Here is a 121,896-nt window from a genome sequence, read left to right as displayed (position 1 = left end):
ATGTTCAGATTCATAGGGCAGTACTGAGATGAGACACAAAAACCTGCTCGGACTTTTATCTAAGACTTCTATTTTGCTGCCATGAGTTCTAGACCATGACTATAGCGAGGAGAGATGGAATAAAGGGAAAACACTGGCCTACACATAGGCTGTTCTTGTATTTCACCTGGAAATGTAGGCCAATTACATTAAAAAAAACTAAGCAGAAATCCCAAGTAGTAACATTTTATCACATTTAATTACCACATACTATATGTGAAGAAAATTCTATGATTCTATCAAAAAAGTCACCACATACGGATGGTAAATGAAACACATTGCTGATTCATATATGGGAGAGGAAATTAAGTTCGTTCACACCATTGCCACTCTGTATAAAGCAATTAGAGAATAAGCAACTCCGTATTCTAGAAAACTAACTTTTTTTAATTGGAGGTGTTACTTATTAAAGCACTTCTGCCATGCACGTTTCAGTTGAAGTAGTATCTCTCAAAAGTACAAAAATTGAAAACAATAAGAAAACGCAATGCATTTGTGAATGTAGGAGTCCAATTAATACAGAAATTCATGGTGTTGCTATGAAAGACAGTAAATATACAGTTATTGCCAGAATCTGTACGTTAAGGTTCTCTTGCCTATTTGTCCTTTCCAATATACTCCAAGGGCTTTATGATGCACCCTCACTAGTGACAGTAAAGCATTAATTAGTGAAACTATGCAACCTTAGTCACAAAAGCTACAAAATATTGCATTAGAATACAATTGAAAAGTGACTTTTGACACAACCTTTGTTAGACATTTTTCTTAAAAATGGAAAAGCATCATTTATGTTGCAATACTTAGCTAGTCTTGTCTTTTCTTTATGAGCACACTATCCAAATAAGGGAACAAATATTGTTGCATCACAACATGAAGATCAGATTTAGAAGTTAACACTATTCTTAATCGGCCTCCCAGCCCATGGTTTTACTTGTGCGATTTTTCAGATCACCTTTACATATAATCAGTATGCTCACTTATGTTTAGGGCGCTGGGTTTTCTATGGTAACTGCTCCCTGCAGAAAGCACGAGACTACCTGGTGGGGGTTACAGCTAGCTTTGTTAAGACGGGAGCGTCAGCTTGATGATACTTTCTTTTGTTACCTAAGAAGGGCAGAAAAGCAGCGTAACACCCAGCCTCCGAGCTGGCTGAGTCCTTTGGAGGAAGAGGGCTGTAGTCCCACGTGTACTCAGACACATACATCAGTCTACCTGGAAGAAACATTCCTGTAAAGTATCATTTCCACCAGTATAGGGGTTTTTTTTTAAATTTCAAAATGGAAGCAAAACCAAGGGAAAAAACTACTTGATAAGTGTAAAAATAAATGTGCGGCTTCATACAATATTGAGGAAACTCTACTTAATGTAGGAAAGCTCTTCAAGTAGAACTATACTAATTTAGAGAAATTTGAGCATAGCATGCTGAATTTCTACATTTGCAAGCAAAGGAACACCAACTACCTATCTCATATCCGGCAGGTGTGTAAAGTTAGCACCAGAGGACATTCAGCCTATAATTACTGGCTCAAGATCCTGGCACAGGAAGGCATTTCATCTGATCCAGATGTTTATTTTTCCTCAAAATGTATTTGTGAACATTGCTTTTAGTTGTTTCACAAACTGCTTAATAAGACAACAGCCACGAATCAGTGCTATTTCATGTTGCGCACTATCCTCCGGCAATGGTTTGTTTTCATTTCCCCCAGCGCTTGTTCCAGTTGCTGAATGAGGTGGAGGAGGGTAGAAGGGTCGGTTTGCAACACCTGGGCAGTTTGATCTTCGTTCTGATTAAGATGTAGCTTTATAGTCACAGCAGGCTTAATCTGTTGTCTCAAACTTCTGCTTGCAAGCTGCACGAGGGAGTTCAGATGAAACGGGAATAGGGAAACAAACAAACAAACGATGGTTATCAACTTTCGTATTGACAATTCACAGCAGGTTCACGGGACCTGCTTGGAGGACTGTTTAAAAATCCTTTTCATCCACATTAAAGATAGACACAATCTATTATTTAGTTTTATCATTAGGCAATACTAATCCACTTTCACAGTATTTCTGAAAATGAGGTGATGATTCAGACCGAATGTATTTAGTATATGCTAACATTTTTAAAAAGCCAATGGAGCTATGAATTCAACTTTCATAAAGCAACAAATACTTTGCATCATTACATGTCGTGTTCATCTCATAACTAGCTATCTTTGGTGCAATAACACGATTATGTCAGCTTTAAATACATGAAAAACTGCTGCCTCAATTACTTTGAAATAATATAAATTGTTTATGTTAAAAAAACCGTAAAGTAGAATACAGAAAACATAATAGAAGTTACCTGCACATCCAGTCTCCATTCAAGACTGTGATAGCTGGGAAGCTTTGGTGCCAGCTCACTAAGAATGCTTCGGATCTCTTTCCTGTTATCAAGGTACAGCTGGAGCAGTAATTTGTTCAGTTCATCTGAGAAGCCCAGAACGTGAATGGAATCTTGGAAGTCTATCTCAGAAATCTAGAAATAACAATTTAGGCCTTAATACGGAACTATGTAATAATCACTACTTGTTGAGAAACAAATAAAACTGTAAGTAAACATTACATATGGTATGGTGCAGTTATTTTCTGCAGGAATGTGTGAGAACAATTCTACAGCTAGGACAAAAGAAATCACCCAGGTTTTAAGTGATTTACACATGTTGAGGTATTACTGGTGATTTGCATGAGCTTCAGGGACAGGTTTAGATCAGTTTTGTTAAAAAATAAAAACATTCAACATCCTCACATTTAAGCTTTCATATCAGAGAACAAAACGCAACACAAAAAAGCATGTCACGAGGAAGTACGTATTTCAATCATCAATTTACCAATAGTATGTTAACATAATATTGATACTCCAACTGTAAACACTCTGAAATGACCTGAACGTCTGCACGTGTAAGCGAGCACCAGGTACAACTTTGAGGCTGACGTTACAGTAACTCAGAGCAGCCCCAAGAAGCCGATTCCCACCAGCCAGTGCCTTTGTGCTGAACTGGAGAAGCGTGGTTCATCATTGCAGAAGCAGTTATTTATTCAACAGAAAACGTCACACCGTTACAATGCATTCATACCGTAAACACGTCCTGTGATCAACGATATTCTACCATAATACGCTGTGATTTATCTGTCAGTCAAGTCTCCTTACTTCAAGGGAAGATTCTGCAGTATTTCAGTCCCTTCCCCACCTGCTCTTCAGAACACCACCTGCCTGAGTTTAATGTGGAATTACTTGTCTCTGTATCCCTTCTCCACGTCTTCATTGTTCAAATATTCTACTACATCAATAGTAAAAAGTCTTTCCAATGGAAACAGTAATTATCCAACTATTATTCTTTTAATATCTGCTTACACCCACCCAAACTTCTGATGTCAGGAGCTGAAAAAGCTCTCAAACCTACCATATCAGACCAAGGTAAGGATTACTTAGCAGGGGGTCAGTACAGCACACATCCTGTACTGGAGCTGAACAACCACAACAAAATCTTCGCTCAAGTTTTGTTGTTTAGACAGAGCTTAATCCTGAAGTATGCTTCTCTATACGGACTGAATTGCTGCCTGTTCTTGCTACATGCTATTAAAATGTTGTCAAGTTTTAGCTTCAGACACTGAATACAAATTGCAGTCATCCACGCAGATGCAGTGTTTCAGTAAGAGAACAGCATAAGAGACACCTTTTTTTTTAAATTAAAAGAATACACGTCATCAGAATTTTCAGCTAGGTTTTCCCCATTCACCAGTATTTTCAGAGCCGCCAAGTGTTTAGAAGACATCTCTTGAGTGCATCCCTGAATTCATCACACAAAGGTAGCCTTACCATAAGCTTGGAGCTTTCAGTGAGAAGATACGTCAGTCCTTCTACCCCATGCTGAATGGTGTCAACGCTGACGTTAAGTTTTCCTTTAAAGAAAGCACAAAGTACCTTTTACTTCCTTATTAAGCCGCCACAGCAACAATACACAAAACTGCGAATTTATGCAAAAATTGTACGTTGTTGCAAGTTGTTAACTTGCAAAATATGCACAGAAAAGAAAAAAAAGTGGAGGGTCGCGCACCCTTCAAATAGCAACGTAAGGGGATCAAACAGCACGTGAGCTCCCCCGCCCAAAACAAACCAAACCAAAAACCCAAGAAAAACTCAAACCAATTTCTTATGGCATGATACAGAGAAAACTGCACGCTCGCGTACTAGAACTGAGTCGTGAATACACCGGCACAGAAACGAGCGACCTGCAGATTTTGCCTCGGGCAAGAAGGGCCCTGCAGTCACCCCCGTAAGCACAGAGCGCGACCCGCCCCTCGCGGGGGGCACAGCAGGGCCCGGCCGCGAACACCGCGCTCTCCCGCGCTGCCCTCGACTCCCCCGACAGCTGCGGGGCACCTCAGCTCCCTCGGCAGCCCCGCACCGCTGACGCCGGGCACCGGGGGCCCTTTGCGGGGCCGCCGCAGGAGCCCCCGCGGCGGAGTCGCTACGGCCGCCGCCCCCCCCGCCCCGCCGCAGGCCCGGCCCGCGGCCCGCCGCCACCGCGGGAGCCCCCCCCCCGCGCCCCCGGCTCTTACTGGCGGCCGCCTCGCAGGCCCGCGGCGCCGCGCCCCGCCGCAGCAGCTCCACCGCCAGGCGCCCCAGCTCGCCGACGGCTGAAACGAGAGGAGGCGACCCCACTGCAGGACCCGGGCGGCCGCGCCCGCCCAGCCCACCCCGCCGCGGCCGCCCCCCCCCCGCCGCCGCCGCCGCCGCCGCCGCCGCCCCCCCCTCCACCGCAGGCCCCAGGCGAGGCCCGGCGGGCGGCGCGCCCCAGCCAGCTCCGTGGCGGCCGGCGGCCGGCGCAGGGAGGGGTGCGCTGCCGGACCTGCGCCGCCCACCCGCGGCAGGCAGCCCAGGTGCGCCTTCTGCTCCTCCGACAGCACCAGCAGCATCGCCCCCCGCCGCGCCGCCGCCGCCGCCCGGGAAGGGGCGGGGCTGGGCGCCCGGGAGGCGCCTGCGCGGGGCCGCCGGGGCCGAGCGGGAGGGAGGAGCGGCGCCGGGGGAGCCGTTCCCGTCCGCGTCCCCCGCCGGCTGGGAGGCGGCGCGCGGCGGCCTGGGCAGGGAAGGGGCTCCGCAGGAGCCGTGATGAAGTGTGTCCGGCCTCGGCCTGCGCTGAGGCGGCAGCCCCGGCAGTCAGCAGAACGAACAAACCCCGGTTCTACGGGAAACCCGCACGGAACTAGTCTGGGAAACGGCGGCGGGGGGTTCCGCGTAAACACTGCCAGCTGCGTACCACAGAACCGGCCGGCGGCGAGAATACGCGCCCGCCCCCCCAACTGTCTGTTACCGCAATGGAATCATTCTTTGTCCTACACCTGTGCTGAAATTACGTAATGGATCATAACTTCATCTGCCCTTTGCTTCGCAATAATTCTCTCACCCTACCTTAAATATGCAATGCAAAGCCATTTTGCACGTATAGCCCACGTTAACACCGAGATGTTACGGAGGGGTGCCGTGCTGTATTGCCCAAATTGAAAGGAAAAAGATGACGCTCTGGTGCTGCGGCCACGTCCTGCGGGTGGCACACAACTGCACCTGTGTGCTGGAATTACGTAGAGGTGGCATTGCTATTCCCATGTGCCTACAATGACTTTCCAAAAATGTGTATTCCTACCATGCTAAATAAAGCCAAAGGAAAAAAAAGATAACAAGGTTCTAAATTACTAAAATGATGCATAACTTCTTCTCATAAATCTTTTTTCTCTTTTAGGAGATAGTTCATTTTGTTAAACAAAGGCTGGTCAACTTTTGAAGGGTTTGTTTTGGAACAGAACAGTGTTTGGAAAGTGTGAGTGGAGATGAATTTTACTGCATTGTGTTACCAGACTGAAGTACTGGCTTTTCCTCGGATAACACTGTGCTTTTCCACGAGACAGGCAGTCAAGAACTCTTTCTAGCTATCCCACACATCTAGGTTGAAATGTTATGCCTGCCAACAGATACGTTCCAGTATAATTATATTTTAATTTTATAAATTTATAAATTACCGTAGTTACATCTACAGGAACTTTTTGCAATTTTACGGCTGGGAAACAGGCATAGTACACGTTCCTGCAAGGCCAGTGGGGTGGGGGTTCTTACTCTCCAGGAAGGTAGCATTAATACCATGAGTTTCTTGTGAGAGGCTATCAAGCTAAAATAATCTAGTCTGGGTAAGTTTGTCCATTATTTCCATTCCCCCTCCATCCCATCCTGTTTTAAACATTCACCCACCCTGTTAAGTGCTCTGGTTAATGACGGTCAATAGATCTCAGGACCAACACCTTCTACTATGAAAGACGTGAAAATTATTACGGATTCATTCCTAACCTTTTCCTTACTTAGTTCCAGCGCTTTCCAGAAGGAAGTCCAACATTACCTGTGCAGATATCAGAGACTCCGAGGTATTAAATGTAATACTTCAGCACTTGTTCTTTGGAGATTTTAGAGGATAGCGTCACAGTACTTCTTAAAATCATAAAGGAGAAAGCAGAGGTAACGGTTGTGAATCAGCATGAAGAGAATGTAATTTGTTGGCCATCCTCACAAATTAAAACAACTTTTGGTGGTATACTAGGATTGCAGATTTTTGTTTCTAGTTTTTGGATTTCAAGCATGACCTTCCAGCAGATGTTCACACCCAAAGTAGCAAAGCTCCCAATCAACTCATCCAAATAATTTTATTTGCCAAGTCCTTCTACGTACCTGACCTGTGCATTCCACACATAGTCCTGCCATATTTTTTTCCAAGCTACGAAGTAGATTTTTGTATTCTCTACTTGGTACATCTGCCTGAACTTGGGAAAGTATTACTTATAGAATCATAGAATGGTTTGGGTTGGAAGGGACCTTAAAGATCCCTAGTTCCACCCCCCTGCCATGGGCAGGGACACCTTCCACCAGACCAGGTTGCTCAAAGCCCCATCCAGCCCGGCCTTGAACACTGCCAGGGAGGGGGCATCCACAACTTCTCTGGGCAACCTGTTCCAGTGCCTCACCACCCTCACAGTAAAGAACTTCTTCCTAATATCCAATCTAAATCTAACGTCTACTCCACTCAGGACAGACTATTCACTGGTACTGCTAAACAATAATTAAAGAGTCTTTACTTTGGATTAAACCAGTTTCTGGTTGGTATAACCAGAAGCTGAATCAAACTCAAAAAAGCCAGTTCAGAAACTAACGGCCCTTCTCAGTTGCCGATTCCTCACCCAAATCTTCCAGATTTCGGTCATTCATCTGAATTCCTTCTTTGCCAGTCCTTTGCCAGTTTTAACCCCTGCTCAGGACCTCTGTCTGCTCAGCTGATGATTTGATTTACCTTAGCAATTTTCAGTGTCCTGCCTGTAGTTCCTCTCTTATCCAGCATCAGCCCCTAAAAAATTATACTCTGCCTTCGTAACACTTTTCATCTGAGGAGCACAAAAGAACTTAAAATATTGTAATTCTGAAGTAAGAAATAATATGATCCCCGGTTACAGATGGGAATACCAAAGCAAGGAGAAACTTATGTATACCGCAGAATAAATTAACCACTGTGATACTCCCTGCTACTATAGTTACACCATTTCTAGGACTTGAACTAGAAAGTTTAAGAGTGCAGACAGACCTGGGTGCCTTAGTTAAGGTTACGTATAATGAGCACAGCAGTACTCTCACTGCATTGGAAATTCTGATTTCAAGATATCCTTTCCTATTTTCCAAACTGCATGTAATCCCTGCCATAGAATATATTACAATTTGCAAAAGAGAAACTGATTGTGTAATATAACTCCCTTCCTAGTAAGAATAAAATGTATTTTCAGCACTTTTGTTAACATGGTCTGTTTTGCTTGTGATTACTATTCCTTGCAGTTATTGAGGCATCATTTTTTACTCTGCATTTAGTTTGTGATTTCTGGTCTGAAGGATACTTTATGCTGACAGATCATCTTTGAATTACAGTAAGATTCACGGATTTTTGTATTTTGAAAGAGAACCAGGGAATTGTGTTTTGAAAGCATGTAATAAATCACACCTTTTCCTGCTGTCTCCAGTTCAGTGGCAAGTAAATGTTCTAGAAGAAGATACTCCCTTTAAAGCTACCATAAATAAAATGGAGGTTCACAGAAAATTCTTCCTAGGAATTCTGCTCAGAAAGGTTTCAACCTCGGCTCTCATTTTGCAGCCACGATCAAATGCAAACAACTTTGGAAGACTGGAGCTAGTACTTGAAAGTGAGTGGGATCTCTAATTAGTTGACAAACTATCAAAAGTTTTTACAAAGACCCGTTCTTTCATGGGAATAGGATAAAGATTACGTCCATTAGGATCTCCATTATATTTGTTTACCAAGATATGTAAGGAATCTCTCTACAAATATAAAATTTTGGTGGATCAATATTAAGTTTTTTGCAGGAAACTGCCATCTTCTCCCAGTCATATTTAAGATCAAGTGACTCCAAGAAAATAGATTAATTCTGTCTGCTCTTCTCTTGGCCAACAGTTTGGCTTTGCTGTTTAGGATAATACATCCTTCAGCCCTAGAAATTCCTAACACATATATGTACACTGGTAGAATTACAGGTAAGCACTGTCTCCTATCAGCAGGCTAATTGACCAATTAGCCTCACAAGAGTTAATGCATTAGCTAAATGGAATTTTGAGAAAGATACAAGTTTTACTTGTGTACGTTTCTAAAGAACATATACATCATATAATGAAAAACTTTGGTGGATTTTTTCCTCCAGCAAATAGTACAGAAGTGAATCCTAAATAGGACAGCTTATCTTATATTTTTAATCTTTTTCATACAAAGTTATCTCCATTACGTTTGGATAATTTCTTTAAGCCAGAAATCAGAAAACCTTTGGTTTACCTTGAAGAAACGTGTGCGTATATGCATGTGCATATTTTAAGAACACAGTACAGTAACAGACTGTGAAATCATAAACTAAAGGTGACTAGAAAATAAGTTTATAAGTGAGAAAAAGGAATACAAATCTTATGTTTGAAAAGCAAGTACAAAAATGATGGGAGAAGGTAGAAGAGAAATAAGACAGAGGAGATAACATGCATGAAAAAAGGAGGGAAAAAAACCCCTGAATATCTATACGTACAATAAGTGAACTACTCGAGGAATCTTGATAATTGGCTCAGAATGGCAGCCTGTTTCCTTTGTGCTGTAAGAGCATCAGTAAGATAGTGCAGAGAAATACACAGTATACATGGCAAGGAAAAAGAATTAAGCAAAGTCAAAGACCGGAAACATAAATATAAAAATATTTATAAAAAAAATATTCAGGTAATATGAAGATACTACCTACCTAACTGGAATGTGCAAATTTCTAGAAGGATTTGCTCAAAAGTAGGCACATACAATCCAGCTGCAAAACTGTCTTGTTCTCCATTGCCACAAAACTGGTGGGATCCATCTTTGTGAAGCCCTTTCCTCAGCAGTCATCCAGTCCACTCAGGAATCCTATGGTATGCCAGGCAGAAGAGAGACAGACATACTGTGTGAGCACGTAAACACCCTGCGTTAGATATGACCATTTAAAAATAGCCCAAACATGAGTTCAGAAAATTGACGAAGTTGTGGAATACTTTAACATTCCAGGAAAGCAAAAAGGTATATGCAAAGGCTCTCTCCACTAATTTGTGTAAAAGATGTTAGCTGGCCTCGAAATAATAACAGATATAGCTGTTAGAGATCCATACCTTCCAGCAATGCTGCCCATAACCTCACAATGATACTGGGGAAAAAATCCAGATGGTATCTCCCATTATTGACCTGAACTTTTCCGTTCATCCTCTCCTGATAGGGAAGATCGGTGTCATAAGCCAGAAACCATCATATGTGCTTTTAAAATCCCAGGTTTTCATGAGTTCCCTTCCTTTTTCCTCAGTCACTAGATCTCCCAATACATTGGTACTGCTGTCACAGAAAATTAGAGCCACACAGATCCAAACGGTTGACAGAGGCTGCCAAACCAATATGTAAGGTAAGAATTACAGCAATGAGCAATTCATAAATTCATTAAGTACTCCTGCATTTCATATTTTGTAGGAAAACAACCCTTTAAAAATCAGAGTGGTTTTTACATTCTTGCTTCCCAGTGAAACAAAATTGAGCTGCAAAATGCCTGTTCACTTGCTATTTACTCCCCACTGCACCAGCTTTGAAACTTAGCAGCCAGTTTGGCAAAGGCAAAACGTTTCAAATACAATTAAGTTCCTTTACCTGTTGTGAATGTGGTCAAACGATAAAAATTCATGCTGTTTCCGAGCGGCTGGTCAGGCGGTCATAATTCTAGTCTACATATCCTTTCTATGTGGATAGAACATCCCATGTCTTGCCCAGAGAAAATGTTATTGTAAGCATGACGGAAAGGAGTAATTAAAGGAAGACACAAATCTGTATAGAAGTGCATTTTAGAGGAAGGCTGCATGATTTTTTCCATATTATTTTGTTAAAGCAAAGCATACCACACATTGAAGGAAAAGGACCTTCACTCACTATTCTCTTAAGTACGAGATAGTCAACCCCTGAAGAATACAAAAGTGGTAACTGGCATAATATAGCAAGTACGTTAATTATCATAGAATCACAGAATCATTTAGGTTGGAAAAGACCTTTAAGATCATCGAGTCCAAACGTAAACCTCACACTGCCAAGTCCACCGCTACACCATGTCCCTAAGAGCCACATCTCCACGTCTGTTAAATCCCTCCGGGGGACGGTGACTCAACCCCTTCCCTGGGCAGCCTGTTCAGTGCTTGACAACCCTTTCGGGGAAGGAATTTTCCCTAATATCCAATCTAAACCTCCCCGGCACAACTTGAGGCCATTTCCTCTTGTCCTATCACTTGTTACCTGGAAAAAGAGACGGCACCCACCTCGCTACCTTCCCCCCCCCCCCCCCCCCCCCCCCCCCCCCCCCCCCTTCTGTTCGCTCTTTGTGCTTAGCTTACACTTCTCAAGTGTGTTTTTCTGGTTGGTTTTGTTTTTTTTAAACAGAGTTGGGCTAAAGTTAGCGGAGGGGGGAAAAAAAACCCTAAACCCTTGTGTCCCGTCCCCCCCCCCCCCCCCGCTAGAATTCCACGTCCTGCTTTGAAGCCCGCCCGCCTTCTGCGCGGTGCTCGGCCGCCCTCCCGCACCGGCTCCCGGCGCCGCCACCCGGGGCCGCGGCGCGGGCGGCAGCCGGCTGCCCGACCCGCCGCAGCAGCGGGCGGACACGGAGGCCACGCCTCGCGCTTCCACAGGAGCCGGCGGGCTCCGGGCTGAGGTAACGGCAGGGCGGGGGCGGCCCGGCGCCAGCGAAACGCCCGCAGCGGGACACGCCGACGCTCGCCTCTCTTGCCCGCTTCCCCCGCGTACCTCCGCGGCACTGCCCTGCCCTGCCGCCCCTCGCCCTCGCTGTGAGTTCGGAGGCGACGGCAAACCTCGGCCAAGCCACGCTTCGGCCGCACTCGAGGCGCTGAGGAGAGCCGTGACAGCGGACACGGCCGCGCCTCCCGCCCACCCCCGGGAACCCGCCGGCTGCCGGCGGCGCGGCAGAGAGGGCGGGGCGGCAGAGGGGGCGGGGCCTCCCCTCACCCCGCGGGCGGGGCCGATTGCGGAGCTTGGCGCCGCCACTCGCCTGATAACCCCGCCCCGCGTCACGCGCCGGCGGCTGAGTGGCAGCCCGGGCGAGCAATGGCCCGCTCCGGGCCGACGCCTCTTGTTGTGCGGCGGCGGTGGTGGCGGGGCGGGACTTCCGCCGCAGCCGCCGAGCGGACGGAGGGCGCCATGGAGTCGGCCTAGGCGCGGCCCTCGGCTCCCCGCGCCGGGCCCGCAGGTGAGGGCCGCCGGGGCGGGGGACGCGGTCGCCGGGTCCCCTGGGGCCTCTTCCCTGCTGCCGGGCGCCCTGGCTTCGCGGCGGTTAAGGAATTGCTGGGCCCGTCGCTCGTTGCGCAGCGCTTATTTGCCTCCACCCTTCGAGCGGCGAGGCGGGGCCCGCCCGTCCGTGCGGCTCAGGCCGGAGCCGCGGCCGGCCCCGCCGCGGTGTGCCTGGCTGCCAGCGGCCGATGGCCCTGGCGCTTGCCTTTCCCGCAGGCCGTCACTGCAGTCTGCGCGGAGATCCGCCTCGGCGGGAGGAGGGAGGGAAGGCAGGGGAGGAAGGACGCTGAAGCGCTCTCCGAGCATCGCTTCTAGACCGATGAAAGCGAAGCCTTGGTCTGGCATTTCACGGCTCTGCCTGGCGTGTGGTTCCTCTGAGGCTGTGCACTGAGGTGCTGGTTATGCTTGGAAGATAACGAGTAGCACGGAGTCTGGCTGGCTGACAACCAAATTGCTAGTGAAAAGGTGAAAACAAATTGAGAGAAATAGCTCCTGCATCTTGTCAGATCTGGATGCTGAACTTTCTTTGTGTGCATTAGTTTTCAGTTCTGTGGATAGATCTTAGATGGAGGTTCAGGTCAGTAATGACATGATGACATCAAAATGCAAAAAGCCATTGGGGCTTTTGGGGATACATGTGAAAATTATTATTATTATCTGTGTAACTTTTGTTCATTCTCTGCTTGTGGAATTTTGGCAGGTGCAGCCCAATCTACCAAAATACTTAGAATGTTGTCACTGAGTTTGTGGCAGGACAAAGTTTCTATATGTTCATATGATTTTTGTGATTGCTATGAGCATTGTAATCCTATTTGGCACTAAAATAGAATTTAAGTTTGTTTAATACAGATGTGCAAGTTAGGTTTTTTCACCAATGGGAGGGGAAAGAGCTGTTTTCTTAAGAGTTGAAGCATGAGCATACCATGTGAACAAGGAATTGCTTTGTGTTGTCTTCTGCTGTGAAATATGTTTTGAGTTGATCAAGATACAAACTTCTGCAAATTTGATATTTATATGTACTTTGTGGAGCTTGGTTTGTGGATAGTTGGCAAAAGCTCTGAATATTCTTACCTGTGTCCCAAGCCATGTAATTTCTTCATGACATCTGTCTTAAATGTGCTCCCAAGGCTTGTTCATGTTGGCAAGTATGAAACTGGTATTTTTGATAGGATGCAGGAACTGTTTCTAGGAGAATGTTTTCCACTCAGATTGCCTATTCTGGTCTGGGAGTCAGTGTATTGGTGTTAAAAACACTGTGTGTTTCATAACCCCTTATTATTAATACAAACAATACCGTTAATGTATTAAGAGGTAGGCAAGGGGTTCTCAGTGTCCGGTACAGCAGATACATTTATCTGTTGTGTATTGTCAGTTCTCATATCAAGTTTATTTGGACATCCTTGTCTTCAAGTGGGAAGGGACATTTTGCTCTCCTCTTCTTTTGAAAGTGTAATCAGGAATGTATTTTCTATTGTACGTACAACAATACTAGTGCTGCCTTATCTTCATGGGCAATACGTTGTCTGATGTATTCCAAGTCAGTGTATTTACTTCATGGTTGTCTTGCTGCTCGTAGATACGCTGTGATACAGCACACCCCACATTTTTCCCTCCTCAGTTCTGACCTGGTGATCCTGTTCAGTCCTGTGACAGCGGGATGTAGCTCCTCAGGCTTAGTTTGTTTTGTGAGTTCTAGGATGCAGAGTGGGAAGGAAAAAAATGACTCCCAAAATGCCCGAAGTTACTTAAGGAGAACTTTGTCTATACACACTGGAAAAGCAGGTGTAAAGTGCTGAAGATTAATGCAGAGTCAGGTTTAACTTCTTTTGTGTGGTTTACAGTATAGTCTTTAATTACATACACCTATATTTCTGTGTGCTATAAGCTGCCTCGTTCAATTAAGAGTGTAGTCTACAAATGAGCCACGGAATTTCAGGAGTTGTAAGGCTTTTTTACTTGCATTTGAGGCAATAGTTCTTCGGCCCAGAAGAATCTGTATGTATGTAACTTTGGCAGAGAAAACTGCACTGTACATGCATGTTGTTTGCAAGGACAACTTTATTTCTGGTATTTTATAACCTTGCTCAATACTATTTTAATGCTTTCTCTGCGTTGTAAGGTATATGATGAATTTACTGTATTGGCTAAAATACTGTGATAGCTTCAAGTGTATTTTTGCTTCTGTCATAGTAAAAATTATTTGTATTTTTTGAACGATTGTTCTTTATCCTCCCAGTTTCACCGACATCCTCTTTGTTAGGGCAGGCTGATGGGAGAAACTGGTACATCTTAATTTAGAAATAAAAAATCATGAATTTCATAATTCATTACGGGTTCCTGTGACCGTAACTTCTGTTCCGCTAACCAGTTGAAAGTTTCACAAAGCATCATATGTCTGAATGACCAAATCAGAATCATGAGAACTGTTTTTGAAAATATCAGCTGTTTCCTCCCATTAGTAATAATGAATTTTAATTATCTTCATGTTAGTGTCAGTTTAAATCAAATCTAACTCTCCAGTATTTGCTTTAATTAATGTTGAGGACCTCAGATCATGCAACAATGCTTTCTGCTTAAAAAACCCACAAAGGACAGGACAGGAAGACAGGAATTCTTAGGTGTTTCTTGATTGTGAAAGAGAATGTAGTAGTCTTGGCTGTGATTTCTTGATTAAGTCAACAAAGTTACAATTTCAGAATGAAATATCTACAGTCAAATGAAAACAAATCCACGTGGAGCCGTTTAAATAAGAAGCCTCAATTTGGAGGTTTTCCACAATCAAACAATTTGGATGGCCTAATTGAGTTTAATTGTTTGTGAAGTACTTTTAATTCCTCCAATAAAAGAAGTTAGAGGAGATCCAGATGTTCTGATAATATTAAGCATGTACCATCTACTTTTAAAACTTGTCCCTGAATTATTTTAACTATTATAGCAATATTGGATCCAGTGTATTGGCTGTTGTTTTGTGTTACCGCTATTTTAATTTTGTCATTTCAAGTAATTTCTTACTGTGACACTAGAAGAACTGCTAGGGAGATTTAGTCATCCATCCGTGGACCAAGCAATTGTTTTGAATTCATCAATGAAGGTGGTTAGATTTCATGCTGAATGTAGCACTGAATTGTTGCTTGTTCTGTCCTCTGAGTAGGAGGTGTACTGGATCGTGTTTTTTGTTGAATGTGTTGGAATTTTGAATGTTGGATTTTTTTAGCTTGATTGCATTCAGGTGTGAGTTTTTATAAGGGGAATAAGATACTTTGTACTTCTGTGTTCTTAAGAGATTGCCTGCATATAATCATGTTATAGCTAAGCCTAAGAGGAATCTGAAGTTCCTCTGTATACAGCTGATCATTGTCTGTCCTAAGTCTAGATTATGACTGTAGCAACAGTACAAAAAGAAATTGTCAGATGCAACTTGTCAGTGGAGAACAGAGGTCCTGATCTTTGGCATTAGGTTGTGTTTTTGCAGTGAAAGGCATTTAGAAGCGAGAGCTCAGGGGGAGGTTCCTCCTGGCTGCTTCTCGTTAACAGTGACTACCACCGTTCTCATGGGGCTATTCCCGATGCCAGTGATTTTCTGGGAATTAATGGTGATCAGGCTGTATGCTCCTCTCTTACTGTATCCCAAGTTAGTAAGTAAAAGGCTGTTGTAGGAGGCTGAGTTAGGGTAATTCTCCATTACTATTCCTTGCTCTAAAGAGTTTTTGTTGTTAAGACAGTCCTCTTCAAAGAAAAACAAAAAGGTATTTGTTTAAGCACTAAAATGTATTGCCTCACTCAGTAGTTTTGTTTGGAATAAACTTTCTGTGTGAGAGAGTTCTCTGTCATTCTTTTCTAAGACTGTGTCCAGCAGACGAAGAGTCTGTTGTCCAGGTGGATCATAATGCAGAATCCCACTGAGTCTTTCCCCTCTCAGCTTGTGAGCTTGTAGCTGTCCCACCGACCTTGGGTAGTACAGTCGGGTTGTAAGAGCAAGACACTCAGAAATGAACGATAGTTGTCTCAAGTTCTGTAGATGGAAGTGCTGCTATTAAATGATCTAGGTGATTACATAGTTAAAATGCGTTCTTTTAAAAAGCAAATTTAGAAAACATCTCCAATGTCAGTATGCTTATAAAGGCTTATAATATGCTCATATAGATTAAGTGTATTTTTGTGACTCGTACAGAGTATTGATGCAGAACATGTTATACTAGCACTTTGGTGAAATTGTACATTGACGTTGAGTTCTGTTTTAATAAAATAAAGTTGATAGGATATGACATCTGGGGAAAAGAAAGTGAAAGGGTAAAGTCAGTAAAGAGGTAGAGAAAACAAACACTGGTTTCTTTTTTGTATCGGAGGGTGGGGTGGGGAGAGAGAGGCATGGCAGTAATCCATCCTGTGTTTTGGGAACATCATACAGCACAGAAGCCTCTACATGTAGCTCTTGAGAGATGGGCGAGAAGATAGATGGGCATCTGGCCAGGATTCTTATCCAGCTCCACATCTTTCCTCTCTGGAATTCTCTATTCCTTTGTCAGCTAACTATTCCTCCAGTTCATATTGCATTTCTCAATAGCACAAATTAAGGCTAAATCTTAAACCCCCGCATTACTGCAAGCTGTGGGAAGTATATATACAGGAATTTAAACCCCTTTAAAAACATTAGGAAGCTTCTAAGGGGGGGGAAAGTATTAAAAGGTACAGTTTATGTGGAAGTTCAAGGACTCAGAAATGAGGAAATGCTACTTTTATGGCTACTTGTGCAGCTTCAGTTTATCCATTTGCCTTTTTGTGTAGAAATGGCTATATAGTTTAATAAATCATATTCTCATATTTTTCCCGTACAGAACCTTGCTTCATTCAGTGCGTGAGTGGCATGCACTAAAAGACATAAGGGAGTTACGTGGAAGGCTGAAACTTCTTCCTCTCCCTTGCCCAACCCAAGTTTTTGGAGGCTTGATTTTGCAATTTAGTAGAATTTTTACCTTCGTATGCATGCGCATTATGTAATTGCCTCTTGTTTGTGTTAGAAGCCGAAAGACCCGCATTGGATTAAATGCCCATGGGCACATGGTATTGAGCATTTTAGACTAAAGCTTTGCAGACACCATTTCTTACTACATTAAACAGGATATTTAGTGAATGTTGCAGATTTGCACCATGTTGTTCCTGTGTTTGTGGATTGTGAGAGCATAAATTTGAGCGCCCTATAATAAGTGTGGAGGAAGTTGGTCTTTCACAGGCATTCAATAAATTCTGTGGTCCTAAGGAACAGCCTTTATCAGTCATGGAAATGACATTTCAACCTGAATCGTGTTTGTTGCCTAGATTGGGACTCTCATTGGTGCCAGAAAAATAATTATTTGGCAGAGACAAGTGGAAAGTAATCTGTAACCCATTCCAAAGAACACTGAGTTTCTAAGCTGAGCAGTACTGTGGATTATTATTTTAAGTGTTAGCTTTCGTCTTTGCTGGAAAGAATTGAAATGTTCAAAATTTAAACATTATATCTTTAACATTTGTGTTGTATTTGATGGGCCAAATTTTGTGATTTGAAGATACGTATGATTGTAAAATTGGCCAATTTTTGATGTGAGAGATTACGGAATGAAATCTGTTACCATTGCAGTTAACACGTGTTAAATTTGAGAGGGCGTTCAAAGTTCTGTTCATGCAAATGTTTGTTTTGTTAGGTTTTTTTTTTGGTTTTGTTGTTGTTGGAGGTTTGGGGGGGGTTGTTTGTTGGCTTTTTTTGAGGGTAACATGGTACACTCGGTGACTTCAGTGAGGGTGCAGGAGTCATTGCTCATACAAGGAAGGCATTCAGGCCCTTAATTTGTGTGTTTGATACATTTAAAAAAAAAAAATCTCTTTGGCAAAGGAAAAATACAAAAATGTTTGTTTTGCTTCCTCCTAACCCCTCTCCTCACTTTTTTTTTTGCTTTGATTAATGATAAATCAGCAGTTTTAAAGAACAGTTTCTGTTAGAAAACATGCCCCTGTATTTCCAGACACAAGCTGTTGTTTTTTGCTACTGCTTTTGATGAAAATTTATTAACATAGCAGAATTAACTTCCTTTTAATGTTGTGAGCTTGTGAAATGCATACAAGCATACTTTACAGAGTACTTGTGTTCTTTTTTAAAGGTCTCAAAAATGCACACACTGTACAGGAGACGCAATCTGCTGTCCAGACCATGAGTCGCATTTGAGCATTTGTGAATTTCACGGAAGTTGATAGAACTAGTTTGTATTTGTTACCTGTTGGTATCATGCTGGTTTTGCAAGTGTATATTTAGAACAAATGCTTTTAATAGAATTACTCTGGGTACATGAGGAATTTTGCTCATTTGGATTTATGCTACAAGAAGGGAAGATTAAAATTAAGAATGTCTAAGGATGATTAATATCATGTGAATGTTCATTCCTGAGTACTGCTTGCATTGCTGTGTGTTGCCTAAAGCTTTCTGAAGTGCTACTGTTGTAATTTTTGTGTTTTATGCGTGCATTCCCATGGAGGTTACATGCTCTTAGCAAAAGGGACTTCTATCTCTAAAATAATCATATAAATTAAAGATTACTTGTTTCTTAGAAGTAAATGTAGAATAACATTTTGCATACTTCTTTAGAAGAAAAGTTTTAACTGACCAATAGAGCCCGGTAAAATGACAGAGGAAAATATTTTCTATATGCCTTGACTCTCTGTTTTTTTTGTTGCAGGTATTAAATAAAATATGCTGTTGTCAATAGGAATGCTGATGTTGTCTGCTACTCAGATATACACTATTTTGACTGTTCAGTTATTTGCTTTCCTGAATCTTTTACCTGTGGAGGCAGATATTTTAGCAGTAAGTATAAGAATATTTTTCTACATAGATGAAATCTCTATAAAATTGTATCTTCTTTTAAACTATCCTATTAATGAATCAGTTAGTACAATAAATGTTATAGCAAGTTACTTGGAATGGAATTGCCTTAACAGTTTAGTTCAATAAAAAAAATAAATTGTACATTTTCAAATGAGCTTACAGATGACGTGTGCTCAGATACCATGACAGTGAAGGCACTTAATTCCCTTAGTCATTTAGAAAGTTCCGATCTGACCAGATATCCTATAGCATGTTACAACCCTCTTAAAAGAATTCCATGATTATTTGGTTTAGACAGCAATTTAAGTTTTGGTGATGGATGCCGTTTTGTAGGGTAACTGTATATAAATAAATAAATAAAAATAATCTTCTGTGGCTAGTATAATTTATGTGTGCGCTGGAGGCCTTGTCAGTAAAGTTTTTGTATATGTTACACCTAGATATATTTTTTTAAATAGCTGATAATCTCTGCTGTCATTAAGAATAATATTTTTTGGGTGTGTAGAATTTTAAATGATCAGGCTAATAAACAGTATAATGAACATAGGGTCAGTGGTAAAAGTTGTTGCTGGGCTATTTATTACCAATTTGATATATCGTGTAGTTTTATGGAGGAAGTTGTATGTGTCTTTGTAGGATAGAGATTAAGCCACTGAAATAATTAAACCTAAGTACTGTAGTCTCTATATTCTGTGCTAGTTACAGTGATATCCAGGAGAGTTGTTAATATCATATCAATTAATTTAGGAGAACAGAGTGAAAAACCATTGAAGCTAAATGTTAAAATAAAAATACTAAAAAGTTTATGGTAACGTGCGGTTGATGAATACTGAATTATGTTATTTGGATTTTCAGGTTGTTACTATTCTATTATTTTTTGTATATAAAAATTTTAAGAAAAGATTAATGCAGATAGAGAATTGCTTTATTATGGAACTGACATCACCATTCTATTGTGAAATTTTAAACTGGCTTTCTACTGTAAACCTGATTTTCCCCTCCCCCCTTTCCTCTTTTACCAAGCCCGTGCTTCCTCTTTTCATAAAAACCCTAACTTTCATTCTTGCTGCTTCGCCCCTTAGAAAAGCTATTTAAAAAAACAAAACAAAAAAACCTGCCAACCTCAAAAAAAAAAGAAAAAAAAAAAGAAAAAAAGAAAAAAGCATTTTGGAAGTTTCGTTTAATTTCTTCTATTTAAGCTTCCATGTGCAGTATTCTAAAATAATTCCATCTAAAAATGAAGTGTCTTTTATTCTTGGATACTTGGAAGTTCCAGATCTATTCTGAGAATATCTTTGAAGTAGGAAATGAAGAGATGAACTAGATGCTTATTAAAACTTTTCTGTGAAAAGGAGCCAGTGGAATGCTTAAGAGATATTCTGAAGAAGAGGGAATGTTTGCACACTGTGTCACATGGAATTGAAGGCATACAGATAGCTTATTTATTGAAGGCATACAGATAGAGATTTCATGGTTTAATGATTGCCCGTTTGGGGAGCAGAATTCCAGCCGAAGTTTTGGGTTCGCCAATGAAAGAAATTCTTCTTTTCCCTACCAATTTAGGTGTATTTTTATGCTTCTGTGTTCTTACATAGTTGCAGCCTCAAATGAAGGTTTATGTTTGTATAAAGTAGTTATGTGTATATGAAGCATGATTGGTTATTTTTTAAATAAGGGATAAAAATAAATAGGTTTGTGTCTGACTCCTAGCTTAAGTTGGGGCTCACTGAGTGATTCAAGGGAAAACTTACAGTAGCACAAGCTCAGGAAGGATGTTTTGAAGAAGGTGGACGACTGAATAGTGAGGATGGAGGACAACAGCATACTGGCGCAGAGCTGTGCTATGTGATGGCAGGATGGAAGATCAGGAGGAGAGGTTGTATGGAGCGGATAGGTTACACAAAACAAAAATGCTTCCTTGAAATTTAGCTCCATTCCTACCTCTTTCCCCTCAATTTTATTAAAGTCTGTGGGAAGGAAGCTCCTTTGAAATGTTGCTCCTTTGAAAGAGTTAAGATAAATCATGGTCATGTTTTTAACTTTGAACTATAGTTTCAGTTCCCCTGTCTAAGTCTGGCTATTAGGAAATGTCCCTCTGAAGTAAACACGATCCTCACTTGACTGTTCTGTATGACAATTGGATGATACAATGAATAGACAAATATTTCTGAGTCATTAAACTATTTAATAAAACTTAGCAACTGATATGCATTCAAGTCAGTTACAGTATAATTCACAACTTTTGCAGGAAACTAACTTTTTTTACTTTTAATGAAAAAAGTGTACACACAATTTGCACTTTTTATTGTATGGATTCTGCATTGGTTGGGCATATCATAGAGCTACAAAAGATGAATAAGGAAAGGGGAAACAAAGCTTCCACAGATTTAAGGTCTTCACAGTATTCCTCTGTTTTGAAGTGAAAGCTCATTGTTAGTATAAAACAAAACTGTAGAGAGTTTTCAGCTACTAACCTGAATAGCTAGCAGGGAATTGAGAAGGGATAACATATGGAGGCTATTCTTTGCCTACAATAAGCCACCTGTTAAAAGCTGTTCTTCCTGTATGCAGGTGAATTCAAAGCAAAAAAACCAAGAACAACACCATCCAAAAAAACCTCCACACCCAAACCCCCCAGCTCTTCAGATTTTTGCTTTTTTGGGTTGTTTGTAGTTTCTCTTCTGCAAATATGATGGTATTTGAATTGTAGACAGTAGAAAGAAAGATGTAACGTACAGATAATTTAACGGAAGATCTATTACTTACTTTCTTGTTTTGACAACTAGATAGGAAAAGAATGATGTTGCTATGTGAATGGAAGACAAATGGAAGAAGCAATTTTGTGATTTCATTGGCATGGTCACAAGAGATCCTAATAAATATTTTAATCTAAAAAAATACTCAGTGTTATTTATTTCTATTTATACTTGTTATCTCTTTCTCTCTTGTTGCAAACCTGAATTTTCTTTAAAATTTATTTCTCTTAGTATAACCTTGAAAATGGAACCCAGACCTTTGATGATCTACCTGCTAGATTTGGCTACAGACTGCCAGCAGAAGGCTTGAAGGTAAAAAAAAAAAAGCATATATCCTGAATATATATATAGAGTACTGTATCTGCTGAACACTTCTGTAAGCTAAAAAAGATAAAAGTTAAATGAATATAGTACTGAAGAAAAATAAATACAGAACTGATTAATCTACTGCTCAAGCAAAACAAATGTGCAAAGGGTCTGGTATGAGCTGTTGCCTGTGAATAGGAGATTCCTCTCCTAAGAAGAGAATTTTGGTAATTTGACCTTTTGTATGTAAGAGAGAATTTGCTGAACATTTTTAATAAATAAATTAAAAATAGCTGAATGATGGGAATAGGAAAGTAAGTTTGGTAGACCATTGTTTTCTCTGAAGTTGGTGGCAATACTGATACATGATGTCAGTTACGTTGCACTGGTATCAGTGGATGCCAGATTGAATTTTGTCTTGATTTATGTTTTTAAAAGAATATTTGGAGGTTTTATTGTCTCTGTACGGTCATATATTGGCGAGCCCTTTCACACTGTAAAGTGTGGAAAGGCAAGAGGGATTATCGTCCTTGCATGTGGCCCACATTAAGAGTGCTGTGTAAAGGAATTGTAGCTCATTTTCTTGGGCACGTACAAGATCTGTTGTCAGTTTGCTTCCCTCCTTGCATTTCTTAAGCAACTGAATGGAGAAGCTCAGGGCCTGCAGTTCTGCCTTAACCCCCACGTGCTTTGCCACTAAGCTGGTGGCTATGTAGCAGGTGATTGATCATGCACTCTCTCCTTGTACAGTTTCCTTTCAATTGCAATCCGTGCCCCATAGCAGATGAGAAGTTCCCCATTCTCCCAGTGTTCCTCTCAGGCATGTGTTGCACTAATGCTATTTTATTTTACTCTGTATCATTAAGTGGGGAAAATGCAAATAGCACATACATATGTTTTTGTTAGTTATCTGTTACAGTGTCTTATATTCCAAATAAAATCCTATTGGGATAGGAATGCTGTGACATGACTTGAAAACTGGTCATAGGATTATTAACAGAAGGCACTAGTAAGTGATAATATATTGAATTAGCAGAAAAAGTACATGTGACTTTTAAAATTTTTAAAATTTTGTTAATCCAGTTTGATATATAAGAATTAAAAAGCATGTAAATATTATACCATATTAAATTGTAAAATGCACCTAGTATTAGAGAAGACAGAAGTAAGGTGTAAGGATTTGCAAATGCTAATGGAGCTGGAAAGGGAAAAATCATATTGACATATTATGCAATATGCATAGTGCAAAAAATGTCCAAGATGCCTAAACCATGGGAATACATATAGGACTTTATTTTGCACTAGATATGAAATTCTGAAGACCTGATGTCTTCTGACATACAGCAGCAAGCATGTTTTGTACAGCAGGACAATTCCTTTTCCATGTGTCTAGTGTGGTTAATATGCTTGGAATGTACTAAGATGTGTAGATGACCTGAATGAAATCAACAGGAGGGAAATTACATTCAAGGTGAAATGGGAAAGGACTATGAAGAAGGTTACATAAATGTAGCTTCCATAGGCAATGATGAGAAGGCATGTTCTATGTTTTCTGACTTCTGCTAAGGTAGTGGCTGTCCATACACTCTCGTGGCAGTACTCAGTAACTGGTGTAAAGACAAACTCACTTTTATCTGCATAAAATAAGATAAAGGAGGTAGAAAATAAATTATTTAAAAATAAATTATATACGGTGATGTTAACATTGTAAACTGGTGTCATAGTCCTGCAATAGAAAAGTATTTAAAAGCTAGATGAATATCGAGTTCAGTTATAGTCTTCACATCTTCCGAGGTAAGTTTGTTGCTGAGATTATGTAGCTGATGCTTGTTGTCAAATGCTGGTGCGCTGTGTTGAATTCAAGAACAATGGGCATGCTGCATTTTTCTCTTTGCCTGACATAAGATGCCTATTCAGTGACATGAACCGTTTACTTTCTCTAGGATCACATTCTTGCGGTGTCAGTAAGTTTGTTCATTTCAGATAAAATTTATTTTCCGTTCCTCTCCTGTACTTGAAACACACATCTGCGAGAAAGGCAATTTAGTTTAGTCGTCCAAACAGTTTACTACTTGTGTGAAGCTCAGGTTTCATTACTTTTTTTTTAATTGTGGAAGTGGCTACATGGAGTCAGTCTTGTGGCAGTAACTTGTTTGTCTGGCTGTCACTTTGAACAGTGTATGAGTAAGTATTTATGACTGAGATGTATATGTTTTTATTTTGTATAAGAATTCTAAGCTGTAAACATATTTAGGCAGACCACCTTCCAAGTTCTGGTGAAGGGGAATTGCTATCATGTACACACCTATGGAGACCATGAATAGCACGTGAGGGCAGAGCTGCTATCCTATTCATTCTGTCTTTAGCCTGTATGGCCACAAAATCTGGCTCTGCAGCATCATTGATGTTGCAATGCTTGTGAGTAAACAATATGCAAAAAAGGAAGCTGATGTGAAGGTACAGGGTTGGATCACTCTCTGATGGCATGGTGTCTTTCTAATCCCAAAGGGAAATAAATTGCTGTAAGAATTCATGTAACTCTAAGAATTCCTCTGCAAATGAAACCTCAAGAAGACTTCGTGCCCAGTGGGATTTATCATGGGGAGAAGTGGTGTCAGAGCTGTATAGTTGTTTACTGACTATACTGAGAAACAAGGGTGATTAAGTGATTTGCCCAAGTAGTGAGCCAATTTAACACATCAAAAATAGATATAAGGAGCTTTGATTCTAGCCTTTTTAACTGTTAGATGGCACTCTGTCTTAACTAAGATAGATGTCATCACCTGTGTAGAAATAATAATGAGTTTTAGTCCTGAATGTAATACTAAAACTTTTTTCTTTGTTTGCATTAAGATTTTAATTATTTTTAAAAAAATGCTATGATACTGGTTGAAATAGGGTAAAAATGGTATACTTTTTCAATGCTTATGATTAAGATTTATTAATATGCAACTTGTAAAACACAGTCTGTCAGATGCTATAATCACTGGTGCCAAAGCATAAATGTGGGTGCTTTTTTTTTTTTTTGGCTTGTGTGCTCCAGTTATAAAGTGGTCAGTCATTTGTGCCTGTGTCCTTAGAAGAACAGCTCCTCGATTAAAGATATTTAAGAATGTATGGTAGCATTAAGAAAAATCCAGTCTAGTCATAGTTAGCCTTTGGTTTCTATGTATGCATTTCTTGAACTGTAACATGACATTGTGTGATTTTGTGTAAAACTTCCCTGTAGAATGCAGTTGGTTCCAGACATACCACTCTAGTTTAAAAAAAAGTAAATACTTTGCGTGAACCTATGTAACATAAGTAGCATTTGCTATATGAATCAGGGGAACCTTAAGGACCTACATTTGGCTGTCAGCAAATCAGTGTAGAATTTTCAGTGGATATTGCTTTTAATTGTTATAGACTGTGTAATGCTGTGCCTGTCACCACAAACTTGGCAAAGAACAGATTGCTGGTGCAGCTTCTCTGCCAAAAGGGGTATTATCATTACAAAAATCTATTCCTCGAAACAAAATTGCTTCTCTCTGTTGTAGATTAAACTTTATGAATAATATATACAGATAAAATGCAAGATTATATATAAAAAGTACATTTAAACTGACTAATGTATAAACTGTGTATATATGTAAACTTACATATATTTTATGTATTTAAGCTGACAGTTCATATATATGTTTATATATAATTATTATATATAGTAATTATTTCTACACAGGTGATGACATCTCTATATATCTGAAGCTGTCAGTGAAAACTGCGAGTTTAAAGCTCTCAAGGATGTATCTAGAACTGTAGCAATAATTGCTTGAGCCCACAGCAGTGCAGCTTTTCATGATGTTTATTTGCATAAACCAAATTACTTATATTCTTATTTTCTGGCAATTCACTGCTCTTTATCTGTATGGTAATTTGCCCTGGCTTTAAAACTGATTTGAACAAGTGTGAATCTTGTAGGGATATTCTTATGTCAAATGATACTGCATTGCATTAGCGTCCAAAAGCCTCTATCAGACTGTGACCTTACTGCACAAACACCTGACAAAGAAAGTGATTTTTCTGAAGGGGTGTATTTCAAATGAAGGGTAGACAAAACCTCCTCTAGGTGTACAGTCTGGATTTTTCTGTATCTTGGTAATCAAAATCTGTTGTGAAGAGACTGACAGAAGGGGATCTAATTAATATCAATCTAATTATTAACTAATTAATATTAATCTAATTAATAAAGAAGCTCCTTTTCAGATCATCTAGAGATTTGACCAAGGAAGCACACATATTCTAGCAAAGGAAAAAGGGAAGGTCTGTTCTCTTGAGAGCTAGAACAAATAGTATTGTGCAGCATGCCTGATACTCTTTTGGCATTTGTCTTGTGTAAATTTCCATATCAGCAGTGTTTACAGAGCATTTACAGTAGTGGGGAAGAAAGTTGAAGGGAGTAGTCAACCCTGAAGTCACAACATCGTGACTACGCAACAGAGGGACTAGTGTCAGTGCATTCACTACTCAGGTAAGCATGTTTCCTCTGAGAGAAGCTGTAGAATTTTTCAGCAGATATTAAAGCATGAGATTAGGAGAGTTTCTTCTCCAAACATTTTCAGTGGTAGAGTACTAACTCAGTCACCTAAAAACGATCCAAAGATTGCTTCAAAATTGATATTGCCAGAATTTCCTACTTCTGTGAATCTTTCAACTGTAGTAGATTTGATGTTCTATAGTCTTTGAAACCAGCTATTTTGTATGCTAGTTCAGTGTTGATTTCACCTAACTTTCTCCGGTTTCCCCTTTTAATTGCCAAATACTAAGTTTGTGTTAGTGCTTTTCAGGCTATTATACTTGTTTTCTTGATTAGTCTCCATATGTCTTAGGATAGTTCCACAATATTAATGTAGTATATGCAGTCCTCTTTATGCTGAATTATACTGCAAAGTCTGAGTTATGTACTTCAGATGGTGTAATTGGAAAAACTGTATTTTCTTTCTAACTTTCTAATTCTTTACAGACATAAAGATTCTGATGAATCAAAATAAATAGTCAGGGATGTAGCAGAAATCTTGCTATGATGTGGGACTGAGTTAATACTAAGAATTTGTTTAGCTATTGTATGAAAACATACGGTTTTCTTTCACTATACTTGTCTGCCAACCCTTTTGTTAAGACAAAGAGAAATGAAGCTCCTGTTTCTGTTCCTGTTTTCTAGGGGTTCCTAATAAATTCAAAACCGGAGAATGCATGTGAGCCTATAGCCCCACCTCCACTGAAAGACAACTCGTCCAGTGCTTTTATTGTGTTAATTCGAAGACTTGAGTGTAACTTTGATACAAAGGTAAGATTTTTTTTTTTTCCCCCTCTCTGTTTCAAGGTCTTAAAGAATTTACTGGTGCTTCAGAAAAATAACTATAGCTAACAGCAGGATAGATACTGATGTGAAGGGAAGGGAGAATTTTATTGTCTACAGGCAGATAAAGCAGTATTGTAATATGATTTAGTTGAAGATTACCTGTTTGTGAGCCAGCTTACATGGCAAATAAGGATGATGGATGCTGCAGTTTTATAATAGAAAGCATTCAGTAGCAATATCAGCTTTTCTTGCCAGTTAGACTCTTTGCTGCCAGGGATCACAGGGGAGATTAGGGAATGGAAGTAACATAAAAGCACCCAAAATCTGCAAGCAACTTTCCTGATTTGTTTTTATTTTTAAGAGCTGGATCATCTTCTTGTGGCTCACACTGAGACCCCATGAACAATGATAGTGTCACAGTTGGTTGATGGGGAGAGGAGACAGTGCACTGCTGGGTAGAAACAAGCACAAGTGGCAGGATGGGAATGTTTTTAAACGGGTACAACAGCTAGATGTTATATTATAAAAATTTTGACCTACAGCTGAAGTGGAGTATTGTCTGTGTTATTTTAAAAATAGAAAGTTAGAATTATTTGTGTTTGGCTAGAATATATGGTTTTCTTGAAAATGACCCTGATACATGGGGCAGCAAAGGATGTCTTAAGGAAAACAGGGCTGTTCAATTTGTTGTTGACTTTCATGAGCTAAAAGGAGATCCAACCGTACTTGCTGCTATGTGGTATGTTCAGTTATGTGATATTGTGGTTAAACATGTAAATTCTACCCAGTCTGTAGATTCCAGCTGTAGAGGCAGCTTCACTGCTCATGTAATCTACCTTCACATCAAACTCAGGAATGTCATATATTTTGTCCCATGAATCCTGTCACTGTGTGTGTATATGGCTTAGTGGGAAAAGGAAGAGCAAATGACTACTTGTCTTTTTCACGTCCTCTTTGCCTGTCTAATTGCTGCCCCTGAATTGATGGGACAGTATTTCTGCTGAAGACAATGTTAAAGGAACAGGTCAGAACTTTTCTAGTGGAATACATTTCTAATCAGAAATACAGTAAATGCTTGTTCGCTGTAAACAACTTGTTTTGTTGAGGAAGTCAACGTTATGACTGAGCCTTCAGCTTTTTTACTCTGGTGCTAAACCAGAAAAATCACATCTCTGTTGCTGGTCACAGAATTCTGAGATTCTGAGAAGCTTTGGAAAGGTGCTCAGCTAAAGGCAAGAGTCAAGCAGGGGGAAGACGTGCAGAATTGCTTTTCCACATAGCTATCAACTTAGTAAATTTGAACTCTTGTATTTTAATTTTACACATCTTGATTTGCCACATACAGTCAATGAGTGTTCCTTGCAGAAAATGGAAGATTTGTACATTACCATTGAGGGATTTCCATGGTCAGTTCTCTAAGGGTTAAGTCACACTAGCTCTGTATGTAAGCATTTTTTGGTTATGTTTTACATTTCATGTAATATCCATGGAAAAGTGGATTCCCACACATTTCTTTGTTAGACAAAGAGCAAGGTAGAAAGTGGATCAGAAGTTCCAAGGCGAGCATGGGTATCTATGTACTCATTGGCCAGTGAATTCACTTTTATATTATGTTCTTGATACTATTGCAATATTGTGTTATATAATTTCATACATACTATGGCATTTTGCCCTGAAGTTTCTGTCAGGAAGTGGCATGTGCACTGAGGTGTGAGTTATGTTACGTATCAGCTACTTGACTGACAGGATGCAGATTTGAACAAAAACTGGAGTTTATTTGAAAGTCCCATCTCTCCTTCTGTTTTACTTTGAAAATTACAAATACACATGCATAGCTGTTTCTTGATTTTATTGTGTATGAATCTTTACTAGGCCAGAAACCATCTCCTCTTCCCTTCCATCTCTCTCTTAGCATCTAGTGATTTCTTACAGGAAAAATCATGTCACAGTAGGAGAAGGGTAAAGGCTGGAAGCAAGTGGAAGCAGTTCAGAGCCTTTTGGAATGTGTCTTCTCACTTGTTATAACTGATTTTTACTGCTGTTTGTGTTGGTGACCAGTGTGGGAAGGGACTCATCAAGAGAGGGTGGTGCTGTGTTTTCAACTCCTGCATAATTACAAAACTACTTTCTCAAGCCTGCATTTAGGGTCTGGTCATCAGTGACTCTGAAATATGTTGTTGACATCATGTAGGAAGCATCACATATTTTCTGCCTACATAAAAGGTTTGTTCAACAAAATAAGCATCATGTAAAATTGTGCTACGTATGGAAAACCTTATTAGAATGGTCTGGGATTATATGTAATTTAAGTAAATGATAGCTCACTATATTAAAACTGCCTCTTTAGACACAAAAGCCAGCAAATACATCATTAAACATTACATCATTTTATGTATGCACTATGGATATTTTCTGTAGTGATGTAATATTGGCCAAACTCCCAACCATGCATTTATGTTTACATCTAAAACTGATTTTTTTTTTTTATATTGGGATTTCTCAAGGTGTCTACATTTTCCAATAACATTGTTCTGCTGTTTGGAATATAGTTGTTAGGAATATGGGGAGAGAATCTGAATTGATGGCACTCTGAGGCACGTACCTGTTGAGTAAAGAGTTGATTGTCATTTTCTTATAGTGGAAAGTTACTATGCAATAAGAAATCACTTCCTGAAGCTGTACCATCCTGCTTAGATGTGTCTTAAAAATGGGTTAATGCTTCAGTTTTCATGCACAATTAATGTTTTTGTCTTTGGGGCCCTGGGTAGCGAGGGTGAAGTTGCAACTTCACAATATAATTGAACAGGCAGTTGCTACTGCTTTTTGCAGCTAGATGGTGTCGTTAAGCCCATGCTCGTTCATGGTAGCTTGTGCAGAAGGTGCCTGGCTGTGATTGTGTTAATGTCACTCTTTACTCGAGTGTCAACTGAATATCTTGTAGGCATATTCATGTGTGGTTTTACACAAACACCATCATTTTATAATCCAGTAATTAAACAAAGGGCCTATGTTATAAGTAAGTGGCAAAAGTGTGTACGGAACTAAAACATTTCCTTAAGTAATGTAAATTATTTACTACCTGTCCTGAAGGACATATTTCAAGGTATAATGGACAGTTAATAGACAGCTATTCAGGACATGATGTTAAAGAAATACAACAAGCAAATGAAAAAAATTAATACTACGCAGAAACTGTCACTAATTACCTTAGCACATTTATGTGAATTTGAAGATTAAGAACGTGTGATAACCAGGGAGCTTTAAAGCTCAGATCACTCAATGAGCTTTTGTATTCCTTTCTTCAGTTTCAATATGTGGTGATTTGTGATGTGTGTTATCCGTGATGACTCCATTACTGCCATTCTGTGTCACAAGCTCAGATATGTAGATGTTCAATGCTTTTAATGCTTTCCTTGTCTTACTTTTGACTGTTTTATTTAAAATTCTCAGGCCTTTTTTCTTTGCCTATTTTTGCTGTTGTGCAGCATGCAAAAAGGCTTCATATTTCAAGCTTGACCTAGAGAACCTTTTTTTAGAATAATCAGTGAAAGTTTTCCAGCTTTACAACTCATGTTCCTCATTATTGTTTGTCTCTTGAAGTTGGGAGAGTGTGTGTGTGTGTACGTACGTACGTACGTACGTACACACAGATTTTCCCCTCTCCTAACTTTGAGGGTAGAGGTCTTGAAAAATAGCACCAGAATGTTCCCCTGGGTTTTTCAGATCTGGTGATGATAGTCTGCTGTAAAAGAGAGATGGTGGTGATTTCGTGGTGAATTAGTGTAAGACAGAGTTCCATAACATTTGTTGGTATGTATGTTTGTTTTTAAGGGTGGTGCTGTAGTTGGTATTTGTTGACTGATTAATAAAGCTGTTGTGATGCCATAATATCCGAATGGTGCAACTGTTTTCTGGTTTCAGAAGTATTTAAAGCTGTGATCTTTTGTTCAGTTGTACTTAATAGTTGGTTGTTTGCCTGTTCCATGAATAAATATTTGCATTACAGTCTCCTTAAATACATGCATCTAAGTGGAAATAAAAGTTATCACCATGTCCCATACTAGCTTAATTCAGAGCAGGTCTGTCCAGCTATAGGCAAGCTTATTATGTAGTTTTAAACAGGAGTTGAATACAGGATGAAACCCAAATGTTTCTGCAGGTTCTCTAGTGCTTTTTGCATCTTGTGATGAGTGTTTATACTGTTGTGGATGCATTAGAAACAATATCTAAGATGAATAGTTGTAACTTAATTATGTTTGCAGTAGTGGTAGTCACTGCATCAAATGCCATTTACATGGACCTTAGGCTTTGCTTGTATTGACAGAAAAGCCAATATGTATCGGAAATGTAACTGGTGCGCAATATATTTATAGTTTTGTACCCATATTTATAATTCTGTACTTTTCCATAAGAAAGCTTCTGATACGTGGGCTGTCAAGTAAGGTATTTCCACATCTCTAAAGGCACAGAAAAGATACTACCCGTGTGACTCCATGAGCTGTCAAGTGGTAATTTCTAGTTTACTGAAGTAAGTTAGTGCCTTTATTTTCAGTTATGATTAAATATTATTTTCATCTACCCATGGAAAGTTTTTAATCCTGTTTTTAATATATATAAAAACTGTCTGTCTGCAGACAATATTAAATGATTTTTCTGGAAAAATAACATAATTACATGAGTGTAAGAATAATTATATGATTTTATTTTGAAAGGTGACACTTGTTTTATAAGTGCAAATGATGTTGTGCTAATATCTATTAACTTCCTGAAAGTGTACCTTGTCTTAGAGAGGACAGACAGGTTACTGTATTTTGAAGCAGTAGGCTTTCTAATATGTATTTTGTATGGCTTACAGGTTTTAAATGCACAGAGAGCTGGATACAAGGCAGCTATAGTTCACAATGTTGATTCTGATGACCTCATAAGCATGGGATCCAACGACAGTAAGTACAGGTATCACTTCTTCTCTCCTGTTTGAAAATCATTTCACCCACTAGAGTGTACAGTATTAAAATCAGTATAAAGTATTACGATGAACTCGCACTTAAAAAAAACCCAAAACCACAACCAAAAGCCAACAACAAAACCAAAACAACCCAAACACAAAAATAACCCAAATCAAAAAAAACAAACAACAAAACCACTGCCAACAACAAAAAACCCACCCCAACCAGAAATCCTCCTGCTTTTAACATTTGAAAATGGCAGATGTTTGTATAAGAACATATAAGTGTACTTGTGTATTATTTGTGGCATTAAGTTTGTACATTCTCTGAGTGTTTCTTTTGTTTTTCCTTTAAATTTTAGTTCAACTGTTCTGGGTTAAATGGTTAAATTTATGAGATAGATTTGTATGACTGATGTGGAAAATAGCTGATGTGTTGTTAATTAAGTAGAAATATAGGAAAAGTAAAAAAACTCTACTCTTTTGGAAGGAAATCAAACTTGAAAATACAACTTTTTAGTATTTGTTAGTGGTTCCATTTTGTTGCACTGTTGTGTACATTTTTCTGTTCCTTTGGACAAATGGGTTCTAGTTTCATATGAATACGTATTACATGTACATATTTTCAGTTTTTCAGTTGGAAAAAGAATGTTTAGAGACCCGTGCGCCGTTTTCTGATTGATTCTGATGCTAGCTGTTCTGAGTTTAACCTTTCATGGAGTGAATATGTTCAGAACATCTTGTAATCTAGTTAAAATGTTGGGTTTGTTTTATGGTGTGTATTTTTTGTCTATAGTGCTGTTATGACTTTCTTTGTGGCATTTCTTTATTTTTGTCCAGTCTTTGAGCTTGCTCAATATGGAACAAGAACGTAAAAGAACAAAAAAAGTCTTTCCAAGTGGAAACACCATTGAGTAAACTAGGAAATGAACTTTCAGCAAACTAAATGGCAGCTGAGTAGCCCAGAAAGCTACGTGCAAGTGGTTTTAATGAATTCCCAACCTGTGTGAATCTTATTTTCAGGTTTCACTGAGAAATAAAAATGTAGAACAAGTTCACAACAAATGCAGACTTGGATAGTGTGAGGTGACATTAAGACATGTATGCATTTGCCTTGGGGAACCTGAATGCTTTGACACTGACTAAACTCAAGATACTTTGACCCTTAAATGTGAAGCATAAGTCAGAGGTGCAAATCAATATAAATTGAAGCTGAGGAGAAGGTTTTCTAGAATATGAGATTTATCTTTCAATCACTTTTCATTTGTGCTGCATCTTTTGAGCTTATTATTGCCTTTACTAGTAAGCAGAGAAGGGGGAGACAGTTCTATGCAGTTTCTTGAGACTGAAATGAAGATGTAGGATTTGTTCATTCTCTTCTTCCTTCTTTTTGACCTTTTCTAGCCACAGCTATTTCCAGTGTGTTTGTTTATATTTAGGGTGAAAAGGAGGGAAGAAAGATTAATTAAAATTTACAGTACCAGATCACAAAATTATATAAGTTGCCAGAAATTCTGGAAATCAATGGAACTGTGTGACTTTATCAAGTCTCTGAGTAAGAATGATGTTCTGGTTAAACTTACTCTGATGATGCCTTTTTTTTTTTTTTTTTTTTGTCAAAATATTTTGGTTTTATGCTCCTCCCTTTAAATATTCCATTAAGAATTTTGAGCTCTATACCTGCAATAAAGTCCCTAGATATGCGGTAGGAAAAGTAATACCACTTCCTATATGACGTAAAGATGTAGCATGCATGTGCGTCAGTCTATATGTCATTATGTTAAAATATGTCTTCAGTTGTGATAGTCTCATAATGTTCAAGTCTTATGTCTTAAGAGTGCCCATAGAGTGTCCGCATAATAATAGTTTTATTTTCCTGCTTTTTTTATACAGTTGAGGTTTTAAAGAAGATTGACATTCCTTCTGTCTTTATTGGCGAGACGTCAGCTAATTCTCTTAAAGAAGAATTTACTTATGAAAAGGGGTAAGTTACCTCACATGCAGCTGTGTTATTCCTTGCATTAAGTCATTGCCTCTTTTTAATATTTATGGATTTAAAATAGGATGTTGAGATGACAGAGGCTATAGGTATTCCAGGTGAAACCTTGTGCCTGAGAGCAATGGGCAGAAAGCATTTTAAAAATTAATATAAATTACTTTTCTGCAAGAGGGTTACCATATAGTTATCAAATGTTACTCCTTTCATTTTCATATAGCATTAAACATATGAGTTTAGCTAATGATCTAGGAATCACAGAAATGTTTGTGAGAGTATGCGTATTTCAGATCTGAGGGTGTGTTCTTTTTACAATATATGTCAGTTCCCATTGAAGTCAGATGTTGGTCTTTAAAAAAAAAATTTTTTTAAAATCATCCTTTATTAATAGTTCTAGAACAAGTCAGAGAACTTCCTATGCTAGGTGAATCTGCAGGATGCATTTAAGATGATTCTAACAGGATGCATGATAAGGTTTGTCAGTACAAATTCTGTTCTGCTTTTAAGTTTGAAACTTTAAAGCATTGCAAGAACAAAATGGTTAAAATATATACCTAGAATAGGATGGAAAAGGAGGTGTGTTTCCTGTTATTAGTCTAATGATCTTGCTGCTTCAGGTCTCTCTGTCCTTTCACTAAATTGATCAGAAGAACTAGATTGTGTCATTCTTAAGTAGACACCTTGCTGATGAAACTGCTTGATAAGTAAAGTGTGGCTCCACATGAGTAGTGGTTATAGAACTACTAACACTTTTATACATTGTACCTTCTCAGGTGTTTCTGACTGCTTGTGCCAACAGAATAATAATGGGATTTTACTTCCTTAAGTATCAGTAAATACTAGTATTCAGATATCCAGTTGCCAGCATCCGTATGAGGTTCTCTAGGAAGATTTTTGGTTACTGTACTGTAATTTATTGACTCTCCAGAGGACAAAGGGTACACTTTACCATGCTTCATGACTTGAAACTAAACCTCCCGTATAACCCAAAATGCTTTAGTAAATAAGAATGATTTCACAGTATCTTTTGATAGTTGTGTTACATTTTTCTCATTCTGCTATCAAAGCAGCTATGAGGTTGTTTTCCTGGTTGCTTTAGATTTATTTATAATTGAAGTCAGTAAGTAGTTTTAACTCCAAAAATGTTCTAAGAAACGTTGTTTTATCCTTTTATTTAATTGGCTTTACATTATGTGGATATCAGCTGAATTTTCTATGTTGTTGTGCACAGGTAGGTATTCCTTTAGTGTGTCTAGCGATAACCTTTTATTTTAATGGGTTTTTTCACTGTATTTATTCTTTAATTCATTGTTCATTAAATTCTAACCTATTTAGAAAGTGTTATCTTTTTCTCCCCACAGTGGCCATGTTGTGTTAATCCCAGAGTTCAGTCTTCCTTTGGAGTACTACTTAATTCCTTTCCTAATAATAGTAGGGATCTGTCTTATTCTCATCGTCATATTTATGGTAAGTTCCTTCTTTTAATAACATTTCTTCTTTCAAACAAAACATCATAGAACTGTCACTGAAGTTAAGGGATACAGTAAAGGAACAGCGAAAGCTCTGTATATACCTGTACCAAGCTTACCTGCAATCCTTTATTTTCTCAGCACAATAAACAGGTGCAGAATTTTGGTAAAGTGATCTCAGGAGCCCCTAGGATGTTCCACCTGGCATATAGCTACTTACAAAGAATTGTCCTCACTGCTACTCTGCCACTGCACAAGCACTTTCTTGTTCGCCCCATAAAGAAGGACCTGTCCTTGTGCTCTCGTACACTGAGAGTATGTCCCACCTTACCAAACTTGTACGGCTTAATAAACGTTAGTCCCACTGTTCTACAGTGCAGGTCTCACGGTTTTTTACTGCAGGTATAGTAATCAGTCAGCAAGCTCAGAACCTGTTACAGCATATAGCATATATCTTACAGCATATACATTACCTATAGAGGTTCTCAGTTGAGCACGTCTCCTATGAAAGGTAAAATAGTATAGCTATGTATTATTTCAGAATACTTAGCATCCCACTTCTTGGGATCTCTGCTAGTCTGACCAATTTCTTATTTTACCTTTTGATAAAAATCAAGTAATGCGTCAACTGTTCTATAACACTTTCTTAAACTATTTCTTTCTGTGTGAGTGTTTTTTGCACTGCAAGTTATGTATTTCATTGACAATCCTGGGCACATTTGGCACAACCAAAATTGCAGCAGCTCTCTGAAAGCAAAGCAGAAGTGATCAACTAGAGACGATGTAAAATTCACCAATGCTTTGTCTTCTGGTGGTAACCTTGATCATAGAGGACTTTGTCTCAGTTAATTAGGTGAACGTATAGCCTTATCATTGTATCCTGAAGGTCAGCAGTTTGAGATAAGGAGAGATGGTATTTCTAAACGAGAGTGGTCACCAGGGATAATATTCTGTGAACATCTGTTGTTCTGAGACCATCAGTATTCCAACTTGGGCTTCACTAATGATCTGCTTATAGTGCACCTAAGTTGAAAATTCAAACAAAATACTGCTTATCTAAGAAATGGAATGAAGAAGGCTATGAAAGGGACAGTAGTATCATTTTGAAAATCATAAGTACTGGCTTTGCACCCTATCAGAATATGGTGTGAAGCACTGATCCGTTATTTTTCAGAAAGATACTAATTAGGGAAGGAAGAGAAAGGCAATAAGAATAGTTAGGGGTTCTCTGCTTTAAAGAGCGATTTAGAAGGTTACCATTGAAGAGGAAACTAGTGAAGGAGGGGGGACATATGAAAACTATAATCACGAGGAATGTGAGCTTGACTTTTATCATGACCACCACTGTGGAAATTCAGAAATAAAGGAGATGGTTTTTACTCTCAGGATATTTCTTTATATTTTGCTTTAGAGTTTTTCCACCAGTTCAGCTGCTTTTGTTTTTAGATAAGTTAGTTGCAAAAATTCTTTATGGACTTCAGTGCTGTTATCTTCAGGTCAAGAAATGAACTAAATTACAGACTAATTTGCACCAATCACTTTAGCAAGGAACTAGTTACATAACAAACCCAAGGCTAATCCCACTGAAAGGCCACCTCTCCTTAGAACTGCAGGTGTTTCCCTCACTATGAAAACAGCAGTTTTCTGCATCAAAAGTGGCATTACAAATGTTATAGGAGTGAGCTGAAGAAATTTGTAAAGTGTTTGTCTTTAGGGCATAAGTGAGTTCTCTTAGCAGAAGCCATAGAATCGTGGAATGGTTTGGGTCGGAAGGGACCTTTAAAAATCATCTTGTCCACCCCGCCGCTGCCATCAGCAGGGATCACTAGATCAGATTGCTGAAAGCCCCGTCCAGCCTGACCTTGAACACTCCCAATGATGAGGCATCCACAGCTTCACTGGGCAACCTGTTCCAGTGTCTCACCACCTGCATCATAAAAACTTTCTTCATTATATCCAATCTAAATATATCGTCTTTCATAGATACTGATTCTTTTAAATTTGGCTTTTCAGAGCTGGATCTTTTTGTATCAGCTTGCTGATACTCTGAATTAAAACAATTTTTTACTTAATGTGTGAATTTGAGAGTTCCAGATTCCAAATAAAATATATAGGGAAGAACCATCTGTACAGTCCAAAAGGAATAAGCAGATGCTAGGTAGGATTAGCTATGAGAAGGGGAAATAAACATTTGGTGAGGAAAGTTTCAGGCATTTAAACTCCTCTCCAATTTCCTTGCTTATGCACTGTCAGGAAAGGTAAAAAAGGGCATGTCTGTAGACTATGATTAAGAATTTATTTTTCCAAATATGTCCCAGTTATAAAAGCAAAGGCTTGAGAGACCTGAATTTCTCTTCTGTTAGTGTCAATAGGTAGTCAGTGCTAAAATGAAGGGTTCTTTCCATGTCTTAGAATCATGTTGTAGAGGAAAACCAGACAGGAACCAGGAGAAAATTATAACGTGTGTCTGCAAGTCAGGGTTACCTATACTATGTATTTGGGACAGATGTTTGGAGGGTTTCGAAAACAGGTTATATAATGTTGGAAACGCCAAAATCCATCTACACAGCTCATGTTAAACTGCAAGAGGAAAAAAGGGGAGAGGTATTTGAAAGCGTTTTCCAGAGTGCAGTACAGGTTTGAAGGGGGAACAAGATAAAATCAGGCTCACTAGTGATAAGCTATGGGGCGACACGACAATGTTTGAGGGACGGTGTGCTGGTGAGGGCTTTCACTCTGCTCCACGATGTACTGAGTACACTGGGGCACATCTGAAATGTGTGTACACTCACGCATGCAGTATGGGGAATAAACAAGAGGAACTAGAAGCTTTGGCTCACTCCCAGAGCTACAAAGTCATTGGCATAAGTGAGACTTAGTGGGAAGAGTCCTGTGCTTGGAGTGCTGTGATGCACGGTTCCAGGCTCTTCGGGAGATAGGCAGGACAGGTGAGGCGGAGGGGTAGCACTGTGTGTAAAGGAGGGCTTGGACTCACTTGCAGTTGGGGATGAAATGGTGGCTTTTGTCTGTTTTTTTTAAACACTAGTGATGGGCCCTGGGACCCCTGAAGCCCTGGATTGGAGGACTGTGACTGGGGGAGTGATAAGCTCCCAGTTGACTTTGAGCTTGTACGGGATTTGCTAGTGCAACTAAATGCACATAAGTCTGTGGGGCCCGATGGGGTTCATCCCAGGGTACTGAAAGGGTTGGCTGATGTTATTGTGAGACCTCTCTGTTACTTGTCAACAATCTTGGGAATTTGGAGAGGTCCCAGTTGACTTGAACCTAGCAAATGTTATTTGTCCTGTTTTCAAGAAGATAAAAAAGGAAGACCGTGCTAATTATAGGCCTGTCAGTCTCGCTTCATTGCCTGGTAAAATTATGGAGAAAATTATTCTGGGAGTTACTGAAAAACTTGAAAGACAATGTGGTCATCGGTCAAAGCTAATATGGGTTCATGAAAGGAAAGTCAGTCCGTACTAATTTAATATCTTTTTATAACAAGGTTACGCACCTAGTGGATGAAGGGAAGGCAGTGGATGTGCGGGACTGTGTTTTTTTTGGCGTTTGTTTGGTTTTGGGTTTTTTTTTAAGTTTTTGATACTGTCTTTTACAGTATCCTTCTGGACAAAATGTCCCCCATAAAGCTAGACATGTACACAATATGATGGTGAACAATTGGCTGAAGGGTTACACTCAAAGAGTTGTAGTAAATGGGGTAACATCTGGCTGGCAGCCAGTCATTAGTGGTGTTCATCAGGGTTCAACTTCACGGCCAGTTCTTTTCAATGTTTCTATCAGTGACCTGGACAGAGGAGTTGAGTGCACACTAAGCAAGTTTGCCAATGATACTAAATTAGGAGACGTTGATTCCCTTGAGTGTAGAGAGGCCTTAACAGAGATATCTTGATAGATTAGAGTACTGGACAATTAATGGGTGCAGTGAACTTGATCCCAGGGAGGTTCCAGGTTGGATTTGTTCCTTATTCATTGGTGGTTTCACCCCTGCTTCTTTCAGGAAATCTTGTTTTTTAACTAAGAAATGAATGTGAGACTCGGATTGTTACTAAGTATCTGAATTACAGCAGAAAAACTGCAGTGTATGCATACAGCTCATTGTTTAGCTGGGGTAAAAAGTGTCTGAACGAACAGACAGCAGTTTAGATTCAAATATGCTTAAAAAGTGAAGCCAGGTGTGATGCAGAAGGATAAATAAATTGTATTTTGCCAAAACCAATTACAGTTTCAAATGGTCCTAATCATATTTGTCCATAATATACATACCTTCATACTTGTTTAAAAATAATCTGCTGTGAAGTATATCAATGCCTTTCAGGGATTCCTAAAGTGAGACATGTTAATGCTGTTTATAATATTAATACTTTCTCAGTGTTTACCTTATCCACAGCATAGGTAGGTGTAGATGACCTCTGCAAATTTCAAAAGACTTGTTAGTGTGTATACTTTGGTTAAGGCTGTTTGTTTGTTTGTTTGATTGTCATCATATTTGAAAAAGAATGTAATATCACAGATGCTAGAATTAGAAACTGAACAGAAATAGCATTAGGGACTATTAAGAAAATGGAAACAGAATCTTTAGTATAGTTGAAGACAGCAAGTAACTATGGCTTGAAGTAACCCTTTACTTCTCCTCAAACTACATCTAGATACTATGAAAACAGTTCTGATGAACATGGGAATAATCCTCTAAAAGAGCTGTAATAATCTAAAACTGTAAGCAAAACCAGTCAAACAATGAATTGTGTTTTGCTCTGAAATGTGCCATCCCACTGTACATGGGCCTCGGTAGAGGATTGCAGCAATGGCCATTATTTTATATAGTATGGACGTAATTTTTTTTTTCTCTTTCCTTTCCAAAAAAAACTTGTGTATTTTCAGTTTCAAGTGCCATGGTCATCGAGAACATCCTTTAGGCTTGTTTGGCTTCATCCTTGAGTCCAGGCAAGGGTGATTCAGTTTGAGCTGGAGTTCCCTTTTGACTAACTTACTGCGAAGACTCATAAATCAAAACTTTTATTGTTTTTGTTTTTTTCTTTTATTGTTTTAACTTACTGTTCATGTTGTCTTTCTTATGTCTGTTTCCAGATCACAAAATTCGTGCAAGACAGACACAGAGCAAGAAGGAATCGACTTAGAAAGGATCAGCTTAAGAAACTTCCTGTACATAAATTTAAGAAAGGCGAGTGGATCATTCTTTGTCTAACTAATTAGACTTCATTGTTTTAACACCAAAAAAACTCTAAATTGAGGGGGTTTGCAGTTTTGGAGATAATTTTGAGTACACTTGAAATAGTAGAGTTTGGAGTGAAAGCACACACAAAGTTTGACTTGACCATGTTCTCATGGAAATAGAGGAGTTCTAACATTTCTTTAATGGAAGCAGAGCAGACACCATATGCAGACTGTGGCTGAGAATTAGTGTGTTGCTTAATATATGACAAAATCAGTACAGAAATTCCACAAAACTTCCTTTTTGCGCTCTCATTAATAGTGACCACAGCAGTCAGTCACTGTGATGCATTATTTCCATTATTTGGAACTCCCACCTGGAGTACTGCCTCCAGCTCTGGAGTCCTCAGTACAGGACAGACATGGACCTGCTGGAGCAGGTCCAGAGGAGGCCACAAAAATGGTCAAAGGGATGGAACACCTCTCCTGAGGACAGGCTGAGAGAGTTGGGGTTCTTCAGCCTGGAGAAGAGAAGGTGCTGGGGAGACCTTATAGCAGCCTTTCAATACTTAAAGGGAGCTTATAAGAAAGATGGGGACAGACTTTTAGTAGGGCCTGTAGCGATAGAACAAGGGGTAATGGTTTTAAGCTAAAAGAGGATAGATTCAGACTAGATATGAGGAGGAAATTTTTTACGATGAGGGTGGTGAAACACTGGCACAGGTTGCCCAGAGAGGTGGGAGATGCCCCGTTCCTGGAAACATTCAAGGTCAGGTTGGACAGGGCTCAAGGCAACCTGACCTAGTTGAAGATGTCCCTGCTCACTGCAGGGGTTTGGACTAGATGACCTTTAAAGGTCCCTTGCAACCCAAACTATTCTATGATTCCATAATTATTTGTCTGGAAACTGATAAATACTAGTGGCACATAAGTTGCCTGACATTGTAGAGACTATAAAACCAAAACTATCTTGTCGGTATAATTTATTTGCTTTTCCAGAGGAGCGGTCCTTTCATTCAATCCCAATACTTCTGTGGGGGCAAGAGCAATTCAAATTTAATGCCAGAATACTTGCTGTTATTCTTTGTAGTGATTAATTTTATGCAAGGTCTAATGACAAGATGAGAAATAAAGCTGTAGTAAGTTACTTTATTCAATGAAATAGAAAAGCTGCCTTAAGTCCTTCTCTGTTGTAGTCTACTCCTTAAAAGTAGAAAAAAATCTACTACTTTTTTTTTTTAAATGTGTTACCATTTTACCATCTGATTGTTCATTCATACCAGCTATTGCAAGGTACGAGAAGAAAAGGTGGAAAAAGTACTTAATTGAAATGATTGTTTACTACATAACACGTGTCAATAGAGAATGTATTTGCCGAGGCATGAAGACCATGTTAGGGGATATGCCTGGATTCAAGGATAGAACCACTTACTGTTCTTTGCCCTTGATAAAGCCAACCTGCATTATTAATGACATTGCTCTCACTTTGTGCAAAGCAGATGTTCAATTTGAGTGGGTACAGTATTTGTGCAATGTTAGTCAGCCTCATAGGAAAAAAACCGAAGTGTTTTCCTCTGCAGGGTTGACTGAACCTTGCTATAACGACCTATTGCTATGGATTTAAAATTAACTCTAAAAAATTAGCTTAAGCCAATAAAGCTAATATTAATTTTGTTTCCTCTTACTGATTCCCTATGAAATCTAAGTAGAATAAAAATACAAAGTAAATTATGTTGTACTTTCAAGAGAAATTTGCAAGGAAAAAGTTGCTTCAAGAAAGTCAGTTAACGTCTTTTTCAGTTAATTGTGTGCCTCTGGAATAACTGTCTCAGAATTACATAAGTAGCCAGTGTATAAAGATACCTTGCTGCTGTTTTCCTTATTCTCCTTCCTCTTTGCTTTTGCTGAATCTTACACAATATGAATAGTTTGGAGCTCAGTCAGTCATTGTAAATTAAACCTGGCTGTAAATATCCACGTATCAACTGCATTCAGTGGCTTATGAAAAACAGAACAAAAAGCTTATTTTTTTCAACTAGGATTTCAGTTTCTTTAAGCAAAGGATCACTTTGGTTCTACTGCTATGAAATTAATCCCTTACATTACTTTCTTTAAGTCCTTTAGTAAAAAGGACAAAATTTGACCCAGTACTTGCGGTATGTTACCTTTGGCAATTACAATAAAAATATATTGCTTCATGCTTCTTTGTCAAAGATGGGATTTCTCAAGACATGATTGTGAAATCCATTCACTTCAGCCTTCTCGATGATATATCCGAACAAGCTTACCTTTTGCTTTGGAAGGATGGGTGAAAGTAACTCCTGTGGACTATAATCCTGTTTTTAGGAATGCTGGATTTTCTTTTGTCTCTAGTGTATTCTTAAAAATCTGTTTATAGTGAAATCGATTGAAATGTTAGTCAAATACTGAAGCTAAGACACTGTAGATACTGGTTCTTCTCTTTCTTGCACTGCTTTTTGTATCATGAATCACTGCCTAATAAGTGGTTTCACCATACTGTAAAAGGGTTTTTAAGGGAAAGCTGGCTTTTGTGGATTTCTAGAATTTAATACGTTGATAGGCAAACGATGATGTAATGAAGATGAGTGTTCTGTAGGGGTGATTGCACTCTGACATACCTAAAGAGTTGGTAACACAGAAAACACATGAGTCATCTCTAAATAGGATTTGAGTCAAATACCACTGTACCGCATGGGAATTTTTTACTAATTTCAGTAGGCTTTAGATCAGGCAGCTAGCATTTCTGTGATAAGTAGAGAATGCAGTAACAAAAGATGTGGCATTGACTATCTTTGCAAAGTCCTAATCAACAAGCCTCACCTTTGAATAATTCCACAGAACGCAACGTACGCTATGTCAAAATCTGTTTTCTACACTGGAAGAGTTTTGGGGCAGCTGTTGTGTTGTGGTTTCTTACAAAATGGATTACATTTTGGTCATACAGAAGTCAGTGGGAGTTGATATCTTTTGTGTGATGTCTTTATAACAAAAGTGAACACAGCAAGAAAGACAAATCCATTTAATGTGCCTGTAATTTGATCATTAGCAAATCTGAATATTGTGAAGAATAATAGCTTAGAAAAAGCATAGGTTAGAAATTTTGTGAATTGGTATGTATTGTAGAATTTATTTTCAGAAATATATCATATTATTTCCAAGCTAGCTTAACTTTACACTAAAATGGAATCTAGGCCAAGACTGAAAAGATTTTTAGATCTTAACTGCAATGAAATTACAGTGTAACCTCTGACTCCTGTAGAAAAGAAAATATTGTAAATTCAGTGAAGATAGAATGCTGCGGAAGAAAGAGATATGTGGGCATATTATTAAGAAATTAAAAATTAACTAAGCAATTTTTTTTTCTACATTGAGTGTTGAAAGGTAGGATGCTAAATGAGTGGTTAGATACCTGATAAAGAATCCAGAATTTGGGAGCTGGTACATCCACAAGACTTCTAAAAATGGAGCTGTTTGGTTAGGTGTTTAAGTATGAAAAGAGCTTGACTTCAGACAGTCAGCTTTGAAATGCTTTATGTACACATGGAAAAAAGCCTCAACATGTCATAAATAATAAGCTGTAAGAGTACATGTCATTTTAAGCAAATACATATTTTTAAGTATCGTGTATTGAATTTTTGTGTACATATCTTTATATGCAGATTGATACATATGATTGAGCAATAGTGGGAAATAGATGTATCTCAATGCCTTTTAAAAATCTGCTCCAGAGTAAGTGCAGTTCTGCAGTTTACTATGTATTCCTAAACTGATTTTTTTTCCCTGCAAATGGGATTATAACTGATCTAATTACTGTTCATTACTGACCCATCTGCTTGACTGCACAGTACAGTGAGGGTCTAATAGAGAAAACAAGTCATAAGGTCTACCAAAGTCTTGCCAGTTTTATTTTTGCATTTTTCATTGTTCACAAGTACACATATATGTGGATGGGTAATTCTGTGTTTCTGAAATTTTTTGGGTTTTTGATTTGTATGTGCCAAGTAGTTAGAAGATAATTTTGCTTACTAAAGACTTTTCATACAGTTTACTTAAGCAGGATACTTTATTTTGTAGCAGTTCCCATACTTCCTTTTTCCCCCCCGATTGTTGGTGGTTCTGAGCTAGCTTCTAAAATACAGTAATGGGTATTTGAGAAAAAGATGTCTGAAAAGTGTCCCTTTTAAAAATTAAATCTTCTGTTCTTTGAGGGGCATGTAGCCATGGAGGTGAAACTAACTTGGAAACTAGTCAAGGAGGCTCCAGGATTCACAGGGAAATCATACGAGTCTCAGTGCTGAGGAGGGCTGTCATTTCTGGTCCTGGCTGCTGCATGGGCTTGCCTCCCTTCCCTAAGCCACGATGAGAGCAAGAATCTGGATAATAACGTTAATTTGTGTGATGACCTGTTGGAGAAATGTGGCAGATGGACTGCAGTTGATGGATCCAGCGGGTGCAGGTGAAGCAGTTGGGCTGAGGGCTTGTTGCAAATTACTGTGCAAGGAAAGATGGGGCTGCGAAGCTGGGTAAGGTAGGCTGGGATACATGGCCTTGACAAGAGTCAGAGAAGTATCTTTGTTGCAGTGAGACAATATGCTGTCAGATGGATCTGTGGCCTCCAAGTTTTAGAACCTTAGCATTGGCCTTATTGAGAGAACTTTATCTGTATTTACCTGGCCTAGAAATGGATGTGATGCTTTACCGCTGCATCCTTTTTTTCTGAATGTGCTGTTGTTCATTTGCCAGGGGATGCCTTAGTGAGATAAGCCTACTCAAGAACAGTGTGCTATCATTTTTCAGGACTTTCTTACACATGTTGAATGACTAGTGGAGAAAAGACAGCTGTATTATTTGAATTTTTTTTTTCTGAGATATGATGCCCTTGACAGTACTGACAGATGGTTAACATTCATTTCTGTGTTGAATATGATAATAATGTGCTGATTATAAATGATCCATAAACATGGTTTGACTAATCGAAATAACGGAGAGAAGGAATGTCATAGCAAAAGGGGAAGTCATTTTCTAAAAAGCTGTAGCTGAAATACTTCACTATGTTACATTAGACAAAAACTCGTACTTCAGTGATGTAGGTCTGGCGGTGATGGACTCCATTTAATCTCTCTGACTTTTCCTACCTGCTCATGAGGTTTTTTTTTCTCTCTCCTGCTTTCCCTTTATCTTCCCCTGTTGTATAGTAACTGTCAGGAAAACTGTTTATACGTGGTTCTCATGTCCACTGTGCTTATCTTCTGAAATGCCAGATTACAGCAGTGTTATTTTCCAGTAGCGGTCATCAGTTTTCCCTTTATGTTGAATAATATATATTGACAAAAATGACATGAACCACACTTCACAGACTTTCTGTGCCACCACAGAAGCCCTTGGATTTTATATTTTGGGAAACAGATGAGAATTTGGTTTTAATCATGGACTTCTGTTATTTGGAGAATAGACCTATGAACTGGAAGGTCCTGAGTTGCAACTTCTACTCTGATTTACTGCATGCCAAGATAAAATAATTATAATCTCTGTCCGCTTTCTTTTCCATCCCTATAAAGTAGGATTGAGAATATTTACTACTTTGCAGTGTTTTTGTGGAAATTGAATACGTGATGTTGCAATGCTCTATTGATACTATGATGTGTTGGGTTTCTTTGGATTAATCTTCCTTTTATTGCCTTTCTGGTTTAAAAAAAAATTTGTAATGAAAGCAATGTAACTTGGGCATATGTACTAATCTCCATAATTTACCTTTGCTGATAGTGAAGCACATTGCAGATGTGCTCCTTCACTTACCTCTGCAGTCTCGCCTCCCTTCTTTTTTCCCTATCAAACCACTAGCTTTAGCAAACCTGTAATTTAAACAATTTGCTGTGTCTTTGTTAATTGTACCAATACTGCTGGCTGGCTGGTTTATTTAGTGTGATCTATAATAATGCAGAAGTCAGGTAGTAGGTAACACAAGACCTTACTGGATTAGAGATCAGTCTATTATTACATAGGTGTGAATAGTTTTTAGCATCTATTTTACACCCACAAATAGAGAAATCCTTTTAATAATGTGAAGAACTCACCTTCTAAGGATATCTTATGTGCCTTGGTTTCGTATCTGCTGTATAATTGAGTACTACTTAAAATATTTTGTTGGGTTTATACCTTTGGAAGGTTAGAAGTTTTTGTTCTGTTTTTTTTTTCTTTTAAAGTGGAAGTGTTAGGCACAGGCAAAAGATAGATTCAGTAGAAATTCTGTCATGGCCATCATAAAATATGAGAAATCAAGTGTAACCAATATTTTGGTAAAATGAGGGCTCATTTTGCATTCCTTTGCTTATTTGGGGAGTTTAGGTTGCACAGGGAATACAAGAGCAAGCCTTATAAATGAGGCAAGAAAAGAATTGTATGCTAGTAGGCTTCCCTTACTGCCTTCCAAATATATACCTAGTACCACAATGGGTAGCCCTTCACATGCTATATGTTCCTTCTATTTTCATCTCTAATAGATGCCAAGTTTCAATTTTGTGTAGTACTTTTGAAATATTGAAGTAAAAAAAAAATTTTTAGCAGAACAGCAACACATGACAGTCATGATCCTGCGTAAGATCCTATTCTATATTTTCTACCCTGTAGAAGAGAGATTCTAGATAAACAACACCAGGTGTTGTATGTATTTTTAAAAAAATTGACAGCACCTTTAGAAAAGCCCAGAATGGAACTATTTCCATGGACATGCTTTATACTGAAAATTTTTAAGTCTACAGAATGTTAGTTGCTACAGACTTTAGAGAATTGTGTGCACAACAATATGGGATTCTACAGTCAAATAATTCTCTGAACTACAAAAAACAGTCCTGTATGATTTTGATTTTTTTTACATCATAGTCAATGGTATTTTGACATTGGAATGATGCAAAAGGCACCCGCTAATAATGCAGCTAAACACGAATTCAGATAAATTAAACAGCCCTATTGTTAATGAGCTGGCTCAGTTCTTAGCTCACTTGTTAATATCTGAAAAAGAAGACTTGCAAAAATCCTGACTCAAGGCAGAGGAGTACTTGGCTTCTATTCTGGTAATGTGGAATATAAGCCGTGTCCTTATTTAAAAGCTGAAGCTACAGTTATTTCTATACGAATGCTATTAGGCTACTACTGTAATTCTTTAGTTTGTTTTTTATGATTTTTTTTTTAATGACAAAGTATTGAAACAGAATCAAGACTAATCATGCGAGTTAAAGATTGTTTACAGACTAAATGGGAAAAGCTGTTACACTGCATTTATTTGACTGACAGTTTTCTGCATTTTGGAATTAAAAATGCTTAAGATTTTTTTTTCTTACATCTGCAAAGAAAGTTTATTTTTCTCGGCAAAATATATTGTTGCACAGTTAATGAAAAATCCTGGTCAAGTTGCTTTTTAGAACTTTAAGACTTGAATTTTTAATGTTTGTGCTTTATTTATTAATGATCTTATTCTGAACACACAAACAGAAAAATATTACATCTTTGCTTCTTTTCTATCACTGAATAACTTCATTTTGCTGATTCTCTTTCCCCGAAAACTGATTTTCATGTAATACTTGAAATTTGAGCTGATGATAGCTATTCATCTTTTGTGCCTCTACCTCACTGATGAGTCACCAGTGTTATTTCTGTTAGCTTTCTGCAGCTTCCTTGGAAAGCTCAGCTCCTTTGTTGCTGGTGCACAGCTCTTTATTTTCCTACTGTGGTGTACTTAGTCTCCTTACATGTACTGAACAGATACAGAACAACCATGCTGAGTTGCATATGAAAACTAAGTTTTTCTTTGAAAACTGACTCTAAATACCCAATGTAGCTAATTTTGCCATCTGCAGAAAAGCATTAGGTCTAGCAGCATGGTATCAAAACAAATTTTGAGCTGAGTTTCCAGAAATTCTCTCCTGCCATGCATTTTCATTACAGTAAAGGGAAAGCTCTGCTACTGTTTGAGCTTTTGTGTTGAAAGGACATCTCTTCTGAGTTATACAAAATCTGCCTGCTTCCTTCATTTGCAAGCTTCTTGATAACGTAGGGTAAGTTCATGTGGGCCTGCTGTAGCTACACATTATCGAAATCTGCCCCATTATTTCCACCTCTTCCCCAAAACAACACTTTGACAACTTGTGTATTATATCAACTCTTTTGAACAAGCTTAGAGCATGAACTGTGCCTCTGATTTGTCCCCAGTTGATCTCAGTCTCATGTATGTAATCTGGACAGTGCTTTGGGAAGTAATATGGGAATTGCTATGAAAAAAAAAAAATTTAAATTTGTGCTAAACAGTGTTGTGTCACAGATTACTGTGTGATATGTGTATGTTGAAAGGTGAACTAGGTATGTAAGAGATTCTTGTTGTGGTTATTAACTCTAGCCCTAGCACACGTCAGTCTTACACACTTAAATCTGACATCTCCAATGTCAAACCTCAGAGTGATGTGCAGCAATGAAGTTTTAGTGCAGCAGATAGTCCAGAAAAGACTTGGTAGAAGTTTACTGGGAGAGGATTAAGTTGACACTGTGGGGAACGGGAGTAGAGAATTGAGTTGTGAGGATGACTGATGAGGTAACACTTGTGGGATGGATGGGACTCAGGTCAGGTAGAATTTGGAAGGAACTGGAAGAGGTTGGAAGGAGATGGGGAAAGCTGCCCTGAGGGGCACTGGGAACAAGATATGCCATCTCAACCCTTTTTTCTTTTGCCTTGAGGTGACAAGATCACAGGGGCCTCATTTCTTTTACAGGGGTCTCTGCCTTGCTGTATGCCTTTTCCCATTTGTATTTTGGTGTATGAGTGAGCCTTCTCTGCACATACGCTTTCTGATGTGATCTACATCTCCTTACTTCCTTAGCTCCTCTGCTGTATGGTAAAACCCAGGATCTTAGCTAGCCCTGCAGATTGTGAAAATGTAAACTGCTGAGCACTGGGAAATTAAGAAGCAGCTGTGAAGATGGTACAGGTTGGGAACAGGCACACTTAGTGGGCCAGGACTGCTGTTACGAATACTTAGCCAAAATGTGCAGAGTGATGCAGTTCTTTGGGGCCACCCCCAGGATATTGCAGGCTGTATCTGAGGTGTCCATCCTTTGGGCAAGGTGGGCCATATAATCTTTTTTCCTGAGGCACTATAATTTGTGCCTTTCCTTATCACAAAGTGTATAACCAGGATGCAGGCACCCTAGCACCACATGTTGAGCAGATGACTGCCCTTATGATAGGATGTACAAATACACATTGGATCATTTGACCCTGTAACTATCCGGTCCCTCAACCAAACATGTGTTAGTCAAGTGATAGGAAAGCTTGCCGTTTAGTCTGCTGGCACATGTGCTTCTAGCCGTGTGACAGGGAGGGCTTCATAGGGAGAGAGGCGGGCTGGGCCAGACTCATTTTTTTTCTGGTACACTGTAGTTTGGGCATCTAAAGAACACTTCATGGTCAGGAGAGTGTGCGGCCCTAGCAAGCAGCTGCTTGTGAAGAGACGGTGCAGTACTGGACAGTGTTAAGACAGTAAGGTTCAGTTGTCTAAATAAAGTGATAATGGCATAATAGGAGAAGTAAGTAGTGAGTATCAGCACTGGATGTGGCTAAGTTGCAAGAGGTGTATGAAAGAAGAGTTCACCACTTTTGCAGATACAGTGGCTTTGCGCATATGGCCAAAACTTTTCCAGCCTTGACAGAGCTGAGCAGATGCTCAACCCAGCTCATGTCAAAGCAAGGGATCCAAACAGTGACAGGGACCCTGTCACTGCTTAAGTCCTTCTCAGGGCTTGATCAGGTAAGTATTCACAAGACACATAATGAAATACGGCTCCTTACAAAATGGAATGTAGCTACCTCTTTATTTTAAAAAATGTACTTTGCGCTACTCACCTTTAATAATATAGCCTAGTAACTGGCAGTCTTAGACAGGAATTGGGGGATCTAGGTTCAGTTCCCTCCACTGTCTTCTAAAATTAACCTGTCCATTTCCATCTTCCAGATGCTATTCTCTTAGGAACTTCCTGTGTCACATATCTAAAGCCTTGACCTAAAACTAGGTTTAGGGAAAGGGGGAGGTTTGGCCCTTTACCATGATTACCTTGTGATGGTCCTGAAAGGCTAGTTCAGAATATCACTGCTCTGACGGTCAAGTTTTCTTTTCACTTCCAACCTAATGATTCCTGGTCAGATGATAGCATTTTTTTCTCTCCGCGCCCCCCCCCCGCTTCTCTTCTTCCCCTTTCAGCCTTCAGATTGTTCGATTAAAATTGTCAGGCTATTTTTTCTTTTATTTTTCTTGCATGATCATTTCTCTGTTATGTGCTCATAATATTCTTTCTTTGTTTCTTTTTGAATTAATCTTTTGAGGATATGGGTGGCCACATTACAGGCTCCTGAACAGTACTTACCGCTTCTGGAAAGACTACTCTTGATGCTTCCTACTGTTGCATTTTTCTTTTTCCCAGTTGTATCACATTAGGAACACTGTAGTGATCAACCAGTACGCTCTGTTTCTTCTCAATTGTTTATAACTGATGAAATCTCAGCTAAAAATTCCCAAGGACGTAATCCCTAAATGGATGCACTTGCATATTATAGTACTGAATTTCATTCATGTAGCACTATTCCAGATATACAGATTTTTCTGTGCTATCCCAGTTACCCTCTTGATGATGCCTACTTAATCGTGTCTCGTATAATTGATACGCTCCTTGGTTTTGTGTCAATATTGTTCCAAACCAATTTTGTAAAAAGACAATACCGATCACTCTCCTCCAGCCTAATGAACTTCTTCCAACACTACCAGTAGCAACTTGCATTTATTCAGCTCCCTCTACTAATCCTCGCTAATCTTACTGACTAGGAATAATAGTTTCACACATAGAACTTTACTGAATGTTATACCAAAGTCCACATAGGTAAGATGTGCCATATTTCTTATTTCTAGAAATCAGTTTGCAAAGGCATTGTCTACCTTTACTATGGCCATGCTATATTTGATCCTGTTTTCGTTTACATAGCTTATCATTCATTAAGTGCCCTAATTTATGTTACGGGCCACTGTGGAAAGGGCACTCTCCTCCCCTTCTGTTGGGCTTGTATATACTTCACAGAAGAGAATCCTAGATGCAGAGGGGCAAGGAAGGCACCAAAAGGTTCAAGACTTTCTGTCCTTGCCTGGAGAGAGAGATGTCTTTGAATCCATATGTGTTGAGGGAGGTGGTTTAAACTTAAGAAACATACCATGGATTTGTATTTGTTCTCTGACTGCTTTGTTGTGCTTTGTACTGTTTCGTCTTTTGCCAACATCTCTAGGCTGTTCTCTTCACCAGTTTCTCCACCTCTTTGCCAAGAAAAATACCTGCTGTATAACCATGAAAAGCATTATATATGTATGAAACTAAGAGATCTGCAAGAAATGTTGTTATTCAGGATATCGTGCCACCTTTGAAGAATTAGGCTAAAGAGCAAGTGCCTTCAGCTGTCTTGAGAAACACACATGCACACACATCGTCAGCGTACACGTTTGTGGAATAAGTTCTGCTGAATTTCCTGAAGTTTTCTAGCTCCAGCTAGAAATGTTGGTAAGGCTGAAGGCTGTTGGACTTAAGTTTCTGAAGCTAAGGAAACAAAGATGGAATAAGGTCAGCACTGGTAAGGCCACATCTGGAGCATTGTGTCCAGTTCTGGGCTTCCCAGTACAGGAGAGACATGGAGCTACTGGAGAGAGTCCAGTGAGAGGCCACGAAGATGATTAGTGGACTGGAGCATCTCTTCTATGAGGAAAGGCTGAGAGAGCTGGGACTCTTCAGCCTGGGGAAGAGAGGACTCAGGGGGATCTCTCCCATGTGTATAAATAACCTGAAGGGAAGGTGCAAAAAATGGAGCCAGGCTCTTTCCAGTGGTGTCCAGTGACAGGACAAGAAGTCTGTCTAAATATTGAATATAAATATTCAAGGACACACAGGTTAGGAGGAGAAGGTTGACGTTGAAAACTTTACAACTTTGTTTGCAGTAACTTCATCTGTGAAAAGGACTGTACTGGTTTTGGTTGGGATAAAGTTAGTTTTCTTCATAGTAGCTAGTATGGGGCTACGTTTTGGATGTGTGCTGAAAACAGTGTTGATAACACAGGGACGTGTTAGTTATTGCTGAGCAGCGCTTGCACAGCGCCAAGGGCTTTTCTGCTCCTCACCCTGCCCCGCCAGCGAGCAGGCTGGGGGTGCACAAGGAGCTGGGAGGAGGGGGGACAGCTGACCCTAACTGACCGAAGGGATATCCCACACCATGTCCTGCCCAGCAATAAAAGCTGAGGGGAAGGAGGAGGAAGGGGGGATGTTTGGAGTTAGGGTGTCTGTCTTCCCAAGTCACCGCTATGCGTGATGGAGCCCTGCTTTCCTGGAGATGGCTGAACACCTGCCTGTGATGGGAAGCAGTGAATGGATTCCTTGTTCTGCTTTGCTTGCGTGCATGGCTTTTGCTTCACCTATTAAACTGTCTTTATCTCGACCCACGAGTTTTCTCACTTTTACCCTCCTGATTCTGTCCCCCATCCCACCGGGGGGAGTGAGCGAGCGGCTGGGTGGGGCTGAGCTGCCCGCTGGGTTAAACCACAACAAGGACATAAGCTGCTGGTGTAACTGCACGCTTCAGAGGGCCAGTGTCTTCCAGGAAGCTGGAAAGAACCATTTGGATTGATGAAAGGACCATGTTGTAAAGCCCTTGATAAAAACGAAACAGGAATAAATTGACTTCTAAAAAGTGTTTATATTTTGGTCTTATAATGTATCACAACAGTGTACATAATGTCAATACTGTCAGTAACGTATGTCTTATTTGTGAGGCTTGAATTACAAAATAATGTAAACTTTCTCCTCTGACTAGACTATCATTCGTGATGATCATTCTGCTTTTTTACCCAGTTGTCTTTGTTGCTATTTTTCTGCCTAAGTTTTCTCAATAACTTATTAATACCTGTACAGTAAAGTGAATCCTATATTTTAAATCCTTTTACCTTTTAATAAGAATGATAGAATATCATAGAGATAGGACTTCACACAGTTTAAAACATTTTTATTAACCTGAAGGGAAAGTGAATAAGCTATAGTCCTAATAAGGAGAGAAATATAGCAGTCAACTGTATAGCATCAAAGAACCTGCCACTTGCACGGACAGGGAAGAGTAATAGTTTCTTCAACCTGTGAAACCAACCAAGAGAAGCTGTATGCATGTGTTTGAAAAGGTCTGTTCCAAGTCTTTTAAAGTTAAACTGATTCTCAATTATGTGCTGTAGGAGATGAATATGATGTATGTGCCATTTGTCTGGATGAATATGAGGATGGAGACAAGCTCAGAATCCTTCCATGTTCTCACGGTAAGCAGCTGTATTTTAGGTTTGGTATTTGTATTAAAACAGCTCTCTAAAACACCATGTCTAAAACCCACAGTGAATATGTTTATTGATTGAGTTATAAAATTTATTTTTTCTAATATGCAGGAGTGTATATACAAATTGGGAAAAGAACAAACTTTTTTCTATTTTTAAAGGCAAAAAAGGCTAGCATTCCCACTCTGCGTTTTTCTTTAGATGTACACATGAAAGAAAATCTGGGCTTGATGCTGTCCCCTAAATGTCTGTATTTAATAGGGAAACACATTCCAGAGTTACTTTTTACATTAAAAAAAAGAGGATTTCACTTTCTCCAAGACAGTTAAACCATAAAACGTAATTCAATTATTAATGACATAGAGATATGGATGAAGGGATATAGTCTGTCCTGTAGCCTGAAGCCATGTAGACCGTTGCCTTGACTGCACTTGGAAGTCAGTGTTGTCAGTGCAAAAATTAGTGGAATATTTTTACTGTGACAAGTCGTGCACTGTCTGAACAGTCTTTCTCAAATACAGCCTACTGCCAAAGGCGTATCTAGTAGTCACGTACGTATCTACCCACAAGACAAGACTGCTCTTAACTGCATGCAAGTACAAGAAGCGTTTCAAAAGCTTATATCTAGAAATCTGGAAGAGGCCTGGGCCCACGAGCGTCTCAAAATTGAAACATTCTTTTGATAAAAGCTGTGTAAAATCTATCAAGAAAGATAGGATTCATCCTTCCTAGCTTGAGACTCTCTCTCTACCTCCCAGTCCATTAACTATATTACAGCCATTTCGGCTGGATGAGTTTTACCCAGGTTTTTCTCATTAAATTCCTGCTTTGACCAGGCACTGCAACAGCAAATACCACTTCACTAAGATTTAAAAAGAGGCAACTGGTGTTACAGCCTTACATCCACAGTGAACACAGCAGATGACAGGCTGAGCTTTGTAGATCCTCAGTCATAAAAAACAATTTCAAAACAGTCTGACAAAGAGTTCTGAGAAGAGAGAGAACAGATCCATAGTGTTTGTCACAGCTAGGGACTGCAAAGTTAACTAATCCTGATCACCAATGTCAAAGATTGCTGACAAATAAAAAAAAAAAAAACAAACCCAAAACCACCACCGTCAGTTCTTGTGGAGAATTTGCTACTAACGTGCTTGAACAGGTACTAAACACAACATGCTTGCCCTTGTAAGTACTTACCTTTTTGCCAGATAGAAGTCTCTGTTAATAAGCAGAGGTAAGTTTTTAATACCATAAGAAAGACACTTTCAAACACACTTTTTTAAACAAGGCCGGTATAGTTGCAGTGCCAACTGTAGACCTAATTTAAAATCCACAAAATCATGCAGTAATTTTATTTAATAACAAGGTGCTTCGATACATCTTGGTGGAGGTTAGAGGCGTTATGAGGATAATGATGGTGGGCATGTCTGCTGCAAGGTAGGTATAATTCCTCAAGAAGCTTTTATTTTGTGAAACGTAGCCCATTGCAGGACTGCTCTCAGATTCATTCAGTAGAGGAAATAGGTACTTACTGCATATATCCATACGGCCGAGATCCTAATCTATTAGGTGTTTTGTACATAAGGATAGACAGTCTACATGCCAACAAACTCGTGACTAAAATTCTCTGTATGAGTTAAATTCTAAAATTCTCCTGTGTTGCTAAACGTAAATACAATTTAGCAGGTTTCCTTGTCCTTTTCACTTGGATAATGATGTACTTGTATTTTGTTTTCTAACAGCGTATCACTGCAAGTGTGTGGACCCGTGGCTGACAAAAACAAAAAAAACATGTCCTGTATGTAAGCAGAAAGTGGTCCCTTCTCAGGGGGACTCTGACTCTGAAACAGACAGTAGTCAAGAAGAGAATGAAGTATCTGAAAATACTCCTTTGCTTAGACCATTAGCCTCAGTTAGTACTCAGTCATTCGGGGCTTTGTCAGAATCTCATTCCCATCAGAACATGACTGAGTCCTCAGAATATGAGGAAGATGACAATGACAATATTGATAGCAGTGATGCAGAAAATGGAATAAACGAAGAAAGTGTAGTGGTTCAACTGCAGCCCAATGATGAAAGGGAGTACAGAGTGGCAAATACTGTTTGAGACTACTAATGATGAATAGAGTATGAACAAAAGAGTTCTTAAGGCTACACTTCACAAACCTTTACGTAGGGAATATATTTTAATCTGTAATCCATTTGGTTTCTTCAATAGGAGCAGCAGTTCATGTAGTAGTACTATGGTTAAATCATTACAGATAGATTTATTTTTGATTGAGGTATTCAGTCACATGTTCTGTCTTCTCAAAATGAACAGTTTAACTGGACTTCACAATGCTAATGAATAATGTTAATAGTTTATATCAATAGAAATATCACACAGACTCTAAATGTATCTTGTTGAAATGGGATTTATCTGGAAGTAATTTTTTTCCATTTTGTAGCTACAACTGGGTCATACTGATAGCAATATTTATTACATGTATGGTATGTGTTACCCCTTAAGCCCAACAAAAAATGTATTTGCATGTTTGTATAGAGTTTTCCTAAAAACCGTCACCGCTACCGGAAGAGAAATGTAGAACAGATCAATATTCTATATGCTGGTGTATCAAAACAAAGCTGAAGAAATTCCACTTTTATCTCAAAGCAGTGATTCCAAATAATCCTTTGGAGTTTGCCAGAGGAGCTGAGTTTAAGCAGTTCCATTGAGCAATTCCTAGGATAAGGAAACTTAGAATATATGTTCAGTTTTGAGCAATTCACAAGGTAAGATCCACCATAAACACATTAATTATCCCTAATTGCTACTACAATGTAGTCTGGTTTCCAGTGATGATGTGGGAGTTGGGGTGGGGGGGTGCGTGTGACCAAAACAGAGGTTTTGTTCCACATAGAAAAATAAGTTTAGGTAAGTATTCTATTGATCCTCAACTCATATACCTCTTACTAAAGAGCATTTTATGCTGCATTGGTCTGCTAAACTATGTATATAAAAAAATTGTTCTTTTCAAATACCTGATTTGAAAACAAGTGCTTACAACTGTTTAACAGAACTCAGTACTTACCAGTGTATCATGAAAAAAGTAAATGCTATATAATACCTCTGTAACTATGTAGAAAGTAAAAACATACGTATAATCAAAATGCAGAGATTTTTTTTTATATGGCCTTGAATAAGGAAAGCTTGAAAGAATGTTAATAAACATGTTTTCCACTTTAAGTATCAAAAGGAATTTATTGAACTTTTGCATTACTTACATTCATCGTGTACCCTTCTACATTTATTACTAAAGTATTTTTAAAGATCCAGAACACGCAACTGGTAAGATCCCTTCATAAACATTAACCTACACTGTGCTGTGTATCCCAGTACAAAGTGCTGTACTGATCGGTACTATATGCAGGAGGACGAAGTTACATAGGAAACCTTAATTTTTGTTCACTTTTAGTTTGAGGAGAAGTTTGACTCAGTCTGGGTCTGTACGTGTAATTTGTATGGGGGAGAGGGAAGGAAGACCAGAGTTGTTAGTATTTCCTGCCCGCCTGCCAGCACCTCTAGAGCTGCAGCCTGTGAGCCTGTGTTCTGCAAGCCAGAGAGCGCCAGGTCCTGGGCTGAGGCGATGACAGGTGAGGCGTTTCCATTTGTCATCTCTGACCTAACACACAGTGTAGCTACACCCTCCGTGCTTCAGCCTGGCCATGGAAATCAATTCTCTGGGACTGGCTAAGAGCAGAGAGAGTTTATTTTGCAGAATGAGGCACGGCAAAAGGATAATAGTGAAAGAATGATTCGTCTTCAGACCACTGCCACCAGCAGTCCAGGGGGTTCATGACAAACAATGTAGCAGTATATTCTCACCACGTAAAATTCCACTTCATCTTGCGTATGTCAAGTCCAAATGTGAAAACTGATTTCTGAAAACTTACTAAGCTGAAAGATGTTTCTTAAAATAGGTTCCTGCTGCTCATATGTTATGAGTGCATGTGTTTATTCGTAATTGTATTTCAGGCACCCCAAAACCTGAAGAGATCCAGAACCATGAACTGAAGTAAACTTTATAACATATGCTATATGTAACTCTGGTGGTAGTATTTGCTGCAATGACAAAAAGTACAATTACACTCTTTTTATCAGTTTCTCACCTACTATTCTCCATGCTATACAGAGGAATTGTGTGCAGCAAAGGATATTCTGTTTCCATCCCAAATATACTGTACTTTTAAAAAAAAAAACAAAACAAGAAACCGTTCCATTTTCTAAATTTCCTAATGGTATTAATGTAAATTTTATTTCAGCAGGCCTTGGTAGTAAACATTGTAGTGATAATCTCCCTGCCATACCTCCCTTGTGCCACAGATACGGTTTACTTGGCAGTAGCCGTTGCCAGTGAGAATGAAAATTAAAATCAAAGAAGGAATAGCAATTTATTATTAGAAATACTTCAGAAGGTTAAGTATCTCTTAGCATTTCTAAGTAGAACTTGCATATTTCATTAAAACTCGCTGGATAAATCTTGTGTCTCAAAAGGTATGGCCTGTCCAAACCCACAGGAAAAGACAAGTACGGATTTTTCGTTGGGCTATGCGTGGGTAGCAGAAGTACCAGAAGCCAGGTAGAATTCTTTTGGGGTAACAGAGACCTTAAATCTCTGTGGCAAAGACCTTTTCGTGGCAAAGGTCTCCTCTAGCTTCAGTTTCAGGGATTGCCTATGGGGAACCCCCTCGCCATGGAGTCGGATAAATGCGGAGTTAAGTGACAAGAAATCATCTCCTAATTTAACAAGATCTACCCCAAAGACCGCGTGGCCTTTGACTAAAGTTGTACTACCAGAACTCACAGCTGTGCTTGTATCTAGTATTGGCGTAGTCAGCCATGCAGTGAAGAAGGGCCTCGGAGGATTCCTGTGGAGGGCGGAAAAAATTACCAACAGTCTGATTTTGTTTGGTTGGAATAAATTTATTTCATCTGTCTGTAAACAAGGTGTTTTTAATAGTTATGGCATTTTTTGAAATGCATATTAAATCAGATGAGTTAGACTGTATCCCAGATGTAACAAAGTGCAGGGAAAGAAATGGACAAATCAGCAACAAGAATTTGTTTAAATCTGTACATTATCCACAAGGCCCAACAATAGAAGCAAATACTAGAATGTCCCTAAAGTAGTGCCATTCGAAAGAAACCCTCGTAGTCAGTTAAAATCCATCTCACAATAGCAACAGTTCATTTTTTTTTTTTAAACAATAGTATGGCACAGAATACATATTAAAAAATTCATCACAAGACAGCCAAGTCAGTTATTCCAACCAATACCATCTCCCATTTATTCTTTTGTATACAGAGTTCTGCAGTTCTCTTTAAATGGACATACAAGTTAGTACCGTGCCTGAACTGAGAGTTTGGTTACAGACATTTCAGATGACTAGTGCACAAGGCAGTTCACTCCATAATTTCTGCAGCAAGGGTGTGACAGGCCAAATGAAGATTTTAAATTTGAAATGGCATCATTTTGACAGTTTAGCTTTCAAACTACCGACCTTCATCCAAACAGTGGCTTCAGAGCAGCAAAACTCTTTACCAGCAAGTGATCTGGCAGAAAGACTGGAGTCAGTCAGAGCTCCCAGTATAGCTGAAGGTGGCAGTTTTCCACAATGACATTGCAGTTTCATATTAAAAAACAAAAACAACAAAAAACCCCCCACGACCCCCAAGCTGCAAATTAAAATTGGTCCTATGAAAAACTGAAACCAGACACACTCCAGATGGTTATGTTGGGATATCTAATGTCCATAATGGCAGCCTTTTACAATTCAACTACAGAACAGGAGCTGGCGCAAAAAAAAAAAAAAAAAAAAGTGCCTGAGCTATTGCAATGATGGAATGTCTCTGGGGATTCGTTCAGGATGGTGGTTTTCAGGTAATGGGAGGAAGTGCATCTGTACCCTTTCATAGTTTTGTGATTGCACTCGTTAAGCAGTACAAGCTTCAGACGTCATGAATTAAAAATAAAAGACTTAAGCCTACAGTGAAGTGCAACGACAAAACTAATGTAACATTAATAGCTTTTGAGTGGCAAATCGGTTAAACAAACCAGGCACTATAAAAATGGGTGTAAGCAAACAAATGTGGATTTAAAAGGGAAAAAAGAGAGGGACAGAAGTAAAGATATGCATGCACTTTTTTCCTCCCAACCATGCTCTATGAAAGGAAGACTAGTGAGCTGTGTAATCGCTCAAAGTGCTGAAGAGGCATTGATCAAATTAGATTGTACAATCGGCACCTTGTTTAGTATTTAAGTTGGTTTAGTTGTCAATATCACACTAATTGCTAAGACAGAGCAAAGCCTACACTTGGCATATTCCCCTCCCAAGAGTTTTTCAAGGTATCATGCATATCATCTTTGTGGTGCAGTAATGGTGCCAGATATGGGACTTGGTTACATACAGTGGTTAACATATAAATGAACAAAGGGTAACTGGAATTATGACATTAGGAAATGGGTAAATAAAAAACACAAACTACCATCTACAGTCTGGTAGCACTGAACACAACTGGGTGGTGGTGAAGACAGTTGCTAGGTGGATGGGGAGAGGCTGCTTAGACGTCAGACCTCCTCAGGTATAAAGCCAGTTCATATGCTTTCTTGTTGAGTGTCCCTCCATGGACACCTTCCTTTCCCATGACTATAACCAATGCTGGAGTACACAAGGAAACAAAACAGAAATGAACAGAATTAAAGAAAAAAAAAAAAAAACACCTTTCCCCACCAACAAAGGGATACAAAGGAGACACAGGTTCATACCCCATCACCCTGCATTGCTAATAAAGTTTCCAGAATGTAAGGTTTAAAGCTCACCGCCAGGAAAGTTTAATAGCAATCTTCCCCTAATACTTAACAGTCTGCCTAGCAACTAGAACCCAGAGTCTCTCAAGTATTTTGCCATTGAGTATGCCTTCTTATTCAATCCGCCTCCATGGACCCCTTCTTTGCCCATTACAAAGACCAAGACTGAAAGAGAAAAGAAAAAAGTTTTAAAAAGAGTGTGTTAGACAAGGAAATAATGCAAGTTTTAGGCAGTGCAATAAACACACTCAAATTCAAGATTTAGTATTTGGGTATTAAGCTAGTTTAACAGGAGTTTTGTAAAAATACAGATGTAGACAGGGCTGGGAGAAGGCATGAGCTATCCTCAGGGATATTATGTAACTATGTAAGCCGTAAGAGTTCTCTGCTAAGAAAAAATGCCACCAACTATCTCAAAAAAGCATCACAGTGCCTCTCCACCATCAGCACCATCCGTCATCACCCAGCAAGGAAACCCTGGCCGCATCTTAAAAAAAACATGGGGGAAAAAAAGAAGTGTTGTCAGGGACAAAAGCAGTAGTGCATGTAGAAGAACCGTGACTCTGAAGAGCAGAAGAGGGAATATTCTTATATTTTTATCTGTAGCGGTCACTGCTGGTGTAAGAACCAGAGTAACTGCCTCGATACTAGCAAAAAAAACCCACAGGGTCAGACTTGGGCTAAGACTTTTCATGCAACAATACAACTATAAAACATGCTTTTTGCGTAAGACAAAACGCAGGGAGGATTCTAATGCCGACCCTCTCTCTAATCCCACAATTTTGGTGAAGCGTCCCCAATTGTCTCGCGAACAAGAACATCCTAAGGCTCCTCAACCAGTAAACACCACTCGCCAGTTGCCAGCAGATGTCACCAGCAGGTACACAGACACAATAAGCGCTGTGCTTCCACAAGCACAGTAATTGTTTCCCAAGCCAGGAATACTGTCATTGCAAATACTGCAGTCAGCCTACCTACAGGTGACTGTACATCTCCATAGCAATTTGCTCACAAAAAGCTTCAGACAGACAGTTCTCACTGGCACTTCACAATTTGCAGCAGAGTCAGAACTCCACTTGCTTCACTTCAGCGCTGCAAACATTCTTCCTGTATCGTTGCCACCCAGCTTTAGCCTATAGACAAGTTTTGCTCTAGTTTTGGTTTTACCCTTATCTGCAAAAGTCTGTTGCTCACCAATTTGTTCTATGGCCAGCCAAAAAATGCTAGGCCAGATATTTTGAACACAAGGCATACTACCCGTAGCCAGTATTTTGAGGCACGTTTTCTATATCCAAACCTAGTGCCTTGCCCATAGTATGTTTTACTAGAAGTTAAATGAGGAGCACGAGGAGCAGGCGCACTAGCATAAAGCAAGTTTCTCACTGATACCAAATTGGACGGGCTTTTTTGCCTGAAGACAGACTTCAGAGAGCTCAATAGGAAGTGCAAGAAGAGTTAGTGCAGAACTTGTTAAAAGGCAAGTAGGAGTAGCTCATACAAGGAATTCACACCTTTGCAGAATAAACTTTCTGTTGAGAAGTTTACAACGAAAAAGCTAGTTTCACTAGCAATCGTTAATAGATCCCTACTGCAAGCTTTAGACGCCAAGTTATCGTATACTTGGTAAGCTTACTTCAAGCTGTCGCCTGCTCTTTCCTGCTTGTCAGAGATCCGTTTCACCATTCCACAGCCTAGCGCCCAGCTGCGGTCACTGGTGGGAGCAGGGACGAGCCTGACTCCTGGGCAGAACTCTGTCAGCCAGACCACTGCCATCCACCCCCGTACGTCACTTCCTGACATTAACCATTAAATACAGGAATCTGGTTTTCTTGATAGCTGGAATCTATGCCTAGGGTCACATTCTCAATTCAGTGATCTGAAAGTGAACAAAATCATGCTTACCTCGGCCAGCTCTGCCTACAGCAACATTGTATGTTGGCTCACCACCTTGACTCTTTGTCCTGATGTCCATTGTGCAGTCACCATCAACATACAGGCTATCTCTGATCACAGAGCACTTCTTTGCACCAAGGGTCAGACCATTGGTGAAGAAACCCTCTCGGTCTTTTCCTACAATCATATCTATTTCTACCGGCTGTCAAAGAAAAAAGTCCAGAGTTAGCAGGGCAGTCTTTTATTGTTTAATTTCTGTTTAGAAAGCGTCCTGTCTCGTGTTGAGAGGACGAGACAGTAAATTTCCCCTTGCTCCCACCAGGAAGTGCTCCAGAACACAGGGCTTTGTTAGTCACAGTTTATATCGCACCGCTTTCTTGCCACTGTAAGCAGCGGAACCGCTGCCTTGGAACACTTCGCGGCCCGAGTCCGCAGCACTCCTCGGGCCCAAGTTCTCATTAAAGGAGCTACCGCGCGACCGAGACCAGTGAAGCACGGCACGTATGCGTGTCCGGGGCACCGAATGCGCCAGGTTAGGCGCTAACTTTGCCGAACGGAGAACGCCCGCTAGCACCTGTCCCTGAAAGATCAGCTCGGCCGCCACCCGCCTGCATCTGCCGGCATCGGCGGGGCATTACCTCAGCCCTGGCACAGCAGCTGCGGCGGCCTCCGCAGAGCTCGGGGCCCTCCCCAACGCGCGGCGGCCCAGCCGCCCTCTGCGGCAGCGGGCCCCCTCCGCCGCGCCGCGCCGCACCGCGCCGCGCCCGCCCGCGCTACCGCCCGCGCCGCAGTGGCGGCGGGCCTCGGCTCTGTGGCGGAGGGCGGCCGCGCCGCTCCGCCATTCATCCCTGCCTGAGGGAGAGCACAAGGGCCCGCGCGGGGAGCGCGGCCCGGTGAGGCGGCGGCGGCGGGGGAGGCCGAGGGGGGCGGGCCGCGGGCCCGGCCGCGACGCGGCGGCCTCAAAGTGCAGCGTCACGGCGGGCCCGGCCGCCCCAATCACGGCCCAGCACTCCGCGGCCGCCGCCGCCGCGGGCCCTGCCCGGCCACCGCGGGCCCTGCCCGGTCCCCGCTCTGCCCCGGCCCCGGGACCGGGCCCCACCGCGCCCGGGGCGGGGCGCGGCGCTGGCCGGCGGGTCGGCCGGGGCAGGCCGCGCTGCAGCGCGCTGCCCGCCCCGCACGGCCCTTATGTAACGGCGGCGCGGGTCCCGCACCGACGGGCGGACGGGCGGGCGGCGGGAGCGGGCGGCGGGAGCGGGGCGGCGGCGGCGGGGGCGAAGGACGGGCAGGGGCGGGGGAGGGGAAGGGAGGGAGGAATCAATGGCAGTGCGCCATCTTGGCGGTGAAAAACATGGAGCCAGCGGCGAGGTGGGCATTCACGAACGCCTCCTACGCCGCGCACGTAAGCCTCGCCGCAGCGCCGGGCCCGGGCGCGGGCGGCCCTACGCAAGCCCCGCCGCGCACGCCCCGCGCGGCCTCTCCCGCCGCCCCGCCGCCTCCCGCGGCCCCCGCGCGGCGGCCCCGCCGGCCCCCGCGGCCGGGCCCCGCCGCATCGGGCCGCGGCCCCCGCCCCCGCCGGCGGGAAGAAGGGCCCCCGCTCCCGCGGCCGCAGACAAAAAGGCGGCGCGGCCGGCCGGGCCCCTCGGCGGCGCGGGCTCGCTCCCCCGCCGCCCTCCCTTCCCACCGCCGCCCCGCAAGGTGCCCCCGGGCGCCGCCGCCTCGCCCCGCCGCCGAGGGCCGCGCCGCGCTCCCGCGGGGCCGGGCCGGCGCCGCAGGCGGGCTTCGCCCTTCCCCGCTCCCTCCCCGCCTGCCCGCCGCCGCCGCCCTCACCGTGATGCTCTGGAAGATGCCGCCGGCCGTGGCTGCCCAGACGTACTTGGCGTCGCAGTAGCCCACAATGGCGGCCTCCTGGCAGCAGCCATCGCACATCAGGTTGTCCACGTAGCTCTGCCAGCCGGCCATCTTCGCGCGGGCGGCGGTGGGGGCGAGCGGGGCGGGCGGCGAGGCGCGGGCCGGGCGGCGGGCGGCGGGGCTGGGCGAGGCGGTCCCGTCCCTCTCCTCTCTCGCTCTCTCTCCTCTCCCTCCTCGACGGCGGAGCGGAGCCGAGCGCTGCAGCGAGCGGCGCGGCCCAGCCCAGCCCAGCCCTCCGCGCTGCCGGCGCCGAGGGGCGGAGGGGAGGAGGGGCGCGGCCCGGCGCCGCCCCCCGCGCCGCCCGGCTCCGCGCGGCCGCGGCGGGGAACGGCGGGGCCGCGGTGCCTTCCGCCGGGCGGAGGAGCGCGGCCGCGGGGTCCGGGGCGCCGGCCGGCGGCGGGGTGCCGGTGCCGCCCGGCCCTCGGCAGGTAGGTGCGGCGGGGCGCGGGGCTGCTGCGGCCCGGCCCGGCGGGCGAGGAGAGCGCTCCCTGCGCCGGCTCGGAGGCGCGGCGGCGCCGGGCGGTCCGGGCTTCCCCGCTGCGGCAGAGCCGGCCGCCGCCTGGCCGCCCCGGCCCGGCGCCCGCAGCCCCGCGGCGGTGCCGCCTGGCAGGGCGCTTGCCGCCCGCCGACGCCTGATGCTTGTGCCCGCTCTGCCCGGAGCGGAGCGGCGAGAGCGGCGGGGCCGGCGGTGAGTACCGGCTGCGGTGCCGCCTGCGCCGGGTGCCGCCTTCTCCTATCCGTCCTTAGGCTGGGGAGATGCGAACGTTGCTCTTAACGTCCAAGAAGTTGGGCTGCTCTCCCCTCCTGGAAGCGTGGTCGTTGCTTGGGTGAACCCCTGTTATTTTTCCAGGCCGAGGAGGCAGATTCATAGCTCTAGTTTGCTGGGGCAGAGCGGAGCCTTCTCCTGAAGATGCCCAGGAGGGCCTGCTCCGCCGGTCCAGTGTGCGGCTGAAAGCCTCTGTGTAGAGGCTCCGCTCCCCCAAGTCTGTCTCTTGGGAGGCAATGTTAGCTCAGCTGGTTGCATTTATCTTTTATTTCTATACGTTTCATGTCTTCTTTTGTGTAATTCAGCAGCTGTGAGTATCCTTCGGGAAGGCACTGCTGGTGGCACTGCTGGTAGTTGGCCGTACTCCGCTGCCCTCCGCACCTCGGTGAACCCGACCGATGTCCCGTCAGTGTAGTAAGAGGATTTCTCTGTCAAGTTGCTGCTCATGTATTGAGCTGGTGGGCTCCCCATCTCACACACTAGCATCTGTTATATTTTATTTCTGCACAGTTTTGTAAGTGGCGATTTCAGGTTTTATTCTTCCAGGTTCCGCCAAATTTCTGTTGAAATAATACAGTTTCCGTGTCCCTTCATAAGACATCCAGGTCTGATACCAGTATTTTGCTGCATTGATACTGGGCCCTGGGCAGGATCACTGCTCGGAAGACTGTCCTACTACAAGTTGCAGGAATGTTCACCTGGAACTTTGAGGGCATGTTTTAGGGCAATGGCTCCGTCTTGCTTAGCATTGAAATTGGGGGTGGTGGGGTGTCACCTTCCATCTGAGCAGGGTGGTTTTGCCTTACTTGGTATCTGCTGTGATTCTCTGGGAAATGGAGACAGGTGGGATGTGAAGTGGCTGTCCGTGAAATTAACTTTGAAGCTTTCATTCAAGAAGTTAGATCTTATACCCGAATATGCCAAGGCATAGTATACAGTAATTGAATCTATCTTTTCCTGAGGGTATATCCCCCAAGAAGAATACTCACCAGGTATTTACAAGGAATATCCCTACAGCATACTTCAGGGTGTTCTTAGTCCTTTTAAAACCTAGTTCAGTTGTCGCGGGATTGAGTGTTGTTTAGATACTAATACAGGTTGCTTAGATTACTAGATACTTTAAAAAGAGCTTATTTGCATCTTCTAGCTTAATTCCATAAGTTTTTTCTCTATTTTATTTTCACAGCGCCTTTCCCCCTCTGAATTCGGACAGCACCAGAACTTTGCTTTATCCTTTTCCGGCCATCCATGTATACCAAAAACGTCCTCGTGTCATTGTATCTACCGATGAGTTACAGGCTTTAAATCTGCTTTTGGCTTTTTAAATAGCTAAAGCTTTTTGTGAAGTTTGGATTGCCTTCATCATCCTCCCTCCGCAGATTCCTTCCATGGGAAGGACAAAAAGTTCTCTTCTGCCTGAAGTTGCCGTTGAGGGCCGCTTCCCTTTGTTAACGCTCGTCTGTAGGAGGTCCCAGTTTAACGCTATTACTTGCGCAGAATGGAATGCATCCATCTTAAATGAACGGGAGGCTGATGGGTCCATTATTTCTAGAGTTCAACCAACATGCGTTTGGTTTTTGTCTATATGGGGTTCGGATTTTTTTGTTGGTTTTCCAAGCTGCAATAAGGATTCCAAATTGTTTCACTTTAATAAGTGGATTTAATATAGAGGGTGACATCTTATCACCCTGAACCCCGGGGCGGGCCTTGGGAATTTGGGAGCTGCCTGTTTGCTAGCGTCATTATCCTTTGATTAACGGGAGGTGGGCTTCGCTTGGAGGGCAGGCTGCTTGGCGCAAGCGTGGAGGTATCTCACGCAGCAACCTGTGGGTTTCCAGGGCTTTAGCCAAAGGCTACGCCGCCTCTTGCCTGGAGGTATCTCACCCCCTCGCATGCACCCTTCCACGCGTTTGTCCATCCCTTCTGCCCGAGGACAAGGCGTGCGTTTCCGAGCCCTCGCAGCCTAATGCCCAGTCCTGTTTCGTGGGAGGGAGAGACCCGGCGGCCGCTGCCAGCTAGGAGCTGGGCCGAGTCTGGGGGGAAACGCCGCGACTGCAGCAGCTGCCGGACCGCTGCGCGAGGCGCTGCGTAGGGGTCCCCGGGATTCCAGAGCCTTGCCGGTTTAATGTGCGGTGGGTTCAGTGCTTCGCCTCTTTGGTGAACTGATCGTTTCACCTAGATGTCAAAGAATGCAGAGTAAGTCTGGTAATATTACCGGTGCTTTGTGGGGAATATCACCTTTTTTCAATAGCTGCGTAAACCAAGTGATCGGTAGTGTGAGTGCTATTTTGGTGAGCAGATTGTGTTAGCAATACAGGGACTACCTTTGTCTGCTTTTAATGATTTAAATTGGAAATAACTGCAGGGAAGTCTGGGATCTCCTGAACGTAAATGGATGGACGAGAGTAGAGGATTTGCCACCTGCTTGGTAGCTCGGCTTTTAGTCCTGTTATTTGTGAAGTAACTCTAGTAATATATTTAGAAAGTGAAGTCTAAATTGGGTTACCGTTATTTAATGTTATGAAACTACCAGATAGCTTGTATAATGTGCAGATTCAGCAGTCACCAGTGCTTTTTCCAAAAATCATAATCCTTTAATTCTCTTTTCACTATTAGGTGCTTCATTTGGTCATGTTCTATGTTATACAGTCATTATAATGCTATTTGTATAGACACTACTGCAACAGCACCTTTGAGACTGTTTGATTTAAGAAAATGAGCGTGTGCTCTGTATGTTAAAGACTGTAAGAGAGGAGTTCCAGTTTTGTTGGGTTTTTTTTGTTATGAGTCTTAATTGGAATCTGAGACGTTTGTTAAATGAAGGATTTATATATAAGCAAAAATATTGTTGTTAAAATTGGTAGATGTAGTGGGTCATTTTAACATCAGTACCTGGACTGATGTATGAAATGGTGCTGTCTGAACATAAGGTATACATGGATGATAAATAGTTGCTAAATCGTGATTTCTTGTATTTTAGTCTCTTTCTGCATTCTGCCCGGTAGTTGTTCTTTCTGGAAGGTATTTGCATACTACAGCCACAGTTTGGTTTTTTTTTTAATGCAGCTTGTAACAATTATTGCTCTTTTTGCTTCAGTTCAGAACTTTGCCTAAAACTTATGTTGGATCACATCTAAGAAAAATAATCATTTGAACGAATTTTAAAGTACCGACTGTGCTTAGCCAGAGTGTACTATTTATAGCTCTGTGAGAAACTTGGCTGCTTTTATATTAGTAACATAAAAGTTGAAATTGGCCAAAACCTTGAAGTAGAGCGTATATTTTGTTAGTAGAATAACTTGCAGTTTTCTGTCAGGCTTTGTAACTACCAGAGCTGCTGCTGTGCTCAAAATGGTTGGACAGCCAACGGTAAGATTTCTTATGATGTCCCAGGTTCTTCCTGTTTTTCACCAAATTGGCCCATTTGGAGGTAACTTGAACCAGCGTTTATGTGTAGACAGGAGGGGCAAGTGACCGTCAACAGACCGCAGCTTGACTTCTTTGTGAAAATCAAGCTTTACAGAGCCAAAGCTCCCTCGATGCATCGTCCGTCTCCGGCGTTACCGCTGTTCACGTCAGTTTGCGGTGCTGCTCTGGTGACTTCCTCTCCAGACCATATTGGATTTCCTGTGGCAGTCTTTCTCTTTACCACAAGTGCTTTCGGAAGTGCAGAAGGTAAAACCGATTTAGAAGTGTTACAGGTTAGCAGATTCACTTCTGCTGATTAAGAGCCAAGAAGGAAGGAGCAGTCTGTCTCGTAGCCTCGTGGTGATGACTAGAACACGGGCTTTGCAGGGTCCTTCCACAGCTACTTAAGTGACTTGGCTGAAAAACGAGGAAGCCGCCAAAGGCTGGGATGAGTGTTAGCTAGCAATAAATTGTAAAAATGACATATTAATGAGCTGAAAAGTTGAAGCTAGCTTTAAAAAATACGGTGATACAAAATGCAACAATCATTAGATTAAGACCCCAATGCAAAGTTTTATTGCGTAGCTACACCTGTGCATGAAAAAGGTCCTGTCCAGTGCTAGCATAGCTGTGGTTGCACTACGAAGAGCCCTGTACAACAGCACTTGTAACCATCCAGAAAGTTCTGAAAAAAAGATGCTTTTCTGGTCTGTCTTACGTTGTTTGGAAAGGCGGTTTAACTCCACATGCGGATGGGAGTTTGGTCTCTGTAGGGGAGGTTTGCCTGGTATGGTTTTACCAGTATAGATAGCTCAGCAAAACCTTTGTCTTTCTAAGGATTAATTAGGTAAGCAGTTAAGAAGAATTTCCCTTCCTTATCCTTTATTTAACCATCAAATTCAAACATAACAAACCTAAAACATAACTTTTAAAATCAGATGCAAGCTTAGGGGTATTGGTGTGTCAGATGATAAGGGTATGAGATTGCTTCCATTTCAGCGGCTTCCAGAAATGCTTTAAATCTGAGGAAGGACAGTTCTTTGTCATCTGATTTATAGACTGGCCAAAGCACTAAAAAAGATGTCTGAAATCACGGAACTTTGCTCAGCTTTTGGATTTTTAAGGTAAGTACTTGATCTCACTGGTGGCCAACAAAAAATAAACCTTAATGCTAGAAATTAAAGTATATTATATGTAAATTCTTACTTGGACAGGTAGTCTTCGGTTCATAATAGTGTCTTCGGTGAGAGTCCCCATGTGAGTGAGATGTGCAGAATCAGGCCTATATGACCCAGCTTTCTGTGTATTCAGATTTATCAAACCGTCAGGCTCCTCAGTGTACTTAGATCCTGCAATATTTTGTTTTGCTTTAAATAAAGGAAACGGAACCCAAATAGGTAGCCCTATTTTCAGTTATGAAGCAAGAGTATGTACTGTGACATTCAGTAAGTTTGTAGATAGCTTGACGCAGTGGAGGGAAGGTGGTAGCATCTTCAATCCAAGCTCTTTGATTTATTTTATCCAAGCTCAGTGGTGACTCATTGCATGCCTTTGTTAACTGATTATTTCGGTGGGTGAAAGGTTGTATAGAAGTTAATCTGAAAAGCGAAAACTAAGGCGGTGAGGGAGTTGGAGAAGCACAAAGTTAGAGGGAGAGAAAGCAGAAAGGTGGAAAATGGAGCAGAGCAAGCATGGGCTCTCAACACAGTCACTTTTATGGGTATTTGTGCAGTGTGGTTAAACAAGAGCAGCTAACAGTCTTACTACTGCAAGAGGTCTATACCTCTGATCTCTGTGCAAACTTCACTGGCCGCACTGAGAAATGATGTTAGATGAAAAAGAACAACATTTAACTTTTCCCAGGCTTCATCTGTTTGGTTTTTTTTCCTCTGTCCAAGTTGACCGGTATGTAATTTTACCTTTTTAATAGCTGATCTGCATTTTTGCACTGTGCTAGCATACATTAAGGAAAAAACCCCAAACTTTTCCTGATGTCATATTGCATTGCGGGTGCCCTGCAGTAACACCCGAACCCTCTCCTGCCGAACATGCCCACAAGGTCAGCAGCATCTTCCTGGCAGTCCACGTGTGTGTCACAGTCTGCGTCCAGTTCTTGGCCGCCTATGCGTGGTCATGTTCTGGTCATTGAACTGACAGGCCTTTATGGTTTTTCTGGCTCACAGTTTCTTTAGGTGATTGTTTTTGCACCGCTTTCTGCTGCTCATTCAATCTACCACGTGGTTTAGCCAGGGAGCTCTGAAGCTTTGTTCAGTACGTTATTTCCTTCATTAAGCTTTCTTCCAGTGACAGTATCTGTAAATATGTTTATCTGGGTGATATTTCCTCCTCTGATCACAAATAATTTTGCTGTTGATGCTTGTTATTTGTTAAAAGCCCAAAGGATTTTTGGATCACAGATACATAAATTTATCTGTCATATATAATTTCTATCCAAAACATTCACTGTCTGCACAAGCATTTAATAATAATTCTGAAGTATAAAAAGCCGTATTTTCCCAGAGAAATTATACAGTTCTAACCTTATAATGCTCTGTAATATTACAAATATATATTATTTTTTGAATGAAGCAGAAATGGCTAAACATTTTTCTTTTTTTTGCTATCCTTTTTTTAATTTGGTACCGAATTTCTCTCTAGCCACAAAGTACTTGATTCTAGCTATGAGTAGCAGTGAACCTGCCTGCTGTCAGCTCACCAAAGAAGAGCCAGTATATGTATATTTAATATTTAGAATATTTTTGTGTGAATTTTTGATAGTTGAAGTACTACTTAGTTTCAGCACCCAGAGAATTATTTCTGCCATAGCTGTACTGCTTTTCTCTCAATTATATCTAGTCAAATAAATATCACATTTTTGAGAAACAAAGTATGTGAAAATTATTCTGCTCAAATTTGTCTACATAATCACAAAAGGAGATCAAAGAAAAGTTTTCAAATAGATGAATTACGTGCTTAGAAAAGGTGTACTCAGTCTGAAAGTCTAATACTGCTGAACGGTAGAGCAGCCACTCTGGTATGGGTGAAAGGAAACATTAAGAATCTAAAAATGGGAGGGACAGGGAAAAGTGGAATTGAGTAAAGGGGAAAACAGCCTAAAAATGGTGTGGTTTCATTTAGAACATTTTCTCTTTTTAAATACCTCGCTGAAGGAAACAAGTAATACCATATCTTGACCAAACAGCTATTCATTATGACAAGTAAACGTGCCGAAAACGTTACGGGGAAGCAGCGCTGCAGAGGCCCGTGGAGCTGGGGCAGGTCTCCTGCAGCACGGCGGTGAGCTGGCATCCGCGGAGACCTGGTAGATGGCTTCAGGGCGTCACGGTGTTCGTTGTACACCGGTCCTGGCAACGGATCGTGCCCCCCAGCATCACTGGTTTCAGGTTGTCTGCATAGGAAGCGCCAGTGGAGGCAAGCATCTGCTTCTCAGATTATATGCTGTTTTGAAGCAGGCACTGGGTTTTTATTATCAATCTTTACAGCAACCGGGAGCGGACTCGTGGCGGTGTTACTGTGAGGAAGAAGAATCCAGTCATCTGCTGTGTGACTCTCCGTGCCCTCCTGTCCGTCTTCCTGGCGTCCTCATCCAGCAGTGCAGCTTGCACCACATCATCAGATCACGCTCAGGGTGTCCACGATTGCTCACACCTGCTTTTGGGTCGTACGGGTTCCTAACCGTGCATTTCCCAGTGCATGCTTAGGTTATGTGAAGATGTACGTGGGAAAGATGCATCTAATACAGCTTGTCTGTACTCTGGATGAAGATAAACGCCAAATTGGCAAAGTGCTTTTTAAAGATCTGTAACTTGGGTGTATTACGCTTTTCTAGAAGAGTGAAAGGATTCCTCCTATTTCAGTTTTCTTTGAAACTCAAATGTAAAATGCAGAATGAGGACCACTTTTCTTAAATGAAAATACATCAGTATATAAAAAAAAAGTCTAACATGTTACTGCTTTGAACAATCAGAATAATTGTCCTTTGCTATACAAACCTTGTCCTCGTTATTGGGTTAGAATAGTGTGCATAAGGCAGTTGTGACACATAGCATGGTTTTGGTTACAGAGCTAGAAACAGGTGCAGTTTTAGCAGTTGCCATTGCAAAAAAATGCAGAAAAGCAGAGGAAGGGAACATTAGCACCAGCTAGAGTTTTTTGTGTGTTTGTTTTAATAGACACCCATTTTCTTGTGTTATCGTTAGTAGATGTCTGTGGAGAAGATAATGGTACGTTGCTGGCAGGTGCTCAAGCCGTGTATTGAACAGTAAGGGCATCAGCCTTTCAAAACCATCGTTTTAGATACGGGTTAGTTGAGTGAATTGGAATACGCGCTCTTTGGAAGGAAATTGAACAGCTTGGAGACAGCATTTAGGCAAAGGTGTGCTTGTTTCTCAAAACCGACTGTGGGCAGGGACCTGGGGACGGTCATCAGCCAAATAATGGCTGCAGCAGAGGAAATGGCGCTTCTCAATGCCAGATTATACACTTTTCCACTTCATCCATTTATAATGCTTTTCTGTTGGACACAGCTGTTTCTCCTTGTTTACGTATGTTTCTGTAGTTCCAACGATTGGTTTTTTTTTTAAGAGTAGTTTGTGGCAGAAAGTAAGATTGCGCTTCACTCTCCACGCTTAAGGCATTGTAACTGCACTGGCTTTGGTGGTAGCTTCTGTAATTCAGTAGTGTGAGAGGATAATTATCCCTGTCAAATGACTGTTAAAGACTAAGCAAAACTTTATGAGGAAAAAAAAAGGTTTGTTTTTAATTTAAATAACTAAATATTTTTGTTTCTATCCTTGCTATTTTAGAAACTATATGCTGTAACAGGAGAAGAAATACCACAAAAGGAGTGAAGTTTATAACTGTAGTATAACCATGATCACCTTACAGCATGCAAAATAGTACTCTGAGTTTAGCAAAGATCAATCGAGCGGTTCTGCCCTCTCTACTGCAGTTCCCTTCTCTCTCCTTCCTCCTCCCCTTCCCCTCCCTGCCGGCCCTTCCCCGTGCTCTGTCCTTCTTTCAGAGGAGCAGCCTGGTGTGTACAAGCATCTTCTGAAGTATGTGGAAAAAATACTGATTGATTGATTTCCAGGTAGTTGTAAGGTAGTTTTTCTGAAGGGTGTAAAAATAAATAAGTAAATGTCCCAGGTAGTTTTCAAAATAGAATTAAAATATGGTTAAACTTAATCCTCTGTTCAGGTATTTTCAGTATTAATCAGTGTCGTGGTTTAACCCCAGCCAGCAGCTAAGCACCACGCAGCCGCTCGCTCACTCCCCCCACCCAGTGGGATGGGGAAGAGAATCAAAAAAAAAAACCTCATGGGTTGAGATAAAGACAGTTTAACAGGACAGAAAGGAAGGAAAAATAATGATAGTAATAATAATAATAAAATTACAATAATACTACTAAAAGAATTGGAATATACAAAACAAGTGATGCACAATGCAAGTGCTCACCACCCGGTGACCGATGCCCAAGCAGCGATCCGCCCCTCCCGGCCAACTCCACCCCGTCTATATACTGGGCATGATGTCATATGGTATGGAATAGCTCTTTGGCCAGTTTGGGTCAGCTGTCCTGGCCGTGCTCCCTCCCAGCTTCTTGTGCCCCTCCAGCCTTCTTGCTGGCTGGGCATGAGAAGCTGAAAAATCCTTGACTTAGTACAAACACTACTTAGCAACAACTAAAAACATCAGTGTGTTATCAACATTATTTTCCTACTAAATCCAAAACACAGCACTATACCAGCTACTGGGAAGAAAATTAACTCTATCCCAGCCGAAACCAGGGCAATCAGGAATACCTTTTTTTGCCACAGTGCAACTACTATTAAATACAGCTACAGTAAGTTCCTTTCCAGAATTAAAACAGCGATCTGATTTACACACTGCTTCAAGGGTGGCAGCTGGTGTCGTAAAGTATTTTCTGCTGAAAGAAAAGAGAATGTAGCTGGGGCACAGATCCAAAAAATGGAATTCAAGTGCTTAAATCCAAAGTTTCAGTCCCAAAATCGTCCCGAAGCCTGCTTTGTTTCTGGCTAATCTGTAGGTGAGCAGACCCCGTGCGGGCACAGAGCCTGGTGTGAGGTCCCTGGCTCTTGGAGCCGCAGGCGGCTGCTGCGGGGAGGGCACCGCAGCTCTGCGGGGCGGAGGTGCAGGATGCCTGCCCCGCAGCACGGACAGCCGGAGGCAGCTCTCCTCCAGCTTGGTTTCTTGGAGAGCGTGACCTGGTGGCTGCTCTTTGGGAACGGCTCGCAAGCACCAGTGCCGGGGTCCCCCTCTAAAATGAAGGGACATCTGGTTCTGGGGGGAGTCTGGCTGCCATCGCCCTTTCCACGCAACCCTTTGAGAGCACTTGGCAAGAAAGGGGAAGCCCACGATTCAAATCCCTTCTTTTCCTGCGAAGTTACAAATTTTCCACTTCTCTTGAGAGTGCCCTAGCTCCCGGCCACTGGCTTTTGGGAGGAGCGCGCTGCCTTGCCTCCCTCCCCGCCTGCGCCCCGGCTCCCTGCATCCAAAAAGGAAGAGCAGTGCAAAACATTGCGGCGATGATCACAGAGCGCTGCCGAGGAGAGAGGTGCTGGGTACGCACGCACGTGGCTCCACAGGCTGGCACTCCTCTCGCTGTTGCAGGCCTGTGTTTCGAGCACGTTGTCCCTGTCCAGGTAGTGCCATGTTCTCTGTTTGGTCCAAGGTACAGCAGCTTTAAAATTAAGCCCTTATACGCTGTAAGAGTAATTCCAACAGACTTCTCGTCGTCTGTGTGTCACAGCTTTGAGATGCTAGGCTTGCTGCTTCTTGATAGTTTTGTGAGCGTGTTTGCTATTTTTGGACTGCAAATCTTTCAGTAACTTCCAAAACCCTGGCACTAGATGGAGCTTTAATCTACTTGCACTTAGAAGTCTATTAAGTTTAACCACAAGTTAAAAATAGGGAAGAATAAACGAAGATAAGTATGCCTGCTGCTACATTTACAGTGCCCTTTTTTCCTTTTGTTAGCAGAGTGGTGTAAATTATAATTTAAATCTAATTTAAATGAAAATTAAAATATTGTAGCAGAATCTCCTTTGATCTAGTAGGTGCTTTATAATCACTCTTACCAGCACCCTTTAATGTACTCTCGGGCTCATGGGAGAAGTTGCTGTAAGTTAGATATGCTGAAAATGTGCTGCATATTTAAGCTAATAACTAGGCTGTGCTGAATATAAAGGTAATGCCATTTTCTGAACAAAGTTCCTGTTTATATTTCAGGATGGGGTGGGGGTGACCAAGCCTTCTGTTTGCTCTGCTCATTCAATAATGCATTTGCATTTTCACTTCATGCTACCAAAGCCAACAATTCAGACTCATCTGTTACCAGTCACTTCCTTTTTTTCTCCATGTGTTACCCTTGAAAATATTGAACAAATAGAAACAAATAAAAAACAGCTTTGAAACTGTAGTGTTTAATACTTTTCATTTAGCAAGCACCATGTCTCACAGGCTGCACAGCACGTATCAGGAATTTAAGACCATCTCTGCCTTCCGCAGAAATAACTGGAAGTAGATTTAGTTTTGTTCTTGGGTGCCTGTGTTCTTACTGGCAAGAGTCTGGTTCAGTCAAAACCATTGTCCACGCACTGAAGTAGCAAATATGTAATCAGTTCCTATTCACAGCCCTTCTGCTATTTAATTAAATGGTTTAATACAGTAAACCAGGAGATGTATACTTGGGAAAAAATCACAAGGCATGCTGTGCTCAGGACACCGGAGGTGACGAAGAAGAAGATTGCGTATTGCATCTCACTCCCATCGCCTTCTCAAGATCTAATCCTTCAGTGTCTTTCACCTTTTATCAGCAGGACTGAGGGATTCCACACATACCACAGAATGGAAAACCTTTGTAGAAAACTTTACATGAATGCAGTATTGCGAATATGAGCAAAAGCTCATATTTCTGCAAGATTTCTACTATACTACAAAACTGTTAAGGAACCATGTTATATATGGAAGAGTACATGCAGTATTGTAGACAACAGGGTTTGTATATGGCAATCTGATTACAGTACTGGCTGTACTGAGTAGGGAAACAGCACAAGCAGCTTTCAGAAAAAGACCCTGCTGAAGAAAGTAATTTAGAAGGGTGTTTCATAGTTGACCTGGCAAAATTTTAATTGCTACTCGTGACCAGATTAAGTGTATTCAAATTCATAATTTCCATATGAATCAATGGAAGTTTGGTGCTCAAATATCTTTTAAGAATTTGTTCTTACAAGGTTGTCAGCAGTTGCATTCAGACTGTAAAATTTCATTAGTACTGGTTTCAAGCGAAGTACTTTGCCACCCTTTGAAGACAGAAGTAGTAGAAATGAATACACTGATACCTGATTCCTCAAATGCACCTGGAGAGCAATGGGAAGTTGTAATTCCTGGTGGCATCACTGATACAGGGCATAAAAAGGTTAAATGTCATTATTTCTTTACACTTCCATTTCATTTCACAAAAGTAGCTCGTAAAGTTACTAAGGATCAAAGCGTGCTGGAGCTTTCTTTGTTATATTTGGCAGCTCCTCTGCTGTTGTGTACGGGGATGCCATTTCATTAAATGGGTAGATGTAGCTGGTAAGCTGTCCTTTGGCACCACCATCATTATATAGAAAGCACGTCTACAGAAGTAAGTGTCATAAAATCTGCACAGTGCATAAACTGACTTTTATTTCTTTTTTAGATGCTCTTTATCTTGTTGTCCTATATACCAGTTAATGTGGCTGGACAACTCTTCCTTTTTCCTTGCAAGTGGAAAAGAAGATGCATACGCTACATTTTCAAAGATGGGTATAGGATTTACCCGCAAAGCTTCCTCTGACTTAAAGATTTGGAAAAGTTTCCCCTTTGTAAATGTGGAGGTTAGATTGTAGATTAGATGTACGTGTTCAGATAAGTAACTGTAACCCCTGAAGTCTGGATAACATCTTGGCAAGTAAATTAAGCAGGTTCAGGGAATGCAGAACAAAGGAATCTGTGTTGGCTAAGGACTGATTAGTTTATACAGAATATGACAGCAAGACCATATTTAAATAGATGTATGTTGTCCACTGCTTTGCTGTTCTACATTTAATTACTGCCCAAAGCGTGGTTTATGCCCTTGCTTTAAGAAATTCTTGACAACCATGCTCTTGTCTGCACGGCTGAATTTTTAGCGTCCCCTTTAAATGTGGATATACAAAAGTGCAGACACAACTCCAGTGTTGTTCGTGCCAATGCCACAACCAGAGCTAAAATCACCTCCTTGTTCCTTCTTACTACATTGCACTTGCTGAAGCACTACCAGTTGCTGGAGAGTGATAGGTCAAACTGAGACTTAACAGAGACAGGTCCATCGTGCTTGGAAGAACTAGGCTGCACCGTTTCTTCTTTATCCGTATGTATCCTTTTGTGCAAGGACTAAATCTACAGTTATGGATATTTGAAATGTAAAAGTTGATTGCGGAAGAGATCCATCTTTTTTTCTGCAGCATGCTGGGGAAATATCCCTGTGTAATTAATGAGGTTCTCGTTAGGGTTTTTCACCTTTAAAAGTTTTTCACTACTTTGCACTATTGCACTACTGAATGTGCCATATCGTAAATTCAAACTGGCCCCAGAGGGAAATGAAAATAAATCACTTAACTACTCAGAATGATCCTTACTACTTGCAGGGATCAGGCTAACGAAGTCAAGCAAGGAAGCAGCAAACATGCTCTTACCTCTATTGATGTAAACCCAGAGTAATACTACAACCTTGAATGGAGTGAGTCTGGAGCAATATATGTTAGCATACTCCGGGAGGGAAGCTCTGCCTTCCTGATAATTATTAATTATTATTAAAATTTGATTCTTGTAATGTTTTATTTACCTTCTGTAGCAGATGCTTTTTGGGTGGATGCATCAGACGCTTGAGGACAACGCACTCTACGAATACTGCTTCAAAAAAAGTTGTATGGAGTTCTTTCCTTTTGTTGTGTTGGCAGTCTGGCAGGGGGACAGCACTGTGAATGAAAAGTGGAAAGGGCAGAGACACGTTCTGTAGCCACCCAGGGACGGAATCTGATCGTGTCCTGTTCCTTATGATGATGTCACTCCTGATCTCTGAATGATTCCTGATTCAACAGAATTAGGTCCGTAGTAATTGTGGCAACCCAAACCATAGAAAGCAGCTTATGACTTAAAGCTGAGGTTGCTCCTCTCTGAGTATTAATGGGGCGGGTTTTTTTCCTCCTAGCAAGGTATGTTAATTGGCCAAGGAAAGAAAGCAAAACAACTGTTCTTTGATTACGACAGTGCTTTGATGTTTGTATTTTACCCTGATCTAATCTCAGTAATAGGAAAAAAACAGAAGTTGGGAACTAAAATGATGACACTCATAGTCATTAAAGCACTGAATATTTTTTTGTTGCTTCACTACAAAATCTGACCTTGAATTTCAATCTTCTTACAGGCCTATCTTTTCAGAGACTTTGCTTTGACCAGTAGGTATATATGAATAGGACAGGTAGGGTGCATGGGAGTCCTCAGCAAGGCATGCAGTTGTTTGCAGGATGCAGTTAGACATGACCTGCAAAGAATGCACAAGAAATTGTCGTCATGCTCTCTTCTCACCTTCTTTTTGATAGGTAAAGAAAGGGTTGTTTGTTTCTTTAAATAATTCTGTTATTTATCTCAGGAATGCCTGTGATGCTCAGTCTGTGACATTTGAGGAAAGCTTTTTGAAATCTCGCACGCAAACTTTGCAGGTTTATTCTATCGTTTACCATTGCACTGGGTCTTAGTCACCCTGCAGCCTTCTGGTGAAGCAGGGCTTCAATTTCTATCATTAAAAAAACCCCACTTATTAATTTAAAAAAGAAACATGTTCAACCATTTTGGTTCATCTTTATTTCTCTTCAGTGAGCAAATGAGGGCACGAGCCAAAATCTTTTGTCTCTATCACAGCTGAATATTAATAGGTGAGCAGGAAATAATTTTGTCACATTGCTCCTCTGGAAGAGACAAAAACACTTCTTGAATACGAGAGGCTTAGGCACGAAATAGACACTAGGCTGCTCTGCAGTGTTAAGACTGATGTGCTTCCCAGCGTATTCAGAAGATCTTTTTCTGGGTCTCTGGAGACTGTAACTTCAGAAACGCTGACATTTGTGAGTTTAGGCAGCTGGTCAGCAGGAATGTTAGAGCTCTGGGTCCCTGAAGTGGCTGGACCCTTCTGACGGCTGTTGTGAGAAAGAGGACGTTTGCCAGAGCAGGAATTGCACTCAAAAGTGAGGCCAGTCCTCCAGCCTCCGATTGCTCTTCTCTCTGTGGCAGCCGATTTGTCTCTGTCTTCCCAGGTCATACAGCACTTGTGCTTGAGTTGGTTTCCAGAATAGCTGGCATGAGAGAGTCTGCCAGGAACATGGAATGCCCTGTGTTGTGGATAACTCCCAACCTGACCTTTTGTACCCAGCCGGCTACCAACAGCTGGGAAAGGTCGCATCATCAAAGCTTTCTCTCCTCGGCAGAAGAATGCGGCTGCTTTTAATGGTTTACTGGCCAAACTAGGTGTTCGGCTAGCATACTGAATTGCAGGATTGTAGTAGTCATCCCATCGGGCTTCATACGGTTGTTGCGGGGGGCGAGGGGGTCCCCTTTGGGTTGTCTTGGGCTGGGCTGTTTGGGGGACGGGAGCTGGTGAGCTCTGCCTCTGCTGGCCTCCCAAGGCTTTCCTGGTGCCTCTTGCTGCTACGTGACATGGCTGCTTTTGCCTGCTCCCGTGTGCATATAATGCCAGATTCAGGGCAGAGGCACAGGAGAGCTGCAGCTCTTTTATTCTTTAAAGGCCATTTGTAAAGATAAAGGGCTAAATACTGGTTTACTCAGGCAGGTTTTTTTCTGGGGGTATTCAAACAAGACCATTTAAATAATTACAACATTTTCCCCGTATATCCTTTACATGCCATTTTTCACAGACCACACTGCAGTATTAACTGCCTGCTATTGCAATATATTCCAAATACAGTGGAGCATCTGAGTCTTACATAGTAATGCTGATGCTGAGTAGCTGTTGTGTTTCTACCTAGAAGAGCTCCGTGTTGCTGTGATTACCTTATCTTGACTGTAGAACATCGGCTTTTGGTTCTTGTTGCAAGTGAAAAATAGCGATTCATGGAGTAGAATTATTTCGCTTTACTACCCAAGTGTTACTTCTCCCGATGGAACAGCAGGCTACCTTGGGCAAGCATATGTCAGGATGCAAAGATACTGTAGTCCCAGCACCTAGCAGCATACAGGCCCTTGTTACAGAGAAGATCCTTTGTCCTTCAGTGCGTTAATGAGGAATTCCTTTCCACTTTCAGCTCTGATAATGGCAACTATAACACTTGCTCTAGCAGCTGATCTAGCTAAGGGAGCAGCTGTTTTGTGTGTTTCTTGGAGGCTAATGCAGTGCTACTGCTAAATCTTCACAGCTCTGTCATGTTAATGCCAAAAAAGAGAGAGTATTTGGTTTTCTTAAAAAAACAAACAAACTGACCACAAACCTTGCTTTTTGTGGTCAGCCCCTCACGAATGCCCTGGACTCTGTTCAGTTCTTTCTACTGAATAATTTCAGCACAAGGCCCTTGTAAAGTTTGCTTTAAAATGGATTCAGTCCAAACCTTTTGTTTGTTAGTAAAGAACAAGTTATAGACAGTAGATCTTTCTTTCTTGTTTAATATGTATAAGCTCCTTTTACAAGCTCTATCCAAAGAACATTCAGTTAATTACTCAAGGCATCTTGTTATTTGGAGCCACTGCTTGTAGGGGAAGTGAAACTGCTTTTGAGAAAGCGCAAGCAGTTCTTTTTGACTGTTTTGTTCTCCGTTGTACAGCCCAGCCGAGCACTGCGTGGTCCTCCCTCGCCGAGGGGAGACCCTCGCTGTGTCTGATTCTCTTGGTGCTCCAGCACAGGGGAGGAATCGCTGACGTTAGGCGAACCGCACCTCAGAACGACATCGAGCAGCGTGAGAGGAGAGTTTGGGCAGCTGCCGGGGCAAGGGGAGTCGAGCTGACTTCTCTGCTTTCCTGTCTGGCCAGTCCTTTCCACGCCGGAGCGGAGCAGGGCAGGGATGCAGAGGTGGTGCTGGCTGTCGCGGGACACTGTATGCTTGTTTTTTCCCAAGCGGGTCACTGATGTTTTCAGATGAGTGCTGTAAGCTGGTGGTGATTCAGATCTGTTTTGCAGCATAGCTGCCAGCTGATGGGCAGCCTTTCTGCTTCCAGCAGAGCCCGGCTGTTCCTGGAAGGGCTGGCACGTAGCTTTCCTGTCCCCCTTCTCCCAGCCCAGGGGAACAGCAGTCACATCGCACGCCTTTAGGGAACGGCCCTCGGTGTCGAGGGTCCCTGTGCCCTTCCTTAGGGTGCCCAAGAAGGGGCGTGCTGGGGAAGCCTGAGCCTGGTCAGCAGGTAGAGAGGACCGAACGCAGGGATGTCGTGGGCAGGCTACGAGGGCTTCTGCCCTGCCGTTAGTCCTGTTCCGGCTCCCCTGCTACAGACCGGGAACTTTCGTGCTGCAAGAGCACCGTAAGAGCTCCTCAGCGTCCCTCGTCCCCTGGCACTGGGCTTGGGCAGTGGGGCAGAGTGTTTCTTCTTGCCTACAGCCCACGGACGCCAGCCTCCCGCTGCCATCTGGCCTGCTGCTGCCCCAGGCTGGCCCTGCCGGGGTGCCGGCATCCACGCGCTGCTGTGTCCCACAGACACGCAGGTGACCGGCCTGCGTGGCTCACGTGCTCCGGGCACGCGAGGTGGGAACTGCTTTTCCTCATGTGCCGCATTAGTATACGAAGCGGAGGCTTAATGTTAATCCCCTGGAGAGCTGCCGTAGGAGCTGCCTTTTAGGGCCGTGGCACAGCAATTAGACCCGGGTGATTAGCGAGGGAGCGTTGGGGCTCTGCTCTGGCGCCGGGGGAGCACATGTTCTCTTGTGAAGCGAGTGGAGCTGGGCCTGGGCGTGAGTCTCGGCTTTGGGCGGAAGCACGAGCCAGAGGACTGGCTCTCAGGATTGCTGGTTTCCATTCCTGGCCCGAGCAGAGCACGGGTTAGTGACCAGGGCAGGAGCCCGGAGTGTCCCTGAGGAGACACCGCGCGGCACTGCGGGAGTGGGACGGGACCCTGCGCGTCGCCGTGTCCTGCTGCCTGGCGGCCGCAGTCCTCTCCCTCCTCTCGGAGCGGCTCGGTTGTGCTCCTGCCCGCTCAACGCGCAGGACAGGGCCACAGCATCTGTGGCGACAGTGAGGTGTCGCCGGCGGTTGTGCCCTCGGAGTACAGCAGCTCCTTCACATCAGAAAGGAGGAAACATCCAACCGCAGAGACGGTTGCCTCTCTGTAAATAGCAAACCAAGTGACCTAATTCAGCGCAGCAGCAGCTCTTCGGAGGCGTCCCTCAGCAGGCTCCACGGCAGGCCGTGCTGGAGCTGACTCATCACTTCCAGCGTGGCAGAGATTGGGGCTTTCAGGCCCTAAGGATTTCACTGCTTCTTTATTAATTTTAAATTGATTAAAATGAATTTTTAAAGTACCAGGAGAGACTTGCCTAAAGAAACGATTATAAAAAAAGAAGGAAATAGTCAGTCTGTGGGAGTTAACTGTGTGCTTAACAACCTCTGGCTCATATAGCTGTGAGCACCCGTTGCAGCTTGGAGGAGTCTTATGTCAGCTATTCTGTCCCGGTGGATTAGCAAAGACAGGATTAATCCATCATTATTATAAAAAAGTGAGAATTATAAACTGTCCTCACTTATACCCAGTACAAACCCCCTGGTGTCCTCATCCATGGCAAGATGGTATTCCAGGCTTCTGCTCTCAGCTACAAGGCTTTGTCCAGAAGTCAAGACCTCCTAGGGAAGTGCATCCCTGCAGGAGCATCCCGTTCTCTCCCAGCATCGCCCAGTGCCTGACGAATCTCCTCATACGGTCCGGAGACTCCCTGGGGTAGCCTGTGGGCTGTCTTGTGCCAGAACAGGCTGTCGGGTCCCCTGCTCAGCCTCCATGTAAGGGTGCCATAGCGCGCGTAGGCAGTAACAGATGGGTGGAGGATCCTTTCCCACTGTCAGAGGGCAGTTGCAAACGAGCTTTTCCCCTAGGCCATTCTCACTTGCTGTTCGTGCCCCCACTCCACCGGGCGGAAGCTGCCTTACACTGTGAAGCAAGAGGATTGTTGTCCCTTATGGTTTCCGTCTGCTCCAGTGTAAATGCACAAGTCAAGGGTATGCAGATATTTAAAGCTTTTCCCTTGCGCCTCTCGCCTTTCACACTGATGGGGAGGTGGGTGCAGTCTGTCATCCAGCCAGCAGCCCAGGGACGCCTGTGGACCCACCTGAGCCAGCACCAATAAGGACCCTTTCGTGCCGTGGTGGACTCCAGAGATGTAGGAACCCCCGTCTTGGAGGCTCCAGAAACAGGGTCAGAGCCCTCTCCACACGGGGAATTCTCCCTGAAGGTTCATCCTGGGGACACCGTCCCTCAGCATCCCACCTGCGGCTTTGGAGGGGGAAGGTGGGCAATGACACTCACCTCCATGGTGCTGCACTGCAAGGAAGCAGTGCGGGGTCTGGCCCTAACTTGTCAGGTAGGGATTGTTCTCCATTCCCATGAAGGTCAGGGCTAGCTCAGACAGCATAAACAATAGATTGATAAAGCTTTTTGTCCTGTAAATAAATACCAACAAATTAAAAAGAAAAAAATAAAAGGCAGGTGGAAAGCTCTGTGGTACTTCAGAGAAGACAGAGCAGGAAGCTGAGAGGAGTGAAGGAGCAGAATATGGAATTCATCTGGAGATAATGAAGCAGCAGGTTTTGTCAGCCCCTTTTATGTCTGTCTAAAAAAAGACCTGCTATTTCAGTGAAACTAAAGAATAAAAATAAAAAAAAAACCATAAAACCTCTGCAAAAACAATTTGACACTTGCTATTGATTGAAGTAATGGAGCACGCAGAGTTCTAAGAAGTTGCATAAAAGCATCTTTGGTCTGCCTTAAAAATCCCTCTAAAAGATACAGTGATATTACTCATACGCTGTTCACCTATCTGTCTCTTCTCATCTCTAGGTCTCAAAAGCTGAACTGCTCTAAATTCACATGCCAAAGCAGAACCTGTTTTTCCCGACTCTGTGCCCTGCACTCAGCTATCAGTCCTGCCTGCAATGCTGTAAAGCAGATATTGCTGTGGAAGAGCCTGGCTGATGAGAGACACATAGTTCCTGTTCACCTCCTTGAGCATCAAGTGGTGTCAACTGGGATGACTGGAGAAGCCCATCTCTTTCCCTCGTCCTCTAAGATCAGGTAGGATGGCTTCTTTCTTAGGTCTTGAGGTCCCACAGTCAGCAGCAGAGCTTTGTCCTGGGTGGGTCACCACTTCTGTGATATGCTCCCTTTGGCTTCGCCTCGGAGACCTATGAAAGATGACAAAGGACTGGTTTATTTTGTATGGCATGTGGATTGATGTTTTATCTGAGAGTGCCTCATGTGTAGGTTTTAACATGTTTTAATTTTTTTGCGACCAAAGTGCTTTCCAAATTAATAAATGGTACTAACAAATTCCTTCCTGTGCTTAAACAGACTCAGATTTAGTGTTTTACTCAAATTAGGAAATCATTAAGTAGGGTAAGAAGAACACTGGGTTACAGAACGTTCTTGCTGCATTCATTTTGTCAACTGCAGTTTTAGTTTTCATTATTTATAACAAACCATAATGTACTAGTTAATTTACAGTAGCATATTTCTGTACAGTAATGAAATTAGTGAGATGAGACTTACTGCAGCACTTGCTGTTTACTCTTTGCTGAGTAATATACACATTAATTATGTGCATATTAGAATGGCTTTAAAATATATATAGACTCAGCTGGAGGGTTAAGGTGTTTTAGACTTGCATGTTCTTCATGTAGTTAAAAATAGTGTCATCTAAGACCTGATCCTAAAGAAGTACATGAAATCAGTGTGACTATTCGTGGAAGGAAGGTTCTGCCAATGTGAAATTCTTCCAGTCTCTGTCGGGCCAGACCTTAGCCAGCAGACATTAAAGAGCACGTTTCAGTGTTTTAAGGGCAATATTCTTGTATAAGGTTATCTTATTCCTACTTCCTTCTAGTTAAAAGATATCTAACAAGACTGCCTTCTTTGTCCCATGTGAGTTGCTGCAAAGTCTGTTTAAGCTCTGCTGCTGTTCATGATGAGCACGGGTGTAAAGGTCGGAGAAGTGCTGGCCCTGTGGGCCTGAAACATGACTTTGACAAAACAAAATGCTGTCAGATTCACAGGGCAAACAGACTTGAAAATAGAGAAAATATTTTTTCACATTTTTTAAGTTTTATCACTCAGCTGTGCTATTTGTAGTAGTAGTAGTAGACATAACATTTGCAGAAAGAAATGTGACAGATCTATTCAGCTGGCAATACTAAGTTTCTCTGTACTGATACCACTTCTTGCCAACAATTCCTATCCTGTGGTGAAAGTTGTGTGCAGTTACCTAACAAGACAACTGGCTGTCTTCATTATGCATTTCCATTTTTTCAAGCCGGAGATAAGACATGCCCAGCTATGCCAGGAATTAAAACAACCCAACACGTCCGTTCTTGTTTGGTGAAAATGCTGCCCCGTATTCTCAGAGCAAAACAATTATATTCTCTGTATTGTCACAAGTTCTGCTATTTAGCGGTAATAGCTGTCAAGCATCAAAAAACCCACAACAAAACAAACAAAAAAAAGCCAACCGAGGATGTTCTTCCTAGCAAGTGCCCTACCTTACTCCCTGTTTTGCTTCTTTTAGCTCCAGGCTAAAGATACTGCTTCTGAAACAAGAGTGATTCACCCCCTCCAGCTATACCAGCAGCCGGCCTCTGAGGGTTTGGTTTTCCTGTTCACCCTCTTGCTATGAAACACGCATAATCCGTGCTTTCTTGCAGTCCCCGCACGGCCTTGTGAAAGCAAGGACCGGCTGGAGAACAGAACCCGAGGGGCTTTGCCCCTCAAAATTCAGCGTGCGCGAATAGGTCACATCGAGTAACTGAGCTGCATTTTCTTTCTCCCTCGGACTTCTCTGGAGGAACTGCCGTCGCCTTGCTGTGAGGCCGAAGCGGCGAGGAGCAGACCCGCGGGCGCCGTGCCGGGTAAGCGCCCCTGCGGCCCTGGCAGCGGAGGCGGGAGGCGGGAGGGTCAGGAGCTCCTGGCACGACTCCGGCTCCGGGGTGACCCACCAGCCCTCCTGTTGAGTCACGCCGCTCCGGCCGGGCTCCGCGTGACGGAGGGGAGAGTCGCACCCCCACAGGAGGTGAATACGGGGAGTGCCAAGAACACAGCCTCCTTTAGCCTTCCGAGGGATGCGGGGTCAGGGTGTAAAGCTGTGCCACAAAATCACGCCCGGCATTTACACAAGCATCCCTCTGGGAGAGGCCGTGCCGCACACCCTGCAGGTCGCTCCCGACTTGTAGCCTGCCCCTTCGCAGGCTGATACAACAGACGGGACTTCCAGAAAGCGCGTGACTGAGTAAACCCCACGGGGTGGACGCTGGCGCTCTGAATAAACCCCACAGGGGAAGAGCGCTCGGTGGAGATGGGCAAGGGTGACGGTGGAGATGGGCAAGGGTGACGGGATGCTCAGAGAGTAATGCAAAGAAGCTGACTTAATCTCATCGGAAGGTGGCCTTTGTTTTAGATAAACAGCTATCAACAGCTGAGTGGATCAGCTGGGGGTGTAAATGTCTCCCTGAGTTAGCCAGGCCGGCGGGGGGAGGAGGGGGAGGGATTACGTGGCTCAGCCCGACCTAAGGTAAAACATCTAAACAACTAGCAGAGGAATTTCAAAGAGAGCAACGGGCTTGAGCTGGCGTCAACCCGCATATCCCTTCCCGGCGAGCGGGGATGCCCAGTGTCATGGCGGTGAGCGTATTATGGAGACCAGTAATGGCAATCACACTGGTATGGGGACTGAACTGTGTGTTGCAATTGTAACTCACATTTGTATTGTGTTTTCAGTATATTTTGTGTCACTCCGCTAAGTCAGAAACGCTGGGTGCAGCTGGCGGCAGGAGTGCCCGGGCGCTGGCAGGGCTGGTGGCTTTAGGCCATCTCCTGCCGCATGGTGCCAGCACTTGTTATGGCTCTGCACACCCCATTACCGTCTGGTCTCTAATTTCCCTCCCAGGCCACGGGGAGAGCCCCCCTTTCAAACACCAGGGTGTTACAGTGGTGATATCCCATGGATGTTATTTAAACGTCACAGTACTTTACTGCACAAACGTATGCATTTCAGTAAAGCAAAGTATTACTCAGTGCAAGGACTAATGATGGAGTTTGATCTCCAGTAGATAATGGATAGAAACCGATACATAAAATGTTCCCTTATCAAACACAAAAAGCACTTTCCTGCAGAAAAATGGGGACATAGTATCCAGCCAAGGAATGGAGAATTTCCTCCTTTCTGAAAATTCCTTTTGTCTCTCAATCTATCAAATTCTACCCCATTATTATTTTTCCTATGAGCAGTGCTTTCAGCCAAGCATTTTACAAGAAGTTCTGCCCCCTTCTCTTGTGTTACACAAGGCTCAGACATTGTAAGTGATACTGAACTACACATCAGTTAGTGGCATCAAACCCAAGTGTCCCCTTCCACAAGCACCCCAGGCCACAGTACACGGCATGACACCTGGTTACACATACTGCATCCCCTTATCTCTGAGAGCCTAGTGCCCATTGTGGACATGACCCTTCCCCAAGAAAACTTTAGAAAGACACAATATGCATTTGCTGAAGTCTCCACAGAATTAATGTCCAGGGTAAAATTTGGCCCATGATATTTTATGACACCAACTTGTAAATAATTTTGCTTCTAAGCATAAAGGTTTGGGGAAATCAAAAATTCCAGTGCTCCAGACGGAGCAAAGCTAGATCCCCCCGTTGTCATAATGTGCCGTACCGTGTGAGATGTGATGGTGATGAACTGCCGTTGTCGTTGAAGCAGAGCATATTCAGACTGGAACACAGTTCACAAGCGGCTGGTGCAAATTATTTTTATAGTGGCACCTTTATTTCATGCACGTCCATCCAGATAAACAAGACTCTATTGTTCAGTCAGTAGCAGATTCTTTGTGATTCAGTCTTGCTGCTTTTTAAAATTGTTAGCATCAAAATGCTGGTGGCCTGTGGTTTCTCATCCTGGCTTATGCACCACAACCATTCAGTACTGGGTTAGTCAAAATGACCCGTGCCTAAAAAGCTGGTCACCCAGGCTCTGCCTGTTGTCCTGACCGCCGGAGTACAGCTCAGTGACTCTCTGGGCTTATACTAGAGACGTGGGGAGGCAGCCAGCCCTGACCGTATGGATGGAATAGTAACTTAGGACAGCATTGTCCTCTGTGTCCTCCTATTAAGGAGGAAACTGCAACAGTTATTTGTGCAAACCATTCAACACGAACTTAGGCAGGACTTTGTTGATCCATGTTGGGAGACGCAGAGTCCTTTGGTGGCAGTTGGTTTCTCACATTTCTTTAAAGAATGTGTGTGTGTGTATATTGCAGAAAGGCAGAAAATAATTGAAAGAATTATTCTTCTTTTTTCGCTTCTAACTTGCTTGTTAGGGATTTATCAGAAGGAAAGCTAGGCAATGAAGAAAGTAAGGAAATCTCACCAGGAGCAACACCCACGTGCAGGTACCAAATGCCTGCATGCACCTGAATTCAATTGATGCAAAGAAGCTGAATTTAAAATGCACTACAGAACAAAACAGGGCCAGCTGGAGGATTTCCTGTAAGAGAAAGGAAAAGCCTGGGGAAGCAGCAGGCAGAAACACTGAGCTGTGACAGATTCCTCCCGGCTGTGTGTAGAGTATCTGGAAGGAGGGGAATGGGAATGTCTTGGTTTGGTCATTTGGCCTAGTGAACTCTTCCAGTTAACACTTTTTTCCTCTAGCATTCAAAATGTTGGAGGGATTTATATTTTTATATATATATTAATAAAAAGTGTGTGTATATATATATGGAGTGAGGTTGAGTAAGTATTTGTTATAAAAGGCTCCAGAAACACTGTGCTTGTGTCTCTGAGCACCAAGAGAAGCAATAGAAGATACAGAAAAACTTGTCAGGGTTACTCTGAGCTAAACAGTCTTACGCTGTGTAAGTTGTGTCAGTATTTGATTTGAGAAAAGCTCTTGCCGGTGAGCGATGGTGCCACGCGTTTCAGGTTGTTGCCGGAGTGCTGCAGAGAGTGGGAAGAGGAGCGCTTGCCTGCCTGCAGCATCTCCCTGCTGCGCTGGGGGAGCAGGTGCCGGGGCTGCGGCCGCTTCCCGGCGGCTGGGGGGAAGAGGTGGGCTTGGGGAAACCACCGTGAGGATCCCGGTAAATGGGAGGCTGGAGGAGCCAAAGGTGGCTGGAGAGGCTTTCTGCAGGAGCCCTTGCTGCTGGGACACCGCTGCCGACAGGCACGCATGTGGCACGGTGCAACCACTGTCCCGTTTCATCCTGTCCTCGCCTCGTCCCCCCGTGCCAGCAGCTCGAGGCTGGGGGTGCCTGACCGCAGCGTCGCAGGGAGCGAGACCCGCGGCGCCGTCCCTGCCCCATACAGCTCCTGTGCTCTGTCACCTCTGGCTTTCCTACAGCGGCGATGATGGCAGGTGGCACTCACAGCTCCATAAAACACCTTGTAGGCTTGATTATTTCACAGGCTTTTAAAGATGCTAGGTTTACAATATTTCCTTTACCAGGCATTAACAAAAAAGCCTCTTTAAGTCAAGTAAAAATGCTTTTAATTCAGTACTTATCTTGCAGTCTCAATCTCGTCATACCTCTAATTTTAATGTAGGCTGAGTCATTTTCATCCTACTGCTTTAAAGTCAGGCTATGGAGCGTGGTCTTGTTCTGGTATGTTTGGGAAGCAGAACAATTTTTCTCTGTCTCTTAGTCAGATCTGTCCTGCCAAGCTTCTATCACTCGGTGCTCTTAGATATAAAAATAACATATAGCTGGGGATGATTTGCAGAGTTAGTTTTATTACTGTAAGCAAAATTGAAACGTGAAGGATGCCAGCTTACATTATGCAGATTGATTTATAAAAATAAATTAAATGATAGTATTAGTCCCAGTGAAATATTTAACCTTGTTTTGACATAATTCCTTGGGGAAGAATTTGCATCGTGTATGCAGTACAGTAGTTACGCAGTACTTGCTTTCTCTATTTTGTTTATCTGTGGCTTACTGGTTCCTCTCCTGTCAAACCCTCCTCTGAGTTTGCAGTTGTTAATGTTTTTATGCTTAAAGTACTAGATTGTTCCCTATTCTTGTTGTTGAAAATACCTGATTTGGTTTTTGCAAATCCAGAGACTTCAATCTGAGACAGACTCTTGGCATGGAAAATACAGGTAGAACAGCTGTAGTCTGGCAATGCTATAAACTCCTGGAAACAGTTGTGATGTGAAGCCTTGACCGTAGGTAGAGCTATTCCAAATGCTGTATCTGCAACTACGTATCCCTGTACGTATGGGGAGAGATAACAGAAAATACAAGGGGAACGCCACAGTACGTGTGTGATTGTAACGCATCTAAAATATTGCACTCCTGGGTCCGCGGTTTAGGAAGAGCATGGCAAAACTAAAAAAATACTGAAAATGGGACAAATCCAAGATTGAACAAGCTTGATCTGTTTATATACAAAATCTGGTTGTGAATCTGGGCTGATCTAATTTTGCATTCACAGGTTGGTTTCTTCACATGAATTTGAATTGTAAAGCAGTAACTGATTTTTGTTTTTTAATTTATTTTTGCTTTGAGTTCCTTTGAACCTGCATCTTGGCAACAACTTGGGTCTTCAGACAATGTGGGTTGTAACAGAAGCGAATACGTACATGTTATACCAACCTACGCAGAGTTGCTTCACCTCTCGGTATGTGGGAAGTCCCAGTGCTGCTACTCCACCTCGGAACGGGTGCTGTCCTGCTTCGCTGTTGGTGCTGCACTGGCAGAGGGAGGAGGATGGAAGCAGCGAGACGAGCCCTGGGGCTCAGCTGCGTGATTGTAATGTTCCTCCCAGGCTGGCACAAGTTTCACCTGCTAATGTTAAGTGCAGATTTTGGCCCAGAACATGAAATGAAGCCTGGTGAGGATTTGCTTTATTTCTGCTATCAATTTCTGCTATCAAACAGGCATTAGAGATCTCTGCTCACTCTCAAGTATGAGTCAGTTTGCACAACCAAGAAACCTCTAGTTCGCTAGGCTGGTCTTGGCAAGACTCGGGGATAGTCCTTGCTTACAGAGACAGGCTAGCAATTGTTAGCCACATCAGTGGAAACAACATATTTTTTTTAAATGGAAAAAGAAAACTTGTTTTTAGTTGGCTTTATCTGTTTATTTTCTACCTCTGAGTAGTTTTAAAACCCAATTTACTGGTGTGCTGGGTGAAAGTAAGGCATCTTACAATGGCAAAGAAATCCAATATGTTATTCAGTAGGGGGGTTTTGTTTGTTTTCTACGTAAGTCACTATCTGTTACCTGCTTAAAAAGTTGGTTTGGTTGAAAAAATGCTAACAATATTGTGTATAATTCTGTGTTTTCCACATTTATGATGGCATGTAAGCAACAAAAAAATATGACGGTAGCAGACTTTTTATTGCCTTATAGGAAGTCACACCAGGATTAACGTTTGTAGTGTAAAGGAAAGTCTTATTATGCCTCTTTGAGCCTTCTTTCTTACTCTTCATTGCCCAAGAGCTTAGTATAAATCGAAAGCAAGCTCCACGTGCTCACGAAGGAGGGTGAAGTACGTTACCTTGCACCCGTTAGGCATGAGCTTTGCCGCCTCTTTGCTGCTAGGTGGAGCGGGCTTTACTGCGCTGCCGTGTTGCCACAGAGCTTTCCAAAAAACCCCTCGCTCCTGAGACGCTCCAGTCACGGTCCCGCCGGGAGGACCTGTGAGGTCCCTGCACGCCCGCGGGCACGCTCTTTGCCCATTTCAAGCCCAGTCCAAGGAAGTAAATCGGACTCCTGCTGACGTTCCGTCAGCTGCTTGCCCTGATGTTGGACCTGCCAGCGAGGCTGACGGTGGTGATCTCTGGTGGTTGGTTGTGTTTCCGAAGACTGCGGGATCTCCCCCAAAGACCAGGCCTGTTGGACCGGACGCTGGACAAATGCAAAGCAGGAGACAAATGCAAAGCAGGAGACAAATGCAGGCAGGTGTGGGAGAAGATGTTTGCATCGTCTGTTTGCTTGCTGGCTGAGAACTAGGCCGGGATCATCAGTCCCCTCTTGCAATAGCTGTATCATCTGGCCGTGCCTTTCAGTCGTTTACAAGCAGGTGTCAGCCACTGAAACAGGCTGTGTCTCACTGCCAGTTCCCTAAAAGCTGCCACCTGCAAAAGCTAGCTTTCTATTTGTAGCCATGGGTTTATCTGCTGGTTTTAAAAAAACCTTGCACAAATGGATCTCCAACCAGCTAGGCAGACGCAAGCTTGCATGTTAATTTAGTCTCCTTCCCTAGTGACTGCTGCCCTATTGCATCCCATGTTGTGCACGGAGCATTCCAGCTCTCTTACAAAACAAGAGGTGATGGAGCATATAGCAGTGTTGACTAATGTCACTTGTCAGGTGCCTTCTAAAGGATGAGGTGAGGCTGAGTGTTTGTAATACACTCAAGAGGATATGTTAGTCTGAATTTCTCCATGGCTTCAGTACAACAGTAGCAATGGTGTTATCAGAAATGCCACTTCCAATATTGAAGATAAATTTATTAAGACAAATGTAGACTAAAATAAAGGAACCCTTCAAAAGTATTAAAAAGCACACAAAGGATGCTGTGAATAGTGTGTGTCAGGGCAGGGCTTCAAGTAGGTGGTCCCTTTGCACCACCTACTTATCTAGATTTGGCTTCTAGATAATTAAACTATTTTTTGCTAGGGTACTTTAGAGTTTGAAAGCAAATTCACCATTTGCAATGTAACTGAAAAATGCAGGCATTAGTTGGAATGAAGTTAGTGTTTGGCTAGGCAACAATTTGCTGTTATCAGGCTGCATTTGGGGTGGTTTTGGGGTATTGGATTTCTTCTCAGATGTGCAGTATGCACATTTGTACTAGCAAATTAAATTCATCAGAGTCTTGAGATCAGATTTCTTTTCTTACCTGTCTCTTCCATTGAGCTTTCTTTAAGATTGTAAAACCTTCCTACAGAATAAAGATTTTTCCCAGGGGATGGCAAAAGAAATGTTGCGATGCTTTCTGCTGCCAAGGACCAGTGCACTTCGTACATGCTGAAAGACTCAAACCAGCTAGTTTGCTGGCAGGAACAAGGTCACGGTTCCCCTCCCCAGTTACCCAATTTAAGGGATATTTTTCTTTTCTGTCTTTTTAAGGAGCATTGTCACTTTGGCTTGTGGCCTGCTGATGATAAGACAGAATGACTATGCCCTCTGGCTCCCGCAGCTCTCCATCTGTCTGTGTACACCCTTCTTCTTTGAGAACCGCTGTCCACAGATCCTTCGTCCTGCCCGCTGCCAGCTTCTTGCCGTGGTGGCTCCACCTGAGCAAGGACTCGCTGAAGACGTCTAGGCTGAAGCCACCCGTTCTCTGCTCTACCATCCAAATGGTAGAGGCTACTTTACTGAAGCCACTGTCTTGCTCCTGGCTGAGCTGAGCTTTCCTGTGTGTCAGCGTGGACTGACAGCCCTGTGGAGTAGCAGGGCTCTGGACGTGTTCGTGGTCAGCACTTTTCTGAGCTCTCTTTACATGGGGCAGAGCCAAGAGGAGAGCAGAGAGTGACTGGACACTGCTGGTGGCCTCATCTACAAAGGAATCCTCAGCTGATTACTGAGGGAAGCTTTGCAGTCTTTCCGCATCCTGAGGCAGCGGGAAGGATTGAAGCAGGGGCTGAAATCCAAGGAGGAGTAGAGCTCCTCTAGTTCAGCAGAGAATGGGGCCCAAACTCTTGCTTCAAAAAAGAAATCGCTTGCACTTAAGATTTTCGGTAATGTCACTTTCACTTCTCTGACTGTATGAAACTGAGGCCAAGACATGAATCTTTGGAGTCAGAACGTTTGTGCTTGGTGTCTCAAATGAAACAATGAGAAAGTGACTGAACCTACAGCAATGCATTCCTGTTACACTATGGAAATTATGAAAGTAAGCCTTTGTGCTATTAATAATCACGAGGTGTGCAGGAGCCTGCAGTAATGCCATCAACAGTGGTGACATGTCAGTGAACTGGCGCTGGTACGTGTTACTAGGTCTTTATCCTGTGTTTGCCACTGCAGCCTTTAAGCCTGACAGTGTTTTACTTACAAGATTGCTGAAATATTTCTATGCTCTTGCTGTGATTCCTGCTATGGTTGCAGTAGAGACTTGTTCCACTGTGCTTGTCCTACAGCCCCTACCCGTGGTCCAGGTCTGGTGACTATTGGTTGAGTATTGTTCAAATGCAAAAGGAGTATTATTGTGGCCAGCCTTCCCACAGGCTGATTTGCAGCAACACGTGGCAAACGGGAGGGTTTGTCACTTCTGTTCAGTGATCTGCACAGTTTTGTGGAACCAGACAGGAAAATACTAGCCTAAGTGCTGAAGAGTGAGAAACTAATAGGTGTGATTCAGATGACCACAGCTTACCTCGGGTTATAATAAACCACGCGTATTTGAACAGCATATAACAAAGCCACGCTTCTGTAGATTTTAGTTTTAACTAAATTAACTGAAAAAGAATTTTTGAAAACTCCGAGCAGTTTTTGAGGAATTCATAGGCTGGATTAAATTGTGTCTTCATTCACCATAGAGTATAAATTGGGGAAATGTGAGTTTCCAGCTTTCAGAAGGTTGTGACTTTCACTTTTTTTTTTTAATCAGCTTTTCTAGCTCTGAAATAATGAAATCTACCAATGCAACTGGAATAGTGTTTCTACAAAGATGCATTGTTCTTCTGAGCCTTTACAAAGCCATTTCAGAGCCTTTCACATGCTACAGATCCAAAAAAAGTTGGAGCACAGGAGTCTGGGGTTGTAGGGGAGCAGAGGATTGGGGGAGGGGGGTAGATGTCTTAAATCACTGAAATATGGTAGGAAGTCAGGTCCCCCGGAAGCAAAAGTAGTAATACCTAGGCCATCCTGATGGCTGTTCACCCGTTTTCTTCTTTAAATCTGCTGCTGATGGCATGCCATGGTCTGTTCCAGCACTTAGATACCCCTACCTGTAGAAACTCAGCCTACATCTTCTGTCCCCAAAACTAGCCTGTTACTTCTTGATCTGTACTGGGAAGAAGAAACATTGATTGCTGTCTTCAAAAGGATCTGTTATGCCCACCCTCAGCTTTCTTTTTCTCGACTAAACAAATCACACTCTTCCTGTTTCTCACGGAATTGAAGGACAGCTGAGGTTGGAAGGGACCTCTGGAGATCATCTAGTCCAACTCTTCTCTTCAAAGCAGGGGCAACTAGAGCAGGTCATGCAGAGCGCTGTCAGACGTGTTGAATATCTCCTGAGCATGGAGACTGCACAGCCTCCCCGGTAACCTATCCCAGCGTTTGACCAGCCTCACAGGAAAAAGATTTTTCTCCTGTGCTTGAACGGGTCTTCCTGTGTTTCAGTTTGTACCTGTCACCTGTGGTTCTCTCACTGGACACCACTGGGAAGAGTCTGGCTCTGTGTTCTTTACTCCCCCCATCAGTACTTGCACATGGATAAAATCCCCCCAAGCCTTCTCTTCTCAAGCCTGCGTGCTCCCAGCTCTCTCAGCCTCTCCCTGGATGTTATGTGCTTCTATCCCTTCATCATCCTCGTGGCCCTTCATTGGACTCTCCGGTAGGTCCAAGTCTCTCTGGTATTAAGTGGTTTAATATTACCAAATCTCGAGATCACACCAGTCCCAACTGCTGTTCTGTTCCCCAGCAAGAGTATGTACAGAAATACAGTTCCTTCTCAGTGTTTTGCAGGGTGTTTTTCTTTTAGTGAAATGCTCTGTAAGTCAGTTCAGTCTCTGTATTAACTCTTACGTAAGCCTTTTTCTGGCTGGTGACTGTGAAATGAGATGTCATGAACTGCGGCTGAAGAATGAAAAGCAGGATTTCTTCTCTCCCTGGTACCAGCGGTTTGGTCACTTCAATCTCCCTTCATGAGTCTGGACTTTAAAAAGTAGAATTACAGATTTCAGAGGTAGAAGATTAAAAGATTTAGGAAATCCTAGGAAAAAATTCCTGCTTCTGGCTGCAGTGGAGAGGTTGGAATCCATTTGATCCATCTGTAGATAGAGAACTCCTGTCTCACAAACAGCCAAGGTTACTATGGGTTTGGAGGAACCACAGTGCATGCTTGTCAAGGAGGCTTCTCTAAATGGGAGAAGCAGCAAAACTAAGACAGGGTTTGTGTGTGGTGGCCAGAATTGGGTAGTGTAAATCAGAAGGGTTTGAGTCCTTGTCTCGGTCTCTCCCTTGCTCATTGATCTTGACCAGGTTTCAGCAAGCGTAGCTCTATTCTGGGAAGTCGTTTTGTTACGAGGGCATGGAGTCCCAGATGTCTTGCCTTTTGATGACTGCCATGTCCGTGTTAGCACAGTGGTGGGGCAGGCAACTGGAAAAGAGTGCAGAAAGACATGAGCTAGCTCGGCTGTGCAGAGGCCGTGTTGCATTGTGAGGCATGGTTTTGGGGGGCAGCAGAAAGGTTTAGCAGGGTTGGGAGGATGGAGTTTACTTGTGGTGGGTTTTTTGGTTTGTTTTGGTTTATTTTTTTCTCTAATCTCTTTCTGCCAGCTCTGCAAGCACAGCCAGGATCCTCAGAGTATCTCCACATGGAGAACTTCGTGTGCAGGATGCCAGAACACGAACACATAGCTCACAAGTTATCCTAAGTTAAGTCTTCACGTGGACAGTGTCTGACAGTGGGGTAAGCTGCCTTGCACCCAGCGCACGCTGAGGATGTCTGTGCGAGGAATTGCTCTGCTGTAGGTCCATGCTGTAGCTGACTGCACGCTGACTTCTTCAGGCAAGCTGGCTCCAAGACCGACACTGGATCCCTGACGCGTCCCTGACCTCTGCCAGAAGCGGGGATGCCATCAGACGCGCCAGTCCAGTGGCACAAGTGGTTTTCTTTACATTAGGTTTTGTGTAATCTGTGCAGCTCTGGGACTTTATAAACGCGTTTTTTGGTAATGAAGAAATACTGTGGAGATGGGGCTGTTGTAACTTGTGATCGCTGCTCCACTGGAGAGATGCTTTGAGAAGGCACGCTGTTTTCTATTTGCTCTACTGATACAGTTAGGGAAAAAACAGTGTAGGAGGCACACAAAGCCCTCTGGAGAAGCAGCGGAGGACTTCAGGCTGGGTGTAGGTACAGTAATTGCCCTGAGTTTATCTGAATTGAGTTAATCATGTAATTGATTTGACAGAGAGGGTGTCCAATAAAAGGGTGTTTGGTGACTGAGCAAGGGGTGAGGTGAGAAGATCTGTGGCTGTTACAGAGCAGAGTGTGGGACAGAGTCAATGGCTTGTGTTCCCATGGGATTAACATGGTAAATGCAGAGCGAACACAAGTGATTATTAGCATTCAAAAGCAGCTGATCTGATCACTTAGTGCCATTTTGCATCCTTGCCTTCAGGAGGGGCTTATTTTCCTGTCTGTAAAATGGGAATGACAGTCCCTGTCCAGAAGCCTCGCTGTACCGTGTGTTAGCAGTCACAGAGCTGCTGTCGCTGTCTGAAGTGATTTGTCACAATTCCTTTCTTTGGAATCGCAGTATTTCTGTTTGGCAAAGGTACAGCTAACCTAGAAGTAAAGGAGTGAAAACAGTAAGTGTGAGATTGTGTGGTGCGCAGAAAGAGGAGACAGCTCGTCCCAATAAACCATGAGGTGGCATGTTGAGGCAGAGCTGTGAATCCAGCCTGCAGGATGCAATCTAGGATCTGTCTGAACTTTGAAAGTGTATGTGGTTGTGGTGGGTTGATGCTGGCTGGAGGCCAGGTGCCCACCAAAGCTGCTCTATCGCTCCCTCTCCTCAGCTGGACAGGGGAGAGAAAACATAACGCAAGGCTTATGGGTGGAGATAAGGACAGGGAGATCACTCACCAATTACTGTCATGGGCAAAACAGACTGGACTTGGGGGAAAAAAATTAATTTATTACCAGTCAAATCAGAGTAGGATAATGAGAAATAAAACCAAATCTTAAAAACACCTTCTCCCTGCCCCTCTCTTCTTCCCAGGCTCAACTTTACTCCCAGCGTGGAGTCCCTCCCATGGGAGACAGTCCTCCATGACCTTCTCCAATGTGAGCCCTTCCCACGGGCTGCAGTTCTTCACAACTGCTCCAGCGTGGGTCCCTTCCACGGGGTGCAGTCCTTCAGGAACAGACTGCTCCAGCCTGGGTCCCTTCCACGGGGTCACAAGCCCTGCCAGCAAACCTGCTCCAGCCTGGACTCCTCTCTCCACGGGGCCACAGCTCCTGCCAGGAGCCTGCTCCAGCGCGGGCTTCCCACGGGGTCACAGCCTCCTTGGGGCATCCCCCTGCTCCGGCGTGGGGTCCTCTCTCCACGGGCTGCAGGTGGAGATCTGCTCCACCGTGGACCTCCATGGGCTGCCAGGGGACAGCCTGCCTCACCATGGTCTTCCCCACGGGCTGCAGGGGAATCTCTGCTCCGGCGCCTGGACCACCTCCTCCTCCTCCTTCTTCCCTGACCTTGGTGTCTGCAGAGCTGTTGCTCTCACATCTTCTCATTCCTCTCTGCTGCAGGTTTTCTTCTCAGCAGTCTTTTTCCCCTTCTGAAATCTGTTATCCCAGAGGCCCTACCACCATCGCCGATGGGCTCGGCCTTGGCCAGCAGCGGGTCCATCTTGGAGCCGGCTGGCATTGGCTCCATCGGACACGGGGGAAGCTTCTGGCAGCTTCTCACAGAAGCCACCCCTGTAGCCCCCCGGCTACCAAAACCTTGCCACGCAAACCCAATACAGTGGTAATCAGATAGTGGTCATGTTTTCTGCTGCCATGGCTGCTAGTATTTTGGAAAAGGGCTTTGGCACAGACATACGTATCTGATGACGATGGATTCATGAATGTAGTTAAAAAAGAACCAACCTCCCCCCCGCCCAGAGCACAGCACATTAAGACTCTCGTTTCTCCTCTGTGGAGACTCACATTTATTGCAGTGGAGGCTGAGGCTTGCATTTCAGACAGTCGTCCCGCAGAGCCTGGTGTGCTCTGGGGGATGCTGATGCAGAGCCTTTTCCTGGGCTCAGTGCTGCCTCCCTGCCTTGCCTACCCCAACTGCGGCAGGATTTTATTCTGGTGATTTCTGGGCATGTGCTGCTTGTATTTGCTGCTTTGGAAGTCTCAGAAGGGTAAACATGAAGGTTTCTGATGCTCATGGTGTGTGTAGCCTTTGTCTTAACTTTCTCCTCCTTCCACAGACTATCCAGTAGTCCTTTAACAGTTCTGTGCCACCTCTAGTTTTACAGAGGTTTTACACTTGTGTTCCCTGCCATTTTCCACATTCTTTCGTGCTCCAATTCTATTTTTTACTTGCCAGTTTGTCTTCTAATCATCTCCTCTTCTCCTGCCTGCCTTCCCCACCTTTCTGTCTGAGTCTCGGGCTCTGGCATGTGGGTGGACAGTGGCCAGCGGAGCACATGGTGTGTCTAGCAGAGAAGAGAGGATGTTTCTCACCTGAGTCAGCCCTGGGGGGCAGCCACAGCAAATAAACAGCTTCCAGATTTGGTCGGTGGTGTATTCTGATACTGAAGCATGGATGTTTTGGGGTAAGCTGCGCACATCGGAGCCTCGTGTTACAGAGGAACGAAATCCTGCCGTGGCGCAGCAGCAGAACTAATGGCTCCCTGAGGTCACGCAGAGCTGGATTTTGGCTTTGGGCAGCAGCTGAAGCTATCCTGTGTGACTGGACAGAAACTGGGAGCGAGTGGGACTGTAGGTGCCTGTTGCCGGTGTTCGTTTGGGATGGAAGAGGCTTGGCCATCGTAACAGTCCCCTCTGCTCCTGCAGCTGCGCGGAGGAAACCTCTGCCGCAGTTACCCGCTGAAGCCTTGCGTGAACTAAGGACCTTTCAGGTTTCAACAGACATCTGGTGCTTCCTTCCGGAGGCTGTGGCACGGCTATAGCACAGATTATTGCAGGCCGATCCAGGGCGTGCTGGATCAAATGACGTGCCGTCTGGCAGGGCTGAGACAGAGTTTCAGTGAAACTCCGGTTGATGAGACACTTCAGCTGACATCATCCCGCGCCATGGGCTGGCTGACATGCCTGCTGGCAAGGGCTGTGTCAGCACCAGCGCGCTCCCTGAGCCGCTGCCTGGGGCATGGTGTATCATCAGTTGTGAGTGGGAATTTCTCTCCACCGCCGGTAGGTTGTATCCTGTGCTGTTACCAGGCGGAGCTTCTTTAAAAAAATCACTGGCATACATCACCAGATCCAGCAACATGGGCTATCTTTAACTATGGGAGTATTCTTCTATAACCATCTCCACACCAAATAGTGCTCGGCGTCCTACTTCCCTCGCACGGGGATGCTGTGAGGATGAATCTAGTCAAGTGTATCAGAGGCATCTACTTCCACAGCATCCAAGACACCTCACAGGCATTCGATTATAGTAACGTCTGCCTCATCAAACACCCAGAGGGACAAAATAATTGTAAGGGGATGCTGTTCCTTTTTTAACACTTAATTTCTCTTTTATTACTTGAGTTAGAGCCTTTGTTCCAAACACAGTCCAAACTGCCTTTGAAATCAAAAATGTGACTGCGCCCAGATGCACCACATTATTTCCTTTCTTTTTCAGATAGTCTCATTCTTTTTCTCCCTTTCTTCTTAAAGCGAGCAGCCTCTGGGGTGTTTTGCAGTACTACTGATGTTTATCATGAAGAGGCTGAGAAACTGATGTATGCAACGATTAAGTCACTTTCACAAGGTCATGCGACGAATCATTGGCGACGCCAAGAATAGCACCCCAAGTCTCTTGGCTCTCTCTAGCCCACCCTAAACACTACAGCCTGCCTTTTCCTGGTGAGCATGATCTGATTCATAATGCAGCAGTTCTGCTGTAAGGCTGGCTACCTCTCTGCGATCTCTATGCTGCTGCAGAGAAAAGCAGTCAGGCTCAGGCAGCAACAGAGATTGCACATGTCTGTAGCAAAAAGTCTAAACCCCAGAAACGGTATTTAGCAGCTTATCTTATCTACAGATAAGATCATAAAATGTACTGACTGGTTAAAAATAGGTTTTAAAGTTCTTGGCAAACATCTCGAACTTTATATTCTTTGTTTTTTGCTGCAGTACAAAAATACCATTTCAACGATTCTGATTCATATTGGCTTTTTCTGGTCTTTCTGGAAAAGTACCAAATTATTGATGGGTATTTTTTGCTTTTAATTGCGCTCTTGAGTGCTAAACCTATTCCTGCTATTTGCCTGCAGTATGTTTAGGCAAATGCAAATGTAAGTGGTTATTCAGTGCCTTTGGCACTCTGAACAGAATGTACCGAACTCCCGGGGCTTGTTACAAAGCCTCAGCCTCCAGCACTAACAAAGCCTGTGCAGTCAATAGCTAAAATATGAGAACTACCTGGACTTGACAGAGGGAGTTCAGAGGATCTGGGAAGATCACGGATCGTGAACTCGCACCCAGTTTTTGTCCTGCGGATTACGTAAATGAAATAAGGGGGCTCTTGCCTGTGTACTGGCAGCTAACGGTGCTGTCGAGAGGCTAGCCACGCTGTGCACGCGTGCACTGCCTGTAACGCTGGGGCCGGGTTGATTTAACACTGTGGTCTGTGGATCCTTTTGCAGTGTGTAGTTTACCGATGAAGTTCTTGTCTGGCTGTATCAACGCTCAGCTCAATGTGTTCCTGAATCATAATGGAGGCTTTCCTTCTACGAACACCACAGTCGTTGGAAGTGAAGTGTAACAGTGTGATGCCGCTGCCTGCTGCGTGTCCGTTGGCAGCAGCTCGGGATTTTTACAGTTGTTTGCCTTGTTACTCAACCTATTTTAAGCTCTGATGGAATAAGGATGGCATTTGATCACAGTACTGGGCACAACTGTTTGGCTTTTATAACCCATGTTTTAAACCGGAGGCTTTTTCCATATATGCTTGTGTCTTCAAATAACTTTAGACTCGTGGCTTTAGAGTTGCGTGCTCTTTTGCTGGCCTTTGCCGTTGCCTCTTACGAGAGAGCTCCTGACTTTCACTTAGGTGGGTGTTGTTAACCTAGGTGAGAACCCCTCAAAGGAAGGAGTGTAGTGATGACTGGGGGGGCACGTACACTGAACAGAGCACTTCCTAGCCTCCATCCTTGGTCTAGTTCTCATGATGGGAGTTAAAGATGTCTTTGTATCTCTATCTTTTTATTGGATTTTCTTTATCATCTCTACATGTGTGCCAGTGTCTTCTGATCTTGGTTCTGATCTTGAGTGTATTTAGCAGGTGGCACACTCTGTAAAGACTTTAATATCTAGCGCTACAGGATAAATCTCTCCCATCGTGGAAATGATCAGCTGCTAATGCTGGTTCTGTGTTCATCTACCTCTACTACACTGAATGAGCGTCCTCTGTCTACCACGTAAAATACTCTTAAAACTGGCACTCTGAGTTTTACCCGCAGGACTGAGACTTCTGAGAGCAGCTTGTCCTGCAAGCTTGGTCCCTCGGCTTTTTAGCGGATTAGATGCATTTATGGTTAGCAGTGAAGTTCAGTCTTGTGTCATTTGTTTTAATACTGCCGTGCAGAGCAAGGCAGAAGGCTTGTTTCTTCTTGCAAGTGAACGTAGCCAGGAGATGAATGTTTGCCATCTGGGAGGAAAACCAGGACTGGCAGTAACATGAAGTCAGGAGAAAAGAAAAAGGAAGCGCTCAGTTGAGAGAGGGCCAGAGTACAGAGAGGAGGAGAGGCAGGTAGTGAGATGTCTGTCGTGGTTGCCTCTTGTCTCCTTACGTAATAATCTAAGAAACTCAGGAAAGTAAGTCACGAAAGCTGCTGCTTTACACTGTCTTTGGCTGGTAAGGAAACCCATGGGACCTCTTAGCTGCTTTATTCTGTACAAGTGTTTTTCGAGGCCCACGCCGATAACTAATATCCATAAAACTAACACACATTTACTGTAATTTGAAATTAGATTTCTGCCCATATATTCTCCCGCTTTCGTGTTTTGATGGCCAAGTTTTTATCAAATCTCAGCCTTTTGTTTTTATATTTCTAAGCTGCACATGCATATACCAGCTTTGGGGTAATTGTGCACCACATTCATACACACAAATACCTGATACTTGTCACACCCTGGGACCGGGGTTGGAGACCTCCCTCTAACCTCTAAAATGGGGAGCCCAGTTATGGGACTGCTGGGTTATTGTGCAAGCTGGTGCTTGATGCATGAAAGAAAATCCCATTCTGCATGAAGGAAAATTACAGCTGCTGAAACCTCCGTGCTGTATATAATGTAGATTAGAAAGAAGTCTGGAATAGCTGGTACATTACAGTAAACTACAGTTTGTGCTGTTGGGGCTTAAGGGACAGCTTGTTACTGCAGATGCTGTTTCCCCCTGGAAAACCTTCACTTGCAGTAAAGAGGCAGACTGTAGCAATTCTGCCAAAAACAGGTACGTAACGCCCCAAAAGCTGTGTATGCAGTCACTAAAGACAATGCTGTTTGAGCCAGCTTTTAATGAGAAATACAAAGAATTTGATCATTAAAAAATCTAGCTAATTCATTGTCTAAATCTAGAGTACAGACAAATGAACCAAGAGCTAATGCAAAAAAGCAAGTTCAAGCCGTTTGTGGGGAGGGAAATGGCCTTCACTGCCGCCTCCTTCTTAGTATTTCCAGTAGCATCCAGGACTGAGTGTGCATCACACACCCAGGAAGAAATGCAATATTTCAGTCCTTAACAAAGACTTTTTAAGCTGGAGCACAAACTGCTCAGTGTGGGGAGAAAAGCAGGCCACTGACTGCGCTGGCACCACTGGGGTCCTGCTGGTTCTCACCTGTGGTAACAGGCGGCACGGCTTGAGGGAGAGATCTCCAGAGGAGATGTGCACGTGTCAGTCGTGGTGCTGGCAACATGCTCTCTGTCTCAGAGCCGTCTGTCCCCTCCTGGTCTTCCCCTGGAAGGCCTGGGAAGGCGAGGAGCTGACACCAGGGCCCGTCGGGTTGCTGCAGACCTCCCGAAGCTGGGCACAGGCTTCGGAGAGGTTGCCTAGCTTGGGTTGCTGTGGTTTTGCACAGCAGAAGGTCCTGGACCACTCTGCACGTTTCTCGGCACCCGCGTGGGCTTTGGGAAGTTGTTCCCTTGCCTTGGGCATGGGGTACGTCAGCACGTGTTGGCCTGGTAGCGCGGGCGCCACGTGCTGTCCCCTGGTGAGAGCGTGCCCGTGCGGACCGGTCCGAGTGTGTCCCAGCCATCTGCGCTTGAGTGCGTGGCCTCGGGGCCGGTGGCTTGTACGTCTGGAGCCTCTCCGCCCTCCCCTGTGGCTGCTTGGGGTGCACGCAGGCATCTCCAAATGCAGCAAGTCTGCAGTGAGCCAAGAGGCTGTTCTGCCTCCGTGCCCCGCTGGGATCTGCTGCGGAGCCACCGTGAGCTGCGGGCTGCACCTGGGGGAGGTGGCCCGAGCACGGCAGGGCCCCACGTCACCAGCGGCCTCCCCTGGACATGGCCTGTGATGCCGCTGGGCATGTCGTGGGGACGAGTGCTGCAGTGACGGTGCAGGATGTGTTGGAGGCGAGACCCTCCTCCTGTTCATCCAAGCTGCCCGGCTTTCTCCCAGGCCTGTCTTGGGCCAGGACATCGGACGCCTCGGGGAGCTGAGGCTGGTGCGATGGCCCTGCCGCCACAGCAGGCCCCTCGTTCATGTTTGCTCCTCATAACCGAGCCCATGGAAGAGACGCCTGGGAGCACGCCCTGGGGCCCGTCTCATGCTGCTGGGGGATCGGGCTCAGTCGGGCATGGTGGTAGGGAGCCGCCTCACCAAGGGTCCCTGTCTCAATGGCCGTGCAGAACCGGCACCAGCCCAAAGGGCTGCAGGTATGCCCGGCCACGGCCCCGCTCCTGCCCCCCAGTCCCGGGGATGGAGCGGGAGGAAGGCTCTGTGCAGCCTCTCTGTGCCGGGATGGGGGCCAGGCTGCGCTCCCTGTGCCAGCTGGGCAGTGCTGGGCTGGGTCAGGCGCAGGGCAGGCAGCAGGTGCCTGGCCTGCTCCTCGGGGTGCTGGCAGGCTGCGGCACGGACCTGGGCTCTGGGGTCAGCGCGGCAGCGCTCGGGAGCCTGCTGTAACTCGGGGTCAGAAGATTGATTGATTTTATTTTTTCCCAAGAGAAATTGGAAGGGTGAGGAGAGTGGTGCTGCTGTTGTGCGTGCTCCGCAGCTCGTTGGAGGCGGCAGGCGGGGGGATTTCTGGCAGCGCTGGGGAGGTCGACCTTGCCTCCCTCTCGGGGTCTCTGGTCAACAGTGCTTCAGGGCAGGCCAAAGCGTAATGCGGGCAGGACACCTCGGAGCAAAAAGTGGAGGGACTTTGCAGCTCAGAACTGTTAAGACAAGGCTAACGTCATACCCCGTCCTGGTTTTACTAAATCAGATTTATTTTTTTTTCCCCGATGGATCTTATTCTTACACATACTTTGTTGCTACGTCCTTTCTGTTGTTTTCAGGATTATGAACCTTTCTGCAGCAAGAGCTGAAACAGCCAGATTCCAGCTTAGATCAAAGTCCCTAGGATTCACTTGCGATTTCCAGTAAGGCTTCTTTAAGGTATTCCTGACTAACATATGAAGTCATAAACTTCTGGTTTGGGTGTCTGAAATGCCATAGGAATTTTCTGATGAGGATACCTTTCAAAAAGTTGTTACGCTTTAGTGCCCTTTGCTTGTACTTTCCAAAACGACCTGTGTCCTGTAAAAACAGTTTTTCACAAAGCTTTGAACGTGTTTTCCAGTGCTTCCTGGGGGTGTCCCTGATCCAAGCTCTGCTTTGGTGTGAACGCATGAGAAGCTGAAAGAGAAACTGATTGCTTTCTGCATCTCACCTCCATTTTTCCTCTTGTGCTAAGGGCCATAAAGCAGAAAAGTAATTGAAAAATGGTAGCTTAAGACAGTGCTGTATATGTACTTGTGAGAGCTGGTTACCCTTCCTCCTTCTTGCCTCTTGACTCTGCTGTTAATGGATTTGGATAGAAAACGGAAGATTTTTGTTTCACTGAGGCAGGCTGGCTGACAGCTCCTCTTGGCGCTGTCGCTGGCAGCCTCTGCTGGCCCATGAGCTTCTGGCCCCCGGACAGACTGCTTGTCCTGCAGTCGCTGCAGCAGCTGACTGCTGGGTGACCAGCTTGCTTTACTTAGAAGGCTGGTACATCCATAGGCTGTAACACTATAAATGGTGAGCAGCTGAACACTTTGGAGCGTACAAAGAACAACACAGAGAGGTTGGGGTTTACTGCGTTTTGAGCTCTTTCCATAGAAAGCAAAAGGAATGCTGTGGTTTTCCTTATTTGTGTGGTCCTGATGCAGAGTATTGCGAGTTGCAAAGAATGATTGAAGCAGACAATGTTTGTGCTGGTAACAGGGGTTGAAATGTTTCCTGTCATGGAAAAGATGAACAAGCCAATTCCACATCACCTTTCTTTTCTGAGACCTGTGAGTACTGTCGGTGTTGGAGCTATTTTAATTTATGAGCCGCTGCTCTGTGTGGTATCAACACCATTGCTATGCATGGTCAAGTGTCACCTTCCCAGGAGTGGCATGAAGGGAGTGAGAGGGCACGAGCCCTCCCAGTACTCGTCCGCCTGTCTCTTGCTCTTCACATTTTGCTGTATATGCACACCCCTCAAGCCAAAGCAGGGGCAGGAGAGCACAGAGACAAAAGGTGGCAGCAGAAGAGGAGGGCATAAAGGGACCAAAGTATTCTCACACTAAATCCAAAACACAGCACTATACCAGCTACTAAGAAGAAAATTAACCCTATCCCAGCCGAAACCAGGACAGGAGGGGAAATGCGGGAGCAGTAGGTAGAGAAGGCCAGGGCACCATCCTTGGTGCCAAAAATCTTTCTGTGGCCGTGGTCAGCACCCTGTGCTGAGGAAAGAGCAGGCCTTCAGAAGTATTCCCTGTCATTCCTGGCTGGTGACAAGCCTGGCCGCAGTAGCCTGTACAACGAACATGGAGAAAGAGCCATCCCTTCCTCCTCATGGGTGGAGGAACCTGGCCAGCCCTGAAGAAATCCATCCCAGGTGTGTCCCCTGTAGTCAGCGCTGCAGGAGTCAAACCTCCTGCTCTGGCAAGCTCGAAGGGAGGTTAGCAAAAGGCTAGCGATAAACTCACCTGATGCAGCTCTGAGCTTTTTGAAGCTCTTGTTCCCAGTCAGACATGATATAAAAGCCTTATTCTACTGATAGATGATGCAGTACTGATAGGTGAAGTCTCCGTAAGGATGAAATTGTCAGCGAAATTCTGCTTGTGGAGGCCTTACACACGTGAAAGACAGCAGCTATATTTGCTGGAAGCAGCTAGAAGACACAGAACTGTCAGACAGTCTCTTGGCTTCTGATCTGAACAACTCTGACCAGGAAGCACTGAAACATTAAATAGAAGAACTTGCAGGTTCTTTTTGAGGTTATTCTTTGTTGCTACAATCCCAGGCAAAGAGGACTGGATTTTTCTGAAGCATATACCTACAGTGAAAAGCTCTGGGTGCATTTGCCATCATTATGGGCAATCAGTATCAGGCTTGACTGAAAAGCAGCTTGTGTGTGTGCACCAGGTATTTTTTGCACAAACTCAGAGAACAAGATGCTGATCGCTCCTAAGGCTGTTGTTTTCAGAGGTGTTCTGAAAGGGACAGTTGGACAGAAATCCCCTTTAGTGAATCTGAGACACTTGGGTCTTTTTTCTGTCGAAGAGGGAAGGTGGCCTAATTATCCTTCTGTAGTCATCACCCAAACCGATGGTGCATCGTCTTGAGCCAGAAAATACCCCTTGCAGTGGATGTCAGTGAGTACAGAACCAGACAGCCAAGAAACTTCTTGGAGTTTCCTTTCCTTTTGCTTCCTTGGGAGCAGAAGCTTCTCCCTGCCACCCTTGGCCACCGGGAGCTGCTCTTCCCTAGACTGATGGGTCCTTAACATCAGCAGAGTTGCTCTGTCTCCACTCGGTTTGCCCCTTATTATCAGTTTGCCCCTTATTAATTATTGGTTTGCCCCTTATTAGCCAGCTTGCTCAGTAGTGATGCAGCCAAAAGCTTTCTACAGCTTGGTACCTTTGAAAGTCTCCTAAAGCACATGGGCCAGATACTTTAGGAAGAGAAGCAGTGATTCAGTGCTGAAGCTGGCAGAGCCTGCCTGTACTTTGTATTAGTACACACTCTGTGTGCGCACGCACTCATGCATATCTCCTCCTCAGCACTTTATCTCCCTCTTCTCTTTAGTGCTTTATCTCACTTCTGCTCTTTAGTGCCCATTATCTCTTGTCAGCTATCTGTATTACAGAGTGTAGGACACTATTAGGAGGAGTGCTGTGAATCAACCTTGTCTGTCATCTCCAAGAGAGCTACGCATGTGTGGGTGATGCATGTTTCACATGAAGGTGCCTCTCCTCCTAGGGCAGTGTAATACATACATGATCTTGCTGCTGGCTACTGTAGCACATCACATACTTTGGTCTTCCCATCTCTGCTTGGGTTGTTTTTTATAGACAACTGAAGGTAAGTAGCCTGGCTGCTGTCCGTCTGCAGTTCCACCGTCATGATTTGCCTTCCTCTATCATTCATTAACGGGTGAATACCTTATGCAAGCCCTATTGATTAGCTTCATAGCCACCTGTCTGTAAATCATTTTCCATCTCTGGTTGTGAGTAACATCTGCATGCTTTGTTCATCTTCCATGTAATGACTGTGGTCCTCCTCCCGTTTCTCAGCAGCGTGGCTCCACTGCGCACAAGGAAATTGTGCAGGGGTTGGGCTGGAGTGAGCGAGGAAGACTCTGTCCCCGGGTGGTTTTGTGTTCTTCATAGATACCTGAAGGAACCAGAGAAAGTGGCTGGTGTCCAGAATATGCAAACGCAAGTGTGTGACAAATGAACCAGTTGTCTGGTTTTTGGTGAGTTAAGTAAAGCAGTTGTACTCAACCAGGCAGTGTGCTGGTGAAGGACCCGTCTGTGTTCCTGTGGCTGCAGGAAACTCGTCTGCTAAAATGGGAGCCTGGTGGGCAGAGCCCAATCTGATTTTTGTCCCCAGTGCTGCATTCTTGCTTGTGGACTGCTGCCCTCGGCCTGTGGTTGCAGAAGATGAATAGCTGGCAGGAAGGTAGCAAGTATGTGCTGCTTAAACATACATTGCCTAATGGCTGTCTTCCCAGTGCCCAGATGTATGGCTTGCTCTAGGACACTGGGACCTCCCTCTCTGCTGCGGTAGACACTTCTATTATTAGCTCAGTGGCAGCTTTCCATATGCCAACACTCGTGACTGCAGGACTGTTTAATTTTCACTTCTCTGAAGTATTTAATTTGTCAGCTGTTGGCTTCTAGTCATTAAAGACCAAACATCAAAATCCTTACCTAGATTTTTGCTCTGTTAGGGCTGAAGCATGGATCCTGTCTGAACAGACCATTATATCTGTGCAGAATCAGAGGCAGGATAAGGTCTTAAATCCAGAAACTCAGTCACTACTAGGCTAATCAGTAGAAAACCCCCGTCTTCAGAGATGGGTGTCTAGTCTCCCTTCTTCCGTTAACTTCTATTCAGAGAAGTGAAAAATCAGTTCTGCTAACAGTACTGCCCGCTTGCGTTGCAGTGCCTGACTGTGAAGATGTGGTGCGCAGTTGCCAGTGCCTGTCTGCAGGTGCTGGCACTTCTCTGGTGGCTGAGGATAGCTGCTGCTGTGAGATAATCACCCAGCAATTCACTGCTGGGGGCCGCTCTTTAATTATTGAATGCCAGAATAGATGTATATTGAATTACCTTGCTGGCAAATATCATCTCCAGCATCTCGTGTAACTCTACAATATTCTCAGTTTTCCTACTTGCATAACGTGAAATCTTTTTTTAGATTCTTTGAAGAAGTCAAAATATGTTTTTATATATTGCTTATATAGCAGTATGTGTTTCCAGAGAATAGCAAGTTGTACACTGGCTTTGAAGATAGCCTTCGCTGGCAGTCAGTAGCATGTGATTACTCTTGTTTAAAGTCAAGCCTGCACTTGGATGTGCAGCAGAATGAAGCAGGATGTGCATGGTGCATTATCAAACCAACCAACCGAAAAAAACCCCCAAAAACCACCAAAGAAGAGAGAAAGCAGCCTAATTTTGCTCTCGCTTCTCTGAAGCATTTAATTTGTCAGCTGTTGTTGCAGAAGATCTGGCTGGTATGTCTTGAGGAAACCGCAACCTGTAGTTCTGGTCCTGTGGTGCACGACACTAGGAAGGCCGCCTGTGTCCGTCCCGGGCCTTACTGGAGTCGCTTGCAGTGGCACATGAAGATGGGGGGGAAGAGAGAAAATCAGCATACGCATTTGTAATTTTTCCCAGCCTGCAGAGATGCAAGTAAATGCCAGTGTTCCCCCTCATCCCTCCTCCTCCTCTGTCCCGCTGTTACATACAGATTGCACGCGTTAGGTCTGCAAGCAGTGGTTGAGAAACTGGCCACAGATCCCTTGACCTTTAGTTCCTATAGAATCCTCTGGATAATGTAGTCTTCAGTGCTCACGCACATGATACAATTTTTATATACGTTCTCTCTAAATGTGGCAAGCAAAATTTGTCATTCCTAATTTTGCAAGAGAAATAAAACATGCCTTCTCATTTCCCAAACCGTGCTGAATTCCATGTAATCCTGGTAACAATTTACAAAAGAAAGGAAGAATATTACACAATGCTTAACTGGAAGGAAAGGCAATACTGTGGTTAATCAAACATTTTTGTCATTTACAAGTTTCAGAGAATTTCGTGCTGCTGAAGGTCAGGCAGGCAGCCGTGGAGCCCGAGATCCCTCCTTTGTAACCACCACAGATATGTCACATGCAGCAGCCCTAGCAGGTGCTGACAGAATAATTACAGTGCTTGAATTTGTAATACTGCAGGCATTAATGGACTCCTGAAGCTGGTGAAAGGAGAGCTCCATCTACTGTTGTACAAAGAGAAGGCAAAAATAACTAGAATGGCCTTCCCCCTCACACACACTGAAAAGCTGCTGGATACCATGTACTACTCTGGGGTTTTTTTTTTCTTTTCTTTTCTTTTTTTTTTCCCCTCCTTCTTCCTGTGGCTTTTAGAGCCCTCCACTCCACATCCAGTTCCCTACCTTGGATACTGTGCAGGTACATCGCTGGGGACAGTCCCTACTTAGCCATCACTAAACAGGCAAGGCAGACAAAGGATTTGAGAACGGCAGCGTGGAAACTAAGTGACTTTTACATGCACGTACAGAATCAGGAGCAGAACCAGAAACTGACCCCGATTTCTAGTCCGTTTCCCTGACAGGAGCGGGTTCATTCTCCGAAATGTGTCAAATGCAGAGATTTCTTGAAGGGCTGCAGGCAACGCTTGCTTTAGAGCTGCAGAAGCAGGGAAAAGGTCTAGATAGCGCACGGTTCTGTGGCTTTTTGCTTGATTTGCCACTGCACTATTTCTGAACTTACTGTATCTTACATAGCTAGAGAAGTACTTCTTGTGTAAGTGTACATAGGCATTTACATGAGAACTGAGCCCTGCACAAAACGTAGATCCCTCTTCTATCAAGCTTGGGGATGCAACGAGGGATGTGAGCCCTGAACCGAGGTCTGGATGCGAATTCTGCAAGTAAATTCTGTCCTCAATACTTTCAGCTAAAATCCTACTCTCTGCCCTTCGAATTATGCTTTTAATAGTGGTAGTGCGTGTTCAAAACTGAGTATTTTCCACTGACCTTTATCTTTGTAATAGGCTGAATTAAGACCCGCTGTTCAAGTGCCAATTGTGCTGGCCTGAGATATACATTATATATAGCCGTTACTGGCCAGTTTGAATAGCTCCTAAAGGACAATGTGTACCATTTAGTTCTAGAAAAAACACAGATTTCAGGATTTAGAATATTTGTAAAAAGTGCTGATTTTTCTCTGCAAGTGATTTGCTGGTAGTGAAAACACGTTGTTATTCTGTGCTTGCAGGGAACATCAGAAGTGTCTGGATTCTTAGATTTCCACAAAAAGCTTAACTGATAGTTGGTCTGCACTGATGTCAGGAAGAGTTTGTGCTTATGTTACTCGACTGTGAGAGCTCATCTCAAGTTATGCGAACAGATGTTTCCGATTTGAGTTCAGCCTGGCAGAAAAGAGAGAAGTCTCATCCCCAGCATTTTCCATCTTTCATAGTATTACCACAACCTCACATCTCCTAGATATGCTCTCAGATACCACATCTTCTGCAGATATTTGCAGTCCCTTTTCTGCCTGGAAAAAAAAAAATAATCAGCAGTGATTTTTTTTTTTTTTTAAATGGATTTTTCTTTACTGTGAAACTGAAATGCCAACTCCTCGAAAGGAAAAGGAGAGATTCACTTTTATCCAGCCTAGTACTTCTCACGTGGCTCTCTACCAAGTGAAATGTGTGGGTAGAGGGTGTTGAGTGTCCCAAGAGTCACAGAGGCCAGGACCTGAATGTTTTATTAATGCTGGCCTTTGCTATACATATGGAGGTGTTTGCATCTAGGTATGTGTCTGACTGCTTTGGAGTGAGACTTTCTGCGGATACAGGGCGTATCAAGGACAACACAAGTCATGGCACAGTCAGGCTTTAGGTCAAAGAGGCACAGACGCTGCCCGTACCAGGCTCTTCTGCTTCTGGGCTGGAAATATAGCTGTGGCCCCTTTCTTCTCTCTGTGCTACAGTTAGGTGTGAGCAGAGGTCCCGTAGCCTTGCCTGGCCTACCCCAATAACCAGCCTGCCTGCTGGCTTGTTCACAGGCAGCGTGCCGCAGCGTGCGGCAGGTCCCTCCGTCAGAGAGACGTCAAGCTCCTGCTGGTCCTCGGAGCCTGAGCAGGAAAATATAACTTCGCAAGTTTTCCTAACTCTGACAAATGTGTTACTAGCATTGGATTTTCCTTTGTGAAATGACACATAGCTGTCTGAGCACATTACATACAGTCGTTATACTAGTTAACTCTGTACTTGCTTATCAATAATCTGTAATTTCAGAGTTTCATACCTGTTTGCTCAAATGCCTTTTACTTATCAGTGTTTTAATGTACGGAGCTGCAACTACCTCTGTAGAACTGTAACAAACAATTAAACCCCCCAATAACCCACTCTCAGAAGACATCATCTGCTTTCCACATCCTGGTGCGTGTTACATAGCTGAGCAGCCCTTAATGTAGCAACTTGTATGTATGCAGCAAGAGGAACAACAAAAGAAACGTAAAATACTTCTCATGACACAGCTGTCAACAATTAAACTGTGTGAGGCTTTGCTAGTAGAGGTTATGAAGAAGCCCATGGAAATCTGAAACAGCTTTCAAAAGAAAGCACTGAAAATATGCGCCAGAAACCGAGGAATAGATTGCAGATGGCAAATATATGTCTCCGCAGACTGTCAGGGAACAATTTGGTTTGACAAATGGCTGTGGTCTACCATGGAGCTGTGCAGAAGATGAACCGTCAGGCTGCAGAGCAGCAGTGTGCAAAAATAATTAAGCAAGATTAAGCATGGCTGATACTGATTTTTATGGGAGAATTCACCCATATATTCAATGGCCAGATCCCACGGACTGCTGGGAGATGGAGGCCCCTCCACTCCTGCAAACAATGCTGTTGAATTTTTATACCATGCCTGTCATCTGTAAACCCTCAGGTCCTGTTTTAAGAAAGAAGAAGATATGGTGTTGTTCACCCATGAACTGGGGCAGGGCAGTGAAATGGTCTGTTAGAGGCTGGAGAGCAATGAGTGGTGGTGCTGGAAGGACACGTCAAAGCCTCCCAGCCCTCGGCGTTGTCCCTGCAGGGCTGGAGGAGATCAAGTCTGCCGTAAGCAGTGAGTGAAGAGATAAAACGTTGGGGGAGCGCTCACAGCAGCTCTGGCCCCAGCACCCTGGCGAAGCGTGCGGGGTGGCAGTGCCTTTTTACCCAGGGACTGCAGAAGCAGGCTGGCCAACTGCACAGCTTGGACAGAAATAAACTCCCATTGTTTCGGGTTTTGCCGGTGACCCCTGCGGCCAAGCTGCTGACTAAACAGGGCCATGAACGGCAGCTTGGAAGTTGTGAAAACTTTAGGACTGGAGGAAGCGGAGCCGAACGGCTGTATGTGTTCCCCGAGGCTGCTGCAGCCAGTGCGGCAGAGCTGTCCTCATCCTCAGAACAGCCTTGCCTTGGATGGGAGCTCTCTCAGCAGCAAAGGAGCACGGAAGGCGTTAATTGATCGTAGGCCTTCGTTTACATTGCAGCGGGGTCAGGCCATAGGCACTACGCAGTCCCTGGAAGTTTGCTTCTGCTGCAGCAGTGTTTGTAGCTTAGTCCCTGAGCTTCCCAGGGCTTTCGGCGCTGTGCAGTGTGGAGAGTAGCTTGCCCCTTCCTTGGTCACCCGTTTCTCTCACAAAGCATCTGCTGGATTCTCCTGAATTAATAATTTACTCAACTGTCTAACACTGCAGACTAAATTTTGCCCATGGTAATGCAGCCCGTTGACGACAGAGGGTTTGAGTAAGGCTGGAAGTTTCCCAGGTCCCGAGACAAGACTTTGGATTTGGCCACGTTGCTGTGCTTGGGGAGAGTGTGAGGGCAGCAGGAGGTAGGGATCTGGAGGGCTGCAGCAAGTAGGTCTGAAGCTGCATCTAAAATAGCTGAACTGTGATGTTTTCTCCTGACAGAAGTGGTAAGAGAGGCCACAGACGCTTCCTTTCTGTGATTCAGAAACTTGCAAATCTTCTTTGAGTCACAGCTTATAAGTAAAATTAGCCTGTGCCTCGCTGTTGCCAAACCTTTTCAAAGCGAAGATATTTGTACAAAGGAATTCAGCAACAGAAATGGAATTCACTTGTGGATCAGATTACTGTTATTTCTGGCTGGAAGCAGCACCAGAAATACTTGCAGGGATTTCCACTTTGCCTTTGGAAAGATGATGTGCATATTGTTGATAGAAAAGTAGCTATTTGGGAGGATAATTCATATACGTTAAGAGGCAGGAAGGGAGGTGAGCCCCACGAGGCTGTCACAGCCGTGAATACGAGTGTTTAGCTTTGCATTATAATGTTCAGTCACTTTTGAAACAGGGATCTTCAGCTGTTGTCGAGAATGTTGTGACGTGAGCTGCAATTGCTGCTGCTCAGAAGACGTTTCCAGCCCAAAGTCTAAGCTTTCATTCAAAGCGCAGTTCTTTACGCTGATTATGCCTTGGCGTCCTAGAGAGTTGTGTCAGGCATCTTCCTGCATGTGGGGACTCTGCAGGTGATACTTAACGAAGGGAAATGTTTGGTGGTGTTTAAAGCAGCGATCGTTTGTGACACTGACGAATGTGATGTTACCTTAAAGCATGAACTTACCCATCAGTTGGGAGCGTCAGTCAAAAAAAGTCAGGCATTTAAAACACGTGCTGATCAGTGGTCTATATTTTGCAGCCAGCTTTAGGTAGAGCCTCAGTCCACTTGACGATGCTCTCCTCAGGGACAGAGGCGTCGTCTGAAGAGCTGGGCTCAGAGGCTGACAGACCCACGCAGCCCGCAGAGGGGGAGCGGGGCACGGGGAGAGTTACAGGCCCCCGCACCAGTCTGCCTGTCGGCAGCGACAGTGAAACGCCGTGTTCCCCTCCGGATGCCGGGATGGAGCAGGCGTCTCCAACAGCATTAGCTACCTGGGGTAGCCAAGGACAGCTGTAAGCTGTAGACTTTTAATACAGATACCTGATTGCTCGTAATGCACACGGCTGATTTTTAGAATAAAGTCAGTCTCCTCTGATTGTAGCCCTAAACGCTGATAAAAATGGTGGAATGAACAGATGTCTGTAGTATAATATAGAAGGACATTTCTATTCCTGGCAAACTGAGAATTTTAAAGCAAAAAAGTATTAAAAGGTTTTACTTAAGAAAAAGTTAGGCATGTTACATTGGAAATAGGGCTGGTTATATTACTTACCCCAAAATAATATACTTGATATCTCTGAATGTCAAGTGAAGTCTTACTAAGCAACGACATGTTTTTGTGGCCATCTTGGCTAGGTTTCTGCATTCTGCTGGATGGACTGTGCACAAAGAAGTGTATCTGTCTCCGAGGAATGAATTTTTGGTTCTTTGGAAATGCATGTGAAAGGGGACAGCAACATATGGACTTGGCATACCCCAGGGGATGACTGTGGGAGCCTGGGAACACTTCGTGCCTGCAGCAAGTGTAGGAAGGAGGGAGGAGGAGAGACGACCGACCAGCTGCAGTGAGCTGCGTGGTGACTGCACTAAATTACACGGCTGCTCATAGGAGCAGGAGCAGCACCAGAGGGGCCCAGCCATGCCCAGGTCTTTATCACAGTTGAGGTGAAGAACAGGTCTTGTACCATGCCCCTTCCTTCCACGTGGGTCACAGCAGAATTGGGAGAATTAATAATAAAAAGGGAATAAAGGAAGACCCAGGGAACTACAGGCCAGTCAGTCTCACCTCTGTGCCTGGCAAGATCATGGAGCGGATCCTCCTGGAAACTATGCTAAGGCACATGGAAAATAAGGAGGTGATTGGTGACAGCCAACATGGCTTCACTAAGGGCAAATCGTGCCTGACAAATTTGGTGGCCGCCTACAACGGGGTTACAGCATTGGTGGATAATGGAAGAGCAACGGATGTCATCTACCTGGACTTGTGCAAAGCATTTGACACTGTCCTGAATGGCATCTTTGTCTCTAAATTGAAGAGACATGGATTTGATGGATGGACCACTCGGTGGATAAGGAATTGGCTGGATGGTTGCACTCAAAGAGTTGTGGTCAACGGCTTGATGTCCAAGTGGAGAGCAGTGATGAGTGGCGTTCCTCAGGGGTCGGTATTGGGACCGGCGCTGTTTAACATCTTTGTGGGTGACATGGACAGAGGGATTGAATGCACCCTCAGCAAGTTTGCCAATGACACCAAGCTGTGTGGTGCGGTCGACACGCTGGAGGGAAGGGATGCCATCCAGAGGGACCTTGACAGGCTTGAGAGGTGGGCCAGTGTGAACCTCATGAAGTTCAACAAGGGCAAGTGCAAGGTCCTGCACATGGGTTGGGGCAATCCCAAGTACAAATACAGGCTGGGCAAGGAGTGGATTGAGAGCAGCCCTGAGGAGAAGGACTTGGCGGTGTTGGTTGATGAGAAGCTCAACATGACCCGGCAATGTGCGTTTGCAGCCCAGAAAGCCAACCATATCCTGGGCCGCATCAAAAGAAGCGTGGCCAGCAGGTCGAGGGAGGTGATTCTCCCCCTCTGCTCTGCTCTGCTCTGGTGAGAGCCCACCTGGAGTCCTGCGTTCAGCTCTGGGGCCCCCAACATAAGAAGGACACGGACTTGTTGGAGCGAGTCCAGAGGAGGCCACGAAGATCATCAGAGGGATGGAGAACCTCTCCTATGAGGACAGGCTGAGAGAACTGGGGTTGTTCAGCCTGGAGAAGAGAAGGCTCCGGGGAGACCTTATAGCAGCCTTCCAGCACCTAAAGGGGGCCTGCAAGAGAGCTGGAGAGGGACTTTTTACAAGGGCATGTCGTGATAGGACAAGGGGTAAAGGCTTTAAACTGCAAGAGGGTAGATTTAGATCAGATGTAAGGAAGAAGTTCTTTACTGTGAGGGTGGTGAGGCACTGGAACAGGCTGCCCAGAGAAGTTGTGGATGCCCCCTCCCTGGCAGTGTTCAAGGCCAGGCTGGATGGGGCTTTGAGCAACCTGGTCTGGTGGAAGGTGTCCCTGCCCATGGCAGGGGGGTTGGAACTAGGTGATCTTTAAGGTCCCTTCCAACCCAAACCATTCTGTGATTCTTGCGAAGAGCCACAGGCAACATCTGGACCAGAGGGTGCAAGTAAAATTGCTGGCCAGACCAAAAGCAAGCGAGATGCTGAGGAAAGAACGGAAGAGGGACTGGTTTGGAAGCTCAGCGCTGTTAGCGATCAGAGGCTTCAGGTGCAAGTGGAGGCGGGAGCATCCTGTGGCTTTTCCGAATGTACCACCATGAGGAGAGGTATTTATGGATCAGAAACTCCAAATGTTGTACAGAACAATGAATTAAAAAAAAAACCTGCAGCAATCTCGCACAAATTGCAGGTGAGCACGCCGCAGGCAGAAGGGCATACACAGAGTACTTGCATTGAAAGCCTGCAAGAGTCTGCATGTTGCCATATACTTCACAGCAGGTCTTCAACACATTTTCTCTGAGATAGAAGCAGAGCAATTGCTTGCTTCTCCAGTGCTATGACTTTGCAGCTGTAATGGCAATATGTTAGGTCTGTCATTCTGGATCTTAAAGAACAACCCCCTCAACTTGTAAATAACATGTACAATTAAATAGGGTGCGTTTTCCTCTGCCTAAAATGTGTGACGCATCCTAGTGAGGTCAATGGAAAGGCTCAAATTCCTTTCAATAGATTTTGTTGCATACCTTAAAAAAAGATCTTCCGATTTGTTTACAAGATGTGCTCATAAGAGTCTGGGCCTATTTTCCACTCTGACACCCTGATCTGGTGTTTAGCAGGAGATGCTTTCACTTCCTTACTTGTTAATATTAGCATCTCCCTGTTTTGCTAGGAAAAGCAGCAGCACAAGCCTGACATCGCTTCCAGACTTACCTGCACGTAGGACCAAGTGACACCACGCAATGGCATCTCACGGTCAGGTCCCTGCTGCTCTCTTTCCCTGCAGCTGTGGACACTGCATGAGAAAGTGGCGGCAATGAAATGGAAACTTGCCTAGATCCAGGCACGACTCACTTCTTGGGAAGGAAGTAGTCTTGACAATAATACTAATGTAAATCTATTCTCATTGTCTTTCAGACTATATATTAATTAACTCTTTGTTATCACATGAAGAATTAATTGCATGAAATTACCCAGGAACTACAGAAATGTGAAATTTTTCTTCAGTTTTCACTCAGCTCCAGTGGACCAGAACTGCATCCCAGAAATATTACTGCAAAAAAAGGAAGTCACTTCTAGAGCTAACATATGAACCAAGTTGCTGCTTGAGGAAGAATATGTAGCACTGAGCTAGCTGTCCTGCAGAGCAGAGGACTTGGAGTGGGAATCCCATCTCAGCCTTGGCAGCGGGACAGCTGATGCGGCTCTTCCAGTACACACCTAACGTGTGTGCTCACGGGTGTGCATCCTGCAACCCAGTCCTCCTCTCTGATTCTCGAATTCTCATTTTTGAGTGGCCCAAGTAAATGAACAAATAGCTCCTTCTATTTCAAATGATGAGGCAAACTCATCACTAATAACATCCCTCTTAACTCCAGTGCAGTGGAGATTCAGCGTGTAACTGACAGCCTGACTTCTCTCCTTCTGTTTCTGTCTTATCTCTCCTCATCTTCTGTCATTATCCTGCATCTGTTTTATTTGTCCATTTCTAATGTACTGTGTCTTGTATGTATGCATGCACTGGTGATGGTTAATGATGGTTCCCATGCCCTGGCATTGAATATAGCATCCGTTTTTGTAAAACGATGCTGATTTGCAGACACACAATCTCTTTCCAGGTCTGTTCCTGCCACAGTAACTGCTGGGAACGCCAAGAGCCCTGGCAGAGGTGTCAGACGGGCTCCCTGTGTGCGAGGCGTGCCAGGCTACCAGGGCTATTCCTCGTGGAGCTGGGAAAAGCATGAATGGGACCTGATTTTATGATTATTTCAGTCAAGAAAAATCAGGGATATGAATTGCTGAACTGTCATCAATTTCAGTGACTGCAGAGCTCAATTAAGCCTCTAATTTTAGTTTCATGCTAATGCTATTGTCAGCTCTTTCTGTGAAGCAGGTGATGCAGTTTTAGACATGGCTCCGCAGCTGCTTCGGGTGAATTGTCTAGTTCCTATAACCTGACACCCAGCAGGAGTATCAGGACAGCATTTGGAAATGCTTTTAAAAGCCCTGGATTTTGTTACACTGTTTTTTTTACTGCCATCCTGCTGCTGCCCCACTGCCACCCTGGCATCACCCCGCTGCTGCTCCACCATGACCCACACAGGCACCAGCCCTGGTCAGGCACGATTTCACCTCAGCTGGCCCCCCATTTGGCAAAAGATAAAGGTTTGCTTAACACAGTCATATTAGAGCTCGCTAACTCACAAATCTGAAACGGGGAGGCTGCTAATTTCAGGATGCCATAGACGTGCGCTGCTCTGGCCCTGTACCTGTGAGCGGTGAGGAAGGACAGAAGCGTCCCTCGGGCAGCGGCCGCCTGCAGGTCTCCGCTGTGTGTCCCCTGGGACGCGTCCGGACGGAGGGTGTCAGAGCAAAGAACAGCAGCGGGTTCAGCTCTGTCCCGCTCCCGCTGCTGGCGTGGTCCCAGCGCAGCCCGGTGCTCTTCTGGGCGTAACGCGCTTTGCTGCACGCAGCCCTGCTCCGGATTGCAGCACGGCCGCAGCGGCGCACGAGCCCAGCCTGCCAAGGAACCGTCGGCACTGCCGAGGGTGAGAATTTCAACGGTAACTGTGCTTCACGGCGTTGCATCTGCTTGCAGGTATTTCTGCACGGCGCTAGTCTCCCCTGTGTTATCCCTCATGGGTCTTAAACTAGCATAAAAGCGGTGCCTGGCGGGGTAACCTGGGCCCTCTAGAAAACACCTGGACACGGTCGGGTTTTCGAGCGCAGTGGGGAGGTTTATTCTTTTCTGGAAGTTACTGAACATGTAGATGGGAGCGCATGGGAGACAAGTGCCCAGCATCTCTGCCAGGAGCGCTCAGCACCTCCATCCATCAGAGCCGTGGGATGGGAAAAACTTCC

At 43.5% G+C, this 121,896-nt stretch overlaps 3 protein-coding genes across 5 annotated transcripts; 1 reads left to right on the top strand and 2 right to left on the bottom strand.

Moving 5' to 3' along the window:
• Positions 1-216: 216 nt before the first annotated feature.
• Positions 217-4,986, bottom strand: COMMD2 (COMM domain containing 2). Its single transcript, XM_050902263.1, has 5 exons — positions 4,920-4,986; positions 4,630-4,707; positions 3,887-3,969; positions 2,372-2,545; positions 217-1,889 (listed from the first exon to the last, which is right to left on the bottom strand). Exons 1-5 carry the CDS (start codon positions 4,984-4,986, stop codon positions 1,692-1,694), a joined length of 600 nt encoding a protein of 199 aa, XP_050758220.1. The 3' UTR covers positions 217-1,691.
• Positions 4,987-11,839: 6,853 nt separating this feature from the next.
• On the top strand, positions 11,840-57,042 carry RNF13 (ring finger protein 13). Of its 2 annotated transcripts, none has more exons than XM_050902405.1 (10): positions 11,840-11,895; positions 18,644-18,771; positions 21,780-21,860; positions 27,052-27,177; positions 32,048-32,135; positions 34,031-34,121; positions 35,495-35,600; positions 40,709-40,802; positions 54,106-54,186; positions 55,941-57,042. In XM_050902405.1, the coding sequence occupies exons 2-10, from the start codon at positions 18,658-18,660 to the stop codon at positions 56,303-56,305; spliced, it is 1,146 nt and encodes a 381-aa protein (XP_050758362.1). In that variant the 5' UTR covers positions 11,840-11,895; positions 18,644-18,657; the 3' UTR covers positions 56,306-57,042. The 2 variants fall into 2 exon arrangements, with proteins under 2 accessions (XP_050758362.1, XP_050758363.1); XM_050902406.1 differs by lacking the exon at positions 11,840-11,895 and adding an exon at positions 12,321-12,401.
• A 2,453-nt stretch (positions 57,043-59,495) lies between these two features.
• On the bottom strand, positions 59,496-65,011 carry PFN2 (profilin 2). 2 transcript variants are annotated; one of them, XM_050902632.1, is made up of 3 exons: positions 64,767-65,011; positions 62,949-63,141; positions 59,496-60,897 (listed from the first exon to the last, which is right to left on the bottom strand). In XM_050902632.1, the coding sequence occupies exons 1-3, from the start codon at positions 64,896-64,898 to the stop codon at positions 60,800-60,802; spliced, it is 423 nt and encodes a 140-aa protein (XP_050758589.1). In that variant the 5' UTR covers positions 64,899-65,011; the 3' UTR covers positions 59,496-60,799. The 2 variants fall into 2 exon arrangements, with proteins under 2 accessions (XP_050758589.1, XP_050758590.1); XM_050902633.1 differs by having other exon boundaries at positions 60,829-61,211.
• Between the last annotated feature and the right edge of the window lie 56,885 nt (positions 65,012-121,896).

This window comes from Gymnogyps californianus, chromosome 10 (genome assembly GCF_018139145.2).
Source record: "Gymnogyps californianus isolate 813 chromosome 10, ASM1813914v2, whole genome shotgun sequence".
NCBI lineage: Eukaryota > Metazoa > Chordata > Aves > Accipitriformes > Cathartidae > Gymnogyps > Gymnogyps californianus.
The sequence above is the reverse complement of the archived record's forward strand: the minus strand, read 5'-3'. Positions and strand labels throughout refer to the sequence as shown.

Coding starts and splice junctions, on each gene's coding strand:
- COMMD2 (XM_050902263.1), bottom strand. CDS start 4,986: ATGCTGCTGGTGCTGTCGGAGGAGCAGAAGGCGCACCTGGGCTGCCTG. Junction 4,708..4,919: donor GCCGCGGGTGGGCGGCGCAG/GTCCGGCAGCGC, acceptor CTCTCGTTTCAG/CCGTCGGCGAGCTGGGGCGC. Junction 2,546..3,886: donor CTGAAAGCTCCAAGCTTATG/GTAAGGCTACCT, acceptor TGTTATTTCTAG/ATTTCTGAGATAGACTTCCA.
- RNF13 (XM_050902405.1), top strand. CDS start 18,658: ATGCTGTTGTCAATAGGAATGCTGATGTTGTCTGCTACTCAGATATAC. Junction 40,803..54,105: donor TGTACATAAATTTAAGAAAG/GCGAGTGGATCA, acceptor TATGTGCTGTAG/GAGATGAATATGATGTATGT. Junction 54,187..55,940: donor AATCCTTCCATGTTCTCACG/GTAAGCAGCTGT, acceptor GTTTTCTAACAG/CGTATCACTGCAAGTGTGTG.
- PFN2 (XM_050902632.1), bottom strand. CDS start 64,898: ATGGCCGGCTGGCAGAGCTACGTGGACAACCTGATGTGCGATGGCTGC. Junction 63,142..64,766: donor GCATCTTCCAGAGCATCACG/GTGAGGGCGGCG, acceptor TTTCTTTGACAG/CCGGTAGAAATAGATATGAT. Junction 60,898..62,948: donor TGTAGGCAGAGCTGGCCGAG/GTAAGCATGATT, acceptor TGTGTACTCCAG/CATTGGTTATAGTCATGGGA.